This window comes from Anser cygnoides, chromosome 8 (genome assembly GCF_040182565.1).
Source record: "Anser cygnoides isolate HZ-2024a breed goose chromosome 8, Taihu_goose_T2T_genome, whole genome shotgun sequence".
Classification (NCBI taxonomy): Eukaryota; Metazoa; Chordata; class Aves; order Anseriformes; family Anatidae; genus Anser; species Anser cygnoides.
In genome coordinates this window covers 14729340-14873518 of record NC_089880.1, presented here as the reverse complement: position 1 = coordinate 14873518, position 144179 = coordinate 14729340, and the positions used below count along the sequence as shown (strand labels likewise).

The 144179-nt window shown below is 39.7% G+C and overlaps 2 protein-coding genes across 3 annotated transcripts; both read left to right on the top strand.

The window, feature by feature from the left end:
• The first annotated feature begins 23564 nt into the window (after positions 1–23564).
• LOC125183855 (uncharacterized) lies at positions 23565–30010 on the top strand. The gene is made up of 5 exons (XM_048072834.2): positions 23565–27083; positions 27379–27507; positions 27670–29388; positions 29551–29620; positions 29800–30010. The coding sequence occupies exons 1-5, from the start codon at positions 27009–27011 to the stop codon at positions 29991–29993; spliced, it is 2187 nt and encodes a 728-aa protein (XP_047928791.2). The 5' UTR covers positions 23565–27008; the 3' UTR covers positions 29994–30010.
• Positions 30011–44107: 14097 nt separating this feature from the next.
• LOC125181901 (microtubule-actin cross-linking factor 1, isoforms 6/7-like) lies at positions 44108–141479 on the top strand. Of its 2 annotated transcripts, XR_010833113.1 has the most exons (6): positions 44108–44266; positions 46065–46172; positions 54845–54913; positions 117168–117251; positions 118419–118550; positions 134246–134374. XR_010833113.1 is itself a non-coding variant. In XM_067001278.1 (5 exons), exons 1-5 carry the CDS (start codon positions 133876–133878, stop codon positions 136858–136860), a joined length of 2187 nt encoding a protein of 728 aa, XP_066857379.1. In that variant the 5' UTR covers positions 130560–133875; the 3' UTR covers positions 136861–141479. The 2 variants fall into 2 exon arrangements, 1 of the variants encoding a protein (XP_066857379.1); XM_067001278.1 differs by lacking the exons at positions 44108–44266; positions 46065–46172; positions 54845–54913; positions 117168–117251; positions 118419–118550 and adding exons at positions 130560–133950; positions 134537–136255; positions 136418–136487; positions 136667–141479.
• The last annotated feature ends 2700 nt before the right edge of the window (positions 141480–144179 follow it).

The window sequence follows — 144179 nt, the reverse complement described above, 5'->3', positions numbered from 1 at the left end:
CTCCCCAGGTCATGGCACCAAGCTGCTTGAGTTCAAGGAGCATTTGGACAATGCTCTCAGACACAGGGTCTGATTTTTAAGTAGTCCTGTGCGGATCCAGGAGATGGACTCTACGATCCTTTGATCTAAGACTGTCTATGACTCTGTGACTGATAAGCATTTTGGAGGGGCTCACTAAGCCTCCTTGATGATATATATCAATGTGAAGACAGTATCTTCAAGGTATGTAGAGAAGAAGGGTCAAACGTCAAAAAAAGAAGTGGTGCAGTGACATTAATTTTATTGTTTGCATTTGAATCATCATGGAATTGGTTGGGTTGGCTTAAAAGGAATAATAGTGCATAAAGGTATGGTGCATTTAAAGGTCTATATAAATTGTTCTATTTTTGTATCTGCTTCCAGTATAAACTTAGCAATTCAAACAACACTCATTTTATTTATGGAAATTTGTTTTAAACTTAAATATTAAGATATTCTGGAGTAGAAATCATAGAAATAAAATAGTAAGAAATGTTTTCAGCTTCTAGTCTTCTTTCCCTCCAGACAGGGCAAATCTACATGGAATAATTTTCCTATTAATAGTAATTAAAAAGAAATGCCTTTTTAAAGATTTAAAATTTTCCATTCCTACTCTCTGCATTTTATTTGTGCTACTTAACACAGATGAACTAAAGCTCATGCAGGGAAAGATCTCAAGGAAAAGTTACTATTGCATTAGGTCATCTACTGTAAGAAAGTTTTGATAATCTGTTCTTTTTCTTAGATCAAAATGATAGTGTTGTATAGTTTAAAAGAAATATGCTTACTTGCACTTTTTTGTATGCATATCAACATGCAGTATGAGCTTTGGAATATTAGTGAAAACTTAGGACAGAAGACAAATGGAGCACTAGCCAAGAATAACGTATGTCAGCAGAATCAACAAAGCTAGAGTATGTGAAAAATATGTAGAACAAAAAACATAACGCAGGAAATTTGTTTGTCTAAAACAACTTCTCAGAGGAAAATCAGCTGTGACATGACAAACGTGGTTAAAGTAAATGATAAAATGCAGTGCATCATATTCAGCTTTTCCTCATTAAAGTGAATTTCTGTGCAAAAAGAACTGGGGTTAAAGTAAAAAGCACAGAAATTATAAACCTAAACGTTATTCTGGATGCTTAAAAGGCATGCAGAAGTTTTAAGTAGAAGTCTGCCACTGATATTCTTGAAGTATATATAGTTCTCAGTTTTATACAGTTCTTTTAGTTTGCCTTACAAGACCATGTAGTCTTTGCTTGCATGTCACTTTATATAAACTTATTTATTTCACCAGTTTTAAGTGACTGTTTTGTTTATTTGTTTGTTGTTAAAGAACATAACTTTCAGCTTTTGAAAATACGTCTGTAAAACAATGGAGGTATATGTATTAGTCCTACTGAGAAAAATACATAATTTCTTATGATGAAGATTTATGTTCATCAATGGAGATACAGACTTCTGTACATTTAGTGGGGAGGCACTACCTGTTTTTACATGGGAGATATATGCTAGGAATTTGTGAAAGAGTATTCTAAACATGTGTCTGCAGTTTGGTAATCCATGTAGATGGAAAGAAATTATGCTCAACAACAATACACACAGTTATGGATAAGTTTTAAGGTTAAACTCATCTGTGGTCTCCAAATTAATGCTGTGTATTTTCTGTTTCGTCTGTGCAATAACAGTCAATAATATGGAAGACAGCATTTTTGAAGGAGTGTCAAACATATTTAAAGAAATTGAAAATCAGTAATGCAAAAGTACTGTCTTCCTTTCAGGTCTTAGGTTTGCTGGTAGTTATATATGAATTGTCTTTACTGCTAGTCAGTGCTTCTCTGTCATGAAGGCGATTTATTTATACAGAGGCTGAAAACTATCAACTAGAAATACTCTTCATTGCTCCAAGCAGATATTTTCTCCATCCTTCTAGCAGTGGCTTAAGCTGATATGACATTAGTACCAATTATAGCACTAGTATTGATTAAGAAACTAATATAGACATATTTGATAATGCACTCAGTTATGAAACACGTTTAATACACAGAACTAATGTTCCATACAATGCAGTAAATGAATCATGATCTCCAAAAGGAGAAACTGAGCAACTCCTTCACACTTGAGAGTTTGTCTTTTTTTTTTTCCCCTCCCTCTGAGACTGAGATATAATAGAGGATATGACATAAATGAGATAGAGATGTGGCTTGTTTGTGCAGATGAATTGCTTAGAACAATTCAGGCTTCACCTGCAAAACTGATTGTTCTCTAATTAGATTTCTGATGTTGAAAGTGGTTGAACTCATGCTAGAAGTTACATTATCACTCTGTATTTGTGTTGAAGGGGAAATTAAAATTGTAACTTCTCACCAATGGTAATTTTTTGCAGAGGAATTATGTGGCATGAAGGTCAAGAAGACCTGGCTGTAGAAGGAGTTAAACTGTCAGGGAGCGGGAGTGCCAAAAGTAGCATGACTCCACATAAGGAAGTGAAGATTCTCTCACTGATAAGATGAGAAACCGCAAGTTTTTGTCTTGTATCAATCTGGAATGTGAGTGCCCAGAGACCGCATCCAGACTGCAGAGCTGTGCTGGGGTATGAGTCCAGTGCCAGGCTAAGGTGCTCCGTATGTGCACAGGATTAGTGTTGTGGCAAGGAAACAGCTTGGGCCTTGTCTTGGCAGACTTCTTGTAAAAGCACATACAGCAGTAGGACTTTGTTTAATGCATTGCTTATGAAATCTTTTTTTTTTTTTTTTTTTTTTTCCCCACCAAATATTTAAACACAAATCTCTGCTTAATTGTCCTCCAAGGGCATGACAGTTCCCCAGCCATGTTCATATTGAAGTTGCTACTGGCAGTTGTGATTGATACTACTGCTATGCTAAAAGACAATGCCAGATAGACTAGGCATTGTGTGATCCTTTCATAATAAGCTCCTAATGACACCCTCAAAACATACATTCTGTCATTTAATTCAGTTTGACTTTCATGAATTAAATGATAGAAATGATGTTTGCCCTTTTTTGTCTATTTTTAATAAACCATTAATTACCAGTTCACGTGAAAGTCTATAAATGTAGTGGATAAAATAATTATTTTAAAATCCACAATGATCTTATAGCCATACTGAAAGTAGGCAGAAAGAGGTATTGGATTGTTTAACTTCAGACATTACCTACAGTCCTACTCTTAATGTGTTACCCACTAACTATTGCCATGTAGGGTCTCTCTGGGATTGATACAAAAGGCTTTCAAGCAGTAAATCTAGCCTAAGTCATCACTGTGATATCAAAAAGTTTTTTTTCTTATTATGTGATTAAATGGTGATAAAAGTCAACAGAAAACCAAGCAGAAAAAATGAGACCTTTTAATTATAAGAGTACTTTTCCTCCCCCTGTTTAGTGGACTTTTTCACACTTCTTTCATGGAAACAGATGGCACTAAACTGTAGCTATCAGGTGTTGCAGTCAGAGCATGGAACTGAACCTCCTGATATGATGGTGTCTTGCACAGCTTTCACAGGCAAATAAATTACAAGAAGTGAAGTCACCCTGGATTTTTAACTTTTATAAGAGTAGCTATAAGTTTCACAACTTAGTATTTCAAAATATAACTCCCATTGTCAATTTTTATTTTCTTGGTAAGAAATTTCTTCTATTCAGCTTCCAACAGCCCAACAAAGATTCAATTTCTTTGTTATATAAATAATACATGATAAACACTTTTAAAGCTATAAATACTTCCATTTGGGCACAATAGTTCTTGTGCTCAATCCCATTTTTTGAAAGTTCCTAATGTCTCGTTAACTAATCCTTGAAGTTTATACATTGTATTTTTGTAATTCATTTCTAGTTTAATAATATATGCACATATATTAATTTTTAACTGTTGTCAAGTAAAAGAAGATGCATTTAAGACTTATTAATTGTATTCATTTTATTGTATTATTATTAATCAAGTGATTCTGCTGTTCTTGCTTATTGACTTTAGGATTTTTTTCCACTTGTGCTTTGCGCATTCTGGAATTTTTTTCTTCATATCTCTGCCTATGAAGTATAGAAAATGTCCATATGAAGTTAGATACTGGACACAATGTCAGGATATAGTAAGGAGTAGAGATGTGTGCACGGAAGTTGTGAGTAACATGTTCTTGTTTAAACTAATTGATTGTAAATATTTGAGAGAAAAAAAAAAAAGTGACAAAGAACATTGACATGTACCTTGACATGAACCTTGACATGTACATTGACATGTGCCTTTTTTTTTTTACGCTAAACACTAAAGATTAACAACAAATACTTCACTGAGTTTTCTTGAGTATTCCAAGATGAAATTAGATCAAGCTGATGAGAAAATTTCTAATGTATCTAAACACTCTCTTTTTTCCCCCCATCTGAAACTGAAATCTTTCCTCTAGATTTAAAAGTTTATCAGGTTATAGATGTAACTATGTCTATAGTATTAAAGTATTAGATATTAGATATTTTAGAAAAGAGTGATTTAAAAATAAAGTAATTCCATATTTTGGCATTTTTATTGCCTCTGCTGCTATCTTGACTTCAATCCTGCTTAAATATTTAGATCTCAATCAACACTCTATACTATGCTTCTCCTGTTATTTAATAATGATTTACCAATGATTTCTCCTTAAACTCAAAGATTCCTTTCAATTGTGCCTCAGTTTTTGCCTTGATTAACCTGATTTTTCCCCATGTGCTCATTTTATTCTTTCTCCAAGGGAGTCAGATCTAGTTTATATTTTCTCTTGATCTCTGCCGTACGTTTGAGGACATTGAAGAGGTTATCCCGCAAATTAATGCCTTACTAAACAAATTTCCCCTGCTTTACAAAGCAATGGGAACTTTTTGGGTGTTGTGATTTATGGATATTTGGGAAGTAATACTTTGTAACTTCTTCAGGTTTAGTGTCTGACTGAGTGGTGCCAACCAGTGCAATGTTACATAACCAAAAAGAAATACTTAATAAGTTGGAACAAACCTAAAATATTGAGTTTTTCAGAATTTGTATAAGGACATTCAGGCAAGCAAAACAGAATAAATTACTATGAATTCTTTCAGGAATGGTCAGATTTACATCTTGAGATAGTTTGTATATTTCCAAAGGCATATTAAAGTAAAGGATAAATTAAAACTTTTGAAAATGTATGAAGTAATGCAGCTGAATTTAAGCATCTGTTGTTGTAGATAAACATAAAAAAATCACAATTTAGGCAACATAATAATTTTGAAAGGTAAATAATATTTTCTTGTACTAAGTACAATATAAAAGAAGATGCTTCATTTTATCGTTTTTAGGCTTCATTTAAAGCAACAAAAAAAAGGGAAAAAAAAAAGAAAAAGAAAAACAATATAAATAGGAAATCATTTCAGACTTGACAAATGCAGAAATTCCAGTTACATTTTCAGAATTCTCAGCTTGTTTCTTCTGGACTGAAATTGACTAATTGACTGTTATGTGTTGTGATAAAACTGATCTGTAAACCCATCAAGGAGTTCAGAGAGACTATGGCATGAGGGGAAGCCAAATCATTGCCTGCCCTGCTACTTCGAAGCCCAGGTACTGGGCAGGCTGAGGGTCTGAGTGCAGCTGCTGGAGGGATCCACCTTATCCCTTTGTGTCTATGTATTCTCCTGAGTGGACTTCATCCTTTCAGACAGAGAGCAGAGCAAGATTGAGGCTGTTGTTTTTGTTGTATCCATGTATATGTTAATGGATACATGTGCTTTGTGTGTGTGCCTGCTGGGAACACATCTTCAGCCTCACATCTGCTTGGACCTGGGGAAATGTAGAGGCAGCAGCCTCACCATTCTCAGGCTGTTGGATGCAGATAATTTCCTTTGTACTCTCTGTACTTCTGATACTACTTTACCCCCTGTCCTCTCTGAATGCCATATTGTTCATTGCCCATTTCCTTAGGACTAGGAAGTCATCTTATGTGCATGAACATGTAACACAGACTGTACAAAAATATAGAAATGTATATGTTTATTTACATACAGATATAGATATTCTATTATAGATACACCAGCATTCAAGGACAAAAAAATGTATGGAGATGTCAGACTGCCAGCCATCACACCAAATGTCTGATTGCTTGATTTCTTATGTATACGTAGTAGGCATGTGTTAGTAGATATGTGTATGCCACCGTTTGCGTTAAAGGACATTGGCTGTGCTTCAATGGAGGTGGGAAACTTTTAAGGGTGTAAATCCCCTTTTTGGAACACCTAAAAGGTGAGCAGGTTCCAGTCATTCATTAACTGACTTGCAAACCAGGATACTCACAGGATGTTTACACCGATTAGGTACTTTAAAATCAATTGTTTTAGCAAAATACCGTTCAGTAATTTGTTACTGATAATGAATTAAATCTATTACCTTTGAGTGTTTTAAAAAGAAACTCAAAACCACGGAGTGTTGATATCTTACAGCACAGTCTAGTCATTATTTCCTGATTAAAACACGGAAACCAAGAGAAAAAATGCACTTTGCAGTGGCTACGGCTATTAATATCATATAAAGTGCATTTGACAATGTGATATAGATAACTGGAAAACAGTTGGACTGTTTAACTATGTGTGAAGCTGAACACCAGCAGATTTTTTTTTTGATTTTTTTTTTCCAGCAGACTCTCAGTATCATAGGCAGTAAGGGATTTTATCCATTAGAATGGTAACTAAGTTATTTGTTCTCAACTACCATGTCTTAAAACAGCTTTTAATCTTTTTAAGTCACTAATCCACTAATCTTTTATGTGTACTATGTACTGTACAAGTATATCATCCAACATTTTTAAAGGAAATTAACATTTGAATCAGTAAAGAAAGTCTCTGTGAGGGTCTAGCACAGAAAAAAAAAAATCTTTTTTTTTTTTTTATTATAATTTTTGGAGTCTATAAAACCAAGAATGCAATGAAAGCTCAATCCTCTGGTCTGCAGGTATTCAACCTCCCACTGACTTTAGTGGAGGTTTTCAGAGAGGCAGGAATATTGTACCAGGCTAATAAAGATGTGCAAGGAATCACTCTTTTCTCATCAACGAACCAGTCGCTGTTGCTGCTGTTGTTTTCTTGCAAAGATAGGCAAATGTGTAGGGATTTTTAGATGAAGTCAATCTCATAATTTTGCTTCATTGTAAATATATATATAATATATATATTTATTAAGGCTAACAACCAGAAACATATACAAATGTTTCAGTTGGGTATGATTTAAACTAGCAAAAACATAAAATTAAAAGTGTTTGAACTATGGATCACAAATTCTAAATGTTCATGTTGAATACAAAAATAAAATTTCAAGCTGTCACTATAACTTGTAAAGTGGTGTATATTTTGACACAAATAATTTAAAACTGACAATTTTTCTGTGTAGCTCACTTTTTTTTTTTTTTACATATTTTTTTTCCCTCCCTTTGTGAAGAAAGAGAGAGAGAGAGGGATTATTCATTGTTGTAAAGCTGTAAGCTGCTCCCTTAAATGCAATTTTTGCTTTATTGTTACTGGAGAGGATACTTGCAGTGTTGATGATCAACTTCATCAAAAGTGTACTTTAGAAAATACATGAGGCTTTTGTTATGTATTTTGTTTTTCTGCTGCAAGTTATAAAAGGTGTCCATGTTTGTAGCTATGCTAGCCAATGGTTATACACGCTTTGATTGCACATCATTAAGGAAAGACTTCTGGTTACTTCCCTAGGCTGTTTTAGGCTTAAAAGTGACGGAAGACATGGGTGCTAACAAAAGATTTCTTTTTCAATTACTATTGATGATCCCCATGGAATTTCTAGAATTGTTCCAGGGGAAACTATGGTTTTGTTTGCTTAATGAAAATCACAGAATCACAGAATCACAGAATCAAAGGGGTTAGAAGGGACCTCGAAAAGATCATCGGGTCCAACCCCCCTGCCAAAGCAGGTTCCTTAGAGCAGGCTGCCCAGGTAGGCATCCAGACGGGCCTTGAATATCTCCAGAGGGGGAGACTCCACAACCTCCCTGGGCAGCCTGTTCCAGTGTTCTGTCACCCTCACTGTGAAGAAGTTCTTTCGCATGCTGGTGCGGAACTTCCTGTGCTCTATCTTGTGGCCATTGCCTCTTGTCCTACCCCCACAAACCACTGAGAAGAGGTTGACCAAATCCCTCTGTCTCCCACACCTCAGGTATTTATACACATTGATAAGATCCCCTCTCAGTCTTCTCTTCTCCAGGCTGAACAGACCCAGGTCTCTCAGCCTTTCCTCACAGGGAAGATGCTCCAGGCCCCGTATCATCTTTGTGGCCCTCTGCTGGACTCTTTCCAGGAGATCCCTGTCTTTTTTGTACTGGGGAGCCCAGAACTGGACACAGTACTCCAGGTGAGGCCTGACCAGGGCGGAGTAGAGGGGGAGGATCACCTCCCTTGACCTGCTGGACACACTCCTTTTAATACATGCCAGGATCCCATTGGCCCTCTTGGCCACGAGGGCACACTGCCAGCTCATGGTCAACCTGTCGTCCACCAGGACCCCCAGGTCCTTCTCCTCAGAGCTCCTCTCCAGCAGGTCGTCCCCCAGCCTGTACTGATACATCCGGTTGTTCCTTCCAAGGTGCAGGACTCTACACTTGCTCTTATTAAACCTCATTTGGTTTCTTCCTGCCCATCTCTCCAGCTGGTCCAGGTCTCGCTGAATGGCAGCACAACCTTCTGACATGTCAGCCACTCCTCCCAGCTTCGTGTCATCGGCGTACTTGCTGAGGGCAGACACTATTCCCTCATCAAGGTTGTCGATGAAGATGTTGAACAAAACCAGACCCAGCACCGACCCCTGGGAAACACCGCTAGTCACAGGTCTCCAGCTGGACTCTGCGCTGCCGATCACCACCCTCTGAGCTTGGCCAGTCAGCCAGTTCTCAACCCACCTTACTGTCCACTCCTCTATCCCACACTTTCTCAGCTTTGCTATCAGGATGTCACGGGAGACAGTATTGAAAGCCTTGCTAAAATCAAGGTAGATGACATCCACTGATCTGCCCCCATCTACCCAGCTGGTGATGTCATCATAGAAGGCAACGAGTTTGGTCGAGCACGACTTCCCCTTGGTAAATCCATGCTGACTACTCCTCATAACATTCTTCTCTTCCAATTGCTTGGAGATGGCATCCAGAACAAGCTGTTCCAACACCTTTCCAGGGACAGAGGTGAGACTGACTGGCCTGTAGTTTCCTGGATCCTCCTTCTTGCCCTTCTTGAAGACCGGAGTCACATTGGCTGTCCTCCAATCTTCAGGCACCTCTCCTGTTCTCCAGAACCTTTCAAAGATGATAGAGAGCGGTTCGGTGATCACCTCTGCCAACTCCCTTAGCACACGTAGATGCATCCCATCGGGACCCATGGATTTGTGTGCGTTGAGCCCACTCAGGCATTCCCCAACTACCCTCGGGTCAACCACAGGAGAGCCCTCCATTTCCCAGCCCCTTTCACCCCCCACCAGGGTCAAGGAGTCCCGGGGGGGAGTCCTGGAAGCAAAGACTGAAGCAAAGAAAGCATTCAGTATCTCCACCTTCTCGGCATCTCCCGTTACCAGGACACCCCCCTCGTTCAGCAGGGGACCTACATTATACCTAGTCTTCCTTTTACTGTTTACGTACTTAAAAAAAACCTTCTTATTATTTTTTATCTCTTTTGCAAGCCTCACCTCTAGGTGGGCTTTAGCCTTCCTTGTCGCACCCCTGCAGGCCCTGACAACACTTCTGTACTCCTCCCAAGAGGACAGGCCATTTTTCCACATTTAATAGACCTTCCTCTTCCTTTTGATCTTATTGATTAGCTCCTTGCTCATCCACGCTGGTTTCCTGCCCCCCCTTCCCCGATTTCTTACTCTTAGGGATGCACCAATCCTGAGCTTGGAAGAAGTGCTGTTTAAATGTAGCCCAGCTCTCACAAGCACCCTTGACTTCTAGCAACCTAGCCCAGGAGATACTTCCAAGCAGGTCCCAGAAGAGGTCAAAGTTGGCTCTTCGAAAGTCTAGGGTAGCAATCCTGCTTTTAGCCTTACTTCTTCCACCAAGTTCCATCTTGAACTCCACCATCTCGTGGTCCTTGCATCCCAAGCTGCCCCCAACCTTCAGGTCCCTAACAAGCCCATCCCTGTTGGTAAGGACAAGGTCCAGAAGCACCCCCTGCCTCGTCGGCTCCTCCACCACCTGTGTCAGAAAATTACCTTCAATACATTGTAGGAACCGTTTGGACTGCTCGTGCCTGGCCGAGTTGCTTACTCAACAGATGTCTGGATAATTGAAGTCCCCCATGAGAACCAGTGCCCGTGATCGTGAGGCTACTACCAGCTGTTTGTAGAAGGCCTCATCGACCACGTCCTCCTGATCTGGTGACCTGTAGTGCACCCCCACAACAGTGTCCCCCATACCAGCCCACCCCTTAATTCTCACCCACAAGCTCTCCACTTGTCCTTCACCCTCTCCCAGGTGGAGCTGGGTACACTCTAATTGCTCCCTCACATAAAGGGCAACCCCACAGCCTCGCTTCCCCAGCCTGTCTTTCCTAAAAAGGACATAGCCCTCCATGACAGCGTTACAGTCATGCGAGCTGTCCCACTACGTCTTTGTGATTGCAACAAGATCGTGGCCCTGCAACCGAACACAGATCTCGAGCTCATCCTGTTTATTTCCGATGCTCTGTGCATTGGTGTACAGGCACTTGAGGGAAGCAGTGGGCGCAGTTACCTCTGGAGGGATGCAAGAAGAAGATTCCGGATGGGGTATTGGGATCATTACCTCCTCTGAGGAGCCCTCAGACAATCCTATGGGACAACTCAGAGGTGCTTCCCTTCTGCCTTCAACAGTGACAGCAGTGACGACTTCCCCCAGCCCTTCTCTGTCACTTGTAGCTCCCCTCCCTTCCCCTGTCAAACCTAGTTTAAAGCCCTGGTTTGTATATTTGGATAGAAAACAAAGGAAAAGAAAGACCAACAGCCAGAATACTGTCATTCTGCTTTTGCTAAAACATGTCTATTTGTTCATATTTACCCTTTATAAAGAATAGGGGAATCACAGTTCAAAGTTGCTGCCATCATTCAAAAGTCACAGGTGTAAAGATCCATTGCATTTTAAATAATCTTGGCTTTTCGTACTTAATTTAGAAAATCCAGTGTCCAGAATTATCAGTTTTTAGTGAAAATAGGCAAAGATGCCAGTTGATTGCAACAGACAAGAGCTAAATGAGACTTGAAATACACTGACAGCATATTAGCAGATGTTTCTGTCATTCAACAAAGGGAAAGTAAGCCTTAAAGCAAGTTTTGTGTTCTAACCAAAAAAAAATTAAAAAAATAAAAGACATTATACCTACTTCAATTTACAACAATGTAAAATAAATACATCCAAGAGTAGTGTGTTAATTTTCTACCTAATTGCATTTGCATTCGTTTGCTAGAAGATGTCTTTAGTTAGGAATTCATTGTGTTGAACTAGACGTACATAGCAGATCTATGCTCTAAGATTTAAGGAAAACGGTCCATACTCAAGGTGGACTTTCTGTCTTTGCAGCCATGGTCACTGTCATTACAATTGTCAAATCTAATTAAGTCTAAACCTCAGACCAGTGAAAATACAGTCTCATTCTTTCTACTTTGCTCTTTAAGTACATAGTTGGTCTTTTTATATCTATTTTTTATATAATTACTCTAAATTATATGCATATATAGCATATATATATAATACTCTAAATTACCATACATATTCACACACATGAAAAAGTATCTTGAGAAAAGAGAAAGTAAATGCTATCTCATACAAGTACACACATTCAGAGAGAGTGTGTTTGTTTTCAAGTAGGACAATCTCTGCATTTGTGATTGATGTGTACTGACCCCCAAATTGAGGCCTGCTAGTCCACAATGAAAGTCAGAAAGTATGCGATTTTCAAATAATCTTTCCAGTAAACATGATAATCATTTTTCTATTCTATAGTTTTTTCTTCTAATAGAGTTATGAAAAAGCAGAGCTGAAAAGTATCTCAAGGTATTACCAAGTTAATTCCTTTCCTCTAAACTGGGATCAGTAATATATACTTGATTTAAGACGAATTCTTCCAATATATTCGGTAAGCTGGAGTCTACAGATATTAGGTAATTTATTTCCTTTCTAATTACCTTCTCTAGTAAAATATTTTTGTTTGTTTGTATGTTTTGTTTTGTTTTACCTAATGTCTTATCTGTATCTTTCTCATTTTAGATTACCTTCTGTTCTGACTATGTGGACACAGAAAAAAATAAAATAAAATAAAAAATCCTTCCTCCATCAAGCATAGCTGAGGACTGCTAAAAATCATATCAATCATTTCCTTAAATTTTACATTTTCTTCAGTCATTTCTCCTGATTCATGGTTTCCAACCTCTTTTTTGTCCTCTGCTGGATTTTCTAAATATATTCTACAGTTTTTCAGCTGTGGCTTTATGCTGCCTGAGTACAGAAAAACTATACTGAGAGTGTTTATTCATCTTTATACTTCCTCTATGATGTCAGCCTTCCCTCTGCAATGACATTATTGTCTCCTGTTCTATTTGGGATTGGTTTTAATTTTGACTGACAATAAACCCACAAAGTCATTTAAAAAATCATTAAGAAAGGAAGCCCAAAGAAACCTATATTAATCTGCTTGGTGCTCTTTTGTTGTTATTCTTTATAGAATATATTGTAATAACCTCATGCAAATAGTCTCTTTACACAGAAATTCCTTCATAAATAACTGCTTTCAGTCACTGAGGTCAATTATTTTTGGTTAAATTTATTTACTGATTTGAAATTGTAGCATTTCTCATACTCCTTCTCTTGCATCATTGACTGAAGTAAATGTTATATTCGTGTCTATATGACTTTTCTACCATTATGTATTACATGGGAATAAGTCTGTAGTTTCTTCCAAACTTATCATTGTTATCTGACTGTTACAAGTTATGTTTTAGATTCATGTTAATGTGGTGTTTTTAAATTCTGTCAGAAAATAAATTAATGTAAGACCTACTATAAAGTATATATTTTATAGGTATCTTGGCATTGTCTGTAATTTCAGTGATTTGTATTTACTTGAGAAATATGATTTTATTTAGTTTTGTTATGGGTTTTGTTCTGTTTAAGGACTAAATAAAACAAAAGCAAGGATAAGAAATTCACTGCTGCCCTGCTTCTGACCTTGTACCAAGGTAAATGGATAGTAAAGTCCCAGATACTTGCTCATCCCACTCAAATTTTGAATCCCGTTCTGCTGTCAAAAGCACATGCTCTCTTTTGCAGACCTCCTTGGTGAAGTGTGATGCAGTGATGGATCTGTGAAGGACAGGGGAGAGCTTTAGTCCGTTTTCTGTTTTCTGCTGATTTAAGAGAGAATAACTAGATTACTCCCATGGTGAAGCATGAGTAGGATATGACCAACATTTTTTTTCTGAATTGGGAGATATTTTTTTACACAGTCCAAGTTATACAATGCAGAATTACAAAGCTCTGCAGAGTAAATATTTTCATACTGAAGTGTTTGATGAGTTACTGTGCAGCAACCTATTTCTACACATTCAAAGACATGATAAAACATGCATTGATTTAACTTGCAATTGTTTAGAATAGAAATGTCACAGTACAATAGTCCTGATTTAATGTACTTGTACATGTACTGTACAGAAAGAATACTACAGTCTCTGATACAGATAGAACATTTTCATCCCATGCCCAGGAGTGCATGACTCACTGGTCTTAGATAGTTCTTTTGCATCAATTGGTGTGCTTGTTAAAGTGAGTAGTGCAATTGAGAGGGTGCTCTGTTAACAGAAATCCCACTGCTTTTCCTTTATGCTTCATCCTTGCTGGGGCAAAAATATCTGACCTGACAGAGAAGAAAATGTTCAGTTAAATTGTTCAGTATTGTACACTGCACAGAATCAGGTGCATCCCTCTGGTCATGACACTGAGAAATGCAGTTGAGGGGAAAAAGATTCTTTATCTGCAATACAATTGCTTTGTATGCTTTTGTATTTCCTAAACTGTCATTCATAATGAATATGAATGCTAGCATAAGCTTCTATTCTTTAAATCCAGAACCAGAAGCCTGTATCTGTCTGTTTTATACAGAATAGGCACTAGTTTACACTAATGATGTAGAACCACGTATGTAATGATTTCAGGTGAAGTCTCCTGATGCATTCATGAAGAAATGACTGCTGTGTAACCACTCAGGGAAAACAAAGACTGGAAGTGTGACTCTCTTGTTTCCCATTTCCATAGTCCCAAAAAAATAATAAACGTATATCTTGCATGTCTCTGTGTGCATTTGTCTTTGTTAATTTAGCATTACTTTAAAGTTTGGAAATTAGTTGGAAACTAAAAAGTTTTTGAACTTTCTTTGCTCCTGTGCTTGCTTTCGCCATTTGCTACCAAGGGACTACTGAAAGAGTAGCCCCATTACTCCTTACAGTAAATATCGAAAGGATGCTATGTGGGAGATCAAACAGGCTGGATCCCTGAAAATCTGGTTACTAAACAATAGAGTAAGATCTTGGAGGAATTTAATTAATTTATTTTGTATTATTTTGTATTAACATATTTAGTGTGACTTTTATAAGTCTTGATTTCCTCTGCATGTAGCTGGTCAGGGAATAGGTTACAAGTATTTTAACCTTGACTTTAAGATTTGAAAAACAAAGGACATAGAAAAGTATTACTCTCTCACTAGGAGTATTTTAAAAATAAATTCATATTGTTATAGCCAACAAAAGTTTGCCCGTTCCCATAAATTGTATAGAAAATTATATATAATCACTAGTTATATGCCCAGACAGCTCAGATCTCCTTTTGAATACTAATTAAATACTTTTAAATTGTCATTAAAATTTATTTACAGAAACCTGCTTATTTGTAATGATGACACAAAAGGTGATATCACTCATCAAAATTGCTTTTCAAATCATAATAAAATTAAGGTTAAAATACTGGTAAATTACTGTAGAAAATTTTTTTTTTTTTTTTTTTTACCATATCATTCATCAGCAGAAGGCCCTGAATACCGAGCTATGGTATCATAAAACACATTTGCAAATTCATTTTCAAAATAAACATTTAATTTAATTTTTAATTTAAACATTTAGTTTTTTTTTTCCCCTCTGGTAAATTTTAAACATGAGATTGAATATTGTTTTCTATTTTCTGAAGGTACTGTACTCTCTGCCTCCCCTGTGATAGCTTAAAGGATGCTTGTCACTCTCTAACCAGGAGTCAGACTTTCCCAGCATTTCCCATTTCCTATTATCTAGAAGTTAACAGAAGATAAAGAAGAAAAATTGGGAAGTGCTGCACAGACTGCACACAGCAGCTGCAAACAGCAGCCTGAAAAGCACCCTGGGGAACCTTCATGAGCCCTCTCCCAGTCTCTGTCTGCAGCCCCTCATTGCAGTGATCCAGGTTGCTTTGATCTCTAAGGGCGATTTAAATAGCAAGTGAACGCTTTGTAAGGTGTCCTTCCCTGGCATGTCCGTTCTCATGAGGCCCAAATTCCACAAAGGCCTCCTGAGCACGAGCTCATGAATTTATTGCTGCCATGCGGTCCAGACAACCTCACAGCAAGTGGAGGATTAAATAATTATCATAATTATTAATGACCTTCATCTTAGCAAATAGGAAGCAATAGTACAAGCTATCATTAGATCAGCCAAAAATGGAAATTTTGAAGTACCAAAGAAATTACCAAGTGAACCCAAGAGAAAACAAAGCAGGCGACAGCTAATGATGCTGCTGAAAAGTGAATGTAACAACTATATGTTTATATTAAAAAAAAAAAAAGTCACTGCAGTCTATTTAAACGTGAAAATGAGAAAATAAACTGAATTAATAGCAGGTGTGAGAAGTAACACTGCAATATTAACAGAGGGAAAGAAGAAAAAACATAGATCTCATTACAAACACATCTGTTTTTAAATAGTAAGTATGAAATAAAAGAAAAATAAATAATTTATCTTCTATTCAAGAAATGCTATTTTAAAATAACTGTGACTGTTTTAAAAATATGCAGCATGTTAGAATTGAAACTGGAAAGGTTCTGCATATGTGCTGCTGTTATTTTGACGGTCTGTTAAAGATGACGGGTCAAGAAAAAACTTATTCTCATTTCAATTGCGGTGTGTAGCTATGATAATTGTGTTGTTGTCTAATGCACCATTACAGTTCCCTTCTGTAGCAGATCTTTTGATAAAAAAGGGAGGGAGGAATAGTCATTGCAGCCCCTGTTTCACAGACACCTCGGCAAGCAGTGCTAGCAACAGTGAGTCCAGATGGCAGAGCACAATGTCAGATGTCCAATTACCTATGTGAAAGCTGGCATTATTATTCTTCAGCCAGCTGGGAGTATATAATGCTGGGGTAATCTCAGTTCTATATTTACAAATGGACTACAGTACTTTACCAAGTGGTGCAAAATAGCAGTGAGTTGACTTTCAAACCTGTCTCTTTCTACAAGGACAGAAATATTAGTTTAAGGATGATAATATAAGACAAAAACCCAAAGTCTGCTTTCAGATTTTAAAGCAAATTTTCTTTGTGGGAATAGGAAAACAAAACAAACAAACAAAAAAAAACACTAAGAATACTTGTACTTTTGTGATAACAAAGAAAAATGTGGTAACAATTTATCATTCATCAATTTATCAAATTGACATTTATCAAAAATAATGTAAAATACAAATATATATAGCACAAGTTTGGTATAGTCAAATTGCATAGTAATATAAGTAAAAATGTATGTTTCAATATATGCAATTTCAATATATGGTTTCTTACATTGGATATTCTTTGACAGGGCACTAGTGAGAAGATTCAGTTCAAGCTGAACTTTCAGTTTAAAACACATTACTATAACGCATATGAGCATTGTCCAAAGAGGAGTACTAGAAGATATGAAATAGTAATTCATTATAATGAAACTGATGTATAATCTGCTTCTTATTGTCCTCAGCACAGAAGAATAGAATTTACTGTGGGAAAGAGAAGTGGCAAAGGTTGTTGAGTGATGCAAATATTCTCAGTGCAATGAAGAATGAAAACCTTAGTGAATTGTCTCATAAGTCTTTCATAACGATGTGTGAAAAAGCAAAAACATAGCAAATGAGGTTCAGCACTGATAGAGTTAAGTCATTAGTTGAAAAGCAGATTTGCCTATATATATGGTAGATTCTAAAGTTATATTAACCCTCTGAAGAAATGCTCTTTCAATCACTGAATAAATATATGACAATGTCAGCTCCAGCACTCAGTGGTGGTTCAGAAAGCAAGTATCAGTTAAGAACTAGGAAAAGAATAGAGAACAAGACAGAAGGTATCACTACAACTTTTGAAACCCCGGGAGCATAAAAGAACTGAATAATGAATGTAGAAGAAAAACAAGTATGACTGCAAATATAAAAATTAATCCATTTCATTCTGCGAATGGATGCTTTAAATAAATTGAGATTCTTTTGCTCAGAAAAGATATGAAGAGGATTATAATGAAGACATTAAAAAACTCTCTAATAAAAGGTAAATGAGGACCTATTTTTCAGTATTTTTTAATAAAGCAAGAAATAAGAAGAATCCAATGAAATTAAGCATAGAATTTCTAGAGCCAAGAAAGGAAGTTATATTGAATATGTTTTGGAGTTCATCATCGTAGGTGTCTTCGGTACCAACTGTACACCTTAGTTAAAATAATTATTAGGGAAACTCATAGAAGAAAGGTTCATTGAAAGATTATAAGAAATACTTAGGAGAAAAGATTATTAAACACAGAAGTACGGATATAATTCTGGATCAATGAATCCTTAACTCAACAATTTATGTGGGGGAAAACATTCCAGAAAAAAAAAAATTTACATTGATTTATTTTTCCTTTTTTGCTTCTCCAGCATGAGCCACTCTAAGACAAAGTGGCATAAGGTTTTGTGAAAACTTATGTAATACAGGTTGAACCTATACTTTTAAAATAAGACAGAGGGCTAAAAATAGCATATGTGGGACTTTCTGAATTCATTGTTTTGGTTTTTTTTTGTTGTTGTTGTTGTTGTTTGTTTGTTTGTTTGTTTTTATGTTTCCTGAAGCGACAATCACAGGAGAGAAAAATAAGTTCACAACTGTGAAGTAATAAATAAGTATGATTTTCAAAAAATGCCCATTATGTTGCAAATTTTTATGATAGCAATGATAAACTGCTCAAACATTCCTGTGAGAAAATACCATAATAGCTCTTAGTCAGTAGGTAGGAGGACATAACTGTCATAGACATAACAAAAGACGATACTATTTTTATTATTCCTATTCTTACCATTCCTCTAAGCCCTAATTTCTCTGCAATTTCTTATATTTTTTGGCTACCTACTTTAGAATGTTGCCTTACCCACTATATTCCATTTTGGTTTCCATTTGCTCTCTAGATGCTATATTTACAATAAATAATCTAACCATTGTAACTAGGCAATCCTTTCAGCTCCACTGCCTGTTCCTGGGCTGTCGGCACTAGTGGATGCAGCTGGCTGTGATGTATTCCCAGCATTCCCAGTCATTCCCAATAGCTTCAATGTTACTATTCCCCAGTCTCTTCGAATTTCTGCCAATTAGGCTGTGACTAGTGTTCTATTTTTTATGGGAATATTTACATTTCTTTTTTGTTGATTGTTATGGTAAAATGGTTTTCAAATTATGTTCCATGGCATTCATTTTGATAATGCCTTTTTTTTTTTTTTTTAATGAGAAGCTCTCCAACCCCCATGAAAACTGATGAACCATTTGCTATATTTTTCCATTTTAAACTGTTCTTTTTGTGCTCAAAATAACACAGTTATATTGCTGTCTATAATCACTATCACTTTGTTCTGGCAATTCTCTGACACCTTTGCAAATCTCAAATGTCAGGATGTTATAATGCTTCCCTTTGGCTATTGTAAACGAAGAACAGGCTAATTTACTTCAACGAGAGATGTAGCCTATTCTTATTTTTCACATTTAGTTCACGAAGACTTTCTTTGATGAAATTTGATGGACACACAAAATTTGATTACATACTTTTGGTAAGTAAAGAAACACCAATTTCATACTATTTGGAAGTTCAGTTTTAGTCAGTATCAGGACCTGGGTCTCTTCCTGCATTGCATTAATGCTATCTTTCTCTATCTTCCACAAAAATTTTTTTTAGACCATTGTGGTGGGTTGACTTTGGTTGGCTGCCAGATCCCCACACAGACACTTTCTCACTTCATCTTCTCAACAGAACAGGGAAGAAAATAAGATGAAAAAGCTGGTGGTTGAAGATAAGGAGAGAGATCATATACCAGTTACTGTCACAGACAATTGCCTTAGGGAAAAATAAATTATTGAAAATTAAAATAGTTTGGGATAGTGAGAAACATAGACATTAAAACAACACCTTTCCTCCATTGCCTCTCAGTTTCCCAGGCTTAACTTCACACCTTTCCATCTGCTCTACCTCCCACCCTGCACTGAGTACAGAGGAAGAGGGAATGGGAGTTGTGGTTGGTCCATAACAGTTCCTCTCTACCACTCTTTCTTCCTCACACTTTTTCCGTGTTCCATTGTAGGTCCTTCCCACAGGCTATAGTCCTTCAGGATAGACCTGCTTTTGTGGGGGCTCTCCACAAGCTGTAGTTGTTTTCTTCAGGGAGTATACACCTGCTGCATTGTGGTCCTCTCCACAGGCTACTGGGAAATCCCTGCTCCAGTACCTGCAGAACCTCCTTCTCCTCTTCTTTTTCTCAGCCTGGTGTTGAAAGGTTGTTCATCCCGCTTTCCCCCCCCCCCTCATTCCTCACTGCCTGTTTGGCATTTTTGCCCTTTCTTAAATGCATTTTCACAAATGTACCACCAGCATCACTGGTCGGTCAACTGTGTCCTTCAATGGGGCTGTTAAAATGCATATCTGGAACATTCCTCTTGCCCATACTTTCCCACCTACACCCAATATGACCCTATATGATCATATCTTTCCCCCTTTATCAAAAGTCTCCCATACTTTTTTTTTCTTTCTTTTTTTTTTTTTTCTTCTCCTTTATCTTTATTTGAAACTCTAATTTTGCAGTTTTCAAATGCATGGGAATAGTTCTCCTCATACAAAACAATGTAATGCATTGGCTTTACCTTCCCTCGTTATGTAATATTTAGCTTTATGATATCTTTATGTCATCTATACAAACTTAATTAACTTATTTTCATTAAGCACTGAAAGATTGCCCACTTAGAAGTCTAATCCCCATGGCTATCCAATAGTTTTAATTCACATTGTTATTAGTCACTTTAATTCACATTGTTATTAGTCACTTTCTGTCTAAGCCTCAAACACAGCTATTTTAATGTATCACTTTTACACTGTCCAACATATCTGAAGAATGAATCTCTAGATGTGTCCTATGAAGTAGATGTATACCATAACTTTATTTCTTCTTTTCATATTCAGAATTTTGCAGGATAATAATAATAATAATAATAATTTCATACTTTTTCTTCGTAGCTTAGTAAATAGGACTTTTGCTATTACTGAGTAATCTTTTTACTGACCTGAGAGTCTCAGGACTTCTTGGGCTCACCTTGACCTCTTCTGTTTTTTGTTTCCTGTAGCATTTTTCTACTATTCAAATGTTTATTACCTCTCACACTTAATTTCTTCAAATATATGAATGCACATATATAACCATCCTGACAAAATCATGGAGTTACTCTGCATTGACTTTGTAACTGTTGATATCAACTGAGGTTAGGGGAAGCTGGTGTCCAGCTTTCAAACTTCAGCTGGGTACCAGGAAGCAGATTGGGAGAAGTCAGCAGACTTCATGAAGGACATGCATCAAAATAACTCCTTGCACGCCCAAGACTGAGAAAGAAAGGACTCATGCCATGAACACCCTTGCAGCAAAGACCTTAGCTGTTCGCAGCTAATCTCACTTCTATTCTACTTGAGGAAGGCTAAATCGTTAGGTCCCATAGGGATGCTGAAAGGATGAATGCACCACCAGAAAAAAAAAAAAAAAAAAAAGGAAAAAACAAATATTAAAACTTTTTTATTCATACTGTATTTTTGAAGTTTTCCTGAGTTAATTTGACTGTTAAAACATTATTTGGATTATTGGTAGATTCTTAGGTTTTATCTAGGAGAGTAATCCCTTTTGCCAATAGTCTGTTTTCAAGTATAACATTTTCCAACTCTAATTTTTTTTTTCCTCAAGTGTGCATAATGGATGAAAGGGCCATTACAAAAAATCTGTACCACATAAGTCCTCAATGGGGCCAACATATACAGCAAAATGTTAATTATTAAGGCTTGGTAGTGACACAAACTCTCATGGTATTGAAAAAATGTGCACTATGAGCAGAATATGTGGAATTTTATATCACTCCATTAATTACATAACATGGAATCATAGAATGTCTTGGATTGGAACAGACCTCAAAGATATCTAATTCCAACTTCCTGCCATGGGCAAGGACACCTCCCACTAGACCAGGTCACTCAAAACCCCTTCCAACGTGGCCTTGAACACTTCCAGATATGGGGCATACACAAATTCTCTGAGCAAATTGATCCAGTGCCTGACCACCCCCTGAATTTCCTCATAATATCCAAACTAAATCTTTCTGTCTTTTCGTTTAAAACTGTTTCCTCTTGTCCTATCACTACCTACCCTTGTAAAAAGACACTCCATCTTTTTATTAAGACCCCTTTAAGTAATGAAAGGCTGAAAAAGAAGCGTGGAGATGATGCTAAGGGCACAGGGATATCCTGGGAATGTAATTGGACCATCAAATTCCTTCATAAATCACAGAACTGACGTTCCTCTCCTCCTCCTCAAATCAGGTAGGAAATTTTATCTTTCTTATCATTGCTTTTCTTTTATCACCTCTTCAGCTCCTGTGTTGTTGATATTGTTTTCAACTTTGTGCTGAAGCAGTGATTATAATGAGTATACTGAGTCAGAATAATCAATTAAACCTTAGGTAGTTCTTTCTAGATTATTACTTTAGGTACCAAACCTTCACACTGAGCTATTATTATGAGCTATTCTGCCAGCAATTCATATATCTTCAGTGATTTTGCTTCCATTGAGAGAGATTTTAGTTTCTGAAGTAAACACAGTACAATTAAACTACCAGGAGCAGCTGTTTTCATTTTTCCAGTGAGTTGCTTTCACTTCTGAGCCTGTTTCATTCCTTTGCTTTTAACTCAATGTTCAGTTCAGGCAATCACAGACATTTACTGTTTTGGTGCACAGGGGCTTCTGCAGTATTCTTCCTGGAGTGAAATTTTATACATTTTTTGACATAATCATGCAAAGACGTATTCAGCATTTACTAGAATCACTTCACCCTAAAGTGTATTATGTTGTGAGAATTTATTTTCTTTGGCTTTTTTCCCTGCAGGAGAAATCACTCAAAAAAGCAACTGTCCTAAACATTGCGATTTGCAAAGCCTGTCCTATTTTCTGTGTCTAGAATATCCGACCTAAAAGAAGTGTTGCTGAGAATAATACCACAGACGCTTCATTGAAATAAGTGTGTTAACTGCTGTAAAGAATTTTGGTTTGCTCTTGCTTTTAGCTTGCACTCCTTATGCTTTTATTTTATTTTATTTTATTTTATTTTATTTTATTTTATTTTATTTTATTTTATTTTATTTTATTTTATTTTATTTTTTTTTTAAACACACACACCCCCCTGTCCTTTAATGACTGTAATATAAACTTAAGACATTTCTTAGTAAGTTCCAGAGAAGTACTGGATGTGACATTGGCATTGGAATAGGCTGCCCAGGTAAGTGGTTCAGTCACCATCCCTGGAGGTCTTTAAAAGATGTTTAGATGTAGAGCTTAGTGATATGGTTTAGTGGAGGACTTGTTAGTGTTAAGTCAGAGGTTGGACTAGGTGATCTTGGAGGTCTCTTCCAACTTAGATGATTCTGTGATTCTGTGACAGAAACAGACTTCTTTATGAGAGTTTATGAATACTATAGAGAAGGTTATTTTGTAGATTACTGTTTAATTATATTGGTTTAATCTAATGGGGGAATAATGGAAAACAAAGAAAGAGAACAGAAGGACTACAAACAACATGCCATTTGCAGACACTTAGAGGTTATTAATAGAAGACAATATCATCAGAAAAAGCCTGGATTGCAAAACAGCAAAGGACAAGAGGCAATGGGCGCAAACTGGAACACAAAGAGTTCTGTCTGAACATCAGGAAACGCTTTACTGTGAGAGCGATGAAGCACTGTAACAGGATGCCCAGAGAGTTTGTGAAGTCTCCCTCCTTGGAGATATTCAAAAGCTGCCTGCACATGGTCCTGGGCAACCTGCTCTGGGTAGCCCTGTTGAAGCAAGAGGTCCCTTCCAACCTCAACCATTCTGTAATTCTGTGACAATAACAACTCAAGTATAGATTTGCCTATTGATCTCAAGCCTACCTTGACAGTAGACTTTACTTGCAAGCCTTAAGTTAAATGGCCTGAATGCTCCAGAGCCCACTTTCTCTAAATGTGATGTCACCATTTTTAGATAGCAATTATTTTTTTTCCTATATATTCCACTGCTGATAAATTTCCAGAGAAAGGATTTCAGTAGTAAGTCCTATTTAGACTGAATGATTAATTGCTTACTTATCCAGGCCTGGTCTAAATATGAGACTATTTACATTTTATTTTTGTCTTTGATAGGCAAGAGATTGGAACTGATTGCTGGATCAAGAGTATTATAGACAGAAAGGATCCATAGTTAATCTTCCTCTGTAACCAAAACTTTGCAACAATCAAGATTTTCAGGCTAAGAACCAGTTAAGTCCATTCACCTATGCTATACTGTACACATGTGCATGAATGTACAGAGAACACAATCAGTTCAAGGACTGGTAAATTAATTTTCTCTCCTTGAATAAGAAATGCATTGAAAAAAAAATAATAGACTTTTTTTTTCCAATTAATTAACAGTCTTTAAATCATAGAACTGTTTTTTTGTTTGTTTGTTTTGTTTTGTTTTTCTTTTCTTCATTTAAGGATATCTGCCTGTGTATTGATTTACAGCACATTAATCAATAAATTAATTATGTCTTTTAGGTAAAAACATATCAATAGGTAATTTAGCAATGAATGTTTTATGACATAAATTGGCTGCATTTGCTGACAAAAAATAGACTGTGTTCTACATTGAATTACATAGATCATCACATTCAAGATATACAATATTTTGAATATGTCATAGCCTTAAGATTTAGTAACTCAATAGACATTAGTGAAGTCTGAGAGTCCAAGTTTCAGTAAGTTTTTGATCATTCTTATGGTGCTCATGACTGATGTATCTATCACAATAAGTTAGAGAATATTTTTGTTGAAATGTGTACAACCCTAAAGATGTTTTGTAACATCCATGTAGTGACTCAGTTTGGGAGGAGATTTTAAGCATATTTCAACTAAAGCTAGCTATTACACAGTTGACATCCAATAAACAAAAAGAAAATGTACCACAACTCTAAAATGACATAGACCAATCTTTTCTAGAAAACTGAGTGTTCTGTTGTGTATATTTAACCTTTTAAAACAGAGAATTAAACTAATTAAATGCAGCAGTGCTCTTCACCAGGTATCCAATTACATTATTAGAACTGAAGGCCAGTCGGTGGAGCATGCAGTCTATGACAACTCAAAAAGATACTCCTTAGACCCTTAGTGGTGAGGGAATTGGCTGATGTAGCTGCCAAGCCTCTCCCCATCATATTTGAAAAGTCATTACAGTCAGATGAATGGAAAAAGGGAATCATCATTCCCATTTTTAAAAAGGGTAGAATGGAACACCTTGGGAACTACAGGTTGGATGAGTCCCAGGGACACTAATGTTGTGTGTGGCATCCCTGCCCATGGCAGAGGGTTTGGAACTAGATGATCTTTAAGGTCCATTCCAACGCAAGCTGATCTATGAAAAGGGAATTAACTATGCCAGTTGTCTCACCCAAACTGTCACTAAAAGCAGAAGTGATTTCGATCAGATAGCTCAGGGCCTTTTCCATCCTGTTTATCCAAGAGCATCTTCAAGGATGAAGTTTCCAAAACCTGTCCAAGCAACCTGTTCCAATGTTTGATTAACCTTATTGTGAAATTTTCATAAATATATATAATGTGTTTCCTGTGTTCCAACCTGTGTCCGTTACCTGTTGTCCCACCACTGTGCACTTGCAAGTGAAATATAGCTCCACCTTCTCTATACCTTTCCATCAAGTATCACAGAATCACAGCAGTTCACGAGGGGTAGGCAGAGGTAGTTCATATTGTAACAGCCTAGCAGGTAGCAGGTGAGGAGTTCCAGTGGCACGGTCCTGCTCCACAGCAGCCCTGTTTCCTGACCAGCTGGAGGCTGCACCTAGAATAGTGCGTCCGGTTGTATGTCCCCCAGTACAAGATACACATGAAAAGTCCAACAGGGGGCCACTAAGATGATCAAGGGACTGGAGCATCGCTGAATCACAGAATGGCCAAGGTTGGAAGGGACCTTTGAAGATCATCTAGTCCAAACCCCTGCCAAGCAAGATCACCTACAACACATTGCACAGGATAGCACCCATGTGGGTTTTGAATATCTCCAGAGAAGGAGACTCCACAGCCTCTCTGGGCAACCTGTTCCAGTGCTCTGTCACCCTTACAGAAAAGGAATGCCCCTTCATTTTGTCTTTTGTGTAGCATCTGCCTGGTGGGATAGGGAAAACTTTGTTTCTTCTGTGGTGGCTAGCTCATGAGTCCGTCTCAGAGATGTTAGCGTATGCTTCCACCCATTCCCTCTCTGACTCCCTGATGCTCCTTGGCCTACTCACCTCGTCACGAAGCTCCACCACCTGGCTGAGCAGTTCTTCAACCTGGGCACACCTCCCACGGACACTGACAGAAAACTCGGGCACAACCTGCAGCCCAAGACCTGCAAGGCCGCGTGTTTCCCTGAGACCTCTGTCTGGGTAGCCATATCTCTAGCTGTGGCTGGAGAGGCCACAAGGGATGCTGAGGCCATGGCTTTCTGCCAGGTGGATACATGGCTGGGCTCTTCGCAAGCAGGTTACAACCACCGTTGGAAAACAGCAGTGAGAGCGCCCTCCCTGCTCGCCCTGCCTGCGCAGAGAGCAGCTGTGGTGGAGTTTGGCTGCCCAGCTGGGTAAAACCACCACATTGGCTCACTCACCATCTGTGTCAAGAAGTGAAGGAAGTTATCTTCCACAGACGATAGAAACCTCTGAGACTGTTTCCTCTTTGCTGTGTTGCATTCCCAGCAGATATCTGGTAAGCTGGAGTCTCCCGTGAGAACGAGGGCAACTGATTGCAAGACTTAATTTTTAGGCACCATTTGCCTTCAGGAAGCCATGCTGGCTGAAGCCCTGAATGAGAGCATGGAGAGCTGCCAAAGGAAGAAAGGGCTGAGGCCTGGAGCATTCGCTTGGACGGGGTGCATTTGGCAAGGGCTTGTCAACAGGGAGGCCACAGGGTGGCCTCTGTGAGAGGAGATGAGGGGCTGCCCCGTGCCAGACACGGCATGGTTCCAGGCACTTCCAACAGCCCCAGTGCAGGCAAGAGTGAGCCCGTGAGGGATGGTGATGGTGCCTCTGGGGAAATATCTGGCAGAGGGCCGCCAAAATGACGGAGCGGGCCTGGACTAGGGGAGCCCAGAGGTGCCTCCTGACCCCCACACTGCTGTGAGCCAGTGTCTCGACGGGAGGCTGCCGGGAGCAAGGTGGCTCCACAGCAAGCACCAGGGCTTTGTGACATGGGGCGGCGTCAGGCCACAAGACCATTGTGACAGGGCAAGTGTCCCCATGGTGACGGTGTGCCTTGTGGGGCCCGAGCCCCCGTGGTGCCCACTCCCAGGAGTGCAGCGCCGTCAGGAGGCAGCAGCTGCCCTGGGTGCCTGTTTCTTTGTCTCTTTGAGAGGACAGAGAGATGTCGAAGGAGCAAGAGGCGAAGGCCCGCTCCCAGCCCGATGAAGGGCTGCCGAGCGTGCAGAAGCGCCGCCAGGTGCGGGACAGGGAGGGAGGGAGAGGGCCGACACAGCAGCGAGAGCGCCAGGCGGCGGGGCACGGCACCGGGGCGCGAGGCCAGGCCCTGAGCATCCGCGGCTCAGGCCCAGGTCCTCCTGCCCTGGGGGGTTCCCCGGGGCAGAGCTGAGGCCTGGGATGGCTGCGACTCGCATGGGCCAGGCAGCTCTTTGCCCCAAGGACCTGGCGCTGAGGTGGGGCTGGGTGTGCCGGCACCACAAGGGATGCTGGTGGCAGCGCAGCCACTGCCATCCCACACCTCCTTCTTCCCACAGGCGCGACCCAACCTACCACAGGCAGGACCGCCGGGCAGCCAGAGCCCGTCCTCATCCATCCATGGGGTCAGGCTGCCACTGCTCCCCTGCCCAGAGAGGTCACAGGCCTTGAGGAACCAGAACACACAGGTAGGGAGCCCAAGGGAGATGGGGCCAGATGCCTTCCCAAGCCCTGGGAGCTGCTGACAAGGAGGCAGCATGTGCTGGAGGGGGCAGGTGGGCTGGTGCTTGAGGTGGGCAGGTGGGAAAGGGCCACAGTAACATGACCTTTCTCCTTTGCTTCCCTTGCAGACAGACAGGCCGGAGCTGAGGCAGGCACTGCCCCGCAGCAGTGCCACCAGTGAACGGAGAGAGCCTCTACCAGCCTTGCTGCCTCTGCCAAGGCAGGCAGCGACACTGACAGCCACACCCCGGCATTCAGTGGGAGCTGCAAATGTCCCCCGGCTGCCCGCTCTGCCAGCAGTAGGCTCCACCACTTCTGCGCCATGCAGAGACCGCATCGCGAGCACCAAGGCTGTCAGACTCCCCGAGGTCGTCCCACGTCCTCAAGGAAACCCGAGTAAACAGCAAATGGCAGCAACTGCTGAGAGCTGGGGGACAGCCCTGCAAGTCCCCGCATCCATTCTGACGCCTCTGCAGGCCAGACCTGAGCAACACAACAGGCTACCCCCGAGCCATGCTGCAGCCAAGAGCCCAAGACTCAGGGTGCAGCAGGGGGTACTAAGGCACCATGCCCCTCCCAGCAGTCTGGCAACACCAGCAAGGACAGCCCAGGTGCCGGCAACCAAGACTGAAAAGACACCGGCAGCACAGACAGAAACAGATGACCATGCTCAAGAGGACACGAGAGCTGCTGGTGGGACCTCCAAGCCATGTTCCCTGGCAGCAGCACTGGGCCCAGCAGCGCAGGCAGACGGCATTGCCTGCCACCCTCAGGGCAAGACCCCACACCCTGAGGATGTGGCACAGTGTCTGGACAGTGAGCCAGAGCCTCTGGAAGAGCTGGAGAGCACCGCTGCAGGACCATCAAGGGAGGAACAGAGGGACTTGATGCAGGGGGAGGAGCAAAGAGATGCTGCTACCAAGGACCCGTCAGGAGGGAGGCAGCAGAAGGAACCCACCTCAAACCTTCACCAGGACCCAGACGCAGCCCACCAGCAGGGGCCTGGCTCACCCCATAACACTGGCGGAGATTCTGCAGGAGAGGCAGTCAGCCATGCACAGAGTGCATCTCTTGCCCTGTCAGGGACAACCAATGCTGAGCCAGCAGCTTCTGCGCAGGCCGCAGGTCCTGCCAGTGAGGGGGACAAGGAGCCTCTGGGTGCATCAGCACGCAGAGATGCTAATTCGCCTTCTCCCCTGCCTGCTGCTATGCCTGACCCTTCCACAAACACCCAGGGAAGACCGTCGACATTGCAAGACCAGGTCAAGATCAACTGGGATGTCTATGGGCGCTCTTCCTTTCTGCCAGCAATGCGGACCATTCCTAGCGGGGAGAGGGAAGGCCGCCGGTTGTCCTGGTGGAACGTGTCCTGGCCGAGCAGCGTGAGGGTTCCAAGACTGCGAGGGATCTGGGCAGCACATGATGGTGACACAGCTGCCGGCACTGCACCCAGCGCATCGGGCAGCCAGGAGATGGCAGGGAGGACCGCGGGCCAGCGCCTTCCCTACCTTTGCCCCTCAACGAGTAAGACCACTCTGCAGGATGTTCAGGAAGAGTGGGAAGAGAGCCCCAAGAGAGAAGCTGTGGCAGAAGCAGACGACGTCCCACCCAGCATGTCTCCTGCCCCATCTGGTGAGGCCGATGCCGGGCCTTCAGCTGCTCCTATGGCTGCAGTTCCCGGGCCCGAGGAGCTCACCCCTGTCTGCATGCCCGAAGACGGAAAATCTTCAGCCCCTCCCCTGGCTGTGGACCCTGTGGAGGAGGCCAGCACAGCACCTCTCACCCCATCAGCATGTGAGGAAGAAGAAGCAGCACCTTCTCCCCTGGTTGGGAGCCTTCTGCAAGAGGTAAGCAAGGTACACCTTCCTCGTCCCACAGGTGTGGAAGCCACAGACCCTGCCGGTGGGCCTCGAGGCCCCTCATCACTTATCCCCCTGGCCCGGGGCACCGGGGCCCAGAGCATGGCCAAACGGTGGCCTACAGGTCTGTGGTTTTCTCTCCCCACGCAGGTTTCCTCCAAGCCCAGAGGCAGTGCACAGCGCTCCTCGCACTTCCAAGCAGTGCCAGAGGAAGGCCCAGGTATGTCCCCAAGTGTGGAGCCATCACAGCCCGCAGCACGGAGGCTGGCAGCACTCCACGCACAGGGTCGGACCGTGCCCAACTGTCCCCTCCCTGGGGAAAGCCTTGTTGGTGGGGGCAGGCAGGGCCATGCCCAGTGCCTGCCCAGCCCCTCACGTACAGCTCTCTGTCCCCCACAGGCACCGCTGCCCTCCCGCATGCTGCGGCTCGCCGGCGATGGCCCAACTTCTTCAGGACAGCGCTTCGGGCTCTGCGCAGGGCTTTCTCCTGCAGCTGCATCACAGGAGACCGAGAGCAGCAGCATGAGGCTGCCAGAACCAGGCAGCTCCCTAGAGATGGCAGCTTCGGTCCCGAGGACGGGGCTTCTGAATAAAATCGTTCAGAACTCTTTCCTAGCTGAGGGCTGTCTCTTCTGTTCTGTTCTGTTCTGGTGTGCAGGGGTGTCTACAGGCTGCGAGTGCTGCTGCTGGGGTCAGACCCCGGGGCAGTGGGTCCCCATTTCTGTGGTGCCAATGCCTAGAGGGATCATGGGTGTACAAGGCAGTGTGATAGCTGGCAAAGGTCAAGCCGGATGAGCCAGTGAGCCCATGTGTCTCCAGGGCTGAGACCACTCTGGGGTCACTGTGTTAGGGATAAAAGGCTTAAACTGGTCTGATGTGAAATAGCCATTGTTTTAAGACTAGCAAGGGGAAACTCTGACCTTGCAACGATACATAATGCTTGCTCAGTGATACGGCACCAGGCTGCAGTCATCCAGCTTGAGACAATGCTGCCATCCACACAATTCCAGTATTCTGTCACCCACACAGATAAGGAATGCCCCCTCATGTTCAGCCAGAACCTCCTGTGCTTCAGTGTGTGCCCATTGCCCCTCGTCATGTCGCTAGGCACAACTGAAAAGAGACTTGCTCCATCCTCTTGACATCCTCCCCTCAGATGTTTATACACATTGATGAGGTCTCCCTCCCCTCAGTCTTCTCTTGTCCAGACTAAACAGTCCCAGTTTTCTCAGCCTGTCCTCGTATGACAGGTGCTCCAGTCCCCTCATCATCTTAGTAGCCCTCCTCGGGACTCGCTACAGTCTTGTACAGGGGAGCCCAGAACTGAACACAATACTCCAGGCGTGGCCTCACCAGGACTGAGTAGAGGGGGAGCATCACCTTCCTTGGCTCGCTGGCAACACTCTTCCAAATGCCCCCCCTGGATACCATTGGCCCTCTTGGCCACAAGGTCACGTTGCTAACTCATGGTCAGCCTGCTGTCCACCAGGACTCCCACATCCCTCTCTGCAGAGCTGCACTCCAGCAGGTCATTGCCCAGCCTGTACTGGTACTTGGGGCTATTCGTCCTTAGGTGCAGGATCCTGCACTTGCCTTTGTTGAACTTCATGAGGTTCCTCTAGGCCCAACCCTCCAGCCTGTTGAGGTCCCTCTGAATGGCAGCACAGCCCTCTGGGACATCAGCATTTCCTCCCAGCTTTGTGTCATCAGCAAACTTCCTGAGTCTGATAAACTTGAAAGAGTTTATCTATCATTTTATATGTTTTCCATTATCTAAATTTTTGAACCAAAAGGAATTTTTCTAAGTTCCATGTGTGTCCTCTAGGCAGGCAGTATTGATCACCAACAACACTAATTAATTTTATGCACTTACTTATTTCAAATTTTGAAACTAGTTGCAAGTGTATGAGCTCATGAAAAATATGAATCTGCGATACCAACATAATTGTCAGATGTATCACTTTGATGGAGAATTTGTTTTGTTAAATGGTATCCGGATTTTGTAGATTTTTTATAGAGTGCTGTGGAGTTCACAGCTGATTCAATACAGTAGTTGAACTTCAACCAGTTAATACCTTATTGAATATATATTGAAATTTAGAGGATTAGTTTGAGTTTTAGACACTTCTGAATGTTCTGTTATACTCTTCATAACTATAATAATATTTTTATGAGATTATAACCTATATTATTTCTTCCAGGCTTTTTCATAACCTATAATCCATTTATTTCTTATTTGGCTTTATTGCCATGTAATAGTTTCATTTTTCTACTGTCTAACTACTTTTCTGGGGCATGGTACATTTTGCAATATTTTTTTGGGGGGGGAATCATAATAAAATATTTTGCTGTTCAAGTAATTTTAAAATATTTTAAGCTGAACTATGCCATAAGCAAAAATAAATAAATAAATAAAAATAATAAAAAAAGCAAAATTCCTGACCTGGAATTCTGGGATGGGGAGCAGAAGAAACCCTCCCACAATTCAGGTGGAAACAGTTAGAGACCTGCTGCTCCACCTGGACTCTCACAACTCCATGGGGCCAGATGGAATCCACCTGAGGGTGTTTAGGGAGTTGGTGGATGTGATTGCTGGGCCACTTTCCATCATCTATCGGTGGTCATGGTCATCTGGAGAGGTCCCGGATGACTGGAGAGTTGCTAATGTGATGCCCATCTATAAGAAGGGTCATAAGGAGGACCTGGGGAACTACAGGCCTGTCAGCCTGACCTTGGTGCCAGGAAAGGTGATGGAACAGCTCATCTTGAATGCAATCACACAGCATATGTGGGACAGCCAGGGGATCAGGCCCATTCAGCATGGGTTCATGAAAGGCAAGTCCTGCCTGACCAACCTCATCTCTTTCTATGACCGGGTGACCCGCCTGGTGGATGAGGCAAAGGCTGTTGATGTAGTCTACCTGGACTCCAGCAAGGCCTTTGACGCGGTCTCCCACAGTATTCTCCTGGAGAAGCTGGCAGCCTATGGCTTGGACAGAATATACTCTTTGCCGGGTTAAAAACTGGCTGGATGGCTGGTCCCAGAGGGTGGTGGTGAATGGAGTGAAATCCAGCTGGTGACCGGTCACCAGTGGTGTTCCCTAGGGGTCACTGTTGGGGCCCATCCTCTTTAATATCTTTATTGATGACTTGAATGAGGGAATTGAGTGCACCCTCAGTAAGTGTGCAGATGACACCAACTTGGGGGGAATTGCCGATCTGCCGGAGGGTAGGGAAGCCGGTCAGAGGGACCTGGACAGAATGAATCAATGGGCAGAGGCCAATGGGATGAGGTTCAACATGGCTAAATGATGGGTCCTGCACTTTGACCACATCAATCCCATGCAATGCTACAGGCTTGGGGCAGAGTGGCTAGAAAGCTATTCAGAGGAAGAGGACCTGGGTGTGCTAATCGATGCTGGCGTGAATTTGGTCTGTTCTCCCATGTGTCTGGTGACAGGACGAGGGGGAATGGGCTGAAGGTGCGCCAGGGGATGTTTAGGTAGATATTAGGAAGAACTTCTTTACCGAAAGGGTTGATAGGCATTGGAATGGGCTGCCCAGGGAAGTGATTGAGTAACCATCCCTGGAAGTCTTTAAAAGATGTTTAGATGTTGAGCTTAGTGATATGGTTTAGTGGACGACTTCTGTTAGGTTAGAGGTTGGAGTAGGTGATCTTGGAGTACTCTTCCAATCTAGATGATTCTGTGATTCTGTGAACATGAGCCGGCAGTGTGCCCAGGTGGCCAAGAAGGCCAACGGAATCCTGGCTTGTATCAGGAACAGTGCAGTCAGCAGGATCAGGGAGGTGATCGTCCCCTTGTACTCTGCTCTGGTGAGGCCGCACCTTGAGTACTGTGTTCCGCTTTGGGCCCCTCACTACAAGAGGCCCTGGAGTGTGTCCAGAGAAGGGCTACGAAGCTGGTGGAGGGCCTGGAACACAAGTCCTGTGAGGAGTGGCTGAGGGAACTGGGGTTGTTTAGTCTGGAGAAGAGGAGGCTCAGGGAAGACCTTATTGCTCTCTGCACCTACCTGAAAGGAAGGTGTGGGGAGATGGGTGTTGACCTCTTCTCACTAGTGATAGGACTAGAGGGAATGGCCTCATGTTGCGCCAGAGGAGGTTTAGGTTGGAAATGAGGAGACATTTCTTCTCAGAAAGAGCAGTTAGGCATTGGAACGGGTTGCCCAGGGAAGTGGTGGAGTCACCGTCCCTGGGGATGTTCAAGGAAAGGTTGGACCTGACAATTAGGGACATAGCATAGTGGGTGACATTAGTAGTAGGGTGATGTTTGGACCAGATGACCTTGAACATGAACTTCCAACCTTAATTATTCTATGATTCTAAGTAAATACTCAGTCCTAGTTCCTAGTCACGTGAACAAGTTCTTTCATAGAGAATGCCTGGAGCAGACTGACATTTCATGAATAATGACTTTGTTTTATTTGAGCATTTTTATGCTGCTGACATATGTCAAATAAAATCAGAGGTTCTTTTATCTTTTTTTTTTTTATCTTTTTATCTTTCCAGCTATTCTTGGCTAAAAATCACTTTTTTTTTTTTTTGGGGGGGGGTGGAGTATAAATCTTTTTTGTTACATTCTAGTATTTTCTGGACTCCAATTCCACACATACAGTATGATGTAACAACTGTTGACACTTTTATGTTCAGAATGAATTCTATCTGATTTCTTCAAGTTCCAATGAGGTCAACATGGTTACTTGCTGGAATAAGCTTAGCAGCTTTTGGCTGCCTTGAATTTACTTTATTACTCTGTATGGTCAATTTATGTTGTTGACTTAGCAAAGCAGCTAGGTACATAATGAAGCGTTAATAAAGTAAAATTCATACTTAAATGTGCTTTAGAACCCCAGAATTAGGATCTTTTACCTGATTTCATTATTGTTTTTTTCTTTCATCCTGAACTTGCTGTATACAGAGTGAGTTAACCATTTCACAGAATCATTTAAGTTGGAAAAGACTGCTAAGATCATCAGTTCCAATGGTTAACCTAGCCCTGCCAAGTCTACCAGCAAACCATGTCCCTAAGCACAACAACTACATGTTTTTTGAACACCTCCAGGGATAGTCATTCAACCACTTTCATGGGCAGCCTGTTCCAAAGTGTCACAACACTTTCAGTGAAGAAATTTTTCCTAATATCCAACCTAAACTTGCCCTGGTTCAACTTGAGGCTGTATCCTCTTGTCTGTCACTTTTTGCTTGGGAAAAAAGGCTGACCACCATCTCATAACAACCTTTTTTGCGATAGACAGTTACAACCTCCTTTGAAATAGAAAGATGTGGACGTGTTAGAGCGAGTCCAGAGGAGGGCTACAAAGATGATCAGGGGGCTGGAGCACCTGTCCTGTGAAAAAAGGCTGAGAGAAACAAGGGATGTTCAGCCTGGAGAAGAGAAGGTTCTGGGAAGACCTCATTGCATCCTTAATGATTCTATGATTCTATGATTCTATTCTTTTCCAACATAAATGATTCTGTGATTCTAATCTATGAGTTTAAAATTTCTGGTGACAGGAGGAAAACTGCCACCGAAACTTCAGTCCTGGATATGGGGAGAGCAGACTTAAGGCTGCTCAGGGAACTAGTTAGCAAGGTCCCCTGGGAAACTGTTTTTGAAGGTGTTGGCATCCATCAATGCTGGTCAGTCTTTAAGCACTGCCTCCTAAAACCACAGGATCAGGCAATTTCAAAAATATCGTAAGTCAGGCAGGCAGGGCAGAAGGCTGGCTTGGCTGACCAGGGATTTTCCACTGGAACTTAGGCACAAAAAGAAAGTGTATGGCTGCTGGCAGCAGGGTCAGGCAACATAGGAGGACCACAGGGAAGTTGTTCACCTTTGTAGGGAGAAAATTTGTGCGGCCAAAGCCCAATTAGAGTTGAAGCTGGCCAGGTCTGTGGGAGACAATAAAAAGGCTTTCTTAAATATGTGAACAGAAAGAAAGAGGACCAGAGAAAATATAGAACTACTACTCGATGGAGATGGTCACCTCACAAACAAGGACATAGGCAAAGCAGAGATGTTTAATGCCTTCTTTGCCTCCGTCTTCAAGACCAATGTTGGGCTTTGGGACCCTCGGTGCCCTGAGCAGGAGGACCGTGATGGTGGGAATGATAAACTTCCAACTGACCCTGAACATGTGTGGGATTTGCTGCTCCACCAAGATCCATACAAGTCCATGGGTCCGGATGGGTTTCATCCCAAGGTGCTCAGAGAGCTGGTTGACGTCATTGAGGGACCTCTCTCATTTATTTTTCAACAGTCTTGGGAATCTGGAGAGGTCCAAGTAGACTGGAAGCTAGCAAATGTTGTACCAATTTTCAAGATGAGCAAGAAAGAAGACCCTGGTAACTACAGGCCTGTCTGTCTCACGCCAGTGCCTGGTAAGATTACAGAGAAGATTATCCTGGGAGTTATTGAAACACACCTGGGGGACAATGCAGCCATTGGTCCCAGCCACTGTGGGTTCAAAAGAGTTAGGTCCTGTTTGACTAATTTAATTTCCTTGTATGATAAGATCACCCATCTGATCGATCAAGGCAAACCAGCTGATGTGATCTTTTTGGATTTCAGTAAAGCTTTCGATACAGTTTCCCATAGAATCCTACTGGACAAAACGTCCAGCATACAGCTAGACAAAAACATCAGACAATGGGTGAACAATTGGCTGACGGGTAGGGATCAAAAGTTATGGAAAATGAGGCTACATCAGCCTGGTGGACAGTCACCAGGGGGGTCTCCCAGGGCTCCGTTTTAGGGCCAGTTCTTTTCAATGTTTACGTAAATGATTTGGATGCAGAACTAGAAGGTATTTTGAGTAAGCTTGCAGGCAATACTAAACTGGGAGGAGTTGTTGTCTCTGTTGAGGGTAGAAAGGCCTTGCAGAGAGATCTGGACAAATTGGAGAGCTGGCCAATCACCAACTGCATGAGGCTTAACAAGAGCAAGTGCCAGGTCCTGCACCTGGGACAGGGCAACCTTGGCTATATGTACAGACTGGGCGATGAGATGCTGGAGAGCAGCCCTGCAGAGAGGGATCTGGAGGTTTTGGTTGATAACAAGCTGAATATGAGCCAGCAGTGTGCCCTGGCAGCCAGAAGGGCCAACCGTATCCTGGGGTACATCAAGCATGGTATTGCTAGCCGGTTGAGGGAAGTGATTGTCCCACTCTACTCTGTGTTGGTGCGGCCTCACCTTGAGTACTGTGTGCAGTTCTGGGTACCACAGCACAAAAAGGACATAAAACTGTTGGAGAGTGTTCAGAGAAGGGCTATGAAGATGGTGAAGGGCCTAGGGGGGAAAACACATGAGGAGCAGCTGAAGTCACTTGGCCTGTTCAGCCTGGAAAAGAGGAGGCTGAGGGGAGACCTCATTGCGGTCTACAGATTCCTTACAACAGGGAGCAGAGGGGAAGGCGCCGACCTATTCTCTTTAGTGACCAGTGATAGGACCTATGAGAATGGTGTCAAGCTGCGGCACAGAAGGTTCAGGCTAGACATTAGGAACAGGTTCTTCACTGAAGAGGCTTGTTGTGCACTGGAACAGGCTCCCCAGGGAAGTAGTCACTGCACCAAGACTGTCGGAGATTAAGAATCATTTGGACTATGCTCTCAGTCATATGGTCTGAATTCTAATTTATGTGTGGACCTGTGTGGTGTCAGGAGTTGGACTCGATGATCCTTGTGGGTCACTCGGGATATTCTATGGTTTTATTATTCTATGATTCTACCTTTATGTTCCTTCTGCGTAGCAGTCTGCATAGCTATGGAGACCAAGCTGAGAATCCCTTCTAATTAGATCTCCTACATGACAGTTCATCTAAGAATCAATATAAAAATTGTGCATCCAAGGTAATGAAGCAGCTTGGAGTAAGGTGGGAAGGAAACTTAGTCCTGAGCCAGCAGAGAGCCATGTGCTGGTGCAGTGGTCTGCCCCTGCACTACACTGAGACTGTAGATAGACTTGTGTCCTGCCAGCCCCAGGCAAAGCCTTGCAGGCAGTAGCACTCTACGTGCTAACAGAGCATAACCAATCTTTCTTTTTCTGTTTGGACAGAATAGTGTTTAAGTCCATTACTGGGCATCATTTTATGAGCTGATGCCCCAGGCATAGCTGTGTTACACAGCAACGCTAATCTTTCTTTAACAGGGAAGGACAGTATGCCAGGAAGGACTAATATTTCCTGGAGGAATTTGGTTTGCTCTGCATAGCTGTCTGCAAAAGTGCAATTCCTTAAATGCTTCCTTGTTGGTCTCAGAAAAAGTCCAAAGCATGTGCTGCTAAAGCAGTTTACTCAGACTCCTCCAGGTTATGATATTTCTGAGACCCATATATACATGGACAGAAAAGTTTGTGAGTTAGGCAAATTTTTCTCTTGAGAAAAAAAAAAAAAAAAAAAAAACATGGAAATCTTTCTCTTGAAATCCTATATGTAATGAAATAGTCACAGCCACATCACAGCTACCATTTTCTTCTGAAACTGTGACATTTTGATTCATCAGTCCTGTGTTTATTTTTCTACAAAGGCAACTTATTCAGATGATGTATAAAGAAGGAAAAGGTGGAATGGTCCTTTGAATCTGATGTTTTGTATTTCAAATGCACATCTGATTCTACTAAACTTCATTTTGGTAGGGAAATCTTGCCTAAACCTTCAGAAATTTTGCTCATGTCTAATTATTTTGGGGAAATGAAGCGAGAACTTTTTACCTCTGCATTAATAAGGAAGTGATTAATGACATGTTAGTTATTCACATTAAAATAAGAAGAGGAGCATAAGAAATGAAATTGATAAGATGGTGGCTGTTACTTTTTTTGTTACTTTTTTTTTTTTCCAGATGTTGTTTATATTGGACTATGCCCAAAGTATTACTGATATGCATAACAGTCAGAGTTTTTCATTTTTCTTTACAGGTATGTGATCTGTTAAACATGTCTTATGTTGTAATTTAATGGCTCTGAAAAAGGGTACCTTTTGAGATGTCACTTTTAGGAAAGATTGTATCAATGTAGGATTCATTTTGGTGATAAAGCAGAAGGAACAAAAATTGAGTGTGAAAAAAATAAGAAGTCTAATTACCAAATAAAACTTTCTTTTACTAGTTTATTTTCCTGGTCTATGGTTTCTTGCTGCCTGTTTAATGGAAAAAGAGAAATAATGATGTAGAGCAATAATATATCATATTCACACCATCATTCTAGAACTAATGATACACAAGAGATATAAACATCATTCAGCTTTTGGTGAAAGTGCAAATCTGAAATAATTTCAAAACAACACAGAGAATAATTAATGTTGAGGATATTTCGAAATCATATGACTTACAAGGTAATTAATGATAATTGGCTTCCTTGGACCATAGAAGTTGGCATATTTATGTACAATTGTGTGTAAAGTAATATTCCTACTTAATCAGATTTTTCTTCTTAGCACTTTCTTTTTTCTTTTTTTTCTCTCTTCTCTTCTCTTCTCTTCTCTTCTCTTCTCTTCTCTTCTCTTCTCTTCTCTCTCTCTCTTCTCTTCTCTTTTCTTTTCTCTTTTCTTTTCTTTTCTTTTCTTTTCTTTTCTTTTCTTTTCTTTTTTCTTTTCTTTTCTTTTCTTTTCTTTTCTTTTCTTTTCTTTTCTTTTCTTTTCTTTTCTTTTCTTTTCTTTTTTTCTTTTCTTTTCTTTTTTTTCTTTTTTTTTTTTTCTTTTCTTTTCTTTTTCCTTCCCTTCCCTTCCCTTCCCTTCCCTTCCCTTCCCTTCCCCTCCCCTCCCCCCTCGTCTCCTCTCGTCTCCTCTTTTCTTCTTTTATTTTCTGGATAGAAACAGAGTGCATTAGTGTTGTTCTTATGACCAGTAAATGATTTATTTTTCCTTCCTCTCCTCCTCCTTATCTACCTGCTTCAGGGCTGCAATAAGGGACTTTCAAGCAAAGTAATATCTTCTTAATTATTTTCCTTTTTTCCTTCCTTCCTGGCTTCCCAAGCCAGCCTTTGTTACCATAAATATTTTCCTCCCTCATAAAAATATTTTCTGTAACACGCTCTGCCTACAAAATACCACCTTTGGCCAAAGCTTGTAATTATTAAGTTTCCCACTTGCATTAACATAATGTTGATTATATGATGTCCTCGTTCAACCAAAATGTTTTTGTCTATCATGTCATTACCAAACTTTGCAGAGCTATCTTCCAGGCTCAGAAAGAAATATATTAAGCATTTTTTTTTTTTTTAGAAAGGATGGAAGTTATAAAATTACCACCAAATAGGAAAGCTCATAGGAACCAAGCATATATTACTAATCTACAGGTTTCTAAGAATTGCACTTCGTAGGCAATTTGATGAGAGGCCTTTGAGAATTTTGTTATTTATAACAGTGTTACAGTTCATTTATATTTTACGCAGACATAAAAAGTCTTATTCCCAATTGCCAAAAAGCAAAAAACAAAAAAACATAAATCAAACAACCCATCTACCCTCATTCCTCTAGTCAACTTATATGAATAGTATGTTATGTATTCCTTAATTTTTAATAGAAATCTATTGGAAATTGTTTGTTTTGCATATGCAAAGTATACCAATCATACTAAACTTAGGAAGATCATAGTAGTTTATTCATTTCTCTGAGAGGCAGGGTTTGTTTCATTGGTTGCATCTCCATGAGTTTTCTTGATTTCCTTTTTTTAAAAAAAAAAATATATATATATATTTATTTTTTCCATCCTCTGGGAAAGGCAAGGGAGTGAAAAACTGCATGCGTGTTTATTTGCTAGCTGGGATCAACCTATTATTGTTCGGGATCGAATACTGGGAAAAGAAAAAGTGAAATCTTCAAGAAATTAAATCTAATATAGTCTACCTTAATGTATGGGCAAGCTGTAGACTATTCTTCCCTTGTAGCACAAGTGTGTGCTTATGCCTATAAACACCTATGACACTTTAGTTTGTTCTTATCAGTGAAAAAAAAAACAAACAAAAAAACAACAAAAAACTTTAATGTTTCATTATAGTGAAATATATACAAATAATTCTTCAATTGTTTTGAGATTTTCTGCTTGAAATAGTAAACAAAGCACACATTGCTTCTGCTTCAGAATTAATCTCCAAAACAGTGACTAACCCCACTCTACGAAGAGTCAGTGTGCAGGCTGGTACAAAACCAAAACCAACACCAACACCAACCTGACCTATGCAGTTCTGTTTTCTTAATTTATGTCCTGTTCCATTCCTAAATGACAGACCAGGACATAGAAAAGACTTTTGAAACTCTTTATTTGCATTAGCAGCTTTTGTTTGCTTATTTGTTTGTTTTTGTATCAACAGTCTATATTGCATTAACAATTTTTTCTCCTTTTCTGTCATTTCTTCAGTCAGTGGACATTATCAAATGATTTTTTTTTTTGAAAATGAAAAAAAAAATCCCTTCTCCTTCTTTCCTGTTAAAATTAATAATTCTATCCCTCACATACTGTAGCTTGACCTCATAAGAAAGATTGTTTTTTTTCTGTTGAGCACTTGTCGCTTCAGAAAACATTACAAAATTATTCATTTAAATGATAGAACAAAGAATTGTTTCACAGATCTTCATGTTGCAAGTTGTCAAGCAGTTCAGTTACGAAATACTATTCTTCCTCTGAATGACAACAGATTACCTTGAATGCAAGGTAAGCAACAAAGCAACAGTAACAAATCCAGGAAAAGTTTTTTTTCTTTTTCTTTTTTTTCCAGAACTTGAAAAAATGCACAAGATATTAGTAACTTTGTGGATTATCAGCACTGTAAGACAGCATGGTCACACAATTCCAGCTGCAAGCTACCAGAAAATCTACACGGGTGAGAAAAGCTAATGTAGGTCTTGGCATTCAGCCTTAGTAAAGATTTGATTGGAGTTTAGTTATCCAGCTTGCCATGTAGGTCAGATATTCTGCCAGATGATTTCTTTTTCTCACTGTTTTCTCACAGAAGAGACAAAATTTATCTCAGGAGCATGAAACTAAATCCCAGCATAGCTGATCCACTGTGACACTGTGGCACAGTTGTCAATGGCAGACAAAAAGAAAAATCTCCCTCTGTGTCAATTTGAAAACAGCGGTGGGTATCAGACTGTATTGGTTGAATTCCTGCTTTTCCAGAAGTTGAGTAAGTGTGTGCCTAATACAGGAAAGAAAACAAGAAAGCAAGACATTTTAAAATTAGTTCCTGGGAAACGAGAATTCAGCAGGAAATGAAATGAAAGGTAATTTGATCTGAGCAGAAATAGAAATCGTGACATTCAGAGGTCTCTTGATGAGAATTTACAGTAGAATAGAAGTCATCAGCTTGCTATAAGCATTAATTTAATCAGTGACTGTTTCTCATTACTACGTATCCATCACACCATTATTACTTTTCTGCTTAAAACACATTTGTATACGAATTATTTTTCCGCTTTATTTTTGTAGGACAGTTCATAGAATCATAGAATCAAAGAATATCCCGAGTTGGAAGGGACACATAAGGATCATCAAGTCCAACTCCTGGCACCACACAGGTCCACACATAAATTAGAATTCAGACCATATGACTGAGAGCATAGTCCAAATGATTCTTAATTAAGGCTTGGTACAGTGACTACTTCTCTGGGGAGCCTGTTCCAGTGCACAACAAGCCTCTCGGTGAAGAACCTGTTCCTAATGTCTAGCCTGAACCTTCTATGCCGCAGCTTGACACCGTTCTCATAGGTCCTATCACTGGTCGCTAAAGAGAACAGTTTGGCACCTGCCCCTCCACTCCCCTCATGACAAAGCTGTAGACCTCAATGAGGTCTCCCCTCAGCCTCCTCTTTTCCAGGCTGAACAGACCAAGTGACTTCAGCTGCTCCTCATACGTTTTCCCCCCTAGGCCCTTCACTATCTTCGTAGCCCTTCTCAGGACACTCTCCAACAGTTTTACATTCATTTGTGCTGTGGTGCCCAGAACTGCACACAGTACTCAAGGTGAGGCCGCACCAACACAGAGTAGAGCAGGACAATCCCTACCCTCGACTGGCTAGCAATGCTGTGCTTGATGCACTCCAGGATACGGTTGGCCCTCCTGCCTGCCAGGGCACACTGCTGGCTCATATTCAGCTTGTTATCAACAAAAACCTCCAGATCCCTCTCTGAAGGGCTGCTCTCCAGAGTTTCGTTGCCCAGTCTGTACGTAGAGCCAGGGTTGCCCTGTCCCAGGTGCAGGACCCGGCACTTGCTCTTGTTAAGCCTCATGCAGTTGGTGATTGGCCAGCTCTCCAATTTGTCCAGATCTCTCTGCAAGGTCTTTCCACCCTCAACAGAATCAATAACTCCTCCAAGTTTAGTGTCATCAGCAAATTTGCTCAAAATACCTTCTAGTCCTACATCCAAATCATTTATAAAAACATTGAAGAGGACTGGCCCTAAAATGGAGACTTGGGGGACCCCACTTGTGACCGTTCACCAACTTGATGCAGCCCCATTTACCACAACCCTTTGAGCTCTGCCTGTCAGCCAATTGTTCACCTATCATATGATGATTTTGTCTAGCTATATGCTGGACGTTTTGTCCAGTAGGATTCTATGGGAAACTGTGTCAAAAGCTTTACTGAAATCCAAAAAGATCACATCAGCTGGTTTGCCTTGATCGATCAGATGGGTGATCTTATCATACAAGGAAATTAAATTAGTCAAACAGGACCTAACTCTTTTGAACCCACAGTGGCTGGGACCAATGGCTGCATTGTCCCCCAGGTGTGTTTCAATAACTCCCAGGATAATCTTCTCTGTAATCTTACCAGGCACTGGCGTGAGACAGACAGGCCTGTAGTTACCAGGGTCTTCTTTCTTGCTCATCTTGAAAATTGGTACAACATTTGCTAGCTTCCAGTCTACTTGGACCTCTCCAGATTCCCAAGACTGTTGAAAAATAAATGAGAGAGGTCCCTCAATGACGTCAACCAGCTCTCTGAGCACCTTGGGATGAAACCCATCCGGACCCATGGACTTGTATGGATCTTGGTGGAGCAGCAAATCCCACACACGTTCAGGGTCAGTTGGAAGTTTATCATTCCCACCATCACGGTCCTCCTGCTCAGGGCAGTGAGGGTCCCAAAGCCCAACATTGGTCTTGAAGACGGAGGCAAAGAAGGCATTAAACATCTCTGCTTTGCCTATGTCCTTGTTTGTGAGGTGACCATCTCCATCGAGTAGTAGTTCTATATTTTCTCTGGTCCTCTTTTTTTCTGTTCACATATTTAAGAAAGCCTTTTTATTGTCTCCCACAGACCTGGCCAGCTTCAACTCTAATTGGGCTTTGGCCGCACAAATTTTCTCCCTACAAAGGTGAATAACTTCCCTGTGGTCCTCCTATGTTGCCTGACCCTGCTGCCAGCAGCCATACACTTTCTTTTTGTGCCTAAGTTCCAGTGGAAAATCCCTGGTCAGCCAAGCCAGCCTTCTGCCCTGCCTGCCTGACTTACGATATTTTTGAAATTGCCTGATCCTGTGCTTAAAGACTGACCAGCACTGATGGATGCCAACGCCTTCAGAAGCAGTTTGCCAGGGAACCTTGCTAACTAGTTCCCCGAGCAGCCTGAAGTACGCTCTCCCAAAAGCAGGCCTCAGCGCCCCATGGCGGCGTCACCGCCAGGCCCCGGCTCCCGCCCCTGCCCCGTGACGACTCCGGCCCTCGTGATCGAGCTGGGCCGCGGCGGCGGCGCGCACGCGGCTCCTCCGGGCTCCTCGGCTCGGGCTGACCCCGCTGCGCTGCGCTCCGGGACCCGCGCGGCGCCCCCCGGCCCAGCCCGGTCCCGCCCGGTCTCTATGGCGGCTGCGGCGCCCCCGCCTCGGCGCTCCTCCGAGGGGTTAAAATAGTCTGTAAGTTGAAATAGGCTATACAGTTTGTAGTTCACAGATGACCTATGCCGGAAATAAAATTCCAGGAAAGGATTTCTAGTGTGGAACATGTAACCTCAGTTCAGGATTTGGGCTCTGCATTAAAATACCTAGGAGAGAAGAATGGCAAGATGCACACAGTTGTAGTGGTGGATTTGCAAGGCATTTGCAGCTCCTGTGCTATTGCAGAGACTGCAGAGCTACTACAATGCTGCATAAATATATAGGAAAATGGTCTTTGTTTTTGTAACCAAAACTAGCTCAGGCAAAGAACTGTGTATGCTGCTGTACTGAAGCAGAGGAGCAGCACGTTTTGTATATTGTGTACTTACTGTACTTTCATTTATTTATTGATCTAACAAGGCTGTGTATTAGTCATTAGAAGTACATTCCTTCCACGCCAAAGTGGTGTTTTCCTTCCTAGTTCTTATGACGCATTTTGAATACCTTGACTATTTCTCTGTATTTCTGGTGTTACCTGAGCAATCTCAATTATCCGTAGTTATCCATAGGTTTGTGCCCAGTGCACCTCACCAATAAGCACACAGAGTAGGATCCACACAAAGGTTCTGATGCTTTTGCATTTCTGTGGTTTGAATATAAATTAGATAGAAAAAATAAAATAAATGTTTGAAATAACAGTATGAAATTCTTTAATTTATACTGTTTAGCAAAGTTTGGCTTCTATAAGGGGAAAATGTCATTCTGTTAACTGGTAAAGTGTGGAAATAGGCATTCTGAAGAAGTTTTTTACTTTTGCTTTTCTGGAGAAAAGTTACAGTTCTGTTGACGTTGATTCAGATAAGAAAACTGTTGATGCATTTTGAAGTCTCACTTAAACTGAAATTATAATGACCATGTTTTCAGATAAGCATCTGTGTATAGAGAGCAAGGTTAACAATGATATTTACTTCACAAATCTATTGTTACAAGTGTTATATTAAAGTCTAAGTGTGAGTTACAATCTATTAAAATAAAATGGCTACATGAACTTTTCCATTAACTCTTATTGGTCCTAACATGACAATGCCATGGTTAAACTGGCACAGTTTAAATATGTAAAAAGTTTATAGATATTTTTCAGAAAGGACAAATTAAAAAAAAAAAAAAAGGAAAAAAGAAAGACAGCTTTGACAATAATGCATGCACATACAGAACAGCTCCTACTGATAGAGTATCTGTCATGTGTCTGCTTATTTTGCCCATCACTTACAAGACACGTTGTAAATCAAAACGAGAATGATCTGGAAGGGAAGAGAATTTATTCTGCTGAAACCATTGTAGAACAAATAATGTTGTTATGTGGAAACGAGGTCAAAAATATAAACAAATATTCGTATTACTGACCTATATACAGCAGGAAAAATAGATTCTTCTAATTGAAACCATTTATAATGAGTTTTTACTAGAATCACACTCAACGTGGAGGTAATGGAGTAATGGAGGTATTTGATTTTTAATTTACTGAAGGACTTGCTATAAATTTTTTACCAAGACTATCTTGACAAATTGTCATAAATGTTCTAAGAGAACAATATAAAGCCAAATTTACCATTTACTTTGACACAGTAGTGACATTTTTATAGTCTTATATCCTTCATTTATCTAAAACAGATCACTGACCTTTCTTCAAATTTTCCTTCCTTTTGTGTGTGTGACTGAGCTTTAAAATGGATAGAGGAACTGTTTAAAGGAGAATTTGTGTTACTATTACTAAAGAAAAAAATTCAACAAAACAAATTTACTTCTTATATATTTTATTCTTATTATTTTAAAATAGAAACACCTATCAAACATCCCAATATTTCCCTGAAACGAAGACAGGAATCTCATAGAAACACTATTCAACTGAAATGGATTGATGACGAACTGATATCTTCTGATGATGGTGAGCTTTCTGGGCTTGTAGTCATGAATGAATTACTGACGTTTGGAAGTCCTGGATCAGAATTTGAGTCTGACTTCAAGTTAGATTTAGGGAACATCTAGGTCCATGACATAGGGGGCTAGCATGAGTACATTGGTGTCAGTGTTTCTGGAGCTTTACAGAAAGCCTGGAATCTAAAAGGTGTGGAAATGTCATTTTTTTTCAGTGCTGCAGAATCAGTCTGAAATCAGGAAGTCTCAAGAGTTTTCAGGACTGAGGAATGAATAAATATTAAAATCCCCTGTGAAGGTTTCCAGAAGCAGGAATGACTTAAAAGGAAAGGAATTCAGATTAAACCAACAAGAATGTAAGCTTCCTGAAGATTTTCGAGGGTTTTCTCCTACTGTGAAAATTATTATTCTTTTTTTAATATTATTATTTGGGAAATTAGTCCAGCTTCAAATCAAATTTTTAAAATGTTTGCTTCTTCATGAATTGGAAGAATGTCATTCAACTAAGTCTATCTAGGCCCTCGTGTCTCTGGAAAATGGCTACAGATAAAAACTCAAAGGATTTCAACTGATTACATAGAAGTCAACAGACGTTTTTAGGTGGTTTAAATGGGAGCTGTTCTGAGCTGTAATTGTGTCGTGCAAAATGTTAAATTCCATGTCTCTTCTGTAAACAGACTGGAGGGCAGATACTTTGAGGATAGCATCATGCACAATAGTGCAATTTTGCAAAGACTGAGTGTGTTTTCTAGCAAGACAATTAATGTCCTTGAAAAGAGGAAGGCTTAAACCCCATTTATATGCACTATAAGACTGATCTACAGATTATAGCGTGTCAACACAACAGTTCCTCACTAGAGGAACTGGCTTTCTGTCTTTTAAAAAATTGTTTACAGCTTCAATTGCTTGCATGATCTAAGTATCTTTAGTTGCACTCTGATGTGAAAGAGGACAGCAAAGGAAGTCTTTTGTTTTCTTTTTCTCTTGAGTTTCCAAACTAAACCCCTCCAGTAACAGCTTCATATTTAAGCTTTCTTTCTGTAATAGTGTTGACTAATTTAACAGATTGGGTAGGAGGAAGTGAATTTTTTTGTCCTTTTTGGGGTGTGTGTGAAGGGAATCTGCATAAACTAAATTACCAGCAGGATTTGTTGTGACATTTCCTGATAATTAATATCTTTGCAGAACAAAGATCAACAAAGAAATAATCATGTGTGTGTATGTTTCAATTTCTAGGAGAACACATGATAATTAATGCTCCTAATAAGCAAGAGGGGCTTAGCAGAACAACAGGGATTATATTTATAAACAACTGTTTCTTGAAAAGACTTTTAGCCCTGTTCATGGACCATATCAGCACCTGTAAACACTATAGGCAGTACTGATGGACATCAACTGTTTTCCCATTCAAACTGTTCTCTACAAAGGATTTTTATAATTTTAATTTCTGTACTTGTTTCCAGCTGCATTTAATTAACACTGGAACATTATCACTTTGGAGATTAAGTACTTAAAGGCAAATACGGTTCCATGAAAACCATTTGTTCTTTACATTAGATAATTGAACACAAGCCTAAATAAAGTGAAAATTATTGTGTTCATTAATATGTTTTGTACTGTTTTTGTGATTAAAAAGAGATGTACAGCCCCTAGTTTCCAACAGTGAAACTTGTAGACCTGTGAAACAGGATTAAATTTCAGTGCCTTTCCTGAAAACTATTTTCCTTTGTATTCTTATTTTAGGTTAGGTATTGTGGATTGAAATTCATGAGACTGGATTAAGTTTTCATTTGTATATCTTCTGAAAAAAAATGAAATTTAGACTAAAGTAACTTTTCTAATGATAAGGAAATAAGATCTAAATTTCAAATCACTGTGACAAATTCTCTCTGGATGTTTGTTTTTTGCAGGTATGTTTTGTAATATTAAATGAAATAAAATGCTCAGAAACAAATATTTTGTAAGTTGAAATGAAGCAGTAGTTCTACAAATAAGTCTGAAATTTTGAAACAAGAAAGAAGTAATATCTGTTTTTGAATATGATAGTGTTTTCCTTTAAGCATTAGACTATGTAAAACCAAGGGTAAAGATATGTCTAAAGAAAGCAGATTAGTAATACATTAAAAAATTGTTTTTTCTCTAGTGTTCTAGATGTCCACATTTGATTTCAACATTATAACCATGTGTTTCACAGATAAATACAATATTATTATTTTTTTTTACTACTTTTTTTTTTAATTTTAGTTTTACTATTGTGTTCTACTGCGGAACAATATGAAGTTCAAAAGAATTCTCTAAGACTTGTGGAAATGCAAATGTTTTGCAGCCTTCACCTAAGCAACACCTGCCACCCCACCTTAATGTATCTATCTTATTAAAGCTGTGAGGCTTATGTCATCATTACTTTATGCAATGTGCATTACAACTGTTTTTGATACTCTTTCCAAATACAACAGGCTTTAAAGATTTCCAGCTATTATAGCTAGGTGAAAAGAATCAGTCACATCTTAACAAGTTCTGATTTAAATACTTACAAATGAAAAAGGTCCATTTTGACCTCTGTGAAATGCAACCAATTTAAAGGCATAATACTTCTTTTTTTTTTTTCCCAGACTATTCCAGCAGCTACTATTTCTTTTAAAATTGATTAAAAAAATAAAACACATTTGAATAAAAATTTGTATATAATTCAGGAAACATTTGACACATCTTATTTACTTCAGAAAGATTATTTCCATGGAGGCTTAAAATGTGCTAACTCCTTGAGGAGGAAGACATAAAACATAATTTGTAAATCAAAATCTTCTGCAAATGTAAACAGAAATTGTCTGTGGAGCAAAACCCATTATAGAGTTTCTAAAAAATTTCCCCAGTGCTGAAACATTTTTAAAAATGACTGTCTTTTAAGTGCCTAAAATGGTAACTAACTGTTGGATACCTGGTTATGCACTTTTTTTGGAAAGTCACTTTATGAATATCCCTGGTTCTCAATGGCATGATAAGCTGGACTGATTCTGTGACTTCCTGTGGGGTTTTTTTTGTTTGTTTGTTTTTGTTTTTTTTTTTTTTTTACAACTGCTTAGTACTCTGTGAAATACTATTAAATTAAAAGGAGATTTTAAATGCATCAAAGCGTGCTAATCAGTGCTCCTATATTACAATTTTAGAGAGCAAGTTTCCTAATGACTGCATAATGTGTTTGTACTGCAATGTGATTTCACTTCAGTTTTTTTGAAAGCTTAATTGTGCACAGCTGCCTGGATTTTGATGATGGACAGATGATACTTAGTGACTTCCTACTAATCTAGTGTCCAGAGGGACCTGAAGTGTATTTTAACTTGTTTACTTCAATTTAGTTCTGATAAGAGGGACTGGGCTATCATCAGCCACTAATGATTTCGTGCTGTGATTTTACCTTGTGTGCCAATTAAATGCTAAACGAGTGTGAACCAGTATCAGGATTGTGGAAAATTTATTATGCATATTATATAAGAGTGTATTATTAATAGTATTCCATGTTTATAGAGCTTCCGTCATGTAGGGATCTCAAATCCACTTAAAAAGTCTGGGACATTCAGTTCTCTAAAAGGAAACTGAGAGACTCTGGAAAAAAACATTTAGATTTATGCAACAAAACCTGAACTAAATCTAGGATTACTACATTTATACACCTCTTTAGACACTAAACACATTTCCAAAGACTAAAACTTGCTAAGTATTAGGCTGTTTGCTAGAAATGGCTATTGCAATGAATAGTAAAACATAAAGATACAATCTTTACAGTGGAAATAAAACTGTCATTAATGCTTCTTTGTGTAACTTGTAAAGAATAGGAAGTTCTTGTGTAATCCAAGGCTCTGGTGATCAGGTTCCTGCAATATATGTCAAGTCAGCTATGGATACTGATGACAAAGTCTTTAACTAATGATTTATATTTATATGAATAATGTTTTATTTGAAATACCTATCACTGGGGATAAAGTAAAACATTTCATTTTGGTGGAAAAAGTTGTGACCGGTTTTGATGCAGCCACGTGCTGCAGCTGAGCGAGGGATCACGGCGGGCAGGCACTTTTCTGCATCAAGGCCACTTGAGGCAGCCAAGGGGGCCGCCACGACCCGGGGGCCCTTTCTAGGGCAGCTGATGAGGCTTGGGAGAAGCCCCCCAGCTGTACAAAGGCAGCCCCTAGGGAACGTAAGCGACCAGGAGCACGTTGAACAGCGCGGGCAAACAGGGCATGGTGCGTCAGTCAGGGCATGGTGCGGCAGTTTGTGCAGGCAGGGCTAGCAGGGAGGGCTGAGGATCCCTCCTCACTCAGGAGACCGGCTCACCTCAGCTGCCTCCCAGACACCAAATGTAGCCATGGTCACCGCCAGGTGGCAAGTGCTCACCAAAGAGCTCACCAAAAAGACCGTGGCAACCCAGACCAAGTGCCTGCCCAAAAATGTGGCTGTGCAGGTCTCTGCCTGCAGGGAGTGCCTGAGCCTGTTGCTGCCAGTGGAGGGTGGCAGAGATACTGCCTGCGTGAGGTGCGAGCAGGTGGAGGATCTGGTCAGCCTGGTGGCAGAGCTCAAGGAGGAGGTGGAGAGATTAAGGACTGTCAGGGAGTGTGAGCAGGAGTTAGACTGGTGGAGTCACTCCGTGCCATGCCTGAGAGAAAGGCACCGGGGAGACGCACCCCTAATAGTGATGGAACCCCTGCCCTATCACTGTCAGGCAGAGGGAGGGGACCTGAGAGATGGAGAGGAATGGCAATAGATCCCTGCTTGGTGTCACAGGTGAGTCTCCTCCCTACCTGCCTCACCGCTGCAGGTGCCCTTACACAATAGGTTTGAGGCCCTGGAGCTCGAGGGACAGAGTGGTGAGGATGTGGGGGAAAGTCCACATAGCAGAATGTCTAGCACAAGCAAGTCAACTCCACACCTCAAGACTTCCTCCACCAAGAAGGAAAGAAGGGTAATGGTCGTAGGTGACTCCCTTCTGAGGGGAACAGAAGGCCCCATATGTCAGCCAGCCCCTACCCATAGGAAAGTCTGCTGCCTCCCTGGGGCCTGGGTCAGGGACATTACCAGAAAACTTTCTGATCTTGTTCTCCCCTCCCATTATTACCCCTTAGTGATAATTCAGGCTGGCAGTGATGAAATAGCTGAGAGAAGCCTGAAGGCTACCAAGAGGGACTTCAGGGTATTGGGGCGGTTAGTGGATGGAGTAGGAGTACAGGTGGTGTTTTCCTCTATCCCTTCAGTGGTGGGGAGGGATACTGAGCAGACCTGGAAGGCCTGCCTCATCAGTACATGGCTGAGAGGCTGGTGCCATCGCAGGAATTTTGTTTTGTTTCATTTTGTTTTTTGATCATGGGGAGGTTTACTTAGCACCTGGCCTGATGGCTGCAGATGCGTCCCACCTGTCTCAAAGGGGAAAAAGGACACTAGTCCACGAGCTGGCAGGGATCATCTAGAGGGCTTTAAACTAGGTACAAAGGGGAACAGGGGGGAAATGAGGCTCCATAGAGATGAGCCTGGGGGGGCAGTCCCAGGGTTGGGGGTGAGAGCAGTAGTGCAACTGAAGTGCATCTACACCAATGCATGCAGCATGGGAAACAAACAGGAGGAGCTGGAAGCCATTGTGTGGCAGGCAAACTATGACCTAGTTGCCATCACTGAAACGTGGTGGGACCACTCCCACAACTGGAGTGCTGCAATGGATGCCTACAAGCTCTTCAGAAAGGACAGGCAACTCAGGAGGGGCCGTGGCATGGCTGTCTGTGTTAGAGAGTTTTTCGATGCTGTTGAGCTCGGGGTTGGGAATGATAAGGTAGAGTCCCTGTGGGTAAGGATCAGGGGGTTGGCCAACACGGCAGACATCCTTGTGGGGGTCTGTTACAGACCGCCAAACCAGGATGAAGAGACAGATGAGGCATTCTGTAAGCAGCTGGTGAAAATCGCTCAATCGCCAATGCCTGTCCTCATGTGGGACTTTAACTTCCGAGACATATGCTGGAAATACAGTACAGCCCTGAGGAAGCAGTCTGGAAGATTCCTGGAATGCATGGAAGACAGCTTCCTGACTCAGCTGGTTAGTGAGCCTACCAGAGGGGGTGCACCACTAGACCTGCTATTCATGAAGAGAGAAGGACTGGTGGAAGACGTAGTAGTCAGGATATGTCTTGGGCAGAGTCACCATGACATGGCAGAGTCCTCTATTCTTGGTGAAGTCAGGAGGGGCATCAGTAAAACTGCTACCCTGGACTTTCAGAGGTCAGACTGAACTGTTCAGGACACTGGTAGGAGGGTCGCTTGGGAGCCAGTCCTGAAGGGCAGTGGGGTCCAGGAAGGCTGGATGCTCCTCAGGAAGGAAGTCTTAATGGCACAGGAGCAGGCTGTCCCCGTGTACCATAAGATGAGCCAGCAGGGAAGAAGACTAGCGTGGCTGAACACGGAACATTTGCTGTGTGTCTGGAAGAAAAAGAGAGTTTATGTCTGGTGGAAGAAGGGGCAGACAACTCAGGGAGAGTACAAGGAAGTTGCTAGCGTATGCAGAGGCAAATTCAGTAAGGGTAAAGCCCAGTACAAGCTCAATCTGGCCACTATGGTTAAGGATAACAAAAAATGTTTTTATAACTACTTATTAACTACTATTAATGGCAAAAGGAGGGCCAAGGAGAATCCCCATCCTTTACTGGACGCAGGGGGGGGAACACGACTACTGAGGTTAAGAAAAAGGCTGAGGTTCTTAATGCCTTCTTTACATCTGTCTTTACTAGCCAGACCACTTATCCTTGGGATACTCAGCCTCCTGACCTGGAAGTCTGGGACAGGGAGAAGAAAAACCCCTGCACAGTTCAGATGGAAACAGTTAGAGACCTGTTGCTCCACCTGGACTCTCACAACTCCATGGGGCCAGATGGAATCCACCTGAGGGTGTTTAGGGAGTTGGTGGATGTGATTGCTGGGCCACTTTCTATCATCTATCGGTGGTCATGGTCATCCAGAGAGGTCCCGGATGACTGGAGAGTTGCTAATGTGATGCCCATCTATAAGAAGGGTCATAAGGAGGACCTGGGGAACTACGGGCCTGTCAGCCTGACCTTGGTGCCAGGAAAGGTGATGGAACAGCTCATCTTGAATGCAATCACACAGCATATGTGGGACAACCAGGGGATCAGGCCCATTCAGCATGGGTTCATGAAAGGCAAGTCCTGCCTGACCAACCTCATCTCTTTCTATGACCGGGTGACCCGCCTGGTGGATGAGGCAAAGCCTGTTGATGTAGTCTACCTGGACTCCAGCAAGGCCTTTGACGCGGTCTCCCACAGTATTCTCCTGGAGAAGCTGGCAGCCTATGGCTTGGACAGAATATACTCTGCCGGGTTAAAAACTGGCTGGATGGCTGGTCCCAGAGAGTGGTGGTGAATGGAGTGAAATCCAGCTGGTGACCGGTCACCAGTGGTGTTCCCTAGGGGTCACTGTTGGGGCCCATCCTCTTTAATATCTTTATTGATGACTTGAATGAGGGAATTGAGTGCACCCTCAGTAAGTGTGCAGATGACACCAAGTTGGGGGGAATTGCCGGAGGGTAGGGAAGCCCGTCAGAGGGACCTGGACAGGATGAATCAATGGGCAGAGGCCAATGGGATGAGGTTCAACATGGCTAAATGATGGGTCCTGCACTTTGACCACATCAATCCCATGCAATGCTACAGGCTTGGGGCAGAGTCGCTTGAAAGCTGTACAACGGTAGAGGACCTGGGTGTGCTAATTGATGCTCGCATGAACAGGAGCCGGCAGTGTACCCAGGTGGCCAAGAAGGTCAATGGCATCTTGGTTTATATAAGGAATAGTGTAGCCAGCAGGACCAGTGGGGTGATCGTCCCCTTGTACTCTGCTCTGGCAAGGCCGCACCTCGAGTACTGTGTTCAGCTTTGGGCCCCTCACTACAAGAAGGACATCAAGGTGCTCGAGCGTGTCCAGAGAAGGGCTGCAAAGCTGGTGGAGGACCCGGAACACAAGTCCTATGAGGAGCGGCTGAGGGAACTGGGGTTATTTAATCTGGAGAGGACAAGTCTCAGGGATGACCTTATTTTTTCTCCAACTCCCTGAAAGGAAGGTGTGAGGAGCTGGGGGTCGGCCTCTTCTCACGGGTAACTAGTGATATGACCAAAGAGAATGGCCTCAACTTGCACCAGGGGAGGTTTAGGTTGGAAACTAGGAGACATTTCTTCTCAGAAGGAGTTGTCAGGCACCGGAAGGGGTTGCCCAGGGAAGTGGTGGAGTCACTGTCCCTGGGGATGTTTAAGGAAAGGTTGGATGTGGTGCTTAGGGACATGGTTTAGTGGGTGATACTGGTAGTAGGGTGATGGTTGGACCAGATGATCTTGCAGGTCTTTTCCAAGCTTAATGATTCTATGATTGCGTAAAAACAGCAATTTTGCAAAACAAAACTCAATTCTAATTTGGAATCTGAGGATATGGGGCATACTTTTTAAAAACATTTATCTGGCAGTCGTTTAAAGAGTAAATATGTAGTCATTGAAATGGTGGTGAGATTTATATTTATTTCACTTATAGTAGTTGAAGCTTTCATAAGTAAAATGTTTAGAGTACATAGACATCTATAGATGTTCACATTTTTGTGTTTTTTTGTTTGTTGTTGTGTGTGTTGTTTCAATACCTTTTCTGAAGAAATTCATTCATCTGTCTACTGAAGCACCACTTTCTCTGAAGATGTAATTGCAAAGCACCATATTTAAGGTAAGCAGCTGGCTGAAAGCAGGCCTTTTCCAAGAAGCATAAAACAAGTCAAATAAGTCAGTCTATCACAGAATTTAGAAACCTTTTACTAGGAAATTATTAGACAAATAATTACTAGAAAAGATTGGGTTAATACAGAACTACCTCAAAATGTAACCAGTAACAATTAAATAAAATTGTAATTGTACATTCTGTAACTTATCTGAATTGATATAATTTAATTGCAACAGATGAAAATTGAGAAAATATTAATGCGGCTACAGAGATGATGAACTCTTATGCAACACTGCTTGTCAGTCACAGAATAATTGAAACATGAAAATTATTTCCTAATAATATTCTCAGTCAGTAGATATGAAAGCAAATTAAGTTTACTTTCCTTTTGGCTGATATATAGCATAAGTTAAATAAGTGAGATATCAAATCTGATGGTTAGTCCAAGCATTTTTCAGTATATTTCAGGTCTCACATTGAGACTCTTGTGATTTCAACGGATTGTTGTACCACGTTGATGTGGTATGACAGGCCTCTGGGAACCTCAGAGACCCAACTGGATGGCAAAAATCACTTGCAAGATAGGTAATAATGCGGATTTGTTGCTACATATTTGGTGTTTCAAGCTTTCTGTTATTTGTTTATTTTTGTTTGTGGTGTTGGTTTGTGTACTTTGCAATGTTTTTGGAGGCCATCTGTTCTCTACTTTGGCTAGACTGTTTCTAGACATAATGCTGATCCACCGTCAAGGCAGTGGTCTCTAAGAGATAATTTGCTTAGAAGTTTGTTTATGTGGAATGACTGGGGTTACAGAATAAATATATCTGGTTGTTTTATTTTCATGAGTTCTCTGGCAGTGTCTCTAAATTGATTGTCTGAAGCCAAAGTCCAGAGGTGAGCTCAGAAAGGACTGAGCACTTTAGAGCACAGTAGCTTTTTTAATGTAGGGCAAATAGAAGGACATTTCTAGCGTCAATATATCATCCAGACAAGACATTGTTTGCATCTGCCCACCTCTAACTGACTAGATTATTCTCATGTGGAATTCATACCAATAGGGGAAAAACTGTACTTTTTGTAATGTTTTCAAGGAGGACACCAGAGGGTGAGAAAAACCTCTAAGACAATTACTAAAGCAATTAGCAAAACAATTGCCTGTTTATGCTGACAAACTAATGCAAAAAGTAAAGTACAATGAAAACAATAGCCCCTTGAAGTTAAAAGGGATGGTGAAAGACAGACACGGACCTCTGAAACTGCTTAAATGTTTGTACTTGAGGTAGAATCACTATGTGGAGTGGCCAAGCCACCAGCTAGGGTATGACACCTTCCCAGATGGGACACTAGTGTCCTGGACAAGTGTTTTCTGTGTCTATGATGCTGATCTAAACTGGACCAAGGGGTAGGGCCTTGGTTGGTGTGTTGTGTGCAGGTGAGTGTGTTGTAGAACACAAATTTTAGAATAGAAATCACTATCCTGCTCAGTACATAATGTTTAGATTTTGTGTTACTTAGTGGTGTGGTCTGTTCTTGTTGCCACCCATCTAAACTACTCTCTGATGACTGAACAGAAAAAAAAAAATGAGGTGCATTGGTTGTGAACATAGAAATTATTCTTGCTGCTTTGGGATTATTACAGTTGTGTTGGCATGTGCATTGAATAGTGAGATTTCTGTTTTGATCTGTGTATTGGATGCACTGGGATCTCGGGTAGGGTCTGGATGCACATTGCAAGTGATGCATAAATAATGCATTAACTCTCTTTATATCACTCATTCTAATTCAAAAATGACATTGGGTCATCTGTCAAATCTGCACAGAACTGGAAGTTTTGCTTCAGATTTCAGTTTAAATGCAAATTTCATGTTGTGTGGGAACATGTTCTGAAGCTCATTTTGAAGTAAATTAGATAGCTGTCCGTTAACCTCAATCAGAATTGTTTCTGGCCTGTCTCCTTTCCAAAATGCAGAATCTTAAACAAGATTTTGCATTTAAATGCAACTATCAGTATAAGATTTTTATTCTTCCAGTGTAACTAGTGAGATGTAAATGAGAACTGTCTGTATCTACCGGTGTCTGACTTCCTCTTTTGAATATTTTAATTTACTAGGTTAAAAATAAATTACAATGTTCTATTTGCTTCATCAGATTGTGCATATTAATTCACCTATTGTACAATGCTTACTGCTAAATAAAATCGATTTACTTTTCATTTGCATAGTCAAGTATTTAAGTAGCTTTTGTCTATTCATAATCACTCTTGAAAGGAGTTGAAACTGTGGTCAGTACAGTATTTTCTTATTTACAGGTAGTTCAAGTGTAATGAGTATGCACTAATATTTATTGAAATGCAATTTTTCTGTTCAAGAAAGAAGTGGAAGACCTACTACATTTTTGTACCCTTTTAAACACTAGTTCTTTGTTCTTTTGTCCTGTGTATTTGTGACATTTTCTTTTTAAAGCTGAAACATCTCGGAAGGCAAATGTACTCTGTAGACCCTGTGCTAGTCAAAGAACTGTCTTTTTGTTGTTTCTTCCGGAAACTGTGCTTTGAAAGAAATCACTGTTGTAGAACCAATTAGGTTCTTTAAGTAGATCATTTCTCAGTCACTGGAATAATGAATTCCATTTGCTCAAAGGGTTGCATTCACCCTTCAGTGGCAAGACAAACAAGAATTCATTGCCACAGCTAGGCAACCAGAATTATTTATGCATTCTTTTCAGAATCTTTCTTTTTTCATCTTTATTGGAATTCACCACAAAGATTATTGTTTAATAAGGGGGAAGTTCAATTGAAACCAAATAAAAAAGCACAAGTCTTTTAAACCAGAGTATATTTTTCAGAAGTGTCTTATTTGTCAAGCTGTTGCAAATTTGCCTTTTATTTTATTTTTGTTAGTTAAAATTAAAATGACTTATCTGTTTTCTTATTTATTTTTTTTTCCCATTTTGAAAAATTTTTCTGGACAGAGAAAAAAAATAAACTTTGGTTCTCAAAAGCAAGACATTTTAAAGTATATTTAAAGGTGTTCACAGGATGAATCACCATCCTCAAACTTTTTCCTTTTTTCCCATTTTAGCCTTGGTAAGATTGTCAGGGTCTACTATACCTGCTTAGATTTATTAGAAAAACAAAACAAAACAAAACAAATATATATATATATATGCCTAAGTCAGGGTTCATTGCATCGTAATCAAACTTCTGGAAATGAAATTTGCGCCTGAACTGCAGTCATCTGACTACCTCAAGTAGCTATCTAAATCATAGAACCATAGAATCATTAAGGCTGGAAAAGACCTTCAAGACCCTACCACCAGTATCACCACTAAACCATCACAGAATCACAGAATCATCTAGGTTGGAAGAGACCTCCAAGATCACCTAGTCCAACCTCTGCTGTTGGCCTTCTTGGTCACCTGGGCACACTACTGGCTCATGTTCACATGAGCATCAATGCTAAAATGAAAATGTAATTACAGCATTTGCTTGTTTTCAGCTTGTTATTTATACATATTATTTATGAGTCAGAGTTCACAGAACATGTAGTTAATAGCAAGATCGTTTTGTAACGTTAGAGTCTTTTTCATCTACCTTGAAACTTCCCAGTAAATTTAGTTAGGTAGAGCAGCTACAGAAAACACAGCAAATGATATTGGTTTTCTAATAAAGGTTAGTTGAATTTTAGAACTTAATAAAAGTAACTTTCTAAATATACTTCTCCACAGTTTGATGTTGTATTTTGCTCATTTTAATTTAGAGATTTATTTATATAATTGTAACAAATAAATGCCATAGGAGCTTGTGTTACATTTTTTGTTTTAGGTAGACATTTGTGAAATATCTATCCTTACTATATTGAGTTTAGATAAGTTATCAAAGCTCCAAAATCAGACTAGGGAGGGACACGATTTATAATTTATAGAATGCATATAGGAAAACCCTTAAACTCTGATTAGGATAAAGGACGTGCTTGTGTCAATATTTTAGCAGAAAGTGGAGTTGTGCAAGTTATACAATAACTTGTTTCACAGCATGATTTGGGGGTAGGGAGTAGTCTGTTTTGTTTATTTTGGGGCACATGAATCATCTGAAGCACAGTATCCTGCTTTGCTCTGATGATCTAGCATTCTGAGGTCAAGCCATTGATACATATCTGTTTTCTCTCACGTTGCATGAATATTAACTATCATCAGTAATCTCTAACATACTTGCTTCTGCCTCCTGGATATAATGTCATGATAGACTCCATCACCTACTGTATTCAAAATCTATTCTGTTCCTGTTCATAGGAGTTAGTTTTCAACATCAGGCAGAAGTGTTGCCTTGACAATGGCAACTTTCCAGTAAACTCACTTTCTGTGTGTAATTAGTGGAGCTGCAGGAAGAAGGACAAGATGTGAGAGATGTCATTTAACTTTTTTAATTAATTTACCAGCAAATTCTATGTCAATATTCTGTAGAAACAGTCTTTCCTAAAATATTTCAACTTCCTGAGGAAAATATCTGTAAAACCTGTACCTCTTAATCGTGATTTATTTCTGGTACTTTAGTATCATTCCTAAAACGTAAAGATAAAGAGCGCTGAAAAGTGTGAGGAGAATTTTAGCTGCTGCTGATCTTTAATAAATTATTTCCCTTTCAACAAATACGTTTAGAGACTAGACAGTATTTGAAAGGGTCTTGTGCAGATGTACTGGATACTTTTCATGGGAAAAAAATAGCAATTCTTTTCAAAGTTTTTTGTTGTTGTGTTTTTGTTGTTGTTGTTGTTTTGTTTTAAAGAAGTACTTTAGGAAGAAAAGCAAATTCCATCAGTCAGAAAAAAAAAAAAAGTAAATATATTTTTTTGCTCAATGACTAGAGCTCACTTGAGTTTTCACAGCCCAATTCATATTTACTTTGACCCTGAGGAGAACAGTATTTCCCTCTTGTATTTAATAACAGAATTTTCTTTCCCCAGTTTCTTCCTGTGAGTCTGTGGAGACTGCAGTCTCCTCATTCATGAGTTTTAAATTGTGACAATAGCTTGAAAAAGTGCATGCCAGGTACTGTCATTTTTATCAGTCATTAATTGGTTTCATCTCAGTGAATTTTTTTTTATATATATTTTTTTAACCAAAACTGTACAACACTGACACACACTCAGTGGACCAATTTGCCAATTGATTTTTTTATTTCCCCTGCATTTGCACCCCATTGCTTCTTTATGTCAGGTGACATAAAGGCAGTGTGCTCACGTGGCTAAGAAGTCCAATGTCATCCTGGTTTGTATCAGGAATAGTGTAGCCAGCAGGACCAGGGAGGTGATCGTCCCCTTGTACTCTGCTCTGGTGAGGCCGCACCTCGAGTGCTGTGTTCAGCTTTGGGCCCCTCACTACAAGAAGGACATCGAGGTGCTCGAGCGTGTCCAGAGAAGGGCTGCAAAGCTGGTGGAGGGCCCGGAACACAAGTCCTATGAGGAGCAGCTGAGGGAACTGGGGTTGTTTAGTCTGGAGAAGAGGAGGCTCAAGGGAGACCTTATTGCTCTCTACAACTCCCTGAAAGGAAGGTGCGGGGAGATGGGGGTTGGCCTCTTCTCGCAGATAGCCAGCGATAGAACTAGAGGGAATGGCCTCAAGTTTCTCCAGAGAAGCTTTAGGTTGGAAATGAGGAGACATTTCTTCTCAGAAAGAGTGGTCAGGCATTGGAAGGGGTTGTACAGGGAAGTGGTGGAGTCACCGTCCCTGGGGATGTTCAAGGAAAGGTTGGATGTGGTGCTTAGGGACGTGGTTTAGTGGGTGATATTGGTAGTAGGGTGATGGTTGGACCAGATGATCTTGGAGGTCTTTTCCAGCCTTAATGATTCTATAACCCCTTGGTTTTGAGGGAGGTAATTGTTTTCTAAGTCACTTGTTCGTCACTCATCAATGAAGGGGTTGTGCCCTGTGTTCTTCATTAATGCTTGGAATCATTAGCTTACAAATGGGAAAAAAAATAAAAATGGTTTTGTTTTCGTTTTATGTTTTCACACATATTTAGTGTTTATTAGTGTGTTTGAAGTAGGTTAGTAAGGGTGTATTTTGAATCTGTAGAGTCCTAATACATGACTCCAACATATAGATGATGCTTATCATATTTGGCCTGATGTGCATGACAGTAGTTAGACAAAAACAATTATTAGACTAAAGTCTATAAGATTGCTCCTATGCTAAAAGAGTAAAAATGAAACAAAAAATCAGTGTTGGAAGAGAGCCTTACTCCATGTATTCTTTACAGTTCTGTATCTCCATGTTCACAGTTCTGTATCTCCATGTTCATAATTTATCATCATTTATAATTTACGTGCATTTATCTTTTGGCACAGAGTACTGGCATCTGCTAGCAACTTTTTTTTTCTTAATTTCTGACGGAAAAAAAAATTATCAAATGTGGATTTGTGCATACTCCTATGCAATGATATAATGAATTTGAACCGTCTAAATCAAGAAACGTTTGTTTGCTAGGGCACACAGACGAAAACTAAGTAGACTGTGTTCATCAAAAGAACATGAGTTTTTTTTGTGTTTTTTTTTTTTTCTTCTTCAAGTGATATATCCAACAGTCAAAAAAAGGAATCTGAAGAAGTGAGTTAAACCAAGCAAACATAGTTGTATTTCCACTGAGGGCTCCAAGTATTTCATAGTTGTTTGCTTTACTGTTCATAAAGTTTGTCCCTAACAGAGTTAAAATAAAAATAGGGCTTCTACTTTTCTAAAATCACCCTAGTAGAAGACAAACTGTCAGAATAAATAGATGGTCATTCCAGAATGGGTGTGTCTTTTGGGGTTGTTTATTTGTTTTGTTAATTCTGAAACTGATGAAAATTGCAGTTGATGGTACAACTCCCTTTCATTCATACATTAGAAATATAGGAAATCTCCACAGTCAGCCTTATGACTGGAAAATTCTCTGTGACTGTAACGATTTCTTTGGGACCAAAATTGGACACAAAATGGACATAAAAAAATTACCTGTTGGCTAGGGAAAGAAGACGGGAAAACAATAGTTTTAAATACATAGTGAAATTTCTGTAGGCAAGCCCTACTTCTCTACCAAATATGCTTCCCGATTAATCAAGTATATCTTTTCTGAGTATGTAGTGTCATAACTGAGTGATTAAACTGATGAACCTTTTCCTTTCAAGGGTAGCACACAATTTAAAGGCTTTAATTTCTTTAACCTAATATTGGGATGAGGTTTGAAAGGGAGGCCCGTGACAGCATAATGTAGAGTACTGATCTTTGGGAATCCTTCAGTCATAATTATGCCCCCTAAATGTCAACATCCATGTCAGACACCAGTGTATTCTGAAGATCTTGGTTATTTAGGTATACGCCATTAAAGTAATATACAGCCCTAACAAAAGGTAATTTAACTGCATGATTTCTCTTGTTTTCTAACTACACTTTATGTTGTTTGGTGAGAAAATGTCCAGGGAGTGTCAGAAAATCCTGTCATGGGTTTCAGAAATAATGTAAGACACATACCAGCCATGTGGCTGGCAGGGATTTTAATGGGACTTGAGAGGCTGAAATGGTGTTCTTCAATCAAGCATAAACTGTGTTACTGGAGAAAAAAATAAATCAATTGTTGAGGAGCAGTCTAATCTACCACATACTTTTTAGCACTTTTGATAAGCTGCATTATTTTATCACAGATAAATATATAATAATAATAATAATAAAAAACTTTGTTATAGTGTTTTTTTATGTGACAAGTATTTCAGAAGTCTATTTTTCTGTGCTTTCTTGTTGTTTTGTTTGTTTGTTTTCATGTGGGTTGCTTTTATTTTCCTTTTGAAGAAAACTTGAATCTTACATGGATATATGTGGCAGGAGAAGACCAGAGACAGGCCTGCCACAGTATTATGCATTGTGGCTGTAGCTTAAAACGGCCAGATGCTAGAGGGTCATCTGAAAGCAAGCCCCATGAGAAAGGTTCAGTCCTGCCTATGACCTCTTCGTTACAACAGGGTTTCTGCAAACCCTTCCACAGACTCAGATCACCACAAGCTCTTATTTATTATGTCTTCATTAACTCCTTGAGGGTAGTGTCCTCCTTCCTGTAAATGGATTTGCATACTACATAACAGTCAAGAAAGATGATGGGAATCTTTATGATTTTCAGGGCTACACATATACTTCCAAATAGTTGCTTTCTGATACATTCATTTTATTCATTCTAATTGCTGTGAAGAATCTTGTTAATTACGCATCAAGTATAGTTCATTGCATGAGTTTGTTTTCTCCTTTATTAGGCAGACATAAAATCAAGGGAAAAAAAAATGTAGTCAATAACTTTCATCAAGGATGGGGTAAAGGATTGTGTTGATGTATTTTATATAACATTTGAGAACAAAGTTTTTGGTGAATTCTGTCAAAAACTATGATATAGTCTTAGCTAAAATGATGTGATATCAAATCTGTAAGATCTAAGTGGGAAGTTTCATGTGAAGAGCTGGTAGGCATCAGGATTTTATATGTCGTGATAATCAGCAACACACACAACAGTGAGAGAGCAACGACAACTTTCTACAGAATTTAGTATCCTCCCATCCCCTTTATAATTTATAGTCAGAAGCGCTCATTTCCTATCTGCTATATATAATAGATAATTTTTATTGGTTCATTTGTTATTTTAACGACCATATGTTATGAAGCAAAATCAATAGCAGAAAAACTAACAGAATCAAAATTGTGTTGGGAAAAACCATGCACGGCAGTTAATGTACAAGTTACGTAAGTTTCCTTCTGTATTTTCTTTTAAAAAAAAAAAATACTGGAAATCTTAAAAGCTTTTCATCTATCTTAGTCAAACCATACTTTTGAAGAGTGAAGCAATTGAAGAAACCTAGACATTTATTTTACTTTAAGGAAAAAGAAATTATCAACTGGGTACACTGGTAAACATTAATGCAAGTGAAAAATCAAGAAATTACTGTTAGTGCTTTGCCACACTTTGAGTGTAGAAACATTTCTTGTCCTTTTCCTCATATTAAAATGGAAAATGGAGAAAGGCTTTCCTTTTTTTTTTCTTTAATTCTTCTAACATTATGACAATATGAAAAAAAAGTTCATAAAATATAAGCTGCACATCTATAGACTGCTCATGAATAATTTCAACTTTCAAGATCCCACAGAAATGTGACGGTAATCCTACCTGCTTCTACTACTTTTCTGTATGTCTATGTTCTCTTGCAGTGGTTGATTAGAGAAAAGCATAAATATTCTCACAGCACTTCATCAGTCTTTTTTTATTCTCTTCTCTTTTCTCTCTGTTCCCTTGTTGGCTTTCTAAATTCAGTAGTAAACTATCTTAAAAGAGAAAAAAAAAAGAAAAAAAATGAAAAAAACAGAACAGAACAACAACAAAAAAAAAACACCACAATTTAAGTTTGTGAGTATCATCTAGGATATTTACCTCTGAACCTTTTCAAGACAAAAATTATGATTAGAAAATAACTTTTCTGGGTATGAGAAGTAACAAGTTCACAGGAAAAAATATATTTTGGGTTGAAATCAGCCATTTAATCCATTTATTCAAACGTTAATCCATTCAAACCAACCTTAGACTTAAAAGTCTTCAAAGAGAAGTGAAATAGCCACCAATTGAGTAAGCAACTCTATTCAAGCTTCATTACCCAACCTTGTTATGAATTTGGCACAGGCTAGTTCTGAAGAATTGTGTTGACTCTACATTTTTTTCTTGGCAGCAGTGTAATGACTGAAATTATTAATGATGGCTTTCCATGCATGTACTTGTTCATGAAGAACAGAACTGATTTGCCATTGGCAAAACACAAATTCTTTTTTAGAATAACTTATCTGTTCATCATGGCAAATTACAGCAACAGTGATAATAACGTGCCTCTCAGAAATGTAAAGATAATTTTGTACAGTCATTTAATATGCTTATTTGGATCTTAGTGTAGATTATATTATCAAAGAAAAAGACTAAGGGACTACAACATTTTTTAGAAAATTCCTTTTATCTATTTATTGTTGTCTATATATCATTATTTATTTATCTATTTATATCTATTTTATTTTATCTATTTATTTATTTATTATAATGCATGGGCGTTACTGTTCCTGTAGAGACCTGATCTGGACTACACTGAAGGCAGTCTAGGCACATATTTTCATTGGCTTTAGTTCAATCCATAAAAGGACAATAAGTGAGTGAAAAGCTAGTTTCTTCTGTAGGTGTATTTCTTTCCCAATGGTATATTGTATGATTATCTCTAATTTGATTTTTTTAATCAAAAAAGTAGAGAAAGTTGTGCATAAATAAAAATTTTATTGTGTATTTGAGCAATAGGAATTAAATATTTTCTTAAACCTAACTAATAAAAATATTTATTTTATAATGATACAAACAGTGTAGACTATTGCAGAGCTAATAAAAATAAGATACTGGAAGTTCATATTAAAGCAGGTTTTTTTACTGTGCTGGCAGCAAGGTAACGGGAAAATTAGAAAGCAGTGACGTGTGAGATCACATATAATTTGGTCCTAACTATCTTCAATCTTCTTAATGAGCTAAATTTGTCTTTTAGATAATTGGAGGCTAAATTTCAGTCAGAAATATAAAGGTTAGACCAATACTATTCTGGAGCAAGTAACTTTGCTGGTTGCTAGAATATAGACAAATCTTACCTGTATTATTCCTTAAAGCCATTTGTGGAGGAAAAAGTTGAAATATGAACTTTCTGCAATAGAAACAACTAAAGAGACCTCAAATATTTATTTCTTTATTTATTTACTAACTCTTGCAATTTTAAAGCTGCTGTGTACTTTAATTTCTTATAACTAAAATCCTAAGCCAAGTCTTCTATGAACGATGAATTAAACTTCTTCCTTGTCAGGCTCTACTGTTTAGCAGATTGAAAGGAATGAATTAAAGAACATTGGGCCTTTGAAAACTGCTTGAGAGTTTAGTCACACACTTTTCATTTTGGTAGCTGTTTAAACTCTGTTTTCTATATAGATGAAAAGATTTATTATCGGGACTACTTAAATGTGGCTCAAAGAAGAAATAGAAAACTTGCAACCTGCAACATTAAAATAAATAGAAACAAAGTAGTAAAGATAATAAATTACAATCTGTATTCTTTTAATCAAGATTGTGTTCTGGAAAAATGAAAAAAGCTAAACCCAGTTCTAATGAAAGGACTATAAATTATTATGTCAAAGGTGAGCTAAAAGCTGAGGTCTGTTTATTTTTCTGTTTTCTTCTAAACACATGGATGCTGAATCGTCTTTGAGGTCTTCATAATTGTTGTTGCATTTGTGCTAGATCAGTGATGATAGAAGCAGGACTGATGAATATGTTAAGGTATTTACATGACATGTCAAGATATTACTACCTTTTTTTTTTTTCTTACATGAGGAGATCCTGTTTCCTTCCACTAAGAAAGTGCCCTGCTTTTCTCATGCTGCATACAGGCTGTCTAATTTATGTTCCAATCATTTACTTTTCAGTCCTCATAAATCTGTGACAAGGAAAATAAAAATCCTAAAGCATGACAGCTGATGTTTTTACATGGATTATCTAAGTGACAAAGAGTTTGGTGATTCTTTCTAATTCTTTATATTGCAAAAAATAATTAAACTATTTGGTATAATTAAGATAGAAAGCATTTGATTTCAAGCTTTATGTGCTTAATTTATCAATTTTTTAGTTTTCTATTATAACCCAAGAAATCAGCTAAAAGTATGTAAGGCTAAATAAACAAACATGTATATCCTAAATACAAACAAAATAAAACAGAAATGTGCAGACCTTTAAGAAAGGTTAGTGAAAGAATCTGTGCAGCTTCTCTGATAAAGACATTAAAAAAGCTGTATGCATACTGTCTCTGTCTCTACAGAATGTTCTATTTGGTAAATAAATACATATTTGAGCTACAAATGGATTTGTTATAATTTTAGAAGTTATTAGTGAAGTTGACTGGAAAAGAACAGAGATATAGAAGCAAAGTGATGTTTGAAAACATCTTCAGTCTGCATTAAAATGGGACCTGGGACTTTCCATGAAGAGAAATTCAAAAAAGAATTCTAAACCTTACATGGTGGTTTTATCCTGCTACACAGCTGAACTCCACCACAGCTGCTCTCTCACTCCCCCTCCTTAAAGGAAGAGGGGGAGAATATATGATGGGAAGGGCTCAAGGGTTGAGATAAGGACAGGGAGTTCACTCAACAATTATTGTCCTGGGTAAAACAGACTCAGTATAGGAAGATTAATGTAATTTATCAGTAACTAACTAGAACAGTGAGAAGCTAAAAGCAAACTAAAACCACCCTCCCCCCATCCACCCTCTTCTACCTCCTCCCCCCCGAGCAGCACAGAGGAACGGGGAATGGGGGCTGTAGTCCATAGCGCTTCATCTCCTTCACGGTCACTCTCTGCCCCTGCTCCACGCGGGGTCCCTCCCACGGGATGCCGTCCTTCCCGAACTGAGCCTGCGGGGGCTACCCACAGGCAGCAGTTCTTCAAGAACTGCTCCCACATGGCTCCCATGGGGTCCATCCCCTAGGAGCAAACTGCTCCAACACGGGTCCCCCACGGGCGGCAGCTCCCCCAGACCCCCTGCTCCTGCGTGGGCACCTCTCCATGGGCTGCAGCTCCGGCCTGGGGCCTGCTCCTTCCTGCATTTTTGGAGCCGGCTGGAGCCGGCTCTGATCTAATATGGGGCAGCTTCTGGTCTCTTCTCACAGAGGTCACCCCTGCAGTTCCCCCTGCTACCAAAACCTTGCCATGTAAAAGCCAATATATCATCTTACCTCTCTGCTGAAGCAGCTGGTGGTTGAAGTGGGGCTGCAGACCCAGTTAGCTCACATGCTGTTGTGATCAGGTGCCAGTAACTGGGGAGAACAGGGACTAGGGTCAGCTCCTGGTGGGATATGTAGCATATGTTTATATGTGTGTGCATATAACAAACAAGACTAGGCTGTCCATGATGTTCATGTTTCTGTTAAAGGAACTGTTTTCTCTGTTGATCAGTGCATGTAACTGCCTGTTTCTAGGACATGCCTAGCTCATCCAGCTGGACAAGCCTCACATCTACTGAGCTACCAGATTCATCAGTCTCCAACATCTGCAAATTTATAATCACTCATTATTCCCTGTGGAGTGAGGACTTTTAACTTAACTGGGCCCTGCTGAACTCTTTAATCAAATGGCCAAGGCCAGTTTCTTCCTTCCCAGAAACTCTGAATCTCTCTGAGAACGTCCTCAAGATGATTAGTTTATGGGGCTGACATGCAATGAATTAGGTACTCATATTTACAAATGGGGGATGGGGGGGGGGGGGGGGGGGGAGAGAGAAGGCGGAGACAAAAAGAGAAAAAGAAAGGAAGAGGAGGAAGAGGGAGGAATATGTTTTTTTCAAGGAGGTTGTGTTTGTTCTTTTACCTGTTTTTTGATTTTGATCTTTCACTGGCACAGCTACTAAAAAGTAGACACTGCTGAATGAGTAACAAAATAGATCTCATAATTATGCTTAAATAAAAAAACTTCACTTCTGGGAATATTTTCTGGGAATCTCTGGGAAACATTTATACTATATTTTCTCTTTAAAATAAAGATGCCTATTGTTTTACTAAAATTCAGCTTTTAAAAAAATCCTTTTAAGCAGAAGGATAGTGGAAGTTTTTCATGTGATGTTAATTGGTATCAGATCTGACCTAATACCAAGGAAAACTATTTTAATGTAAATACTTGTTTGTCTTTCAAATTCTGAATGTAGTTTCTCCATAGCTACCCTGGTTGATTCCAGCTCTCAAGGTAAAGCGTAATGGAGGACATTTCTGAGTTAACTCAATAAAAAACAAAACAAAACAGAACACAAAAAAAGAAAAAGGAACAGTTTTTAAAGGTCAGTGTTTGCAAAACGGGGGAAAAAAAAAAAAGAATGACTTGGCAGCAGGACATAGAAGTGAACAAGTTGCAGTAGCTGTCTGAAAGGCTAAATCCAATGTCTCTTCAAAGTGCCACCTCACATATTCTTTTTTTTTTTTTAATAATTATTGCAGCTGATTGCATATATCTATACACACATATACATATAAGTAGATACAAGTTAGTGTGTGGTAACAACAAATTTTACTATTTACAGAATTAATCTCATGAACCTCTACCAGACTGTCTCAAAGCAAGCAAGCCCAGAGACACTGGGCTGCTAAGAATTCATCTATTTGAAACAAAGAAACAAAAAATCTGTTAAACAACCTTTTCCATTTTTTTAAGCTGTACAGCTGGGGAGCAAGTAAAGTATAAAATCCCATTAGATGTTCTTAGCTGGGAGGACTTCTTTGTAGTCCTCACCTGTAAACAAAGAAACTTATTCCATCTACTTGCAGCAGGACTTCTGGGATATGATCTCCTGTTGTTCCTGCCCCCTTTTCTTTCCTGTCCTGTCAGTTGTTGCCTGTAATAAACTATTGATTTTATCAGAAAAAGCATTTCTGTATACCACAGAACAAAACAGCAAATCAGCATCCAATTATAAGTTCCACTGTATATTTCTCATTGCATTCCTTTCTTTCATTATAATCTTATACTGAATTTTCCCTTTTTCATATTATACTAATTCTGTTCATGCTATTTATATTTTCTCCTCTCAGTAGTTTGAGCTTTTGCATCCCTTTCTGACCCATCTTCAATTAATTGTAAATTTCCTGTGCTGCTCTCTAGGTTGCTATTTTTTTCAACCATGCAAAAAGTCCTGATTACAATGAAAGTGTGTAGCAGCTGAATCATTACTCCTGTCACTAATTTGTCTATTCTCACTCTGTTGAGCACACTCCTCTCTATTTCTGGATTGATCCAGAGATTAGTTATTCACAGCTGATTCTCAGCTGAAATCAATATTCTAGTCTACTATCAAATCTTTATTCAGTTCATTTCTTCCTTCCTGGAAGGAGCTATATGCCATTATATTCCTAAAATCTTGTGCATAGTGAGATGAACCTAAAGCATTCTCATACTTTCTTTAAGGTCAAACATTCTGAATAATAAATGAGTTAGATTGAGTTTTGATAGCCAAAAATTTAATTCTTTAATCATGAATGCTGCTTCTCTTCTAATGAAAGTTAATATTTTCCATGAAAGAATTAACTTTCTTTCATTCAGGGACTACCCCCCCGACCCCCCACCCCGCAACTGTACTGCGAGAAGTGGGGAACTGATAAGGATATGTGTGGGGATTAGCAACTACTTTATGGTCATCAAATTAAAAGCTAATGATCATGAATACAATCTTCCTAATGTCACAACACAACATAAAGAACTGAAGAGTGTGCTTTCTTAGGCTGCGTAAAGAAAATTGTTCCTATAGAAGACCCCAATCTATCACATTTCTTAAAAAAAAAAAAAAAAAAAAAAAAAACTAGAAAGGAATATTCATACCAAGATAAATCCCAATTGTTTTCCTCATGACAGCAATTACTTTTGTGTTTAACCATATTTCTACATTATTTGAAAGATATAAGTATTTTCTGTGTGCTTAAGTGTATGCATAAGCATTTCAAAGATATTGACTAGAAATAAGATCAAATCCTTGTGAAGAACTTTGGAAATGAAATTGTATGACATCTTTGCTCTCTGTCTTCCCTTTTGAAAGTTCAATAACATAAGGTTTAAGAAAATTTATGCTGAAGCCTGAGATGCCCTTACAGAACTGCTTTACCTCCCTGCAGACAGAAAAGGAAAGACCCGTGGCAGGGGTGTGGAGCTGAGTAAGACAGCTTGGTCTGCTCCCTGCATAACAACCAGTCCCACTAAGAAGAGGCTTTGTGTAGTAGTAGGTGGAGACTCCCTTCTGAGTCAGAGGTACAGAGTTGCCAGGGAAGGGGAACCTCAATCCATCCTACTCCTCCCAGCTTGATGCCAGTGTCAGTGATAGATGTCCAGAGCCTGGAGAAGGGTCACAGGTCAGCAGGAGAGCACCTGAAAGCAGTACAAAGAAATTCCACCAGCCAGTAGGGGAGCTTCATCAGGGGCCCAACTGCAATCTCTCTAGGCTAAACACGTAGCATGGGGAAAAAACAAGAGGAGTTAGAGATGTACACATGCCTGCAGGGATATGACCTCTTTGGCACTGCAGAGACATAGTGGAAGTGCTACCATGGCTGGAGTGTTGGAATGGACGGACACAGGCTCTTTAGGAAGGACAGGCACAGGAGGCAAGGAGGGGACATAGCCCTCAATGTCAATGAGCAGCTGGAGTGCATGGAGCTCTGCCTGGGGTTGGGTGAGGAGCAGACAGACAGCTGATGGGTCAGGATTAAAAGGAGGACAGGGACACGGGACATTATAGTGGGGGAGTGCTACTGGCCACCTGATCAGGAAGACTGAGCAGATGAGGCCCTCTACAGATAGAAGTAGCCTCACATTCACAAGCCCACATTCACATGGGGGACTTCAACCGCCCCAATATCTGTTGGAGGGACTGCACAGCAGGGCATAGGAAATCCAGAGGTTCTTGGAATGCATTGATGATAACTTCCTTCTCCAAGTAATAGAGGAGCAAACAAGTAAAGGCGTTATGCTGGACCTCATTCTCACCAGCAAGGAGGGACTGGTGGGAAATGTGAAACTAAGGGCAGCCTTGGCTGCAGTGACCATGAAATGGTGGAGTTTAGGATCCTGAGAGCAGTGAGGAGAGAGCACAGCAAGCTCACTACCCTGGACTTCAGGAGAGCAGACTTTGCCCTCTTCAGGGATCTGTTTGTTTGAATACCATGGGACAAAGCCCTGGAGGGAAGAGGAGCCCAAGAAAGCTGGTCAATATTCAAGAATCACCTCCTTCAAACTCAGGAGAGATGCATCCCAGCAAAGAGAAAATCAGGCAAAAACACCAGGAGGCCTTTGTGGATGAACAAGGAGCTCCTGGCCAAACTCGAGCAGAAGACGTAAGGAGAGGTGTTTCTTAGGGGGTCAGTATTGGGACCTGCACTGTTTAACATCTTTGTTGGTGACATGGACAGTGGGCTTGAGTGCAAGTTTGCATCAGCAAGTTTGCTGATGACACTAAGTGGTTGACACACTGGAGGGAAGGGATGACATCAAGAGACCATCTTGAAGAACCGTCTTGAAAGATGGGCCTGTATGAACTTCATGAGGTTCAACAAGGCCAAGTGCCAGGTCCTGTATTTGGGACAGGTCAGTCCCAAGAACAAATAAAAGCTGGGTAGAGAATGGATTCAGAGCAGCCCTGAGGAGGGACGTGGGGGCGTTGGTTGACACGAAGCTCAACAAGAGCCAGCAATGTGTGCTTGCAGCCCAGAAAGCCAACCATATCTTGGGCTGCATCAAAAGAAGTGCGGCCAGAAGGTTGAGGGAGGTGATTCTCCTCTTCTTCTCTGCTCTTGTCAGACCCCACCTGGAGTTTCGCATTCAGCTTTGGGGCCCCCAGCACAGGAATTAGACGTACCTATTAGATCGAGTCCAGAGGAGGGCCATGAGGATGATCAAAGTGCTGGAGCACCTCACCCATGAAGACAGGATAAGTGAGTTGAGGTTGGTCAGCCTGGAGAAGAGGCTTCTCGAGTCTTCTAGAGAGACCTTATGGCAGCCTTCCAGTACTTAAAGGGGGCCTACAAGAAAGCAGGAGAGGGACTGTTTATCAAGGAGTGTAGTGATAGGGCAAGGAGTAATGGCTTTAAACTGAAAGAGGGTAGATTTAGATTAGAAATTAGGAAGAAATTATTTACTCAGAGGATGGTGAGACACTGGAACAGGTTGCACAGTGAAGCTGTAAATGCCCTATCCCTAGAAGTGTTCAAGACCAGGCTGGATGGAGCTTTGGGCAACCTGGTGTGGTGGGAGGTGTCCTTGCCCATGGCAGGGGGGCTGGAATTAGATGGTCTTGAAGGTCCCTTCCAAACCAAAGCATTCTATGACTCCATATAGCAAATTTGTATATTTTGGGAGAGATTTACAATGACAGAGAAATGATCTGAAAAAGTTCTATGTTTCACAGGACAAAAGAAGTATCCAGAAGGAAAAAAAAAAAAAAAAGAAAAAAAAAGTCACTTTCTGCTCCTTTGTAAACATTATTTTAACTTCAGTGATGAGGAGAATATAAGACAAACTTAATAAACAACATCCTCAGTCAATTTATTAGAGCCTGCATCTGTCAATCACTTTAACAGAGCCAATTTACATATGTTGAATGATCATCTCTTAGACAGCTTTATACTATTGTTTAAACTATTAAGCTCCAAAGGACATTTACTTATTAATCATTACATGATCTAAATTTAACATTTCATTTTATTGGAGCATAGTTGCCTTGTTATAAACATCTTTGTTTCATAAAGAATGTTTTAGCACCATGTAGAATCTTCTAATTCATCTTTCATCAGTAAATCCCCATATTGCATGCAGTTTTGATGATCTGGATATAAGGGAGCTTCATGTCCTACTGTATACAAATGGATAGAAATCTTTATTGGGTTTATGAGGCAAGGGTTTCGTAGCACGGGAGCTACAGGGGTGGCCTCTGTGAGCAGAGCCCAGCAGCTGCCCCATGTCAGATCAGAGCCAGCTCCAGCCAGCTCCAAAAGGAACCTGCTGCTGTCCAGAGCTGAGCCAGTGAGTGACGCTGGTTGGGCCTCTGGGAGAGCAGAGTTTAGAAAGGGGAAAAACAAAAACTGCTGCGCAACAGCAGCCGGGAGAGATGAGTGAGAAAAACCCTGCAGCCACCAAGGTCTGTGCAGAAGGAGGGCAGAAGGTGCTTCAGGCACGCAGCAAAAGTTCCCCTGCAGCCTGTGGAGAGGACAATGGTGAAGCACGTTGTTCCCCTTCAGCCCATGGGTCCCACGGCGTAGCAGATCTCCATGCTGCAGCCCATGGAGGAGCCCTGGTGGAGCAGGTGGATGTGGCCTGGAGGAGGCTGCGGCCCATGGAGAGCCCCCGCAGGAGCAGGCCCCGGGCCGGAGCTGCAGCCCTTGGAGAGGAGCCCACGCAGGAGCAGGGGGTCTACGGGGAGCTGCCGCCCGTGGGGGAGCCGTGCTGGAGCTGTTTGCTTCTGACAGATGGACCTCGTGGTACAAACCCATATTTGGAGCAGTTCCTGAAGAGCTGCTGCCTGTGGGCAGCCCCTGCAAGATCAGTTTGGGAAGGACAGCATTGTGTGGGAGGGACCCCACATGGAGCAGTGGCAGAGAGTGACCGAAAAGGAGCGGTGCAGACAAAGTATTACAGACTGACCGCAGACCCCATTCTCCCTTCCCCTGCACCACTCGTGGAGAGGATATAGAAGAGGGTGGACTGGGTGAAAGTGTTTTTAGTTAGGTTTTAGTTTCTCATTGTTCTAGTCAGCTGCTGATAGGCAATACATTACATTAATCTCCCTATTTTGAGTCTGTTTTGCCTGTGACAATTGGTGAGTGAGCTTCCTGTCCATATCCTAGCCCTTGAGCCCTTCCCATTGTATTTTCTTCCCCCTTTTCCTGTCATTTTTCACTTGCTATCAAATAAGGAGTGCCTGCCTTCACTAAGCCCAATAAGTATTTGTCACTGATCAGGTTTTTAATTTCGTATTTAATTTTCAAATAAGCATTATGGTACTTTTTCTTAGGCTGTCTCTCTACTGCAGAGGAATTAAAAATAAACACATCCAAAGCTACCTCAGATTTCTGCTTCTAATCTCTTTTAAAAAATTACAAAATATTGGTAAGATTTAATGACAAGTTGTTATATGTTCAGATTACATTCTAACAATCACATTAAATCCTTGCTTTCACAACACACCCAGTTTGGCAGCAGTAGTCTGCAAGACTACCTCTGCACTGCAGCATGCCAGCATATTTCTTTGTTGGGCCATGCTTCAACAGGGTCAGGAAAACTTGTCTGGACATTAAAAATATATATATATATATATAAATGCTGGAAATGGGATTACAGTTTTATAGCAGTTTCCTGTAACAGTTGATAATGAAGATCAGTGGTGCTAGATAGTGTAAACTGAAAGGTGGAGATGCACAAGGCTGATGTTGTTACTGAAGTATTAGTAATGAGAACTGTGATCTAATTTGTTCTCAGTATTTACCTTTATTCTTTCTTTTTGTTTATATTCATCTTTTGTTTATATTCACCTATATTACAGGTAAGATGTGCACATCTTGCATTATAATGATATGGTATTCCATGCTAAAAAGTTCATAGATTTTGCTCCACAGTGGGGCTCACAGTAACACCAAAACTGCAAATTCATAATGATATCAGAACTGTAGAAGCTGGGTACCCTGTATTGGGGTGAAAGTACTGAAACTTGAGGGCTGACACTGGAGTGATACATAATTCAGGATTCCTGGCATCTGTAGATTGAGGAAGCCTAGACTTTGCTGCACACCACTAGAATTTTTACTGTCACTGGGAAGGCATGCAGCAAAGTGGTAACATAAACTTTAAAATGTGATATTTGCTTTGGCAGAGCATTTCCAGATAGTTCTAGTCAATGGTGCCATTTGGTTGGTCTGTCACTGGGAATAGGTCACCTTGTATACTATCAAAGCCTGTTATTTTTAATGGGAAGTTATAGAGCTATTAAATTGCCGAGTATATTTTATTCTTAATTATGCTTTTAACATATGCATAAAACAGAAAAATGTACCTTAAATTGCCTCCTCTCTGCATGTGTGATGCAGCTACAACAGGATATGAAGAAAATTATAAATTTTACTTCGATTACAGCAGTATAAAAGATCACATCATTATCTGAATCAGTGTTTTATGAGAAAGTAACTTGTTCGTTACAAGATGACAAGGAATGAATTAATGTTAAGTTCTGGACATGTCCCCCTGCATTACTTTTCCCATGTGCAGAATGACTACAGATCCAAAACATTCCATTCTTCTTCTTTCCTTCAATAATCTTGCAGAAATGTCTAAATTCATACCACACAATATCCTGTGCAGAAGCATATCCCATAGCCTTTTAATAGCATGGAAGCATTATAAATTAGTCTTCATCTGTTATAGAGATTGTTATGGAAGCTCAGACAGCATTAAGTCCACTTGGCTTCCCTGCATATATAAGAAATGCATGCATCCATTTCCAAGGATATCTCCAAAGACTAATATTCCCTAATATGGAAAGGGCATGTGTTGTGTTCCTTTTGACAAAGCAATGAAGGGAAGCAACTTTTTTCACAGAAAACATCTATATATGGACAAGGAGGACATACCTGCTTCCTAGAAGTTGATCTTTCCTCTGATCCAGATTCACTCGTACCTAAGCTCATGTGCTTCAGCCTCCGTAAGTGACCTTATTGACTTCAGTCAAACTGTTCAGTTTTGGCCTTCAAACAAATGGAATAGTTACTAACTATAAAAAAGGTACAATTGTATTCTAAGTACACAAATTTAGCAGGATTTGGCTTCTGTTGAGTTGCTTACTGTCATTTTTTTACAATTATATCACTATTCTGAAGCTTTCAAATTTTCATAGACATTTCTTATCTTTAGAAGCTGATTGATCTGTTTACAAAATACAGAGATTGTGAAATTTCTAACCTAAGAGGTCAGGTAAAATCTGTGAAAATATGGGATCTTGATACTAGTGGAGGAAAACAAAAATGAGAAATAAAACAAAACAGTAACAAAAATGGTGGGGCTGATTCGTGATAGACTAATTATTTTTGATATTTTTATTGGTTGCTTGAAGAAAAAAAATCTCAAAGGAGATGTAGATATATTGGGCGTATCATTACTGAAAAAAAAAATGGTTAAACACTGTATGATTCAAGAACAACAACAGCAACAACAAAACATTCATGGAATAACTTAGAGCTGCTTCCCATGAATCCATGTGGAAAGCCAAACCAGCTGCTTCACAGTCACCGTACAGTATATTTTGAATATATATAACCATGCTCTCAAAAAAATACTCTATTCAAACCTTTGTATACTATTCAGATATCCTGTAAACATTTATGCGAACAGTTAGATTGACGATGTTTCTGTCTAAAATCTATAATATGACATAGACTAAATGAAGACATTAATTCTGGAGAATTACAACTTTATAAGAGATAAGGGTTACACTGATTTGCAGAATTAGGGAAAGAGAAAACATATTCAGCAGTGACCACTTAATTTATTTTCACAGTGGAAGAAAAATAAAAATACTCCAATTAATTATCACCTGCGAAATTCTAAACACCCATATGAAGACACAAAAACATCTAATGGAAGAAAATGGTAAAAACACTCTTTAGCTAAATCACAGAATCGTAGAATCATAGAACAGCCTGGGTTGAAAAGGACCTTAAAGATCATCTAATTTCAACCCCCCTGCTCTGGGCAGGGTTGCCAACCACTAGAGCAGGCTGCCCAGAGCCGCATCCAGCCTGGCCTTGAATGCCTCCAGGAATGGGGTATCCACAATCTCCCTGAGCAACCTGTTCCAGTGCTTCAACACCCTCTGAGTGAAAAACTTCCTCCTAATTTCTAAACAAAGCAAAACCTAATAAGGAAATGAGAGTCAGACAGGATCCATACCTCTGAAGACAGTTGGCATTTAGATCTGAGTCTTCCTTTTCAGATCTTCTCTTCAGACATATTCCTATGCCACATGAAATAACATTTCAGTACCTAATTTGATGAGATCTTTATGATGTAATTTTGTCCTCCACTGTTTTTAAAGCATATCAATGAAAGTAAATTCCGTTTTTTTTTTTTTTTTTTTTTTTTCCTGCTTGTCCCTCTCCTTTTATGTATATCTCTGCATAAAATCCATGGAAACAAGCGGATCACATGAAATGCTGAACACTGCCAGTGTTACTGAAACCTCAAAGAACAATCAATATTAGGACAGCACTGAGTTTAGCCATATTCAAATTTTATTATTCTCTTTCCATTATTCATTTATATTGTTCAATATATTTATAAAGACATATCATACAGAAACTGATACGTGGTAGCTATAGCCTTTGTGAAAAATAAGCCATGACCCTGTGAAATTTAATCTGTTCCACCTTGCTCTTCACTCTCACTGGTCACTCTCAAAGAAATTAATCATTTTTCTCTCTTGCTCTTAAAATCATTCACTTTCTTTCCCAGTGTGTTGCATAATTCGTGGTTACTAGGTGGAGGAAAAAAATTATATTGCTGTGATACATCTATCTCAGTAGGGATACAACCTCGAGTGTAACTTGAGGGAGTAGAAGAGTGTTAACACCATGTATTTTTGCTAAGTGATGGCTTTTCTTGCCCTGGGAAAGAAAAAGAAAAAAAAAATCACTCGTGGCAGTGTATAGTGTATAGATAGTGTATAGATATGCTAAAATTCTTGTGATGCACTCTTTTGAAGTTTTCATTTTCTCTCACAAGCAATATTCATAAGATCATTGATCACAACCATGTACACTTTATTAGGTGGAAATAAGTCTTTATTGCTAAGACTTTCCGGAAAGTCCTCCACAGGTTTGCTAAAAAGATATTTAGAGATCAGTCCTTCATATAACAGCTGCCAACATCTGTAACACCACATCGCATTCTAAGGCAAAACAGAGAGAAAGTCTTTGGCATTCTCCCCCAAAATATTTCAAAATAACTTTTTCTGCAGTTGCCAGTCCCTAATAGAAATGTAGAAAAAGGGTGCTTCCAAAGCACATCCAAAAAGCTGTAGAAACTTTTAGATAGTATCTTTTTGTAATAGACCACCTTCTGTGTCTGGGGGGGTCTGGATTCTTTCACCCCACTCTTCCTTGTTCCTAACTGTGGGACACTGTTCTGTGATGATCATTCTAGGGGCATCATTGTCTGGATTAATGCCGAACACGAACTCTCACAATGGCACAAAATTGCTGTTGATCGCATTAAGAGTGAAGTCTTTAGATTCTAGATAAGACCTTTCCCTCAACTTCAGGTAGCTGTAGGATTTGGGACCTGATGACGTGAAGTAAGCAATTTGCTCATCTGAGGTCAGCTCACCTGAAAAGAGCATGCAGTCATCCAAGTGACTCATGAATATGAGGGTCTGCATTGTGATAAAGGCAACGATCTTGCATCTAAAGAGATAGCAGAGTTCTAGGGATGCATATACTTTGTTGCAGCAGGCTATAAAAATGTTAGTGCTGTGCTGTGCTCTATGGTTACATATCCTTTTGCATGTTTCCAGGAGACAGTGGCTGCACCCTCATCAACAAAATCACAGGAGGACGGGATAAGCCAGAGAAAAGGGGGAAAACTACAACTAGTCTGGTTCTCTTACAATAGTGGTGTTGTGAAGGCAACTTGAAAGGGTTGCACAAAGATCATTGAGTCCAGCTTCTGGCTCCACACAGAACCACCCAAAGCCCAAACCATGTGTCTGAGAGCCTTGTCCAGCTCCTGAACTCCAGCAGGCTCAGTGTCATGACCACTGCCCTGGGGAGCCTATCCAGTGTCCCATCACCCTTTTGGTGAAGAACCTTTTCCTAATATCCAATCTGAACCTCCCCTGACACAACTTCATGCCATTGCCTCGGGTCCTATTGCTGGTCACCAGAGAGAAGAGATCAGCATCTACCCCTCAACTTCCCTTTGTGAGGAGGCTGTAGGCTGTGATAAGGTCACCCTCAGACTTCCCTGCCCCAAGCAAATTCAGCTGCATGTGATCCATTTTCCCCTCTAAACACTTCACTATCTTTGTTGCCCTATTCTGGACGCTCTCTAGTAGTTTTATGTCCTTTTTATACCATGGTGCCCCAAACTGCACACTGTACTCAAAGTGGGGCTACAACAGCACAGACTAGAGCAGGACAAACATTTCCCTCAGCTGGACAGCAATGCTGTGCTTGAGGCACCCCAGGATATGGTTGGCCCTCCTGGCTGACAATATACACTGTTGATTCATATTCAATTTACTGTTGACCAGAAACCCCAGAATCACACACTAGAACACTACAATCAAGGGTTACAAGCTTTTCAGAAAATGTAGTCAGGGAAGGAGGCGTGGGGGATGTTGCCCTGTGTGTTAAGAAAGGGAGAGATTGCAAAGAGCTGTCTCTGAGAAACAGCCATGGACAGGCTGAGAGCTTGTGGGTAAAAGTTAGGGACTGGACCAATAAAGGACACCTTGTGGTCAGGGTCTACTACAGGCCGCTTGACCAAAGGGAGGCCTTCTTGCTTCAACTACAAGAAGCATCACACTTGCGTGCTCTCATCCTGATGGAAGACTTCAGCTACCTGGATGTCTGCTGGAAAAGCTACACAGCAGGCTGTGAGCAATGCAGGAGACTCCTGGAGTGCACTGAGGATAACTTTCTGGTCCAGCTATTAGGCAAACTGACCAGAGGAGAAGTATTACTGGATGTGGTGCTCATAAGTGCAAATGAATTCAGTAAAGAGGTTAAGACTGGAGTCAGTCTGGGCTGCAGTGACCACATCATGGTTGAGTTCATGATCTCAAGGAATATGGGCCTGTCAAAGAGCAAAAAAAGTTAGGACCCTGAACTTTTGAAGAGTGAATTTCCAGCTGTTTAAACGAGCTGTTTTTCCAAGATTGCCCTGTCCCAAGTGCAGAATCCAGCACTTGCTCTTGTTGAACTTCATTCAGTTGGTGATTGCTCAGCCCTCTAATCCTTTAAGATCTCTCTGCAAGGCCCCTCTACCCCCAAAGGAGTCAATAGCTCCTTCTAATTTAGTGGTGGCTGCAAACATACTCAGCATGCATTCAAATCCTGCATCCAAATCATTTATAAAAACATTGAAGAGAACTGGCCCCAAAATGGAGCCCTACAGAATCCCACTAATGAGTGTCTGCCAGCCTGATGTAACCCCATTTACTATAACCCTTTGAGCCTGACTCATGAGACAATTGTCCAGTCATTGTATTATGTATTTATCTAGCTCTATGCTGGACATTTTGTCTGGAAGGATACCGAGAGAAACAGTACCGAAAGCTTTGCAGAGATCCAGAAAATTTAAATCTGCTAGCTTCCCTTGGTCAACTGGTTTCCTTGGTGGGTAACCTTGTCATAAAAGGAAATTAAATTAGTTAAACAGGACTTTCCCCTAATGAGCCTGTGTTGGCTGTGACCAATGACTGCATTGTCTTTCAATTATTTTTCAGGAACTCCCTTCTTCCTGTTCATCTTCTCCATAATTTTACCAGTCTCTGAAGTGAGACAGACAGGCCTGTGATTACCAGGATCTTCTTTCTTACCCTTCTTGAAAACTGGGACAACATTTGCCAGCTTGAAGTTGACTGGGTCTTTTCCAGATTCCCAAGACCACTGAAAAATATTCGAGAAAGGTCTCATGATAATGTCAGCCAGCTCTTTGAGTATCCAGGGATGAATCCCATCAGGTCTCAGAGACTTATGTGCATTCAGATGGAGCAGCAGCAGATCCCACATAAGTTGAAAGTTGGCTGGGAATTTACTGTTCCCAAAGTCACAGTCCTCTAACTCATGGCTCCTGGGATCCCAGGGCCCACCCATCAAAGACAGAAGCAAAGAAAGCATTAAACATCTCTGCTTTTATCTACGTCCCTAGTTTGTGAGGGTTTTTGTTGTTGTTATTGTTGTTTGTTTGTTTGTTTGTTTTTCCTGCGGAAGACCAAAATAACACAGAGACTAGTATCCTTAGTATCTGGTGGTTCCTGTCATGGTTATTATGTGTCAATGACAAGTATGAATAGCATAGTGTCTCCCCCATAATTGGGGAAACAGTCACTTTCTGTCTTTGGCCACCAAAATTGTGAGGGAACAGCTGTATCAGTTTAACTTTCATAAGTCCGTAGGGGAAGATAGGAAGCAATCCTGAGTGTTGAAGGACTTAATGGACACTATAGCTTCCCTTCCCTTCCCTTCCCTTCCCTTCCCTTCCCTTCCCTTCCCTTCCCTTCCCTTCCCTTCCCTTCCCTTCCCTTCCCTTCCCTTCCCTTCCCTTCCCTTCCCTTCCCTTCCCCCTTCCCTTCCCTTCCCTTCCCTTCCCCCTTCCCTTCCCTTCCCTTCCCTTCCCTTCCCTTCCCTTCCCTTTCCCTTCCCTTTCCCTTCCCTTTCCCTTCCCTTTCCCTTCCCTTTCCCTTCCCTTTTTTTCTGCCCCAAAACTGTATTCATAAGCAAACAATTGATATAAAACAAAGACGTCATATAAAATAGAATCCTGCCCTGATGCTGGATTCCTGATCACAGGCTACAAACACTGATGCTGTTTTTTGGTGTAAATCTCTTCATAGAACATTCATTTCCAGCCTTTAAAATTGTGATGTTTTCCCACACAGGCCTTTCACATCTCACATAAAATCATTGCCAATCAATCAATTTGTTCTTTAATAGACAGGACCTTATTCTGTTGAAAACATCCCACAGACCTGCACTGTCCTCTGCAGTTAGAGCGCTCTATTCTCATGTCCATGTAACCTGCTTAAGGTTTGAATCGAGCAATATTTAAGGCCCTGGATGTGACTTTACAGTATTCGACAAAGCTGACAAAACGTTTTCTTCCTGAATACTTTCCTTTACCTCCTTAACAGTGTAACAAATGTCATCATGTAAAAGAAGGAAACAGGCTTTATGACAACTAAGGCTGTCATTTGTCATTTGGCTTAAAAATTACTCAGTTGTTTTTTTTTTGTTTGTTTGTTTGTTTTTCTTCCCATAGATAAGATGATGACACATACTGCATGAATTGCAGAAGCAATTCAGTATGACCTCCCTGTGCACAGACATGCACAAACATTTGCACTGATCAATAGCTCCATGTCTGTCCAGACCCTCAGCACTCCAAGTGCTGTGAAGCTATCAAAAACAGAGATTACAGACTATTATTATTAGACTACAATTATCTATTTAGATAATTTAGATTTTACAGTTTTAGAACAGAGGATAGAAAGTAGGGTTGTGTCCCCTCCTCCTTCAGAAGCTTTTATAGTAATGATAACCAGATGGAAAGTCTAATTAAAAACCATCTCCCTTTTATTTTACAAAGATTGATGACACCATCTAAAATTCTCTGCATTCATATTGTTTAAATGAGTAGTGGGAGATTATAAAGAGCTGTAGAAACTGACAGCTTCAAGATTGAATTTAACATAGTCACTGAGTTCAAACAGGTAGCCAAGGTTTTCAAAAACTGAATCTGTACAATGAAAAACGTGTTTTACAAGCTTCAGGTAGCAATATCTGATCTAAATGATCATGTCTATATTCTTCCACATATTGCCTAGCCCAGCTGTTCCCACTGACGCACACATTTCACACAAGCATATCGGGCTGCCTGCCTATCTGCCTCCCCTGCTACTTTTGAGTGCCTGGGTAGTTCTGAACTGTCAAAGACCTCCTTAGGGCTATGCAATGCAGCTGACATCCATTTCTGTAAAGTGTCCTCCCTGTAAACTTGTGGGGCTGCTAACTCACAGCCTGCTAGGAACAGAGTGTCCTGGAGTTCCTTTTCAGGGACTCATCTTCTGACTATCAGGAAATATTTCCATTGAACCACCAGGTTCACAAAAGCAGTTTACATCTGAGATCTTATGGTAAGCCAATAAGATACCTAAAGTGAGGCAAAGTCAGTTTAAAATTAGCAGCTTTTGTTGTGATTGTGTCTGGAATTGCTTGTCTGTGCCAGAATCATTGGCACCACAAGCATTTTTTATGGCCTTAATCCTCTACAATACTTCTCTGTGCCTGATTATATTCATGGTCTTTAAACTGTGGTCTCCGTTCTGACACAGAGACCACAGACTGGCCACACAGTCTCGTTCGATCTGCATGTCTGTGTTACCAGCATCATGGAACAGGGCAGGAAGCCCAGGGGCTGCCCCAGGGACAACGTGTGATTGTTCGGGCCTGGGGCCAGGCGGGGGCCTTCTGGGCAGGGCCATGAGGTTCATCTCTGTTCTGCATTTGCTGTGTTTGGGTTAACCAAGTGGCTCCTTGGTTATGTCACAGGATTAGGCCCATGTCCCAGAGACTTGAGTTTTAATATTTATACATGTTTGTACACCCCTGTATATTGGCGTATTTTTGTGTGTATTGCTGTTTCCCGATGCTGAGTAGAGCAGTTGACACTTAGCATTCTGCTACGCCCAGGGTGCTGACAAGAAGGGGGCTGCACACAGCGCTGCCCACCTCCAGAGGCAGGCCCAGCCAGTCACTTGTCAAGGCCAGGGGTGGAACTTCAGGGTCAGGCAGGACACCTGGGCGTGAGGCAGGGGCTAACAATCCCCACAAAGGGGTCATTTCAGAAATGAGCATAATCGAAAACCTGCAAGATTCTCTGAACTCCTAAGGCTCTTTGAAGGCATTTTGGGGGAAGGCTTTCTGGAGATTTTTTTTTTTTTTCCCCACCTTGTTTTATTTACCCATCTGTCTGGGAGCACCTTTTTCCTGACCCATGAGTGTCACAAATCTCATTTTCATTGTGATGTACTGAAAGCAAAGGTGTCTTTCTTCACAGTTCATCCAGGTTCTGAAATGGCTCTTCCTTACTCATCTAGTGACAGTTGCTATGCTAGGTACAGATGAGAAAGAAATCCAATACCATCATTGTAGCAATAAATCTGAGTGCCAAAACGCAGTCTTCACTCTTGCACAGTATTTCATGATATTTCAATGCCCTTCCATCTCCTTGATGAATAAACCAGCATTGGTCTAGAAAAATTAGTATTTTTGAAACTTTCTTTTCTCAAAGACCTCTAGATTTTCAGAATAAGCTGAAATAAAAAATGCGTTCATCTTCAGGAAAGATGTTTCTGTTTAACTAGTGTGTCAATTAGCTGAAACCTTAGCGTAAGAGGCCACGGACCATAAAAGATTAATAAAACTTATATTTCTGAGGGGGAAAGGAATTAAAAACAAAAAACACTTTGGAGTAGATTTTGTGAATTTAACAATCTATATATATATTTCCAGACTTTTACCTTTTTCTCTGGGTATATTAAAAAGAGGTTTTTTGTCATGTAAGTAGTCACATATAAAAAACAAGGCTTTTGTATAAATCTTACTAATCCTCTATTACAGTCCCAGCATTCCGTCAGGTATTATCAGTGGGCTTTGCCTACGTTTTCTGAGACAAATCTTAATAAGGTCTCTTGATGCCAATACACGAGACATTAACAGGCTTGCACAAAACAAATTAAAAACATTATTTTGCAGCTGGCATCTAGTATTTGCTTGTACTGTACCATTTATTTATTTTTTTTATTAGTAAATAGAAGTTTATAAAAGTCTACATTTACTTCAGTGATCAAAACCAAGGAAAGTGAAATATCAGACAGGTAATCAGAGGGTAGAGGTTGCATGCACTGTGATTTTCTCTTTCCTGCTGACTTGGTTTCAGCTGGGAGAGGGTTAATTTTCCTCCTAGTAGCTGGTATGGTGCTGTTTTGGATTTAGAATGAAAATAGTGCTGATTACTCATCAATGTTTTTGTTGTTGCAGAGCAGTTTTTACACTAAGTCAAGGACTTTTCAGCTTGTCCTGAAGGTAGGGGGGACAGAAACAGAACATCTGACCCAAATCAGCCAAAGGGATATTCCGTACCATGTGATGTCATTCTGAACAATTAATATGAGGTGGCTGGCTGTGGTAGAAGGGATGGCTTCTCAGGGTTGGGATGGGCATTGATGAGTGGGTGGTAAGCAATTGCATTGTGCATCACTTGCTTTGTACATTCTATTATAGTCGTTATAATTATTATTTCCCTTCTTTTTCTGTCCTATTGAACTGTCTTTATCTCAACCCACGAGTTTTTACCATTTTTTTTTCCTCCCAGTTTTCTCCTCCATCCCACTGCAGAGGGTGGAGGGGTTGCTGAGCAAATGGCTGTGCTAAATGGTGCTAAGCTGCCTGCCAGGTTAAACCACAACACTTGCTCAATATATTTTTCACATCATAGATGGAAAACCATTTTTAAAATACAGTAGGGCATACCCTATGTCAACAGAATATTTAGGATTTTGTCAATGCAATGCTAAGAGTTTGCATAACATATCTGAAAATACGACCAATTCAATAGGTGAATTCAAATACAACCTTGCATTATTGAATCATATTTTGATGGGACACAGCCATAGTATTTAACACACAAACAGTGAAAAACCTAGAGAAGCATTAGGAAAAACTGCAGCCATATCAGCCTGAAAAGATTAAATAGTTCTCCCCTTTTTTAAGTTCCACTTCACTTTTTATTAAATTTGGTTTGATTGTTTTCACCTGCTATTGCATTAAAGGTAAAAGTAATTGGGAGTGATGCCCAGTTAGTCATAATAAGTCTGGTCACGTTCAGTGTACTGAACTATCACAATAATGGATACACAAATAATGTAATACACCCTCAGTCTAGTCACATTCAATGAACTACCACGCCCACACTTAAAGAGTTTGGTTGCATTCAATGAGAACTATCAAGGCTAGATTAATGAGTAGTGCAATTTATTAAAGCAACAGGTACACAGGTTCTTTGGATTGCCAATGATAAATTCACTGTCTTCAAAGCACATACAAACACCAAAAGTATGAGTAACACTGCCTGGCTACAGATGTGTTAAAAGATATAAAGTGACTCTATAGAGATTTCTTAGTTTCCTGGGGAGGCACTTGGCATAAACAAGTGTTTGAATCTTACCCAAAAGAATCCCAATGTGGGGGGAGAGAGGTTCAGCCCATTGATTGATCCCAGAAGTCAGAAGGTATCTTTCCTTACACAATGGTATCTTCCGTAACATTCTCTCTCCCTTAAGCTGATTTATATTATTTTCTATCTTTTAGGTGGAGCTTGAGTGACTGTAGTCATACATACCTTTGTTATGATTGGAGCAAATTTTTTTGCTTTTTTTAAAAGGTATAGTCTCAGAGAAATTCAGAGTGCATGCTCAGTGAGGAGTGGTCGCACCTTGGAGGCAGGTAGCCTTTGGGCTGGAGGTGTGTTTTGGCATTATAATGATATTATAATGGGCAAAGTTCATCAAAAGGAGAGCATTTTGTTAGAAACAAGATAGGCTGTTGGCTCAGGGTAGCAAATGTGCAGCTTATCAGTCTCGGTGTGCACAAGAACAATCAAGTTCCCATCTTATCACAGAGCCTGGCCACAGTCTCTCCACTCTGCTCCACTCTCCAGACTGTTCCTCTTAGAGTCAGCACACCAGGTTCCCCCAGTGTGATCAACATCTAATGTTGGAGGCCTGGGGAACTTCTATGTAGTGCAGCTACACTTTACCCTTGAAGCTTCTTCAATGCTGTACCTTTTCTTTAAAATGTGAATATAAATTTAATTTCTAAGCACCTCAGGCAATTATTGCACACTTGCATCTATTGTATTTCAGATTTTGTGGTTCATCATTGTATACACTAAAGCTACATTATGTTGAAGGACCTTTCACTCTTCATGAAAAGCGTGACTGTACAGTCTTGATCATATTTAGCTGTTGTTTTTAGCATCCAAGGCTTCTAAGGAAGGAAAGCCAACACTTTTTCCAGTTATCACCTTCTTATTTTCTTCCCCTTTTTCACTTTTCTTTTCCTTTTGTTTAAGATATTTTAGGATTTTTAAAAATTTATCTTTATAATAAAGTCATATTACACCTTTCTGGCAAAAACAGGAGACTATACACTTAACATAAATTGTATACAGGACACAATAAGAATCATGCCATTAAATCCAAATAATAACACAAAATAAAATAAATATATTTTTTATTAGGAAATAGTTAAAAAACATAGCTTCTCTATTTTTTAAGTCTCTGTTTTGGGTCCTGAAATTCCAGTCCACTTGGAAGTTTATAAACAGGCACTGTCAGACTAAGCTTTAGAGTTAAATTCCTGCCAAAGCTTCACATGTTGAGCTATGACTCTATTTTCTATGTACCAGAACTGCTGTTGCTAAAAGCGTAAGCAAAATAATGAAACAAAAGTGGTTTTTTTTTCCATAATTTTTAAAAATGTCTTCATTACAAAATCATAGTTCTTTGAAACTCCTTTTTTTTTTTTTTTAATATATATACAATAGATGTTACACGGGCTGAATGGTAGTATTTATCTGTTAAATATTCTACATCATTTTATCTTCATGATTTTCTTCTAGTTAAGTAGCTTAAAAAAAAAAAAAAAAAAGTTTTCCATTTCTTGTATCCATAGAATAGTTTGGTCATGCTGCACATAGATCACACTACAAGTCATACAACACTCCAAGTGAATTATATTGTCTATTTCTATATACTGGATAGAATGATACTGCTTTACAAACACGATATTAAATACAGAGATCCATCGAGAAGCACTGGTAAATTACAAATACCCTAACCTTAAACTTGTACTAACTTGGTCTGTGCTGGATGTAGCATGTGCACTTGTCTTCTTACATACCAGATCTTTTTTTTTCCAGACATTTCAGTCAGAATTCCCTCAAGTGCCAAGTTTACCATTTCATAAAAGAGATAGACAGAGGATTGAAAGGAATGTCACCTCATTGATTATCAACTTTGAATTAATTAATTCATCTCAGTATCAAACAGATTTTTATCTTTGAATTTTTCCATCAGTTCTAGAAGTTGTTTTTTTCTGATTTCCCTTTAGTGCCATGGCTCATAGTAACATTATCAAATGTTTCATGATGAGATTTTTTTAATACCCCCTAACTACATTCTCTGGGATTGATGCTATGATCAAATATCATTATATTTGCCATTCCAGACTGTTTTTTTTTTCTTGTTTATAGTAGCAATTAAAATGAAAAAGGGAGATTCAGAAGCATAAAGATTGCAGTAAACAGCCAATATATTTTTTTCCTTTGGTCATCTATATCTAGGAAGATTTTCAAAATCTTTCCTAAAGTACTTGTTCAAGTGAAAGCAGTCCTACAAGGAAAACATTGAAAACAAAAGATACCCTTCATCCAGAGCCATCATTTACACTGTAAAGTAGGTGTAAAACCTGTCCTGCTTAGGTCCCTTTTGCTAAAAGATCTTTACAGAAAGGTTGCTACCACATGAGTACACATGAAGCCCCAATTTTCAGCTTTTCTACAATACATGCCTATCATGCCCACTTTCGGCAAACACTTTTCACTGATACAGGAATCATTTATCTTAACTACTGTATTTTTCTGTGCCCAATCCCCTGTAATTAGCAATGTTGCGTAGTAAACATTTGTTTCAAGATTTCAGGGGGCCCCTAAAGATTCATAGACTAATTCAAAACAATTACTCTTATCAAACACTCTTCTAAGAATGAAATGAAAAAAATGGCTGGCAACACTACCTGTTTCCCTTAAAGTTTGTCTGAATTTTGAAAAGTCTTTGAAAATAAGCATTTGTGTTTTATTAATAAAGTCATGTACAAGCCATAAGGAACATCTACTTTTAACACATTGTTTTTAGTTTAATTTCTTGAATATCATGATTGACAATGTCAAGGTAACCTATATTAATGTAGATAACCTATATTATCTACAGTTAACTAAACCTCACCAAAACCTGTTGAGAATCATAGAATCATTCAGGTTGGAAAAGATGTCTAAGATCATCTAGTCCAACCTTTAACCTAGTGCTAAAGTCCACCACTAACCCATGCCACTAAGTCCTAAATCTGCACGTTTCTTGAAGACCTCCAGTGATGGTTACTCAAACACTTCACTTGGCAGCCTTTTCAAATACTTCACAACCTTTTCAGTGAAGAAGGTTTTCCTAATATCCAACCTCAAACTCCTCTGGGGCAACTTGTCGTCGTTTCCTCTTGTCATATCACTTGGTGCTTGGGAGAAGAGCCCGATTCCCACCTCCTTTAAGGTAATTGTAGAGCATGATAAGGTCTCCACTCCTTTTCTCCAGGCTAAACTACCCTGGCTCCCACAACCGCTCCTCAAAAGACTTGTTCTCCAGACACTTCACTGTCTTCATTGCCCTTCTCTGGACACACTCTAGCACTTTGATGTCCTTCTTGTAGTGAGGGGCCCAAAACTGAACACACAATTCAAGGTACGGTCTTACCAGAGCCAAGTACAGGGGGCCAATCACTTCCCTGGTCCTGTTGGTCACACCATTTTTGATACAAGCCAGAATGCTGTTGGTCTTCTTGACCACCTGAGCACACCACTTAATTATATTCAGCCAGCTATTGACCAATACCCCCAGGTCCCTTTCTAACATAAAGCTTTCCAGCCACTCTTCCTGTAGCGTTGCATGGTGTTGTTGTGTCCGAAGTGCAGGACCTGGTACTTGGCCTTGTTGAACCTCATAGAGTTGGTCTCTGCCGATCGGTCCAGCCTATCCAGTTCCCTCTGCAGAGCCCTCCTACCCTCGAGCAGATCAACACTTGTGCCCAACTTGGTGTTGTCTGAAAACTTACTGAGGGTGCACTCAATCCCCTCATCCAGATCACTGATAAAAATATTGAAGAGAACTGGCCCCCGTACTGAGCCCTGGGGGACACCACTAATAACTGACCTCCAGCTGGATTTAACTCCATTCACCATGACTCTCTGGGCCAGGCCATCCAGCCAATTTTTAACCCAAGGAAACATACACCTGTCCAAGCCAGCTTCTTCAGGAGAATGCTGCGAGAAACATTGTCAGAAATATTATTGAAGTCTAGGTAGACCAAATCCACAGCCTCATCCACTGATCATGTCACCTTGTCATAGAAAGAGATCAGGTTAGTCAAGCAGGACCTGCCTTTGATAAACCCGTGTTGACAGGGACTCATTGCCTGGTTGCCCTGTAGGTGCTGCATGATGGCATTTAAGATAATCTGCTGAATTCCCCGGCACTGAGGTCAGACTGACAGGCTGGTAGTTTCCTGGATCCTCCTGGACTTTCTTGTAGATGGGTGTCACACTTGCTACCCACCCGTTGACTGGGACCTTCCCTGACAAAACCTCCTTGAGGTTTATAACTGAATGAGGAAAATCAGGCACATCTACCAAAAAGTAATACAAAGTTTAAAATTCTACTGATTGGTAACCAAACAAAATATAATTTATTTATCTAAATTACCTTGGAATACTTCTACAGTAACTGTCCTACCTTCTGCAGAACAGAGAATTGAATTGTGTCAAATGCCCTGAGCCATTCCAAGTAAGATGCTCATAATAGTAATTACTGAAAATGGAAAATATGTTGCTTTTTTTTTTTTTTTAACATTGAAGTGAGTGTATGAAACTCTGTAATCTATGCTATTTTATCTCCAATACAAGAAATGAAGAAGGAGGTGACTATTCCAAAGCCATTGAACATTGTCTTACATAAACTACCAATTTGAGTTGGTTTCTCAAGAAGATAATAAGCTGGCTGTGCATTGGCAAATCTTGGCATGGTTTCTTTTACTCTTCAAGAACGTACTAACTTTTTTACCGATGTAGATTAGCGTAGAGAGTGTGTGCAAATGTAGCAGTCAAATGCAGGTGGTCTGATGTTTTGTGCTTGTAGAAGACATAAGGAAGCAAAGTACTATGGATAGATTCAGTGGAGAATGCTAAGGTGCAATATTTTTATCTTGAAAATATGCAGGATGGAATTTGCTCCACAGGGCTGAGTAGCAGCTGTGCATTGTTAATGCAGCTCAAAACAGACTGAACATAGCCACTGGCTGCCTGGTTGTGCTGTGGAGTACTTATGGGCAAGCTGGGCAGGGTTTTGCTGATGTGACAACACTTGAGAACATCATCCAGCTCTCGTAAAACTATCTTAGAATTCAAGCGTTCACATCCAATAATGGAAGTTCATGGAATTAATAGAAGTAACATTATTGAAACATAGGTGAAAAACATAAAGAGTATCATAAGGTAATCAGGATTTATTATTATTATCATTATTATTCCCTTCAGACAGTTTAGGAGCTGAGTTATTTGTACATATACCAATTAAACTATTCAAATGTTGTCTAATATATGCAACTTTTATGAAAAATCTGTATGCTTGCCCTAGCACATAAGTATAAAGAAACTTTAGCAGTCTTGCAGAGAAGAGGAGGAATAACCTGAAGATTTAAAATAGTAAGGAATTAGATGTTTTGAAGGCTATAGAATGCTGTAAGTTCTCTCAGAAATGATCAACACAATGTTATTTAGCACAGGTGTTTATGTAATTGTGATACATTAGAAAAAATAACAGTGCTCAATGGGCCTCAAACAGACATTTATGTTTTTTTGTGTTGAAATGCTCTATTTTAATATGCAGAGTTACGGTGTGAAATATGTACTTTTTAACTTAAGAAGACCTGCTGATGGATTTTCAAGGCACGTATTTCTTCATTTCTTCAATTACTGTATTGCTAGATTTTGTAATAGACAATGTAGAATACAAAACCACCTCATGGATTTTTACGCAATGAGTTTGAGCCAAAATGTTCCTCAGGCTACTGCAGTATTGGCAACATTCCGTAAATGTGACTTGCAAATATGCAGCTGAAAACTATACAGGTGTAAATGAATAAGAATCTTCTAATTCTAATTCTAATTCTAATTAATTCTACTTCTAATTCCGTAATACTATTATCACTCAATTCAGATGCTTATGTTTCATTAAAAAACACAAAAATAATGCCTTTGTTTTCTTTTTCAAATATATATTATTCCTAGAAGTCTTTCAGGCATTAGGGTACACCCCAATGAAGTGTGGGTTTGATAATGTATGAAACTATCACAGAAAGTTTTACTTTTGTAAAAAGCTGTGATCCTAACTGCCTCAAAATCCTTCATTTTTTTGATAAGATCTAGATGTAGAACAGCCTGCTTTCGTATACAATATTTAAAGTATGGAAAAGATCCTTTAATTACTCAATGCTTATGTTCTTGCTTTTTCCAGCTAATGATGAAATGTTACTGGAAAGGTAAGTTAATTAGCTTTAGCTGCCTGCTGTAAATGTTAATCCTGTTGATTTAGTAGAAACATCTTTTAAGAGCTATCCAGAAAAACAGAGTTAGTGGTGTCTGCTGGTGTACTTGCACAGGGCATGGGAGAAGTCTATGGGCTGTTCAGTCACACTGTGTTTCTCATCTCAGTCCTTTTGAAGACATATTACTGGAGATACAGAGTTCAAGTGACTCGTGAAAAGAATTGCTTACCTCTGCAAGAGGTAGACTATGTGAAAATTTAGTTAGTGTTTTCACCAAACCCGATGAGCAGTTTTTAGTTCACAGACTCTGCTTCAGAGCTTATTCTTCAGTTTTATTTTAGGTAGAGATACTTGGATCAGGTTTTTGAACTAATCAATTCTATTATGGCAAAATTTTCATTATGGATTCCCTCTCTTCTTAACTGATTTCTGTTCATGACACTTTTACTTGCTGATGGATAGCACTGCAAAAATGCATTTAAGTCAGCTGCATGAGTTATTTGGATACACTTCTTAATAAATATTCACATAAATATTTACAACAATTCTCCATAAATATTCTTAAAAACATTATTTTATATTCTCAAACATTTTTAAAAGTCCATGTAGGAAAATACACTGTGATAAAATTTTCTTCAAATAAATGTTCCTAACTATATTTTGCAGTTTTGGCCCAGCACTGTGTCTATCTATGCTTTGTTTTGTTTTGTTTTTTTTGTTTTGTTTTTCTCTTGTAGTTCTGAATTTTTAAGATAATTGTTTCAAAGATATTATTTTGATGAATACAGTGAACCTCTCATGTTAGTTTAACATACCTCATATCTTTAACGTACAGTATACATAATCAGTGGTATCTATCAGTGGTACAAAATTAGATTTTAATTCATAAATCACAATCTCTAAGTAAATTAAAGACTGATTCAAATATCAGAAAATTGCATATGGAAAAGCTCATCATACTAAGTGAAATTAATAGTACAACCTTGTTAGAATCACCTCACAGAGAAGCGAAGTATCTGTAATCAAAGTACAATAATTTTATTGTTTATTTATCAATTACACAAGGGGAAAGGCAAATAAGTTGGAGAGGGACTCTATCAGGGAGTGTAGTGATAGGACAAGGGGTAATGGCTTTAACCTAAAGAGGATAGATTTAGATTGGATATAAGGAAGAAATTATTTAATATGTGGGCTGTGAGGCAGTGGAACAGGTTGCCCAGAGAAGCTGTGAATGCCCCATCCCTGACAGTGTTCAAGGCCAAGTTGGATGGGCAACGTAGTCTAGTGGGAGGTTGTAACTTGATGATCTTTAATGTACCTTCCAGCCCCAAACATTCTGTGATTCTATGATTCTATGTGTTAGCCTCTAGTACCAAGCTTTAGACAAGAACTGTATATTAAGCAGTCATAATTTCCTCTGCTGCTGGAGCAACAGGAAAGTAACAGTAACAGCAACAGGGGGAAATTGGCCTCATTTCACATAGGGTATAACACTTGGTAGCTCTTCAGTGTTCATTTCTGAATTTACTGAATGGACATCCATGGTGTAAGAGAGAAGCGCTATCTCTGGAAAAAAAAAAAAAAAAAAGGCCTAGATTTATGACTCTAAAGAGTCAGATGGACTAAAAGCCAGCATAAACTACCCTGAATTATACCACTTACCACTCTCAGCCTTTCCCAGTTATTCCTGTTTCTTAAATTACTCAACAAAATATAAAATGGTATTAGCTGCAACTTTGCTTGGTAAGGGGATATAAAGTTCAGACCCTTAATGTATTCTTTTTCTATGGTTGCAGTCCTGCCCCTACTTTCTATTTGAAATACATTCTCACACCATTTTTTTCATTTCTTCTTCTGTTAATCTTATTTTTCATAGATTCATAGAATTTACACCAGTTAATATGTCTAGAGGGCAGAAAATATATCCCAGTCATGCCCATTATTTTGCTTTGCTTTTCATTAAAGGGAAAGTTAATAATAATTTCTGATCGTTTGACTGGAAAAAAAAGTGCCTGTTTATTAAACTGTCCAATGAAATAACATAATCATACAGCTGTTGTATGGAAGACGCTACATTAAGTTTTCTAGTTCTTTTTACTGTGGTGAAAAAATGATTAGAAATAATGGATCAAGGAGGAATGAGTATTCCAAACCTCTGCCCTAAACATCTGAAAACAAGTAGTCCTGAATGCAAGAGATTAGTTCAAAATGCAGGATGTTTCATTTACAATGAAATAATTCCAAGACCTTTTCTTTTTAAGACTTTTATCTTCTTTATTCATAGAATGAAGTCACCATGCATCCTTTGAAATCAATATGAATCTATTCAGGTATTGGACCTTTGGAAAATCAGGAGTAAAGGACTTTGTCATAAAATTCTTTCCTCTGAACACTTTTATCTGAGTCTATGCAGGACTTGTTTGTACTAGGCCATCCAGGATGCAGAGACTTATACCTAAACTGAATGCACAAAGCCTTTCTTTCCTGTAATACCAACAACCAATTGCACATTGAAGAAGAATATTTGAGTGAAGACGGAAAAAAAAAAAAAAAAAAAAAAAAGCTCATTCTACTTTGAGACTGATAGATTTTTATATCAAAATTCTACTTTTTCAGTGTGCATAAAGGGTAGGCATGTGGGATGAGATTGTTTTGTTCTAGGGAACACTATTGTCTTTTAAGTATATCTTTTATACTTTGGAAAAACTAAATAAAAGATCAGGGAAATGCAAGAAGAGGAGACTTTCAGATAAAACTGTAAATACACAGAGAACTGCATTCTTTCCATGACTGTGCTGTAAGATTTTATAAGATTCTAAGAAAGTCACTTAAATGTTTTTAGGGTAGCGAGCAATTGTGTCCTCCCATTCTTTAAGTGCTGAACTGTATTTTCTGAGTGAGATTTAAGTCTCATAGAGGAATCAACTTTTCCCATTAAAGATATCTGAAGGACATTTCAAACACTTATTGCTTCAATGGGTACTTGCATATAATGTTCTATGTTCTTAGAATATTTTCCTTATGTTGGATGGCACTTGGGATTCAATTAGGACATTCTAGATTAAAAAAAAAAAGAGAGAGACAGAGAGAGAGAAATCTACGAATTATTCTGAATATTAAAGGTAAGTTAGTTAAGAAAGATACTGACTCATAATTTCCTTGCCAAAGACTTGATATTTTGCATGAATATAATTAGGATTCAGAGAAAGAAGCTTTCCCATACTCAGAAGAAAGAAAAAAGAGTTCTCCACATAACTGTGAGGCAAGTCGTGTTCTTTTTCATAAGACAAATTGATTGAGGAAGGTAGAAAAGGTGGTTCTACCAAATATGCTGAGATATCTTTCTTCTTAAGTTGAATTTGGAGGATATCCATGTATAAAACAATGTCAGTCAGAGTGCTCCCGATGGATATTATATTGAGCCAACAGCCAGCTATATGAATGCTTTTCATTGACTTTGGTGCTGCAGAATGAAGTGGGAGAAGAATGCCCAAGATATGATTCCTTTTATTAGAACTAATGCTGAAAGTAACATTTTACCTGACCTGTCAATACCTAATAATTAGTAGTCACCACCTGTCAAATTATGAGTTTTGCTGATTCATTTGACATTTGACATTTGACATTTTAATAGTAAAGCAATCTCTGGTACCTGATTTAATCCTTTTTCATTTTTTATTTTTTCTAACTAGTGCCTTAAAAAAAAAAAAAAAAGAAAAAAAAAAAAAGGCAGTCAGTTACTTAGTTATATTGGTATTTTCAGCAATTATTTCCATTGTAATCTAGTAATTGTTTGTAATTGTTTGTTTTCCCCAGTACAGGGAGGGGTTAATATCCCATTAACAGGATTAGTGTACCTGTTTTTTATATACTTTTCACCGCATCTCATACCATTTGAATACGTTAAAAAGACATTTCATGAGGTCATAGTTAATCAAAATATAGGCTTGAGAAAAATAGATTAAGTACAAATTCTTCTCCTGACCTTCCTCTGCCTGTATCCAGTGTTCAGAACCAAAAACAAAAGATTCGTATTTTGAAGTTAACTATGCTATATCAAAAACGTTAATACAGTTTTAAAACTAGGATAGTAGGTTGTTTATTTTTTTCTTCATATATCTATATGCAAAGCTTTAAATATGTACAGTGACAGTAAACTGAAGTTTTTGGTCAATATATAACACAGATTATGTTGGGAATTTCTGTAGAATTGTTTGACTACCCGGTATTGAATTTAATAGGGACTTGGGCCCTAACTCTATGTTAAAAGCTACCTGAACATTTAGAGTGACTCATTGATCTTACAGGAGTCACTGATACCTCATCAGTTCTGTGATCAACTTCCAGTTGTGCTATATTTTATGTTGTTCTGGAAACAACATGAGTACAAAGCATGAAAAAAAACTTAGTTACCTATTAAGAGATAAACAAACAAACAAACAAACAAACACAAACCATGCATTCATCAGTATAGGTTGTTATTAACCCTACCAAGATCTCTGGAAGAATATTTTCAAGTCCTGGTAATGGGGATTTGCTTACAACTTTCCTAGCAGCTAAAATTCTGAACATATTTGGGAGTCTTGGCCACCTTTAAAGAACTGTGCCTGTGATGTCTATGATTCCTCTGTTAATCAGTAAATGTATCAAGCCTCTGCTGACATTATGCTCTTGGGATAAGACTGGGTTAGAAAAATACTAGTGTAGTTTTCATTTTTTTTCCTTGTCCTTTTGAGCTACAGCAGACATGAATAGTACCTCATGAAAATAAATTCTAGCAGTTTTTGACACCACTATTTACAATACACTTGAACTAAACAGATGTCAGTGAGGAGAGTGCCTTTATATAATTCGAGTTGGACAGTGGGAAATAAGAAGTGCTGCAAGAAGCCTGTTCAGCAGACAGTCAAGAAATCTGACAGTCAAGTTACTACAAAAACCATGTAGTTTTTGTACAGGTCTTCAGTTTTCTAGTTCTAATCAATAGTTTGAAACTTCAAATGCAAATTCAAGTTAAAAATCTTTGGGAAAGAACTGTGGGAAACAAGATTTTACAGGTGTTTGATTAGTTTCTATGAAAGAGATGAGATCAAGTGCCACTCCCCAAAATAGCAAACCTGGGAAATGTTTGCACAAATTGAAATCAATTTTATATTCCTTAAGATAATAATGAAGTAAAGCAAACCTAAAAAAAACCATCCCTTTGAAACTGCCTTGAGGCAAGAGCTACTCTTTCCAGAATGGTAAATCATAGAATCATAGAATGGTTTGGGTTAGAAAGGACCTTTAATATCATCTATTTCCAACCCCTCTGCCATGGGTAGAAACACCCCCAGTAGACCAGGTTGCCCAAAAGCCCCATCCAAGCTGGCCATGAACACTGACAGGGGCATCCACAGCTTCTCTGGGCAACCGGTTCCAGTGCCTCACCACCCTCCGAGTAAAGCATTTATTATAAAGAAGAATTTATTTATAAACTGTCTAATAATGATTTTGTTATGACATAATCTCAGAAACTCTCATCCCAAAACTGCAGTCTAGCTTTATCACAAGAAGCCTAAAGTGAATTAAATATGTCATTGTAAACACAGCTCTCAGGAGAAATCTAAACAACGTTGTGTGTGTTTATTTTCATAGCTATCTTTGTAGATTTCTAGTTAACACTAATTTTAAGTGACTTGAATAATCTGAGTAATATAAAAGAAATCCTAAATCCTAAACACTTTCTGCAGATGATTTTATCTTCCCACCACACACATATGCTCAAATTTATGCATACGGTATGTGTATGAGTGAAAGTATGAATATGTGTTCTTTTGAATTCAGGAATTGAAGACATAAAACTTTTTTCAATATACAGTACATAAAACATTTTTGGTAAAAGCTCAACTGTTCAGTGGTTAGATATTTCTACTCATTAATAAGTATGAGAGCTTCATTAGAAAATTTCATACATAGAGACAGGATTTAAAAAAAAAAAGTGAGTTTATAGGTCTAAAAGTGTATAAAGATGAAATGTAAAATATGTAAAGTATCCAAAATAGTCATGTTTGCCAACATCAGACAATTTGAAAGCATACATAGAAGAACATAGAAGAACCAGATATTTCTAGTCCCTAGAGTCTCTGGTACTTGAATTATATAGTCCTATTATTTTAATTGTAGTTTTCTATGGCATATTGTAAAAGCAACAGCAGACAGTTATATTATTCTATGTACTTTACATGCAGTAGGGATTTTTTCCACCTAAATTGTCTGGGAACTTTTTAAACAATTGATATTTGTCTTAAATTAAAGCAATCCATCACTATTGCAGTATTCTAATCTCCATTCCTTCAAATAAATTAATGCAAATGTATGTTATACCAAACACACATGTCTAGAGAAACTTATTTCCTCAATAATTTCACACAGATGATAAATTTCTACTCTTACGCAGTTATGTTATTCAGCTAGAATATATCTGCCACTGCAGCTATGAGCAAGGAACTCCCCAATATCAGTACACATAACAGAAAGTTTTCCTTCTACTCAATACCCTTCTCTTTTTTATTTGACTTTTTAAAATTTTCTTAATCTCTTTCCTGTTCTTTGTGCCCTTATAATTTAAGCTAAAATATAGTGGGGGAAAAATAGCCTTTTGTATTCAAATCATTTTAAATTGTATAGTGGTTCTATTTTCTAAGTATATTTCCTATTTCTTTATATCCGGTCCCTTATTGATCTGCATGAGTTACAGGTGTGAAAAAAATAAAATAATATATAAAAAAAAATTATCTGTCACAGAAAATCCAAGCTTATTTAAAAAAAAAAAAAAAAGAAAAGAAAAAATAAAAAAAAAGACCTTGCTGGTATAAAAAAACTGACCACAACAACTTCCATTGTTTTAGTACCTTAGACATTTTAGGATCTTGGAATTTGGAAGCAATTAAATGTTTTTGGCTGCTTTAATCAAAAGCATTTGCTCTTAAAGCATCTCAAGGACCAGTTAAATCATTTTAGGATATGAGCAACTAAGCTAAAGAGATACCCACTCTATTGCTGAATAAAATACTTCCTGGCAAAACAGAGGAATATATTTTAAAAAATTTGCTAGCTGAATATAAATATAGATGCAATAAAGCTACAAGTTCACTGAAAGACTTAAAAAAATAAATAAAAAAATAGCTAAATAAACCAAACCAAACCAAAAACAACCAAAAACTTTTCTGGGAACACTAAGACTCAAAATATTTATTTTTTTTTCTTTATAATGTAGTATTTATATATGTACCCTATTTGAAAGTGCAGTTGACTGCCTCATTACACCATTTTTATTCCAGACCTGCAATTTGAAAAGTCTGAGCTGAAATGGAATTCAGTTAATAAGATACATCTCTAGTGGAAAACACATATCAATCACACTACAAGAAGAGCCATGTCTGAAGTCTAAATCAGACCTGGTTCTGGACAGTTAACCTATGCTGACCATAATGTATGTAAGTAAATTTTTAGGCAAAAAAAAAAAAAAAAAAAAAAAAAAAGGTTTAGCTTGCCCTCCTGAATAATAAATTTACATTTGAACATTTTTATTTTTTTTTTCCCCTTACAAACTTTGTATGTTAAAAGTTGATTTTTTCCATGTTTTCCTCATTGGTAAGCATTGTTCCTTAAGATAAAGAAAACAGATAATCTGATAACACATTCCATCTACAGCAAATTTATTACAACAGTTTAATTTTCATATGCATCCCTCACTACCTTCGAATTCAGGAGGTAAACTGCTTGACTACTAATTATTCTAAAAAAAAACCAACAAAACAAAACAAAACAAAAACTTCTGTCTCTTACACACTTAATTGCTTAATCAAATTAAGGAAATACCATGTACTGCTCATCTACATAAATATTAATATAAACCTTTTGAACTTAAAAATATACCAGGAATATAAAAGGACTATGGAAAAAAAAAAAAAAAAAAGTAATTTTTCATCTCTGTTCTAAAAAGCTGTGGATCGTGAAAGACGTGGTTTTATTTTTGGTTTGTTGGTTGGTTGTCTTTTTTCTGTTTTTTACTCCTGAGGACATACTGAAAAAAAAAAATATATATATATATATATATATAAAAAAAAAAAAAGGAAGATACCATTTCCCTCCACAAATCTTTTTGTTAGTTCAGATCCAGTCAGGGGGTAAAATGCATGGTAAATAAAGAAGATGTAAGTAAAAGAAAATGATTGTTTATTACTTTTCCCGTAAAAAAAAAAAAAAAGTGGGAATTCTCTCTATTTTGTCTGTATTTTCAATAGCAGAGATCATCAAAAACATATAACAAGTACATTGCTTTCAAAAAATATTGATGTTGAATGACATTGGAAAGATGTTGAATGCAAAGCTCTAAATCAAAACATAACATTGATGAACACTGATGAATAAAGGGTTTCTGAAAAATGTAAAAGCTTAACAAAAATCTTCATCTCTTCCAGTTAAAGAAAAACGTTTGCACCTCCCAGAAGCAGAAATACTCTGGAGGCTTTTCCTTCTGGCAACTCAGAAAGAAGTAATTTTTTGTTAAAATACACTTTACTTTGACTACATGTGCTTTAGACAGGCCTTGCCTTATGTTTGGTTTTGATAGAGTGTTTTCAGTATTGCAGTATTTCAGTATTATGGATTTTCTACAAGTAAATTCTCAAGGATTAGACTTGCTTTATTGCAGATCTATTTTCTAAGGCATGCAACAATCTAGAGATATGTCATTTATACTATTACAGACTTTCATTTCCACTGAAATGAATGGTGTTATTTTCTTAGATGATTTGTTTTGACAGTATAAAAATGAATTTTGAAAGCAGATTGTCGATACTATTGATCAAAAGGTCCATCAACACAGTTTTTTTTATTATTTATTTAAACTCTCTACTCAAAGTAAAGCAGGTTTTGATTTGCTAAGTGAAATGTAGAATAGTCATTCTACATTAACTATGAAAATTCAATGTAAAAGAGAGAAGAAACCAGCAATGTGAAAGACTTTTAGCACACACAGCCCTGTTCATCTTTCTAGATTGTCTGGTAATTGCAAGAGTGAAATAGAAAGAGAAAGGATAAATTGATAATCTGACTGATCATTCCTAAACTGAAGAACTTAATTTGCAGAGGAATTTCAGATTGCTTGATTTGCTAATTTGCCTAAAATGACCCTCAAGACCACTATAGTCACCTAAAGAGATTTCAAAAATTCTTTGATGTGTTTAATAGGCTATGTGCAACCAGCACTCTTATTTGCCCTCCATTCTTTATAAATGCAGTGGTAAAGTGGGAAGTGCAATTGTAAAAAGAATTTGAGGAGCAAAAGATATTTATTTGTGAAGCAGTAACCTGATCGAATATTGGAGAAACAGAGCAAGATCTGAATTCCAAGTAGACTTAACTACTGCTGGCATAACCTACACTTGCTTTTAACAATTGATTTCATATTGTACAATCAACACAATATAAATTGTTATCATCATTATATTCAAAGGAAACATGAGGCAGTGATTTGTTTGTGATAATTTTAGATAAAAGCCTGTGGTGGTTTTACACTGCTGGGCAGCTAAATTCCACCACAAGCACTCTTTCACTCCCCTTCTTCAAAAGAAGAGGGGGAGAAGGAAGTATGCCCAAAAGAAAGTTAAAAAAATAAATAAATTAAAAAAAAAAAGGCTCATGGGTTGAGATAAGGATAATTTAATTAAAGGGAAAAGAAAGAGAAAAAACAACAACAACAAAAACCAAGCAAAGGCCATTCAGAAGCACAAAGAGAAGGGAAAAAAATTATTCTCTACTTCCTATCAAGGAGCGATGTTCAGCCACGTCCTAGGAAGCAGGGCCTCAACACATGCAGTGGTAGTTCAGAAGAATAAATGTCTTCATAACAAACACCTCCCCGCTCCTCCCCTTTCCCCTTTCCCACCTTTTATTGCTAAGTGTGACATCATATGGTATGGAATAATCTTTTGGTTGGTTTAGGTCAGCTGCCCTGGTGATGTCTCCTCCCTACCTCTTGCCCATCCCCAGACTACTGGCTCTGGGGGTTGGTTGGAGGGAGTCGATGCTGTGCCAGCACTTCTCAGCAATAGACAAAACACTGGTGTGATACCAATGGTGTTCTAGCCACAAGTGCAGAGCACAGCACTATTTGGGCCGCTTCAGGAAAAGCTAACTCCATTCAAGTCAGACCCAGTACAAAGCCCCATGATGTTCTCTGCCATTCTGACATTTTCTGTGGCTTCTGGACATGGATGTCTGATGTTCCCTCTTCCTCAGCTACAGGAGAAAATCCCATCCCATTGTTTTAGACTTTGACTTTTAAGGAGATGCATTTCATTGCACCAACATGTGGTCTCAGCTTTGTTCACACTTTTAATTGTAATTATACAAGACTTGTATTGTGTTAATAGACTTAATTGGTTAGCAAGAGGATAAGCTGTAATAGAATTATTTCTCAGGTTTATATTAGGAAAAATACAGCTCATGATTTGCTAGCAGAATAGAAGGCTCAGGAAAGTCACTCTTCCTGAATAAGAGCAGCAATGTGAATGCTTTCTGTGCAATTAGCTACTTCTTAGATTTTTGCTCTGAAGGCTTTCCAAACAGAAGACATATTGTGAAGTACACCCCGTGGTGACGAGATCATATCATTGTAGAATCATAGAATCATAGAATTGTTTGGATTGGAAGGGACCTTAAAGATCACCTAGTTCCACCCACCCCCCCTGCCTTGGCAGGGATGCCCCCCTCTAGATCAGGTTGCTCAGAGCCTCATCCAAACTGGTCTCGAACACCTCCAGGGATGAGACATCCACAGCTTCTCTGGGCAACATGTTCCAGTGCTTCACCACCCTCTGAGTAAAGAATTGCTTCCAAATACCTATTCTAAATCTATCCTCTCTTAGAGTAGAACAAGCCATTACTCCTTGGCCTATCACTACACTCCCTGAAAAAGAGTCCTTCTCCAGCTTTTCTATAAGTCCCCTTAGGTACTGGAAGCCACAATAAGGTCTCACCAGAGCCTTCTCTTCTCCGGGCTGAACAACCCTAACTCCCTCAGCCTGTCTTCACATGAGAGGTGCTCCAGTCCCTTGATCATCTTCATAGCCCTCCTCTGGACCCTCTGGCTCTAACAGTCCCACATCCTTCTTGTGCTGGGGGCCCAGACCTGGATGCAGGGCTCCAAGTGGGGCCTCACTAGGGCGGAGTGGAGTGGGACAATCACCTCCCTTGACCTGCTGGCCACTCCTCTGTTGATGCAGTTGATATTCTGGACTGTAATTGCATACTAGTGGCTCATGTCAAGCCTTTCGTCCACCAGAACCTGCAAGTCCTTCTCAGCAGGGCTGCTGTCAATAAGTACCCCAGTGGGTACTCATGTCTGGTATTGCCCCGAGCTAGGTGTAGCACCTTTCTCTTGGACTTGTTAAACCTCATTAGTTTCATGTGTGCCCACTTCTCAAACTTACCCTGGTGCCTTTGAATGGCATATTCTCCTTCTGTTGTATCATCTGCACCACTCAGCTTGGTGTCATCTGAAAATGAGCTGAGGGTGCACTCCATCCCATTGTCTTTGTCATTGATAAAGGTATTGAAAAGCACTGTTCCCAAGACAGACCTCTGAGGGACACTACTAGTCACTGGCCTCTACCTGGACATGGAGCTTTTGACTGCAACTCTCTGTGTGTGGCCATCCTGCCAGTTCCTTATCCACTGTGTGGCCCAGCCATCATATGCATATCAGGATGTCATGTGGGACTATGTCAAAGGCCTTACAGAAGTCCAGGTAGATGACATTGGTTGGTCCTCCTTTGTCAACTGATGCCGTCACTCCACCACAGAAAGCCAATAGAGAGTTTTGGCATGATTTGCCCTTGGTGAAGCCATGCTGGCTGTTTCAGATCAACTCCATGTCCTGCATGTGCCTTGATATTGCTTCCAGGAGAGTCTGTTCAATGATCTTCATATGCACAGAAGTGAAGCATAACATCAGACCTCATAAACTTGTATCTGTTCAGGTTCATCAGGTGGTCTCAAACCTGCTCTTTGCTTACTATGGGAGGGACTTTGCTCCCTAGCCCTCATCTACAGGTTCAGGGAAAGGGGAGACGTGGGAAGCCTGCCTGCTAGTGAAGACTGAGAGAAAGAAGTTGAGTACCTCAGCCTTCTCCATGTCTGTCACTACCAGTTCACCCTTCTCATCCATCAGAGGGGGAACACTCTCCTTGGCCTTTCTTTTCTGAGCAATGTGCCTATGGAAACCCTTCCTGTTATTCTTTGCATCCCTTGCCAAGCTCAATTCCATCTGTACCTTGGTTTTCCTGATTTCATCCCTGCACATCCAGGGAGCATCCCTCTACTCTTCCCAGGTCAGGTGTCCCTGCTTCCACTCTCTGTGCATTTCCTTCTTGCACCTCAGTCTGACCTGCAGATCCTTGGTCAGCCATCCCAGTTTTCTACCCTCCCTGCTCACTTTCTTACACAGCAGGAAGGATGGAGAGTTACAGAATCACAGAACCACAGAATCATCTAGGTTGGAAGAGACCTCCAAGATCACCTAGTACAACCTCTGACCTAACACTAACAAGTCATCTACTAAATCATATCACTAAGCTCTACATCTAAATGTCTTTTAAAGACCTCCAGGGATGGTGACTCAACCACTTCCCTGGGCAGCCCATTCTAATGCCTAAAAACCCTTTCGGTAAAGAAGTTCTTCCTAATATCCAGCCTAAACCTCCCCTGGCGCAACTTGAGGCCATTCCCCCTTGTCCTATCACTAGGCATATGAAAGAATAAACCAATCTACACCTCCTCCTTTAATGTACCTATAAAGAGCAATAAGGTCGCCCCTGAGCCTCCTCTTCTCCAGGCTAAACAATCCCAGCTCCCTCAGCCACTCCTCGTAAGACTTATTCTCCAGACCCCTCACCAGCTTTGTTGCCCTTCTCTGGACTCGCCTGAGCACCTCGATGTCCTTCTTGTAGTGAGGAGCCCAAAACTGAACACAGTACTCGAGGTGCGGCCTCACCAGAGCCGAGTACAGGGAGACAATCACTTCCCTAACCCTGCTGGCCACACTGCTTCTTATACAAGCCAGGATGCTGTTGGCCTTCTTGGCCACCTGAGCACACTGCTGGCTCATATTCAGCCGACTATCAGCCAATACTCCCAGGTCCTTCTCTTTCTAACCACTCATCTCCCATCCTGTAGCGCTGCTTGGGGTTGTTGTGCCCCAGGTGCAGGACCCGGCACTTGGCCTTGAACTTCATACAGTTGGCCTCAGCCCATCGGTCCAGCCTATCCAGATTGTCCTGCAGAGCCTTCCTACCCTCGAGCAGATCGACACATGCACCTAACTTGGTGTCGTCTGCAAACTTACTGAGGGTGCACTCGATCCCCTCATCCAGATCATCGATAAAGACATTGAAGTGAACTGGCCCTAATACTGAGCCCTGGGGGACTCTACTAGTGACCGGCCTCCAACTGGATTTAACTCCATTCACAACGACTTCTTGTGCTCTAAGAAAAAACATCCTTAAAGAATTGCCAGCTCTGCTCCTTTGTCCCTAAGGACAGTGGTCCAGGGGATGTCATCCACTAGGTCTTTAAACTTCTGGAAGTTCACTCTTCGGAATTTCAGGGTCCTGACTCTGCTCTTTGACAGGCCCATATTCCTTGAGATCACAAAGTCAACAAGGGTGTTGTTACTGCACCCCAGACTGCCTCTAATCTTAACCTGTTTACTGAGTTCATCTGCACTGATGAGCACCAGGTCCAATAACGCTTCTCCTCTGGTCGGTTTGCCTAATACCTGGACCAGAAAGTTCTCAGTGCACTCCAGGAGTCTCCTGCATTGCTCACAGCCTGCTGTGTAGCTTTTCCAGCAGACATCCAGGTGGTTGAAGTCCCCCATCAGGATGAAAGCATGTGTGATGCTTCTTGTAATTGAAGCAAGAAAGACTCCCTTTGATCAAGCAGCCTGTAATAGACCCTGACCACAAGGTGTCCTTTATTGGTCCAGTCCTAACCTTTTACTCACAAGCTCAGCCTGTCCGTGGCTGTTTCTCAGAGACAGCTCTTTGCAATCTATCCCTTTCTTAACATAGAGGGCAACATCCCCACCTCTCCTTCCCTGCCTCTCTCTTCTGAAAAGTTTGTAGTTCTCTACTCCAGTGTTCCAGCTGTGTGATCCATCCCACCACATCTCTGTGATAGCAAACAATTTATATTTCTCTAATTGTGCCATTGCTTCCAACTCTGTTGTTAGATTTTTTCTGTGAAGGATTTCCAAACAGAAAAGATGTATCATGAAGCACACGCCATGGTCTTCACAGATTTGTTGAAAAATATGTTGCAGCATTGCTTTCTCACTGCAGTAAAATGAATTTATTTTTTTTTAATTTCATAAAGTCATTATTCTGGGCCCACTAGTTTTACTATTGGAGTTCCTAGAACTAAAAGTTTTATTTTTAACTCTAGGTGTTTAAATTGTTTCTAATGAACACACTTGCAAAAATGAAGAATCTGAATATGATTAGGCAGTTAATTATATCTCTCTAGTTCTTGTCAGAGGAGCTCCACGAATGCGTGGATATTTTACTGACATTGGTCAGGACAATCATTTCTAATTATTTATTGAATACTCTTTCTGAAGAATATTAAAAGATTTTTAAAAATATAATCAAATATTTAGAGAAAGAGGGTAACAACTGGGAAAATATATATATATATTTTGTTGGTTGATGAGAAACTGAACACAAGCCAGCAATGTGCGCTTGAAGCCCAGAAAGCCAACAGTATCCTGAACTGCATCAAAAGAAGTGTGACCAGCAGGTCAAGGTAGGAGATTCTCCCCCTCTACTCTGCTCTTGTGAGACCCCACCTAGAGTACTTTGTTCATCTCTGGGCTTCCAATATAAGAAGGAAATGGAAGTATTAGAACAAGTTCAGAGGAGTTCACAAGGGTGATCAGAGGGCTAGACTGCCTCTCCTATGAAGACAGTCTGAGGGAGCTGAGGTTTTTCAGCCTGGAGAAGAGAAATCTCCAGGAAGACCTTATAGCGGCCTTCCAGTACCTAAAGGCGGCCTACAGGAAAGCAGAAGAGAGACCTACTATTAGGGAATGCAGTTAGTGGACAAGGGCTAATGGTTTTAAAGTAAGAGAGGGTATGTTTACATTTGATATATGGAAGACATTCTTTACTATCAAGGTGAAGAAGCACTGGAATAAGTTGCCCAGAGAAGCTGTGTGTGCTCCATCCCTGGTGGTGTTCAAGGCTAGGTTGGATGGGGCTTTGAGCAACATGGTCAAATGCAATGTGTCCCTGCCGTTGTCAGTGAAGGTGGAACTAGATAATCTTTAAATGCCTTTCAAACACAAATCATTCTATCATTAGGAAAAACACAAACTGATCACAGAAAAAGTGAACATATAGAAAAAATGAAATGTATTTCATTCCACAAAATGATTTTTTTTTTTCTGATAAAGCATTATTGTACAACTTTAATAGATTAGAATAGAACAGATCAGTTGGAAGAGACCTTCAAAGACAATCTAGTCCAACTGCCTGACCTCTTCAGGTCAAATGAAAATAACTTTTTCTCTTTCTTTCTTTCTTTCTTTCTTTCTTTCTTTCTTTCTTTCTTTCTTTCTTTCTTTCTTTCTTTCTTTCTTTCTTTCTTCCTTTCTTCCTTTCTTTCTTTTTCTTTTTTTTTCTGTCTTCCTTCCTTCCTTCCTTCCTTCCTTCCTTCCTTCCTTCCTTCCTTCCTTCCTTCCTTCCTTCCTTCCTTCCTTCCTTCCTTCCTTCCTTCCTTCCTTCCTTCCTTCCTTCTTCCTTCCTTGCTGTTTTTCTCTCTTTCTATTTTTGATGGCAGTAGAACTTTTCGACATGGTCACTGCTTCTAACCTTACTATCGTTTATTATCAGTAAGTCATTTTATTCTGAAAATATCTTCTTCTGTAACTGAAGAGTCATAATAGCCATATCAAAATATACTAATCCTATATTATTGTGAAACATCCAAGTAATTATTTAGTAGAAATTTATTACATTAGGGGAAAGAAATGTAAATTTATTTTTAAAAACTTTAAATCCATACTTTTTTTTTTAACTCCACCATATAATCATCTGGGTGGTAAATAAATATGAATCAGTCATATATTGTTGATCCAATGTAGCTTTTGCTCTGTATTTTGCTTCTTCCAGATGAGAATAGTAAATTATTTTGTAAATCTGAGTTACCAGTTACCATATGCAGTCCCCAAACAAGACTGAGTTTACAGGCAGCCCAATTCCTCTTAACTATGTTTCACTGTAGTTTGTGTGCAATCAAGCCAATGGAAAAAAATATCTTAGCAACTTGTGGAAATAAGTGGTGGTCACGTTAGAGTATATGAAATATTAAATGACTATTTAAAAGGAAAAAAATACATAAATTTTCATGGTACGTAGAAATTCTGTCTTATTAGTAGCAATAAATGCTAGTACAGTGGTGCACCATCTTATGTTGTTTACTTGGAAAATAAATAAGTGCAGTGGATATGGGGTTGCTTAAATAGAATGGAGGGGACAGATTTTGAAAGTCATTTCAGTGTTTTAATATCCTTTTGGATTACATTAGGTAACAACATATGTAAAATCCCCTCACACCTCAAAAGTTACAAACAGGACTCAGTAGAGGAAATACTGGAAAATGGTGTTTCAGAAATAAAATATGCTGTGTGGGCCTAATAACTGTGAAACCAAAGTTCATGTTAGTTCTGTGGATGCCTCAGGCTCTGCAGCAGTGACTAGAAACATCCACAATAAAGGCTACATTTGGTACCATATTCATTTGTCTGGGATGCTCCATTATTAGTCAGTTCCAAAGTTTTGGGGTCTGCTCTGACAATCTAAATCTTTCAACCACCTGAAGGCTGGAATTAGTTTGTGGTACAAGTTCTCTGTGTTTGTCCTAGGTTATCAGTTCTAACTCAACAGCAGAAAAATCTAAATGCTGTCAGGTCCTCTTCAAATGACATTAGATTTAGCACTGTATACACAATCTCTTGCTTTTCTGGAAAATTGTACTATATTTTTGTAGACCTCTTAGGTACCCAGATTTGGGGACTGAAGGCTATTTATTGCATAGAAGAAAAAGAGTACCTTTTTGACAGTATGATATATAAAGGAATCAAGACAAAAATATTACAGTTCATACGGCTCCCAGTTTTGCTTCCTATTTTCAGGAAGGACCATCTGGCTAAGTCAAAAAGAAGAAATTTAGAGGTTTCTTTATGTCTGTGATTGATTGAATGCCTTAGTAATTTCGCAACTGCTGTATATTTATTACAGGCAGGCTGTCTGCGCTGTCAAGGCAGTCCAGTCATACAGCTTCGTTTAATATTTCTTAAATTGTGGTAGTATCTTTACAGTGCACTGTGTCTTTTGGCCTACGGCTATAGTAACCATATCACCATGAGATACCTAACTATTCATCAGTGTGGATTTCACTTTTTCTGTCATTCAGATTTGCAGATGGCAAGATGATAAGTTTTCATCATTATGCTCTTTTTATTTTATTCCTTTCAGAAACATAGGGTGCCAACTTGAACTGAATTACCAGATTGTCCCATTCCAATTGCTCAGTGGGCCATTCTTGAGTCACCCACAGTGAGATTAAGACATAAGGAAGGTCCAATATTGTCCACCAGTTTATTACTTTTGTGTGAAAATATCAAAAGAGAAGTGAAAGTTAAGAACGGGTGTTGTGGCTTAACTTGTCCGGCAGCTAAACACCACACAGCCGTTCGCTCACCCTCACCCCTCCCTCTGTGGGACGGGGGAGACAAACGGCAAAGTGAAGCCTGTGAGTTGGGATAAAGACAGTTTATTAAGACAGGAAGATAATAATAATTAATAATAATAATAATGTGTACGAAACAAGTGATGCACAATGCAATTGCTCACCACCCACTGACCGATGCCCAGCCTATCCCTGAGCAGCCGGCCCCCCTAACCCCGGCTAGCCACCCCTATATGTTGTTTAGTATGACATCAGATGGTATGGAATACCCCTTCTGCCAGTTTGGGTCAGCTGTCCTGGGTCTGTCCCCTCCCAGCTCCTGCTGCACCCCTAGCCTGCCCTCTGGCAGAACAGAGTGAGAAGCTGAAAAGTCCTTGGCTTAGTGAAAGCACTGCTCTGCAACAATTAAAACATCAGCATGTTATCAGCGCTCTTCTCATCCTAATCCAAAACATAGCACCCTACCAGTTACTAGGAGGAAAATTAACTCTATCCTAACTGAAACCAGGACAAGGAGGGAGTGATAGAAAAAGTAATGAAATATAAGCAAAGGTGTCTTATAGATTGCAAGAGATAGCTTGCAATCACATTATGGATGTTCTTATTTCTGATTGGTTAAGACCACTGCCACTAGGCAGGGATTCCCCCGGTACCACATGCCTAGAACATGCCATACTGGCATTTTTGTCCTGCCCATGCATTCCAGTCTGTTCAGGCACCAGCCGATCAAGAAGAGATGTGCTAGCCATACAGATAGGTAGGTCTATGTTGCTAGGTAGGAAATTCTGCAAACAATGTTTGAGACAGAGCAAAAATGCTGTCTTCCACGCAGATTAACAAATTATATTAATAAGTCGTGATATATTAATACAGTCAACTACTTACCAGACTGGGGAGAACTTAAAATGTTACAAAAGATTGCTTGCAGTTCTCAAATTATGTGTTTTTCTTTCTGACTAAAGTCTGTCCTATGTTAGAGCCAGGCATGGATGGATACCCGAAGAGTAAAAAAGTTATAATAAACTTAACTAACTCCTTAAGTTATCAGAATTGCATTCATCAAGTTCAAAAGAGAAATCAGCTTAAAAGTCACCTTATAGACAGTTGCTACAAAATGCTAACTCTCACTTTTGTTACTCAGGTCTGAAGTGATTCCACTTGTTAGTGTAATACTGTAGCATCATGCCTCATCATATCAAAGACAAATCACTTTTTCTCAGAAACAAAGCCTATTTTTTTTTTCAGTTTTATTTTGTTTCCTTAAGTTTCCTAAGAATTTTCTTAGGCAAAATCATGACTTCACTTAAATCAGATCTTGGAGTTAAATTAATATTTTGAAGTATTGACATATAAAAAACAGTTATGTCAGAGAATATAAATTACCATCTACTTTTCCCTCAAGTAACCTGTGCACATATCTTGCTCAGCTTCTTAAAAACTATAGAAGTCATGAATTTTCAAATAACCATTCAGTAAATCAGTCAATCAATCAATCTCTTACCTCAAAATGTTTCTTCTCCAACACAAATTAGAGGACCCAGCCCTGCCTTTTGGAACATATTTTATGGTAGTGACCTCAATACTTTTCAACTGTGTATCCTGAAATTGCTAGGAAGACCCCAGGTTCCTCAGTCCCTTTGGTTTTTGGTCCTGGAGATAAACTGAAGGGCTTTGTGGAAATTCTGAGACCAGGCTGGCGCACACTGATTGCAAAATAATTCTGGAGCTTGTGCCACTGGTTAACAGAAAATGGGATTAAGGAAATATAAAATCGATCTCTCACAGCTGCACTCAGCAAATTCAGATAGACTGAGCCCAAACTGGATACAACTAGGAGACCTAATCTAATTTTACCTATGTATGTGAGTAACGATTTCCATTAGACAAGGTTTTGATTTGCATTTGACAAGGTTTTTCTCAGTTGACTGCAATTTCTTAATGCCAAGTATTTTGTCACCATTTCCTTATACTTTTGTACAAATTTTTAAATGTAAATACTATTTTCAATCCACTACAAATTCTTGTAATTTTCAGAGCTTGAAAACAATTCCTTAACTACATTGTGAGGGTTTTAAACTCACAGTGTGTGGAGTGGTTGTGTAGTGTGAGACATACTTGATTTTCCATAAATGTAGGAAGAAACATTCTTGTCCTGGACCTATTCCCTACAGACTTCTTTTTCTGGGAGAAAGTTGTCAGTGGTAATTAATAGCATCTTAAAAAAATGAAACTCAAACCATAATATGCTGGTACATTTAAATAACTATAGGATTTTTTCTCCTTAACGAATTATGTTTTGTAGAAAAAGGAAAATCCCCCGTGATTTACAGATGAAAGTGGAGCTGTGTCCCTGCTGTAAGCAATTCCATGTGCTGTAGTACCTGTTATATTTATCTTGCTTCACGTACCTTTCCAGTTATGACATCTGATTGATTTCTTTTGTAATCGGGCATCAGGATTGCCATTTGTCTGAATCTAGTCCTTGTGTAAAACACCCAAGTTGAAGATTTAAAATAGAGGTCTAGAAACTGGACTGAAGAAGCATGTACTAGGATAATAAATATAAATTATAATGGAGCTATGGGTGCTGGCTCAGATCCATTTATGCCATGTGCCCACAGAACAGCTTTGCATAAGTAGTTTAGTTGTCTAGTGCATTAGATGGCTTTTTCCCTACTGAAAGTGCTTTTAGGGGGGGAGAAACTGGTTTTTTAATTAGGTGTAAGGTTCATTAGAACTCCTTCAAATCTTACAGTAAGAAAAGAAGAGCCACATATATGACAGATTCCCAATATAAATAAATAACGTCACCAAAATTTATGGTCTCTAACAATTTTAAAGTCCTAATGGAAATGTATTAGGTAGTCTTCAATTCTGGTGGGAAGAAACCTGAAGGACACATTTTTTGTTCTAGTATATGGGTCCGTAGCTATGGTTGCTTGCATATAGCCAGGAAACAATAGTCTACTTCTGATCTGTTACTCTAGTAAAGCTGATATTTCATCTATGACCCTGAAATATTGATATGCCTTTTTGTTTTGCCTTTGGAAGTTCTGTTTTGGAAGTTATGGTTTTCTGTCCACCATTACAATGATGGCACTGATAACCTCTTGATTCTTATAATACCGTCTTTCTAAAATAATGTAGAATTTAACATACAAACTGACTTTCTAAAATAACCTAGAATTTAACATAGTTATATTTTTCTATGGACCTTTGTCCAATTGTTTACTAAATGATAAGGATTTTTTTTTTCTTTTCTGTACAGTAAATCATAATGAAAACTGTTCATAAAACTTGGGGGGGGGGGGGGGGGAGGGCAGGGGAGAGAGAGGGGACCTTCAGATAAAAGTAACAAAGCTAGAAATATTTAAAAAGCTCAGCATCCACAAGCAGTTAAAGGGATGCCATCTCTTTGTGGGATTGATTCATTTGTATTGAGTGGCAAAATCCCCACCGATTTCAAGGTGGGATAAGATCTAATCCTGCATGTTCAGATGAGCTCATGTTTAGGTCATAGAGATCTTTGAAAATTTGTCTACTATCAGTACTTGCTGCTGAGAGACGAGCGCTTTTAGAAGGCAGCTTCCTGCTTAGGTGCCTAAATGAGAATCTGATTTCTTTTGAAACCCTGGCATTCTATATGGAGTGATTTTCAGTCGAAAATCTGGGCTCCTTTGAAATACTGATTTTGTAGAAATACCACATGGATAATCTTTGACTGTTATTATCAACACAGCACTGCTAAGATTAGTACTTATAAATATAGAGGAATTAGAAAAAATGTAGCAAATATAATTTGATTAAGCTGAAACTGAACTTGGCAAGAGATGAAAAGACTAACATGAAGGGGATTCTATAGGTACACTGGTCAGAAAAGAAAGACCAAGGAGAGTGTACCCTCTGATGGATGAGAAATGAGAACTGGTAACAACAGACATGGAGAAGGCTGAAGTACTCAACAACTTCTTTCTCTGTCTTCACTGGCCATCAGGCTTCCGACATTTCTCAAGTCCCTGAACCTCTAGAAAGGGATCGGTTGAGAAAAGTCTCTCCCATGGTAAGTGAAGAGCAGGTTTGAGGCCACCTGATGAAATTGAACAGGTACAATTCTATGAGGCCCAATGCCATGCAGCCCAGTGTCCTGAGCAAACTGGATGATGGAGTTGCGAAGCTTCTTTCCATATTTGAAATGTCATGGCAGTCAGGTGAAGTCCCTGGTGACTGGAAAAAGGGGTGTCCACTCCCCTTTTTTTAAAAAAAGGTAGAAAGGATGACCAGTGAGCCTCACCTCTATGCCTGAAACGATCATGGAACAGATCCTTTTGAAAACAATATCAAGGCACAGGCAAACCAAGAAGGTGATCTGAGACAGACAGCAAGGGCAAATCATGCCAAAACTCTATTGGCTTTCTGTTGTGGAGTGACAGCATCAGTTGACAAAGGAGAACCAACCAATGTCATCTACCTGGACTTCTGTAAGGCCTTTGACATGGTTCCACATGACATCCTTATCTCCAAAGTGGAGAGATATGGATATGATGGGTGGATCACTCAGTGGATAAGGAATTGGCTGGATGGCCACACACAGAGTGTTGCAGTCAAAAGCTCAATGCCCAGGTAGAGGCCAGTGACTAGTAATGTCCCTCAGAGGTCTGTCTTGGGAACAGTGCTTTTCAATACCTTTATCAATGACAAAGACAATGGGATGGAGTGCACCCTCAGCTCATTTTCAGATGACACCAAGCTGAGTGGTGCAGATGATACAACAGAAGGAGAATATGCCATTCAAAGGCACCAGGGTAAGTTGAAGAAGGAGGCCCACATAAAGAAAGATGGAGAGTGACTTTTTACACACTCAAATAGTGATAGTACATAGGGAAAGTGTTTTAAACTAATATATATATATACATATATATATATATATGTAAATTGAGATTTAGATTAGATATCAGGAGGAAATTCTTTACTCAGAGGGTGGTGAGGCTCTGAAGCAGGTTTCCCGGAGAAGTTGTGGATGTCCTGTGAAAGTAACTAAGAAAATCACCAATCATAACTGAGATATGCTTGACTAGAGTCACTCAAGCTCCACCTAAAAGATAGAAAATAATATAAATTGGCCTAAGAGAGAGGGGATGTCAAGGGAAGATACCACCGTGAGGGAAGATACCATCCCGAGGGAATACACCATCTCGAGGACCTCCTGACTCCTGGGATCAGTTGACGGGCTGAGCCTCTCTTCCTCCCCATTGGGACGCCTTTGGGTGAGATTTGAACACTTGGTTATACTGTGTGTCTCTGAGGAAACTTAGAAATCTCTATAGAGTCTTTGTGCCTTCTAACGCGTTAATTTCCAGGCTGCGCACCTGTGTATTTCATGTATGCTAGCTTGCTTTTGCAGACAGTAACTATCACCAGCAACCCAAAGAACCTGTTGCTGTAATACTCGGCTACACCCCTTAACGCGACATGCCCTGATCTAGTTGCTGGCATCCATGATCATGGCAGGGGTATTGGAACTAGATGATCTATAAGGTCACTTCCAACCCAAGTCATTTTATGATTCTATGATTATGCTTTTGTCTTATTTTCACAGAGTGCTCTCATGCTGAGCAAAACAAGATCTCAAGTCCTTGCACTTTACTTTAGGAAATTGATTAAACTGAAACAGGACTATATCTGAAACAGAATGCCAGAATTAGGAACTGAAGTCAGAGTGTCTGTTGGTGTATTTCTTCCTATGAGGCAAACTCATGTCAGGAAGACTCTTGTGTGCTTCTTGTGTCAAATATGTGTAACATGAAGTCCTGTCATTAACTGATTTTTTTCTTCATATAGCATATCTCTCCTAAGATGATATTTTTCTGTGAAAGAAAGAAATATGTGTTTTTTGATGAAACCAAAAAGGTATTCTGACAGCAGAATATGATGCTGCTCTGTCTAGTTACCTTTTATGGGCTTCATTTGATGTGCTGTTTTTTTGTTGGTTTGTTTGGTTGGTTGGTTGGTTGGTTTTTTCCCTGAGATGCACGAGCACTTGATTTGATTTTTCAGTAGCTCAGAACTGTTTGGTTCAGCTAAAATAAGCGTTGCAATTTGATCCCTGGTGATTTATCATGGTTTGGATTCATCTGTGCTCTCATTTTGTTGCCTAAGTTTTATAGACTTCCTTATGAGGCTGATTACTACCATAAAAGAAAACTGTATGAAACCTGGCTTTCAAACTCTAGTTGTAAAATCTTTATCAATGATTCATTCTTTTTGAAAAGTTGTTTTAGTTTTCCTTATATTAGCATATGAAACACTGTAGCTGAATGGGATAGCTCTTTCAAATATAATAAGCCTCTATAATACAGTACTGTTGCCAATTAATATTTTGACTCACAAGTGAATGTAATTGCAAAAGAAATGAAAAATAACACTTGTAAGACCAATATAGGTGAAAATGAAACATTTCAGCATTTATAATAAAACATGAATTTTGCTGAATTCTGCTTTTGAAAGCTGCAACATAAATTCAGAATAAAACACAGCACTGAAAATACGATCAGATGGGTCAGAATTCTAGTATTGGAGGCTGCAGCTTCAGAATATGAGTAAGTTCCAAATAAGGCAATATAATTTTGTTTGTTTTTTGTTTATTTGTTTGTTTGCTTGTTTTGCATAGGAAACATCCCTAAGAGGAAGCTGGGCTGACAGAGAAAAAAAAAAAGAAAGAAGAGAAATCTATGAATTCTTCTGAATATTATAGGTAAGTTAGTTAAGAAAGATACTGACTCATAATTTCCTTGCCAAAGACTCTTGATATTGTGCACGAATGTAATTAGGGTTCAGAGAAAGAAGCTTTCCCATACTCAGAAGAAAGAAAAAAGAGTTCTCCACATAACTGTGAGGCAAGTCGTGTTCTTTTTCATAAGACAAATTGATTGAGGAAGGTAGAAAAGGTGGTTCTACCAAATATGCTGAGATATCTTTCTTCTTAAGTTGAATTTGGAGGATATCCATGTATAAAACAATGTCAGTCAGAGTGCTCCCGATGGATATTATATTGAGCCAACAGCCAGCTATATGAATGCTTTTCATTGACTTTGGTGCTGCAGAATGAAGTGGGAGAAGAATGCCCAAGATATGATTCCTTTTATTACAACTAATGCTGAAAGTAACATTTTACCCTGCCTGTCAACAGCTAATAATTAGTAGTGACCACCATCAGTACCGTTTCCACCAGTCAAATTGTGAGTCTTGCTGATTAATTTGACATTTTAATAGTAAAGCAGTCCCTGGTACCTGATTTAATCCCTGATTTAATTTTTGTTTTTTATTTTTTCTAACTAGTGCCTCATTCAGAGAAATTGAACCAACAGAAATACCTAAAGGGTTTTAATCAGTTTAAATTAAAATAATGATTTCCCAAACTAGAAACACCTACAGTATATATCAATATAAATTCATCAGAATGACAACAACAACAACAACTATTAATAAATACCAGGGAGAAATCCAAAATGAATAAAATCTTGATGTACAAACATGCAAGAAATATGGTATGTATTATGCATGTTACTGTAAAGACTTCTGTATTTTTCACAACACTCTTAAAGGCAAAAAAATTTATCTAAAATTCATGATATCATTTCACTTACTATAATCCCAGGAGGCACCGCTAGCAGGTAATTATTTTTGATAACTTTCCTTCCCACCCTGGAGCACTTCTTTATGTGCACTGAATATATTTAACACTTCATTATCCAACAGCCATTTATCATACCTATGATTAGTTGTTAAATAAGTGGATAATACAGATTTTATTTTAGTTTATTTTATTTTGCTGCCAGTGGTGACGTTTTGTGCTTTTTTTTGGTTTCTTTTTTTTTGTATTTGTTTTTGTTTTTGTTTGTTTGTTTGTTTGTTTTTATAGGAACTTTAAAAAATACACACAAGTTGCTGTATTGTCCTGAATTCCTACTGGAAATAAATATGCAAAATGGAAGCATACCCTGGACAAGTAAAATAATATCCTAACTGTCATCTTTTGTGTCTGTTCAAGCAGGTACAATTTTGAAATTACTGACGTATTTTTTCATCTACCTTTAATAAATGGATATTTACTGAAAATGCTGACAAACCTATTTTTATAGTATTGCCATTGGATGCTGATATAATTAAATCCCAGAATAGGGTACAGTATGTTAGTGATAAAAACTGTCAGTAATTTTGCAATGATTTATGACCTGCAGCTAAGAGGAAAGCTCCAACAAGACAAGCAAAATTGTACACATTGTTAAGAGGAAACATTTTCCATTAAAGATTTAAAGGGAAATCTTATAATTACGTTTCCTAGATAGAAGCTTTTCAAAGATATTTAGGTACCTACAGATACAAATAGGTGTCTTTTATGATACTAAAAGACAGTAGTTTGTTTGTTTGCTTGTTTGTAGTAAGAGTCAAGTATCGATAAATATAAAAAAATCAAAGGTGATGCGGTATAAAAATGTTATAGGATTCAAAGGTTCTGTTTTCAGGTGAAATGAGTGCTTGCAAAATCTTTTTTTAAAAAAAATAAGTAAAAAAAATATGATAAGCCATTAAACACAAATGCAAAGGTTTTCAGCAGCAGTGTCTATTTAGCTAAAACTAGCTCTCACACAGATCTATATAGTATTTTCTATCAGTGGACAGACGAAGTGATTTATAGTATGTCAAGAAAAAATAGTAGTAGTAATGAATATCTAAAATTTAAAAGACACTCAAGAAAGACAACTATTATTTCAATACCTTCTTATATTACATTCTCTTTAAGAAAACATACTACGAAATAATGTAAAAAGCACTTCAGGCTTGCTTTAATATGCTGCTTGTTTCTCCCTTCTTATTCCTTTCGCATTCTCTCTTCTCCCACTAAATGCTGAAACATACTCTCACCTGTCAGCTTAGGTCCATTTCCACATTTCACAATTGTTTCTGTGTATGTGATATGTTTCTGTATTTATATGTTGAGTTGCTCTTGCTTCAATGGCATTTTGGAAAACCTATGGTGACCTGATGCACAACTTAAATGAATATAAGCAGGAAAAATAATTAATATGATTTCACTTTGAAAATTATCCTGTGGAAACATCTGGCTCATGAGCTGATACTTAAAAGAGCAGATGACAGCCAACCTGCCAGTGAAAGATAAGTTGGACAGCTGAACAGATGTGACACTTTTTGAAGACTTTTTTATTCCCAGTAAATATTGTATCTCTCAACACGACACAAAGAGCAAACAGGGATGTAGATTCCAGTGTCAGCTTTCACTCTGCCAGAAGGTATTTGTACAGCAGAAAAATAAAAATAAAATCCAACAAATACATTTGTTTTGTTTTGTTTTTAGTAAAATGAAATGCTCTCTTCTCTGCTCATTGAAAACTGCAACATCAAAGTGCATCAAATCTTGATGCCTTTTGGATAAGCTGCAGAATACATTTTTTTCTAGAATATAACACTCTGCAGTTCCAGGAACATCTTGGTAAATTTTCCAGACAAATGATATTATAGTTGGCTTTGGATTTCTACTACAACTTCTTTTGTTTGACCCTGTTATAAATGGTAACTTAGGTTCAGTTTGGTCTTCCACACAAATAAACCAGCTCTGATTTTGGCATCATAATTCTATGATGGGCCACTTCTGATAAAACTTTTTAGCCAATGGACTGTCTAGGTAAGATGACCTTTTCAATACCAAAGGAAGCCTCCGTTTGTTGATAGTTTCTTGATTCAGTATACCTTTTCTGTCAATCTAAAAACAGAATCAATGGATGAACAGCAATCTAATTGTTCTGTTAAATATTTTTCAGTTTAGTTCGAAGATAATCACTGCTGTTTAGTGTAGTTGTTCTTACTCCTCCTATTATTTGAGAATAGGGGTATGAATATAATGTCTTATATTTAAAAAGTTTTAGATCTTCTTTCCTTTTTTGCTTCTTATCATTACCATAAATAATTTTGTAAGCAACCAAAACATTAAATTGAGCTCTGTAATGTGCAAGCAGAAATTTCGGAACAGTTATATTTATACTATATTATTATTATACTATATTATATATATTTTATATATATATATATAATATTATTATACTTTTTGACCGGAAAGAAATTATATTACTGGAAAAAAAAAAGAAAAAAGAAAAAAAAGAATAACAATTATAAATTAAAAAAACACCGCCGTAATTATAATCTTGGGAATAAAACCTGAATTCTAATAGTTATTAAAAACAAACAAAAAAAAAAACATTAAATGGAAAATAATAAGGGCATCTGTCATATAAACATCTTTCCAATTCTGTGAACTGGAGTTACTTACAAAAAATAACTCTTTCACCATGTAACTACACTGTATCTTATATAAAACTACCATGTAATTGAAATCAATGTATTAAACACATTTTTAATGGCATTACACTTTAGTGAGTGTAGTGAAAGATTTTTCCCGCACAAGGTCATGAACTTCCATTATGAAGAGCAGCTTCCATCTCAGCAGCTTAAAGACTTCAGGGTAAAGTATTTTAGATGAGTAAAACATTAGTGGTGATTATTCACTGTCAGGGCTATAAAAATAGAACATTTGATTAACACAGCATTAGTAAATGTGTTGGCATTTACAACATGTTGCTTTTACAGTTGTACCCTCATTTTTTATTGAATTATTTGCACCAATCTAGGTGTTTCAGCTACACTTTGTTAATACTCGTGAATAATTTATTCCTTTTCTTAATATAGTTGTTAAAATAATCATTGTTTTGGAAAAATAATGCTTTGCTGAATTTGTGAGTTACATGTTATTCATATGTTTAACTAAAATTAAAAAATGATGCAAAATATCACTTTCTGTCATCTTTCAAAGTATAAAACTCTATCAACAGAAGACATACTGGGCTCTGTGATTTTAAAAAACTCTCAGATTATGCCTTGGTTGCCAGCATTTGGTAATCAAAATCATTTTCTCTCAGGAGAGTTATTACACCATCTTTATGCTACGCTAAGGTAATTCTTTCATGAGAGTTCAACATACAAAACAATACAACTGGAGTAAGAACAGTAAGGCTTTTCTCAGCACTGATATCAATATTGTTTGAATTCTTTGTTGGTTTTTTTTTTTTTTTTTTTTTTGTGTGTGTGTCAGAATTGCAATTCTGTCCTCATTTCATTTTTTCCTCCATGCAAGTATTGTTAACATGCCTTGCTGGAAATTAAAAGAAGAGTTTGACCTGTCAAACATTTAAAAGCTGCACTTCTAAAAACCCTGAGGGTTTTGTCCTTTTTGTTATTGAAAAGTACACAAATATACGTATATATATTGAAAACATGGTTGAATTATGAAGTCATGCATTCAAGTAATGTAACTTATTTTCTACTAGTATCTATTGGTTTTCATTTTAATCATTCTGCACATATTTGATATAAATGTAGACATCAGAAGTCCAGGGCTTCTTTAGGGTTTCCGCAGGGATACAGTGTTGATTAACTTCATTATTATGATATAGGATTAGAAATGCCTCTGAACTCCAGAACTGCCACTCTGAACCGGCAGCCGAGTGAAAAGGCATTATCACAGGACTACTGTTAAATGGGTACATTTTGTTCGGTATGTAAAGTACTCATGATTTCAGTGAGTGACTGGGTATATTTCACTGTATTTTCCTGCCTTTTATAGAACCCTAGTTCTATAAACTCTAGATTATGTTAACATGTCTTCAAATGATTTTCAATAGAGATGAAGTCTGAAGTCCTGTGAACCAAGAACAGATTTGGTTGTGTCCCTGTTGAAATGAGTTCTTCAACTGTATTTGACTGAGTATGAAAAGAGCCCAGGTTGTCGTCATCTATCATGTTATCAACAAGACTTGATATCAGGCAGAGATGCATAGATAAAATCAATCTCCCAATCTCCTTTTTTTTTTTAATTAATATAAGAGTTTAACAATATAGTAATGCAAAAACTTCATAATCAAAATAAAGTAAGTAGTCCATAGAAATGAATGAAATGCTCTAGAGGGAGGAAAAAGTAGAAGCTGACAATAAGACAAAAACCCTGAAAATCATCACAGCTACTCTCATAAGGATAATGACACATCCCATGCCTGCCTTCATTTCTTTATCTGTTTGCCCATTATTACATTTCTTTCCTTTGACTCCCACCTTCCTAAAATTTAAAATGTTCTATTATTAGTAATATAAATAGTATTTCCCAGATATTCTCTTACATAGCTTCTTTTGTTTAACTCTTAATTAAGCTAAATTCTATTCTGGGTTGTATTCTGGGTTTTTGTTTGTTTGTTTTGTTTTGTTTTGTTTTGTTTTAAGTTTTTACTACATTAAAATGGACTAGTATTCATGAATTATTCTGTTATAGCTGTAATTCTGATTTAATTTCAAATACTTAGAAAAGTGTTGAAGTCAACAGATACTCAGTTTAGATTTCAACCTGAATTGAATACAATGCAATTGAGGTTAAAAGTGAAGTTGTGATGCAACACTATGCAAGATCCATTGTGCAGGGTGAGATTTATTCTTGTTACCTTTTCTGTATTCACTTGATTGAAATTTCTTGCCATAAAAAACTTTAATGTAAGTCCTGAAGGCAAGAGATCTTGCTAATGACAACCTGTATCCCTTGGTATAGTCTGCAAATGAATAATGTAGCATAAATATAGCCAATGGCTAGGATTTGTCGTTACAACTTTACAAATATGACTGTGTTTCACTTCACAAATGTTTCTTAGGGAGAAGTAATATTTTCAGGAGCTTTTTCTCCATGTTGAAATCTCATTGTGCTTTTCAAAAGTCACAGCATATTGTTGTCAAAATATCAATGTTATTTTGAATACAAAACTGCAAATTTCTTCAGTTTACTGAAACTAGGACATATGCATTTTGATGCATAAATAAGTTTTTGTTCTGAATAAATGAAATGGAAATTTAAAAGACAGCAGTTATGATGAATACACTTCCGAACATTTAAAAAAAAATGTTACCATAATTTCTACTAATTTTCTTGCATTTTTCATTACATTCAGGCCTTGCTCAATTTACATGTCATCTCATACTTATGTTAAAACTATAGCCATTTTGGATTTCAGTTTAGTCCAATACCTGATTCCCCTTATAGTACACTACCTTGTTGATTTTAACCTGGTCTTGTATGTCTTAAGTTTTTTGGAGACACCATTAAAAGTACTGCTCAAGGAATGAATTATATATATAATATGTTTCCATAATTCCATTCATAGTATATCTACTTTTTATTCTTTGTCAATCCTTCTGCTGTCAATGAGAGCTACATAGACACAGGAGAACATACCCTGAGACACCCATGAGCACACAGCTGTTGAACAGATGTCAAGCATTCCCTAGCTTCCTCACTCCATTTCAACAGTGTACTTATTCTGAATAATTTGATCGTTCAACTCATTAAAATTTATCAGGAAAAAATACATAATACAGGATTTCGTAACATTCTATTTTTCTTTAATAGGCGCTGTCTAAAGCAATTTAATACATCTCAGTGGCAAAGTTGCTCAGTTTTGTTTTTATTATACATTTTAAATTATTTTTTGCATTGTGTCCATAAAATGTATCCTAGACAGAAGGAGACATAGTAAATCTGTCATATTCAATTGAAATATCACCTTGTGGTGTAGCCACTACTATAAATGAAATCATATCCAAAATGTTTCACAATAGAAAAGGTCAAGTTAGCAAAATAACTAACTGTTCAGGAACAGATTTTATGTCAGTGGACCAAATATCATGATGACTGTCAAAGAATTTTATTAAATAAAAAGTTTTAGGAATTAACCTTCTTAACTGAGTAAAGGTAAAGATATTTAAATTATTAAGTTCAACAGCATATAGCATATGGTATTATGATGATCTTGTTTTCGTAGTTGACTGCTTTCCTGCCTGAGTCATGAAACAAAGGAAAAGAAACAAGCTCTTTCTAATTTTCTTGTGGCCCCTGTTTGGTTTTGGTGGTGGTGGTGGTGGTGGTGGTAGTGGTTTGTTTGCTTCATAAAGACATGCTATCTCTTTACTTTTTTGTTGTAGTTCAGAGAGTCTGTTACATCTTTCTTCCCAAGGGGTTTTGGAATCAGTTAAGAACTGTAGTGACTCAACATATCTAGAAAGCCCTAAAGCCCTACCCCCTATGAATGCAACAGTAGATATTCAAGTAACGTGGTTTCACAAGAAGAATAGAATTCAAGGACATGACACAGTTTAAGGGCAATTTATGAAAAAGCTTTTGATAATATTGCTAGGAAATTGTTTATTATCATTTTTATTTTAATATAAATTGCTTAAAGTGTTTTGCATAGATATACTAGCACTGAAACTTAGGAAATATTAACTTTATTAAACACTGCACCTCAGTTCATTTTAGTTTTCAGATAAGGACTGTGTGCGGCTGCTGAACAATACATGTATGTGTACTGCTTTCAATTTTTCATCATACTTCACAATATAAAGTTCTTCTGCAAAGCTTTGAAAATAATATGATACTGTGATTTCTATTCAATTTCTTTTTCCTTTCCTCCAAATAAAGACAAAAAAAAAAAAAAAAAGCTATACATAGCTCTTTCCAATCTATTATTGTGTTAATATTCTAAACTGTGGTTTACTCTAAATGGAAGCTAAAACACTGGATGAAAATTAAAAGGAGACAAAATTAAAATTAAATGAAAGAGATGTGGAAATGAATGGAAGAAATACTGATCTCCAAGTCATTAAATAACTCTCTGTTTTTCCACAAGCTGTAGAAGGCTTTCTTCACGGACTGACATTAATACTTCAGATCTCTGGATTTACCTCACTTCAGATAGTAGCAACTCAAAATAATCCACCCAGTCTATTTTTAAAATGTTATATTATGGCTGGACTGGCCTCTAGTGAAACTGAAAAATGGACATTAACATGGGACAGGAGAAAGCTAAATGAACTATCTTATCTCCAGAAGCAGTGAAGCATTGAAATGTAATCTGTACATTTCATTTTGAGTAGACAGGCCTATCTCAACTCGAATCTGTAAGTCTAACTGGTACTTGTCAGATTCTCTGTTCTGCTCTGTTCTGCATCACTGTATCAAAAGCAGAAAAAATAAAAATATTTTAGTATTGGCTTGCATTAACAGAAAGAGAAAACAGAAAAAAAAATACAAATTCATAGCAAAAGGTATGTTTAATTTTTATGAATCAGTTATTTTTATGAGACTGGTATTAATCTTCATTTTCCTTCAAACACATTAATATTAATGTGAGACAGGGTTTGCCTTACAGACTTTTGAAGCTCAAGTGATCAGAAGTTGAAACACGACTTAGTTTTAAATACCTTAAAAAAAATTAAAGATATTTTATAACCAGTTTGTTTTACCTTGGTTTATTTTGGGATATATGCCTTCTTATGTGTTTTCATTGCTTATATTCTGTGTACCCGGTCTATTTTAGGTTTGTGAATATTTCCTTAAAATACTAGTGGAAAAAAAAAAAAAAAAAAAAGCAAAGCTGGTGCAATCTAGGGGATCTTGAAAAGTCTGAGAATGACTGAGTGAATTATGAGCCTTCTCTTCTTCAGGATAAAAAGACACAGGTTCCTAAAGTTGTTCAAATTTCTCATTCCTGATTGGCATCCTTTACAACTACGGTGAAATGAGAGCTTTCTGTGGCTGTAACAAAGTAAAAAATTGTTCTAGAGCAGTTAATTCTTTAATACATGTATTTTTAAATCCATTTGTACATATCCCTGGCTCCTGAGACCATGGAAAACTCTAGAACAGGGAAGACTTACCCAAGGTGGAGGTGTACCAGGTTAGGAAGCACTTAAAAAAATTAAACATACTTATATAGAAAGGGCCTGACAGATTGCACCCATGAGTTCTGAAGGAGCTGGCTGATATGTTGTGGAATATTGCCTTTGTAAAGAAGATTGAGCAAGACTCTTCTCAACAGTGCCCACTGACAGGACAAAAGGCAGTGGGCGAAGAGTAAAACACATGAAATTAACTATCACCAAAAAACACTTCTTTACTGTAAGGGTATCCAAACACTGGAATGGGATGCCCAGACAGATCGTTGATTCTCCAGCTGTGGAGATATTCAAAACAGGATGGAACACAATCCTGGAAAGCCTGCTCTAGCAGACCCTGCCTAAGATGGGAGACAAATCTCCAGAGACTCCTTTCAGTCTAAATGATTTGTGAAATATAGACTTTCTACATACATGAAAAATTTAAATTATATGCATATATAAAAAATATAAATTGTACACAGACACACTCGCATACACGTGTGCATTTGTGCACACACACTTTTTTTTGCCATGGTCAAATGTGCATATAGTGGTTCTAATAAGATTTCATAGTATGAAAACTATCTCAGTCAAATACCAGTTCCAAGGGATACTTTCTTTGATTTTTGATAGAGTCATTGACAGTCAAAGAGAGCTTATAAGTAGCAGAAAATGTTTGCAATATTTTCCAGAATCAATCAGTCCAAATCTACCAATATCACAGACCTGAAGTTACTTCTCATCAAGTTTTGTGGCTGCTGATAATATATTTTAAAATAACTTGTCCGCAATCTGTAAAACCCTAGGAATCTTTCCGACACTTTGTGTAGCTAAACTCTACCACACAGATCGCTCACTAAGAAAAAGGGGGAGAAAGTATGAAGAAAAAGGGTTCCAGAGTTGAGATAGGAACAGGGAGATCACTGACCAATCACCATCACAGGTAAAACAGACTCAGGGTAGGAAGATTTATATAATTTATTGTCTGTTACTAACAGACTAGAGCAGTGAGAAACTAAAAGCAAACTAAAGACACCTTCCCATATCATCCACCTTCTTCTCCTCCCCCCAGGTAGCTGAGGAGAATGCAGAATAAGAGTTGTGGTCAGTCTGTAACACTTCATCATCTGCCACTCCTTCATATTCACTCTTCCCCTGCTCCAGTGTGGGGTCCCTCCCACGGGATGCCGTCCTTCCCGAACTGATCCTGAGTGGGCTTCCCACAGGCAGCAGATTTTCAAGAACTGCTCCCACATGGCTCCGTACTATGGGGTCCATCTGTCAGGAGCAAACTGCTCCAACATGAGACCAACACAGGCGGCAGCTCCCCCCAGACCCCCTGCTCCTGCGTGGGCTCCTCTCCACGGGCTGCAGCTCCGGCCCGGGGCCTGCTCCTGCAGGGGCTCTCCATGGGCCGCAGCCTCCTCCAGGCCACATCCACCTGCTCCACCGGGGGCTCCTCCACGGGCTGCAGCGTGGAGATCTGCTCCATGTGGGACCCATGGGCTGCAGGGGGACAGCCTGCTCCACCAGGGGCCTCTCCACAGGCCACAGGGGAACTTCTCCTATACCTGGAGCATCTTCTTTCCCTTGTTCTTCACTGACCTTAGTGTCAGCAGACTTGTTCCTCTCACATTGTCTTACTCTCTAGAGCTGACATTGCACAACATTTTTTTTTTCTTCCCCTTTCTTAAATCGGTTCTCCCTGAGGCACAACCAGTTTTGCTCATTGGTTCAGATTTGGCCAGTGGTAGATCCCTTTTACAGACATCTGGAACTGGCTTTTCTCTAATACAGGGCAGGTTTTGGACACTTCACACAAAGACCACCTCTGCAGCTTGCCCACAACCAAAACCTTGACACATAAGCCCAATAAAATTTGAAATCTCACTAAAACATCGTACTTCTTTCCACCTAGCAACCTTCTTAACATTTGCAGAACCGGACTTTTTATCCACATTAACAAATGTACTTTTAGATTTTTTTTTTCCTTTTTCTCTGTGTATATCATGAACGTTTTTCTTTGTTACTATTTTATGATCTAATATAATCTCTAGAAGTTATTTCTCATACTTTATATAGTTTTTATTTTATTTCACTCTTTTTAAAATTATGGCTATTTTGTCCTCATTTCACTTCACACTTCTGAACATGCTGCAAAGAAGATGCTTTTGCGTTGCCTCATAAGCATTTTGTTCATTTAGAATTGCAAATACAAGTCCCCAGCCTTCCGCAATATGTGGCTGCCACAATCATGGATTCCATCATAGCATTTCATAGAACACATTTGCTGTGGAATACTGCTTATTTCTTTTTATGTTTGTTCATCCCTCATTCAGGGAAACCTGAAACATACTGAAAATGTAATTTGTTTTCTTACATCCAGCATGTGTTTTCTTCCCTCTTTTCTATAATTCAATTATTTTTACAGTAAATTTTATTTATTAGTTTATTTAAAGATTTTTGTAGTTGTCCAATGAATGCTAGCCTATGAAACTAGCCTATGAAGCATCAGAAAAGAGCTGCATCAGTTTATACCTGCTTTGTCACTGCATTTCTTACAGAGAAGATCAAAGTCTTAGATTTGTGTTCTTGCTAGCAAAATTAGAAATTCCCTGTTATTAATATGAGGAGTGCTATTTTCTTCCTCAAAAGCTATTCAAAGTTATTTCTGTCTTTTGGTAATCTAACTTATCCCTCTTTCTCCATAGAAATGGTGAAAATTCCTGTATATTTGATTTATATATAGCTTGCCAGTCAAAATGTCAAGGTGATTAAAAAATAAAAAATCAAAACAAAACAAAAAAAAACCTTTGAATATCATTTATAATTTTTCTCTGCTCATTCTATTGCTTATATTTATCATTAACCAAATTGCCTTTTTTCCCCACATTTTTAATCTGTGTTTATTTATAAATAGTCTCTAAAACTATGCAGATTATATTCTTTGTAATTGCCTTTCCAAAGAGACAAAAAGTTGAAGTACCTAAATTCTGTAATTATTAAATCAATAAAAGTAGCTAAGTAGAAAACAAAATTCAAAAGATTGATTTTGTTGATGAGAAAAACTTGAAGGATAATGCCTTTCTATTAATAAACTCAGATACTTGTTAGCAGATAATGCTTTAACAGAATGTTTATTAGTTTATGTTCTTTTGGGGGGTATTGTCAAAAAGCTGACTTGACTCTCTTGATGAAATTTAAAAGAACGGCCTAGGATTCATAATACAGAGCTCAGTCTGTTTGGCACTTGTGAGGCTGTACCTTAAGCGGCCTGTCTTGTTCATGATAAACTGGAGAGAGTTCAGCAGACGATCAACAAAAAGCCTCACTAAATAGCATGTGAAGTACAAAGATATCCTAAGAGATTTACATTTGTGGAGACTGAAAAGGAGAAGTCTATGGGCCAGGAAGAGGGGCAAAATGTGCTCTTTAACATCCTGATAGGCATTAGGCATACAGACAGTCTTCTGAGCAAATAAGAGCAAATGAACAAGCTGCAGCAATGAAAAGGAGGATTTTCACCATGAGGATGGTTCAGCACTGGCACAGTAGATCCCGAGAGGGTATGGGATCTCAGTCACTGAAGGTCTTCACAGCTCCAGGATAAAAGTTCCTGAGCAACCCGCACTAGCTTTTGTGTTGGCCCTGTTCGGAAAAGGATACAGAACTAGAGAAATCCTCCTGATGACCCTGCCAACTACAGTTCTTTCAGGATTGTAGTATGCCATACAAGGCCATCTAGGTATTTTCAGAACAGCAAACATCATCTGCAATAGCTTTCATGAAAGGGGAACATTTTAGTAAAGAATCTGCTTCGGTGGAGTTTGCCCTACCTCATTTCAGGGCCTGATGTCTATAGATGCAAAAGAGGAGCATTTCAATTTTAGTTCAAAGCTTTACTGTCAAAATTGCAAGCATTTTCCTATTTTGGTTGTCCAGATAATTTCTTAATACTTTACTTGTAGCAAAACTATTCTGTCTCCTAATCCACCAGTATGCCATGGGAATCCTTATTTTTATATACTTTTGAAAAGATTGTTTACAGATAAGTTACAGTACTACGAGTAGTTAAAGGAACTTTGACCTTTCATCAGAAATCAGAAATCAGAAAATTATTTTTTCAGCACTTCACAGAAACTGCACAGTACTTTCAATATGCAAATAAGATGCAGCTTGATCTACTCCTCCTCCACCAGAAGAAAATAATTAGATATCAGTAGAAAACCAGTGAAGTATAGCTGTATTTTCAAACAGGAGTGCTTTTAATTCCCTTTATTTCTTCTCAACACTGTATCTAAGTAGTTGTTCTTGGATAGAGTTCTTCGTATAAAAGTTAAGTCAATTATAGGAAACAGACCCTCGGATACTTTAGAGCAACACGCTGCTGCAAATCATCACCTCAGACAGGTTATTTTCTTTGTAATACCTTAGTCACTTAGGTTAATTAAATTACCTTTATAATATTTCTGAAGAGTTTATATTCTATGAGGAAGGAACACCTTTACACATTTTTTAAAAGCTTTTTTATTTTTACTTTTTGTTTGTGTAATCTTTGCAACATTTTAAAATACATTGGCACTATATTGCGAACTCTTCAATTTTCTTCCCTTTTCTGACAGTAAAGAGGTAAAAGACAGACAAGGTGAGCTTTCACCTTTTTTCATTCTATTAGTGGAAGGCTGTACATTATACATTAAAACATCTACCATAATGTTATTATATCACAAAATCACCTGAAGTATTCACCTCCTTAGGACTGATTAATTTATAATTTCTTTATCTTATCTCATGTTTTATAATAATAATAATAATAATAATAACATTAACAACAACAACAATAATAATAATAATAATAATAATAATTTATTCCAGGGCAGCAATTCAGAAACTCTTATCATGAAGATTCTGGCTTCCCGTGTACAAATGAAAGACTCATAAAGAAATCACAACTCCTTTTCACCAAAGTAACATAATTTACTTGTAGATATTACCCTTTCTATGTTAAGGTATATTTTCCTAGGCTAGTAGTCACTTAGGTCACAGGTTTGAGCATGGTCATGGTGTATATGGCACACTCTTTTATCATTTATTTTTATTATTTTAAGGCTGTTGAAAAACTTTGGGGAAAAACAAGCTGGTAAAAACGTGAACATGCTTAAATCAAACATCTTATATTTAAGCTATGGTATGGATGTACTAGAAGCAAGCATACACATGTTGTGGTTATTGCTTAAGGAATAATTTTGCATAGCTTTGTGTTGTCATTGACTGAAATCATGTATCCTTTTTTTTTTTTTTTTTTTTTTTTTCTTTCCTGCAATGCTTTGGAACAGTTGAAGAATATTAAAATAGAAAGTTAACATATTTGCTAATGAATTTTAAATCAGTCTTAATTCATATGGTGTATTAGCAACACTAGGTTAGAGAGAGTGGTTTGGTTCTGGGAGGTCTGGAAGACTGCTGGGGATCAAGAAGCATTTGGACAATGCTCTCAGACAGAATCACAGAATGGCCAAGGTTGGAAGGGGCCTCAGGAGATCATTTAGTCCAACCCCCTGCCGAGCAGGGTCACCTACAACACATTGCGCAGGATGGCATCCAAGCAGGTTATGAATATCTCCAGAGAAGGAGACTCCGCAACCTCTCTGAGCAACCTGTTCTGTCACCGTCACAGTAAAGTAGAGCCCTCTCATAGGCACTTAGACATAGGGTTTGGTGTTTGGGTCATCCTGTGTGGTATTACACTGCTGGACACACTGTTGAACTCCACCATGACTACACTCTCACTGCCCCTCCTCAAAGAAAAAGTGTAAGAGATTAAGATGGAAAGGGCTCAAGGGTTGAGATAAGGACAGGGAAAACAATTATTATGTGAACAGAATTAACATAGGGAGAAAACTGCTCCAACATAGCCCCCCCTGCCATGGGCGGAAGCTCCCCCCAGACTCCTGCTCCTGCGTGGGCTCCTCTCCACGGGCTGCAGCTCCGGCCCGGGGCCTGCTCCTGCGGGGGCTCTCCATGGGCCGCAGCCTCCTCCAGGCCACATCCACCTGCTGCACCGGGGGCTCCTCCACGGGCTGCAGCATGGAGATCTGCTCCACCATGAGACCCATGGGCTGCAGCATGGAGATCTGCTCCACCACAGGCCTCTCCACAGGCCGCAGGGGAACTTCTGCTCTGTTCCTGGAGCACATCCCGCCCTCCTTCTGCACTGACCTTGGTGGCTGCAGGGCTGTTTCTCACTTGTCTCTCACGGCTGCTGTTGCACAGCATTTTTTTCCCCCCCCTCTCTTGACGCTGTTCTCCCAGAGGCCCACCCAGCATCACCTACTGGCTCAGCTCTGGCCAGCAGTGGGTCCCTTCCCTTTTGGAACCAGCTGGAGCTGACTCTGATCTAACCTGGGGCAGCTTGTCGGCTCCGCTCACAGAGGACAACTCTGCAGCCCTCCTGCTGCTAAACCCTTACCACATAAACTCAACACGGCTGTTTCCATCTTATCAGAAATTATTGATGTCACTCCTTACAAAAGTTTGAGTTCCACATTAAAAGCTGTGTCCTGGTGAATGCGTCTGTGTGACAGGAAACAGTTTCTGAAGTTCAGGATTCAGTTATGAGACTAACTTGCTGTGCTCCTTATTGTTATACTCTGTGTCACAAGGTAAAATTCCTCACTAAACCCATTCCTCTACTTTTGTTTGGTTGGTTATTTTTGTTGTTTTGTTTGTTTGTTTGTTTGTTTTTAAGGGAAGAAATCCAGGTACAGAATTTTAGTTATTATGTGCTCCAAAAGCTGATCAGGAAATTTGGACTGAATGAGAGGCATTTCCCTTTTCTTGACTAGATAATGATTCCCACTAACCATTTTCACAAAATCACAGAATCACAGAAGAGTGCATCGGGCACCTGGGAGGTGGCAGTGAGGGCCGTGGGCCAGCGCCTTCCCTACCTTTGCCCCACAGCCGGTAAGGCCACTCTGCAGGAGGTTCAGGAAGAGTGGGAAAATAGCCCCAAGAAAGAAGCTCTGGCAGAAGCAGATGACATCCCACCCAGGACATCTCCTGACACATCTAGTGAGGCAGATGCCTGTCAACAGGGAGGCCGCAGGGTGGCCTCTGTGAGAGGAGAGGCTGCCCCGTGCCAGACACAGCGTGGTTCCAGGCACTTCCAACAGCCCTAGTGCAGGCAAGAGTGAGCCCGTGAGGGATGGTGATGGTGCCTTTGGGGAAATATCTGGCGGAGGGCCGCCAAAATGACGGAGCGGGCCTGGAGTAGGGGAGCCCAGAGGTGCCTCCTGACCCCCACACTGCTGTGAGCCAGTGTCTCGGCGGGAGGCTGCCGGGAGCAAGGTGGCTCCACAGCAAGCACCAGGGCTTTGTGACATGGGGCGGCGTCAGGCCACAAGACCATTGTGACAGGGCAAGTGTCCCCATGGTGACGGTGTGCCTTGTGGGGCCCGAGCCCCCGTGGTGCCCACTCCCAGGAGTGCAGCGCTGTCAGGAGGCAGCAGCTGCCCTGGGTGCCTGTTTCTTTGTCTCTGTGAGAGGACAGAGAGATGTCGAAGGAGCAAGAGGCGAAGGCCCGCTCCCAGCCCGACGAAGGGCTGCCGAGCGTGCAAAAGCGCCGCCAGGTGCGGGACAGGGAGGGAGGGAGAGGGCCGACACAGCAGCGAGAGTGCCAGGCGGCGGGGCACGGCACTGGGGCGCAAGGCCTGGCCCTGAGCGTCCGCGGCCCAGGCCCAGGTCCTCCTGCCCTGGGGGGTTCCCCGGGGCAGAGCTGAGGCCTCGGATGGCTGCGACTCGCGTGGGCCAGGCACCTCTTTGCCCCAAGGACCTGGCACTGCGGTGAGGCCGGGTGTGCCGGCACCACAAGGGATGCTGGTGGCAGCGCAGCCACTGCCATCCCACACCTCCTTCTCCCCACAGGCACGACGCAACCCACCACAGGCAGGACTGCCGGGCAGCCAGAGCCCGTCCTCATCCATCCATGGGGTCAGGCTGCCACTGCTCCCCTGCCCAGAGAGGTCGCAGGCCTCTAGGAATCAGAACACACAGGTAGGGAGCCCAAGGGAGATGGGGCCAGATGCCTTCCCAAGCCCTGGGAGCTGCTGACAAGGAGGCAGCATGTGCTGGAGGGGGCAGGTGGGCAGGTGCTTGAGGTGGGCAGGTGGGAAAGGGCCACAGTAACGTGACCTTTCTCGTTTGCTTCCCTTGCAGACAGACAGGCCGGAGCTGAGGCAGGCACTGCCCCGCAGCAGTGCCACCAGTGAACGGAGAGAGCCTCTACCAGCCTTGCTGCCTCTGCCAAGGCAGGCAGCGACACTGACAGCCACACCCCGGCATTCAGTGGGAGCTGCAAATGTCCCCCGGCTGCCCGCTCTGCCAGCAGTAGGCTCCACCACTTCTGCGCAATGCAGAGACCGCATCGCGAGCACCAAGGCTGTCAGACTCCCCGAGGTCGTCCCACGTCCTCAAGGAAACCCGAGTAAACAGCAAATGGCAGCAACTGCTGAGAGCTGGGGGACAGCCCTGCAAGTCCCCGCATCCGTTCTGACGCCTCTGCAGGCCAGACCTGAGCAACACAACAGGCTACCCCCGAGCCATGCTGCAGCCAAGAGCCCAAGACTCAGGGTGCAGCAGGGGGTACTAAGGCACCATGCCCCTCCCAGCAGTCTGGCAACACCAGCAAGGACAGCCCAAGTGCCGGCAACCAAGACTGAAAAGACACCGGCAGCACAGACAGAAACAGATGACCACGCTCAAGAGGGCACGAGAGCTGCTGGTGGGACCTCCAAGCCATGTTCCCTGGCAGCAGCACTGGGCCCAGCAGCGCAGGCAGACGGCATTGCCTGCCACCCTCAGGGCGAGACCCCACACCCTGAGGATGTGGCACAGTGTCTGGACAGTGAGCCAGAGCCTCTGGAAGAGCTGGAGAGCACTGCTGCAGGACCATCAAGGGAGGAACAGAGGGACTTGATGCAGAGGGAGGAGCAAAGAGATGCTGCTACCAAGGACCCGTCAGGAGGGAGGCAGCAGAAGGAACCCACCTCAAACCTTCACCAGGACCCAGACGCAGCCCACCAGCAGGGGCCTGGCTCACCCCATAACACTGGCGGAGATTCTGCAGGAGAGGCAGTCAGCCATGCACAGAGTGCATCTCTTGCCCTGTCAGGGACAACCAATGCTGAGCCAGCTGCTTCTGCGCAGGCCGCAGGTCCTGCCAGTGAGGGGGACAAGGAGCCTCTGGGTGCATCAGCACCCAGAGATGCTAATTCGCCTTCTCCCCTGCCTGCTGCTATGCCTGACCCTTCCACAAACACCCAGGGAAGACCGTCGACATTGCAAGACCGGGTCAAGATCAACTGGGATGTCTATGGGCGCTCTTCCTTTCTGCCAGCAATGCGGACCATTCCTAGCGGGGAGAGGGAAGGCCGCCGGTTGTCCTGGTGGAACGTGTCCTGGCCGAGCAGCGTGAGGGTTCCAAGACTGCGAGGGATCTGGGCAGCACATGATGGTGACACAGCTGCCGGCACTGCACCCAGCGCATCGGGCAGCCAGGAGATGGCAGGGAGGACCGCGGGCCAGCGCCTTCCCTACCTTTGCCCCTCAACGAGTAAGACCACTCTGCAGGATGTTCAGGAAGAGTGGGAAGAGAGCCCCAAGAGAAAAGCTGTGGCAGAAGCAGACGACGTCCCACCCAGCATGTCTCCTGCCCCATCTGGTGAGGCCGATGCCGGGCCTTCAGCTGCTCCTAAGGCTGCAGTTCCCGGGCCCGAGGAGCTCACCCCTGTCTGCATGCCCGAAGACGGAAAATCTTCAGCCCCTCCCCTGGCTGTGGACCCTGTGGAGGAGGCCAGCACAGCACCTCTCACCCCATCGGCATGTGAGGAAGAAGAAGCAGCACCTTCTCCCCTGGTTGGGAGCCTTCTGCAAGAGGTAAGCAAGGTACACCTTCCTCGTCCCACAGGTGTGGAAGCCACAGACCCTGCCGGTGGGCCTCGAGGCCCCTCATCACTTATCCCCCTGGCCCGGGGCACCAGGGCCCAGAGCATGGCCAAACGGTGGCCTACAGGTCTGTGGTTTTCTCTCCCCACGCAGGTTTCCTCCGAGCCCAGAGGCAGTGCACAGTGCTCCTCGCACTTCCAAGCAGTGCCAGAGGAAGGCCCAGGTATGTCCCCGAGTGTGGAGCCATCACAGCCCGCAGCATGGAGGCTGGCAGCACTCCACGCACAGGGTCGGACTGTTCCCAACTGTCCCCTCCCTGGGGAAAGCCTTGGTGGCGGGGGCAGGCAGGGCCGTGCCCAGTGCCTGCCCAGCCCCTCACATACAGCTCTCTGTCCCCCACAGGCACCGCTGCCCTCCCGCACGCTGCAGCTCACCGGCGATGGCCCAACTTCTTCAGGACAGCGCTTCGGGCTCTGCGCAGGGCTTTCTCCTGCAGCTGCATCACAGGAGACCGAGAGCAGCAGCATGAGGCTGCCAGAACCAGGCAGCTCCTTAGAGATGGCAGCTTCGGTCCCGAGGACGGGGCTTCTGAATAAAATCGTTCAGAACTCTTTCCTAGCTGAGGGCTGTGTCTTCTGTTCTGTTCTGTTCTGTTCTGTGTGCACGGGTGTCTACAGGCTGCGAGTGTTGCTGCTGGGGTCAAACCCCGGGGCAGTGGGTCCCCATTTCTGTGGTGCCAATGCCTAGAGGGATCGTGGGTGTACAAGGCAGTGTGATAGCTGGCAAAGGTCAAGCCGGATGAGCCAGTGAGTGTGGGAGGTGGAGGGCCGAGTGGCTCTGGGAGGGCCCTGGGTGTGCAAGTGCCCATGTGTCTCCAGGGCTGAGACCACGCTGGGGTCACTGTGTTAGGGATAAAAGGCTTAAACTGGTCTGATGTGAAATAGCCATTGTTTTAAGACTAGCAAGGGGAAACTCTGACCTTGCAATGGTACATAATGCTTGCTCAGTGATACGGCTGTCTCTTCTGTTCTGTTCTGTGTGCACGGGCGTCTATGGGCTGCGTGTGCTGCTGTTGGGGTCAGACCCCGGGGCAGGGTGTCCCCATCTCCGTGCTTCCAGTGCCTAGAGGGTGCACATGTTTGCGAGGCTGTGCTACCAGTGAAGGGAGGAAGCCTCTGCCAGCCTTGCTGCCTCTCCCAAGGCAGGCAGCGACACTGACAGCCGCACCTTGGCATTCAGTGGGAGCTGCAAATGTCCCCCAGCTGCCACTCTGCCAGCAGTAGGCTCCACCTCTTCTGCGCCATTCAGAGAAAACACCATGAGCACCATTCAGACTCTCCGATGTTATCCTACATCCTCAGCGAAACCTGGGTAACTTGCAAATGGCAGCAAGTTCTGAGAGCTGGGGGACAGCCCTGCAAGTCATCTCCTGACACTAGCCTTTTACATATTTATAGACATTAATAAGGTCACCGCTCAGTCTCCTCTAAGCTAATGAGACCCAGCTCCCTCAGCCTTTCTTCGTAAGGGAAATGCTCTACTCCCTTAATCATCTTTGTTGCTCTGTGCTGAACTCTCTCAAGCAGATTCCCTTCCTTCTTGAACTGAGGGGTCCAGAACTTGATGCAATATTCCAGATGCGGTCAGGGCAGAGCAGAGGGGGAGGAAAACCTCTCTCAACCTACTAACCATGCCTCTTCTAATACACCCCAGGATGCCACTAGGCTTCTTGGCCACAAGGGTATGGTGCTGGCTCATGATCATCCCGCTGTCCACCAGGACCCCCAGGTCTCTTTCCCTACGCTGCTCTCCAGCTGGTCAGTCCCCAACTTATACTAGTGTCTGGAGTTGTTCTTGCCCAGATGCAGGACTCTACACTTGCCCTCATTATATTTCATTAAATTTCTTCCCGCCCAATTCTACCTGTCTAGGTCCAACTGAATGGCAGCACAGTCTTCTGGTGTGTCAGCCACTACTCCCAGTTCAGTGTCATCAGCAAACTTGCTGGCAGTGCACTCCATTCCCTCATCCAAGTCATTGATGAATATATTGAACAATACTGGTCCCAGCACCAACCCTTAAGGGGCCCCACGAATTCCCGCTGAATCCAGCTCGATTCCGTCCCATTGACCACAACTCTCTGCCTTCTTCCCTTCAGCCAGTTCAAAGTCCACCTCACTACCCAATCATCCAAACCACACTTCCTCAGTTTATCTACGAGGATGCTGTGGGAGGTGGTGTCAAAGGCTTTACTGAAATCAAGATAGACCACGTCCACAGCTTTTCCATCATCTATCTACCTGGTTATGTGCTAAATAACTTATTTCACTCCTTTTCTGCCCATTGTGGTAAAAATAAATAATTAAATAATAATTTAAAAAAAAAATGCAATAAGTCCGTAGCTAGTGATAAATTAAATTTGTCATATATTTGGGACAGCTTCATGTGTATTCTGTCTTCCAGTTTGCATTTCTTGCAGAGCTACTTATGCCATTTCAGACTTCTCAGTAGCTTCAGTCACACATGGCTGTTTAAAAACATGCCAGATGAATAGTTCATTATTTGCCCTCTGAACCAGTCCATATGTGACGGTGGTCTGAAACACTGGACAAAGAATATGCAATTTTGTCATGATAATATTAAGACTCAATATTTTAGCAAATCATCTGTAAGACCATATGGAAACTTATGCCCCTAAAATGATAAATGGTGAATTTATAAAATTTTCACCTTTTATCCTGGAAAATAATGAGTTATAAGAATTTTTCATCTCTAAGTTTGGTTTTCAGACATTCTCATTACGAAAGCATTTCCTAAATAGTCATGCCATTGCATATGTAGCATATGCCAATAGCATAAATCTAGTTATAGTTTATGACTTTACTTGGCATAACTAAAGATAATCTGAAAACTCAATCACACATCTCTCCAATAAAGATGAAATTCAAATCTTCATGCGTGCAACACTATCACAAAAGAAAAAAAAAAAAAAGGAAAAAAAAAAAAAGGTCATGTTTTAACAGATTGCCTTTGAAAGTTACCTTGGTTTTAATATTACTATTCATTTCTCTGATGTAAGAGAAACAGTTTCTTGGCTTTAAATATGTGTAGTTAAATTACAATAAAACTTTCAATAGTGCATCAAAAGGAGAACCAGATTCCACTACCTTTAAACACCAGGTTATGGAACACTTGACTGAAGCCCTGTTCATTGTCACATAGTCATGGGTATAGTTACTGGCCAGTAGTGGTGCCACTGCCTCAGAGTATATAGATTTATCCACAGTCCTTTTTCCTCTAAAAATTCCATTCTTTTCAGCTATTGCTACAATTCAAATACAGCATAGTTTTGATCTGCTTTTGAAAAACATGTCAAGAAAGCCAACACAAGCCCAAGACTAGGAATAATTTCCCTCCCTTCCCCCCCCCCCCCCCCCCCCCTTTTTTTTTTTAAACTTTGGTTTTGTTTTACCTCCTGATTCTACTCAGCAGCTTCAGGATAAATCAATAGCTGATATACCAAACTGAGAACGTAAAACTTCTATATACTGTCATATTTCACTTCAAAACAATCAAATTGCAATCACTTCTTTTGAGTACAATAAATTTAATTTCAGTATTAATATATTCCTAAATTTCTCCCCTAGTTCCATTTCTTACTAAGAATACATTCAATCTCTGTATTTTCTGACTCTAATTATGGACACTTAAAGATCAATGTATATGTGTCATAGATTGTTATATTGTATGTTATATGTATTGCTATATTGTATATGTTGCATATTGTTTTTAATAAGACTACTTTCTTAAAATGGAATACAATTTTCAGAACAGTAAAAGCTCCATTTACTTTTGACTTTTTTTTTATTATTTCTTTAATTTTAGCTGTGTTAGGTTATTATTAAATAAACTTAGTTTTAGCTTAAATGTTACATTATAAAATAAACTATATATAGGACAATTCCTCAATATGAATGCCTTGTGCTTTGGATTTCAATCTGATTTAATCTTCTGTACATACTAAAGAAGATTTAATGAAATGGTAAATTCCGTGAAATTAAGAATATCACTGTCTGTTGCGTACCTACTTAAAAATTGTTTAGGAGTGTTGAATGCACTTATTTTCACTGGAAAGTTAAACATATGTGGATTATTCTCAGAAAACATAACTGTTAAATGTAAACCAAAAGAGGCATTCTCTTCAACAAGAAAGAACAGGAAAACACATACACATACACACACACATACACAGAGACAATTTAAAAAAAAAAAAAAAAGTTTCCTGTAATACAAAGACAGAAATGTTGTCTCTCACTTTCTCTATATTTTGTACACATACAGACAATTTCATGTGCAGTATACCCACAGTAAGTTGCACTTAACATAGGATTGTTTTTATCACTTTCCCTTAAAGAGTATTCAGCCTACCTAACATTTGTTTTCCCGCCTCTCTGTCTAAAATAACATCACTCAACATAGCACTTCATACACAGGAAGATAGTGACAACAGATCTTGCAAGGAATCATTTTAAGAAATCATTACACAAGTAAAATAGTAAATAAATAATTCAGTAAATAAGAAGGGCATGAATAAATACTCTAGATCAGAAGGTCTTCCTGTATACCTTCACTGATACTAATCAACCAATAAATAATTACAAATGTAAAATTATCTTTCTGTATTGAATGGGGAGGTGGGGAGTTGAAATCTTTTGACACACAAGTTTAAATAAGTTATGTCTTTCTGACAATTTGTTTTGCTGATGAAAATATCAAAGGGTGGGTTGTCATTAACCAAATTACTTGTTTGTTTGTTTGTTTTGTTTTGTTTTTATAACTACCTTTCCTGGAGCAGTGTGAAATTTCTTTTTGATTCTTAGGTAAACTCAGACCCTTTCCCTTCTTGACGTCTCATAGGAAAAAATATAATTAAAATAGGGGAAAAAAATTGCTTCTTTCCACTTTCTGTTTTTAACATCTCATATATTCTCCTCCATCAAAACAAAACAAAACCTATTTAAAAACTCCTTTATTCTTTTTATTCTTTTAATTTCCTTACCTCAACATGTGCAATGTGGGAAAAGAGTGTTTAGAAAAATAAATTACTTAATCAAATTGAAGGCTTTCTGATGTTTTCTGGGTTCATGAATTGTTGTTACATATGTCCGAGAATGGTTTCAGATGTTCATTTTGGAATGACTGTAGATGTTTTTAAGCAAGAAGAAACGTCTTTGCCTTTGAGGTGTTTGAAAATGGACCAAAAGAAAAAAAAAAAAAAAAAAAAAAGAAAAAAAAAGACATCATAATGTCATAATGTTGCTGAAAGAATGTTTAAATTTATGTATGAATGCAAAGGTTCTTTGTTCACATAGAACTACCAGTTATCTACTACGGCTTCCAACAGAGCTGGCAGCTACTTCCACAGATATTGGCTTGAAGTGGGAGTAAAAGTAGCATCAGCCCACTGAAAAAAACCTGCTGCACAGGCAGAAGAGTGAAGTCAGCAGAAGTAGTAAGTATTTACCTTCAAATAGCTAAAAGAATGAGAAATTCATGAGCTACATACTTGTTCCAGCCTGTAGTAGGAGTGTTCAAAGAAGACTGTGAAATATGTGATTTCAAGAGACATTGCAACAATAGGTTTCTGAGCTGGTGGGATCAGCAACAGTTCTATTAAAAGCCGGCCACATCCACAGGGGGTTTCACTCAGGTCTCATGACCCAAGCATGAATTTACTACGGAATGAGCATGAATTTATTGAGCTGTGTGTTCAGGAAGTCATCTTGCCGTACCATTTCTGCTCTCACTTACAAATAATTGTTGTACTAATGGCCCTGTGTAAGTTGAAAGAAGATGGTGTATTACCGTTGAGTGGAGATGTAGCTTTTAGGGAGGGATGGGGAACTGAGGATACAGCTTAACATGGAGTTGGATGCTTACCAAGCACATTAGACAGATGAATTAATACAGAATGGAAAATAAATCTTAGAGGCAGTGTTTGGGAAGGCTCGGGGTGGGGGGGTGGGGGGGGAGTAGGGGGGGGGTAGGGGGCAGGGAGGTTTTTTGTACACATCAATGACTTTATAGAAACACATTTTATCCAGAGTTGGGTGAAGTGTAAAACACACGTAAAATGAGCCTCTTCACATACTCACTACTCTGGTTAGATTTGGAATGTGTTACTGACACTATTACCTACAACTTGGTTTCTAACAAACATGAGCAGTATAATGGCTAAAAACATGAAGCTGTTGTTTCAGCCAAGTCAGGTAGATTAGGCATATCATTTTCAATATTGCTTACTGCAATAGTGGTCTTTCTTTTCACAAAATCAACTGAAGGGAATAAAAGACAATTAGAAAGTAAGAAGGGGTGAAATTGCCTCTTGTTTTTTGTTTTTATGGCAGGAGTACTGTGACCCAATTAAACACCTGGAGACAGTGAAAACTGGAGGAAGAAAGGTACATCTAGGGTACAGCTCCTCTGGTAAAAATTTAAATAACAGGAGTGAATAATGATGACCTGATATTTCTGTAGAAAAGAGAAAATTGTTAAGAACTCTGTTGGTTTCTTGTTTATGCATTAGAAAATAAATATGGTGAACAGATTTGCAGCTAGCCTATACAGAGATGGTGGCATGTTGTACACAGTCCACCTGACTAACATTACAACTGTACTGCCACTAGCAGTGTATAAATAAAGCAGCCCTAAGTTTAACTTAAGGATCTGGATGGAGACCTTTGTATCAATAACCAAAGGTCAAATTATCAGCAGGGGTTAAATCAGCTTACACATTATATTACAGGCATCACTAAAGTTGGCTGACTTTAATCAGCTGACTATGCAGACCATTAATATCAGCAGACCTGTAAAAAGAGGACTTGAAACAAAAGCTAAGGATCCTCACAAGTACTGGCCAGAAGTCATGGCATATTTTCTAAAACCACTAAAAATAATTACAAAATCCTGAAATAAATGTGGTGGGCAGGATTGCCAGGAGGATCTTTCTAGTCCAACCTCCTGTTCCAAACAAGGCCAGCTTCAAATTTAGTGCACGTCACTAGGGACCTTGCTCCCTGAAGCTGTGAGTACCTCCACAGACAGAAATCCCACATATAAGCTTGGATTAAGAAGGATTATATATAGATATATATATATATATGTATGTATATATATATATATTTCCATCAAAGATTTCTTCCTACCAAGGGATGATATAAGCTCCCCTAGACATCATAAACATTGAGTAAGTAGCCTACTCAGTACGTTTTTGATTGTTGCTGGGAAGATGCTGATTTAGTATTAAAAACAAGCAAACAAAAAAGGAATTAGAAAGAAAATATTAGGCCTAGAAAAAAAGTCCATACATGCATTTTTATGATATATGGACCTAGTTAACATTCACCAAATAACTTCTATCCTTTGACAGATCGATATTTGTATTGCAGTGGAATGAAGATTTTAGTTAGTTTAGCTTAGTTTAGTTTCTAATACAGGCTAGACTCAAAAGTATAGATAATTCATGAAGTTTTCCCCCTGAAATACCTGGTACAACAGACTTTGACAAAGGGAACAGATGGCAGCATGATATTCAGCAAACAGGTATGTAAAGACATGTTTTGAATCCCAGTTTTATCTTAAGCACCAGGTCTCAAATTAACAGGACTGTTAATTTCTAATGCAATTTGTCAAAGGACCATTTCCTCGTTGAGGGGGACAGCAAAAAAATGCCAGATCCTTCAGAGTGTGCTTTAGGAAACCAGATAATTTTTCCTTTCTTCTCATGCAGAAAGAAAAAATAATATTACATTATAGTGCTACATTGAGGTATTAGTTATTGTGTATTAGCAATATGAGAGTTTTGTAGGGATTTGCCTGGCATGTTTCATACCTGAGTTTAGTTTACTATCTGGTC

Excerpts from the sequence above, each read along its gene's own strand:
- LOC125183855 (XM_048072834.2), top strand. The coding sequence starts at position 27,009 with ATGTCGAAGGAGCAAGAGGCGAAGGCCCGCTCCCAGCCCGATGAAGGG. Across the intron at positions 27,508-27,669 it reads TGAGGAACCAGAACACACAG|ACAGACAGGCCGGAGCTGAG; the intron begins GTAGGGAGCCCA and ends CTTCCCTTGCAG. Across the intron at positions 29,389-29,550 it reads TTGGGAGCCTTCTGCAAGAG|GTTTCCTCCAAGCCCAGAGG; the intron begins GTAAGCAAGGTA and ends CTCCCCACGCAG.
- LOC125181901 (XM_067001278.1), top strand. The coding sequence starts at position 133,876 with ATGTCGAAGGAGCAAGAGGCGAAGGCCCGCTCCCAGCCCGACGAAGGG. Across the intron at positions 133,951-134,245 it reads GCGTGCAAAAGCGCCGCCAG|GCACGACGCAACCCACCACA; the intron begins GTGCGGGACAGG and ends TTCTCCCCACAG. Across the intron at positions 136,256-136,417 it reads TTGGGAGCCTTCTGCAAGAG|GTTTCCTCCGAGCCCAGAGG; the intron begins GTAAGCAAGGTA and ends CTCCCCACGCAG.